We start from the raw sequence: 136,244 nt of genomic DNA, 5'->3' as shown, positions 1-136,244 counted from the left end.
CCTGGAATCTCTAAGTACCCGGGGCAAGTGTGTGGAGTGGTACCCGGGGTCCCAGGATTCCTAAGTACCTGGAGCAGTTGTGTGGAGTGGTACCCGGTGTCCCTGGAATCTCTAAGTACCTAGAGCAGGTGTGTGGAGTGGTACCCGGGGTCCCTGGAATCTCTAAGTACCTGGGGCAGGTGTGTGGAGTGGTACCCGGGGTCCCTGGAATCTCTAAGTACCTGGGGCAGGTGTGTGGAGTGGTACCCGGTGTCCCTGGAATCACTAAGTACCTGGAGCAGGTGTGTGGAGTGGTACCCGGAGTCCCTGGAATCTCTAAATACCCGGAGCAGGTGTGTGGAATGGTACCCGGTGTCCCTGGAATCTCTAAGTACCCGGAGCAGGTGTGTGGAGTGGTACCCGGAGTCCCTGGAATCTCTAAGTACCCGGAGCAGGTGTGTGGAGTGGTACCCGGTGTCCCTGGAATCTCTTAGTACCCGGAGCAGGTGTGTGGAGTGGTACCCGGGGTCCCTGGAATCTCTAAGTACCCGGAGCAGGTGTGTGGAGTGGTACCCGGGGTCCCTGGAATCTCTAAGTACCTGGAGCAGGTGTGTGGAGTGGTACCCGGGGTCCCTGGAATCTCTAAGTACCTGGAGCAGGTGTGTGGAGTGGTACCCGGAGTCCCTGGAATCTCTAAGTACCTGGAGCAGGTGTGTGGAGTGGTACCTGGAGTCCCTGGAATCCCTACGTACCTGGAGCAGGTGTGTGGAGTGGTACCCGGGGTCTCTGGAATCTCTAAGTACCCGGAGCAGGTGTGTGGAGTGGTACCCAGGGTCTCTGGAATCTCTAAGTACCCGGAGCAGGTGTGTGGAGTGGTACCCGAGGTCCCTGGAATCTCTAAGAACCCGGAGCAGGTGTGTGGAGTGGTACCCGAGGTCCCTGGAATCTCTAAGAACCTGGAGCAGGTGTGTGGAGTGGTACCCGGGGTCCCTGGAATCTCTAAGTTCCTGGAGCAGGTGTGTGGAGTGGTACCCGGGGTCCCTGGAATCTCTAAGTACCTGAAGCAGGTGTGTAGAGTGGTACCTGGTGTCCCTGGAATCTCTAAGTTCCTGGAGCAGGTGTGTGGAGTGGTACCCGGGGTCCCAGGATTTCTAATTACCTAGGGCAGGTGTTATGTGAGGGATTTTGATATCCAGAAGTGTACAGATTAATAGAATAATTTGCAGTATTCAAATAAGTGCCACTAATGTATACGGTGGCAGGTGGCAGGAGCAGGAGGTTATAAGTACAGGAGGCGCTGGAGAAGACACACTTGTGGACACTGGAGGTGTTCTCCTTGGCATCTCGGTCAGCAGTCTCCCCTGTCACCTCCGGCACTTTGCACGCGGCCTTCCTCGGCTGCTGCCTGTTGTTGTGGGCTCCAGGCCCTCCCTTTGAGCAGCTGTTCCGCAGTGGAGGCCCTGGTGCTGCCTCCACTCCATCACACACTGTGTGTGGCCACAGCTGGCCAGGGTCTAGGCTGGATATGGTAGCAACCAAATGCTATCCGCTGTCCATCCTGCAAGACCAGAGCCGGCCCATGGGTAGAAGGCGGCCATGCAGGGCTGGCACTGGCACTGTGCTTTCACGTTAGCTTAAGATACTCTTGACATTTTTTTTTTTTTTTTTGAGACAGAGTTTCATTCTTGTTGCCCAGGCTGGAGTGCAGTGATGCAATCTTGGCTCACTGCAAACTCTGCCTCCCGGATTCGAGTGATTCTCCTGCCTCAGCCTCCCTAGTAGCTGGGATTACAGGCATGCACCACCATGCCCCACTAATTTTGTATCTTTAGTAGAGACGGGGTTTCTCCATGTTGGTGAGGTTGGTCTCGAACTCCTGATCTCAGGTGATCCACCTGCCTAGGCCTCCCAAATCCTCCTGTGCTGAGATTACAGGCATGAGCCACTGCACCTGGCCTCTCTTGACATTTTTAAAAGAATTTTCTCTACTTCATTCTCACCCATATATGCCTTATGAGAGAAGCTAGGAAGCCAGTTCTGAGGATGTCAGTCTGGCTGGTAAAACCTAGAGGATTCTGTCTTCAAGGGTACCTTGACTGTTGTGTTTCAAAGTAAGCTTTGAACAGCAAATGTAAAACCCCTGCCAGGCCAAGTCCAATGAGTAGCTCATTAAAATGTATTTAGGTTGAGGCCTATTTTTCTAAGCTACTTTATCAGAAAAAACAAATTGGATTTAGATACTGAGGAAGGCTTCTTGCAGAGAGGGACGTCCGTTGTCTTAGTTCTATGATCTCGCTGCTTCAACAAGCCACTCACCCCAGCAGGGCAGAGCTGCTCTCACATCTGAGGGGGGCCACTGAGGACGCTCTATCGACTGTCTCCCTCCTGTCATTACCTCGGGCTTTCCTCACCAGCACTTCCGTTCCTGAGGCTCACCTGGGAGGGACAGTGTGGAGAGAAACAGAAACAGAGAAGAGAACAGGATTTCTTTTTTATTTTTTGAACAGTCTCGCTCAGTTGCCCAGGCTGGAGTGCAGTGGCGTGCTCTCGGCTCACTGCAACCTCCGCCTCCCAAGTTGAAGCCATTCTCTGCCTCAGCCTGCTGAGTAGCTGGGACCACAGGTGCCCCCCACCGGCCCAGCTAATTTTTGTATCTTCCGTAGAGATGGGGTTTCACCGTCTGGGCCAGGCTGGTCTTGAACTCTGAGAGCAGGACTTCTTTTTTTTTTTTTTAATATATTCACAATCTTTTCTTTTTTCTTTTTCTTTTTTTTTCTAAATTGTATTTGGGCTCTGGGGTACATGTGCACATCCTGCATCCTGCAGGATTTTTGCATAGGTACATATACGCCATGGTGGTTTGCTGTGTCCATCCCTCCACCCACATCGCCTACATTAGGCATTTCTCCCAGTGTTAGCCCTCCCCATCCTCCCCGCCCACCCCCGCTGTTCCCCGCTTTCCCCTCCCCATCCACCCAGCCCTGTGAGTGTTGTTCCCTTCCCTGTGCCCAAATGTTCTCATTGTTCATCATCCGCCTATGAGTGAAAACATGTGGTGTTTGGTTTTCTGTTCTTGTGTCAGTTTGCTGAGAATGATGGTTTCTAGGTTCATCCATGTCTCTACAAAGGACACGAACTCATCATTTTTTATGGCTACATAGCATTCCATGGTGTATATGTGCCACATTTTCCTTGTCCAGTCTATCATTGATGGGCATTTGGGTTAGCTCAGGTCTTTGCTATTGTAAACAGTACCACTATGAACATACGTGTGCATGTGTCTTTATGATAGAACAATTTCTAATCCTTTGGGTATATACCAAGTAATAGTATTGCTGGGTCAAATGGAATTTCTATTTCTAGATCCTTGAGGAATTGCCACACTGTCTTCCAAAATGGTTGAGGTAATTTACACTCCACCAACAGTGTAAAAGTGTTCGTGTTTCTCCACATCCTCTCCAGCATCTGTTGTCTCCAGATTTTTTAATGATCGCCATTCTGACGTGAGATGATATCTCAATGTGGTTTTGATGTGCATTTCTCTAATGACTGATGATGAGCATTTTTTCATGTTTGTTGGCTGCATATTTGTCCTCTTTTGAAAAGTGTCTGTTCATATCCTTCACTCACTTTTGAACGGGTTTGTTTGTTTGTTTCTTGTAAATCTGCTTTAGGTCTTTGTAGATTCTGGATATCAGCCCTTTGTCAGATGGGCAGATTGCAAAAATTTTTTCCCATTCTGCTAGTTGCAAGTTTACTCTAAAGATTGTTTCTTTTGCTGTGCAGAAGCTCTGGAGTTTAATTAGGTCCCATTTGTCTATTTTGACTTTCATTGCCAATGCTTTTGGTGTTTTGGTCATGAAGTCCTTGCCTATGTCCTAAATGGTTTTGCCTAGGTTTTCTTCTAGGGTTTTTATGGTGTTAGCTCTTACGTTTAAATCTTTAATCCATCTGGAGTTAATTTTTATATAAGGAAGGGGTCCAGTTTCAGCTTCCTGCATATGGCTAGCCAGTTTTCCCAACACCATTTATTAAACAGGGAATCCTTTCCCGATTGCTTGTTTTTATCCAGTTTGTCAAAGATCAGATAGTCGTAGATGTGTGGTGTTGCTTCTCAAGCCTCTGTTCTGTTCCACTGATCTATATCTCTGTTTCGGTACCAATACCATGATGTTTTGATTACTGTAGCCTTGTAGTATAGTTTGAAGTCAGTTAGCATTATGCCTCCAGCTTTGCTCTTTTTGCTTAGGATTGTCTCGGCTATGTGGGCTCTCTTTTGGTTCCATATGAAGTTTAAAGTGGTTTTATCCAGCTCTGTAAAGAAGGTCAATGGTAGCTTGATGGGGATAGCATTGAATCTATAAATTACTTTGGGCAGTATGGCCATTTTCACAATATTGATTCTTCCTAACCATGAGCATGGAATGTTTTTCCATCTGTTTGTGTCCTCTCTTATTTCCTTGATCAGTGGTTTGTAGTTCTCCTTGAAGAGATCTTTTACCTCCTTTGTTAGTTGTATTTCTAGGTATTTTATTCTCTTCATAGCAGTTGTAAATGGGAATTTGCTCATGATTTGGCTCTATCTGTTATTGGTGTATAGGAATGCTTGTACTTTCTGCACATTGATTTTGTATCCTGAGACTTTGCTGAAGTTGCTTATCAGCTTAAGGAGATTTTGGGCTGAGATGATGGGGTTCTAAATATACAATCATGTCGTCTGCAAATAGGGACAATTTGACTTCTTCTTTTCCTAATTGAATTCGCTTTATTTCTTTTTCTTGCCTAATTGCTCTGGCTAGAACTTCCAATACTCTATTGAATAGGAGTGGTGAGAGAGGGCATCCTTGTCTAGTGCCAGTTTTTAAAAGGAATGCTTCTAATTTTTGCCCATTCAGTATGATATTGGCTGTAGGTTTGTTGTAAATAGCTTTTATTGTTTTGAGATAAGTTCCATTGATACCGAGTTTATTGAGAGTTTTTAGCATAAAGGGCTGTTGAATTTTGTCAAAGGTCTTCTCTGTATCTATTGAGATAATCATGTGGTTTTTGTTTTTGGTTCTGTTTACGTGGTGAACTATGTTTATAGATTTGCATACGTTGAACCAGCCTTGCATCCCTGGGATGAAGCCTACTTGATTGTGGTGGATAAGCTTTGTGATGTGCTGTCGGATTTGGTTTGCCAGTTTTTTTTGTTTTTTTGTTTTTTGTGTTTTTTTTGAGACAGAGTTTTACTCTTGTTACCCAGGCTGGAGTGCAATGGCGTGATCTCGGCTCACCGCAACCTCCGCTTCCTGGGTTCAAGCAATTCTCTTGCCTCAGCCTCCCAAGTAGCTGGGACTAGAGGTACACGCCACCATGCCCACCTAAGTTTTGTATTTTTGGTAGAGATGGGGTTGCACCTTGTTGACCAGGATGGTCTTGATCTCTTGACCTCATGATCTACCCACCTTGGCCTAACAAAGTGGCCGGTATTTTATTGAAGATTTTTGCATCAATGTTTATCATGGATATCGGCCTGTAGTTTTCTTTTTCAGTTGTGTCTGACAGATTTTGGTATCAGGATGATGTTGGTCTCATAGAAACAGTTAGGCAGGATTTCCTCTTTTTGTATTGTTTGGAATAGTTTCAAGAGGAATGGTACCAGCTCCTCTTTGTATGTCTGGTAGAATTCAGCTGGGAACCCATCCGGACCTGGACGTTTTTTGGTCGGTAGGCTATTAACTGCTAGCTCGACTTCAGACCTTGTTATTGGTGTATTCAGGGTTTTTCAACTTCTTCTTGGCTTAGTCTTGGGAGTGTGCAAATGTCCTGGAATTTATCAATTTCTTCCCGATTTACTGGTTTATGTGCATAGAGCTGTTTGTGGTAATCTCTGATAGTAGTTTGTATTACTTAGGAATCAGTGGTGATCTCCTCTTTTATCGTTTTTTATTGCATCTATTCGAATCTTCTCTCTTTTCTTTTTTATTAGTCTAGCTAGTGGTCTATTTTGTTGATCTTTTCAAAAAACCGCTCCTGGATTTACTGATTTTTTAAAGGGTTTTTTGTGTATCTTTCTCCTTCAGTTCTGCTCTGATCTTAGTTATTTCTTGTCTTCTGCTTGCTTTTGAGTTTTTTTGGTCTTGCTCCTCTAGCTCTCTCAATTTTGATGATAGGGTGTCGATTTTAGATCTTTCCTTGTTTCTCATGTGGGCATTTATTGCTATAAATTTCCCTCTAGACAGTGCTTTAAATGTGTCCCACAGGATCTGGTATGTTGTGCCTTCGTTCTCTTTGGTTTCAAAGAACATTTTTATTTCTGCCTTCATTTCATTGTTTATCCATTCATCATTCAGGAGCAAGTTGTTCAGTTTCCATGTGATTGTGCAGTTTTGAGTGCTTTTCTTAATCCTGAGTACTAATTTGATTGTGCTGTGGTCTGAGAGACTATTTGTTATGATTTCTGTTCTTCTGTTTTTGCTGAGGAGTGATTTACTTTTAATTCTGTGGTCAATCTTGGAGTAAGTACAGTGTGGTGCTGAAAAGAATGTGTATTCTGTGGATTTGGGGGTGGAGTGTCCTGTAAATATCTATTAAGTCCACTTGGTCAAATCTGTATTCAAGTCCTGGATATCCTTGTTGACTTTCTGTCTCATTGATCTGTCTAATATTGTCATTAGAGTGTTAAAGTCTCCCGCTATTATTGTGTGGGAGTCTAAGTCTCTTTGTAAGTCATTAAGAACTTGCTTTATGTATCTAGATGCTCCGTATTGGATGCATATATATTTGGGATAGTTAGTTCTTCTTGTTGCATTGATCCTTTGACCATTATGTAATGCCCTTCTTTGTCTCTTTTTTTCTTTGTTGGTTTAAAGTCTGTTTTATCAGAGACTAGGATTACTACCCCTGCTTTTTTTTTGTTTGCTCTCCATTTGCTTGGTAAATCTTCTTCTATCCCTTCGAGTCCATGTGAGTCTTTGCATGTCAGATGGGTTTCCTGAATACAGCACACCGATGGATCTTGACTTTTTATCCAGTTTGCCAGTCTGTGTCTTTTGATTGGGGCATTTAGGCCACTTACATTTGACGTTAATATTGTTATGTTTGAATTCGATCCTGCCATTTTGTTACTGGCTGGTTGTTTTGCCCGTTAATTGATGTGGCTCCTTCATTGCATTGTTATTCTTTACCATTTGGTATGTTTTTGTGGTGGCTGGTATTAGTTGTTCCTTTCCCTGCTGAGTACTTCCTTCAGTAGCTCCTGTCAGGCAGGTCTGGTGGTGACGAAATCTCTCAGCAATTGCTTGTCTATAAAGGATTTTATTTCTTCTTTACTTATGAAGCTTAGTTTGGCCGGATATGATATTCTAGGTTGACAGTTCTTTTCTTTAAGGAGATACCACCCAAGTTTATATAGCATTCTTGGTTTACCTGGACCTCATGGAAAGCAAAAGCTGGCATGAAGTAAACTGTGTGGGATTACCAGAACACCAGCTCACCTGCCTTCTTGGTACTGAGATAGAAGGGGAGGGGTTCAACCACCATCATATCACCATCACCATCATTACCATCACCATCATCACCACCATCACATCACCACCATCATCATATCACCATCACCACCATCACCATCATCACCATCACCACCATCATCATATCACCATCACCACCATCACCATCATCACCATCACCATCATCACCACCATCACCATCATCACCATCACCATCATCACCACCATCATCATATCACCATCACCACCATCACCATCACCACCATCACCATTATCACCACCATCATCATATCACCATCACCACCATCACCATCATCACCATCACCATCATCACCACCATCACCATCATCACCATCACCATCATCACCACCATCATCATATCACCATCACCACCATCACCATCACCACCATCACCATCATCACCACCATCATCATATCACCATCACCACCATCACCATCATCACCATCACCATCATCACCACCATCACCATCACCACCATCATATCACCATCACCACCATCACCATCATCACCACCATCACCATCATCACCATCACCATCATCACCACCATCACCATCACCACCATCATCATATCACCATCACCACCATCACCATCATCACCACCATCACCATCATCACCATCACCATCATCACCACCATCACCATCACCACCATCATCATATCACCATCACCACCATCACCATCATCACCATCACCATCATCACCACCATCACCATCACCACCATCATCATATCACCATCACCACCATCACCATCACCATCACCACCACCATCACCATCACCACCATCATCATATCACCATCACCATCGTCACCATCACCAGCATCACCACCATCACCATCACCACCATCACCATGATCATCATCACGATTGCTAACAGTTACTGAGCATTTACTGTTTCCCAGGCACCGTGCTAAGCACCTTTCATGGATTAATTCAGTTAATGTTTATGGTGGTAGCCCTCTGGGGTAAATGTGGTTATTATCATCCCAAGTTTACTCACGAGGAAATGGAAGTTATATACATCCCCAGGTCCCACAGCTAATAAGTGATGCAGCTGAGACTTGAACCCAGTTTGTCTGGCTTCAGGATCTGCGGGCACTTGGCCGGACATCACAGTGAGAGGGACCTAGAGGATTAGGAAAAATACTGCTCGACCCAGTTTTCAGAATGAGCTTTTTGTTGCCCTGTGCTTGGTCCTATACGTCACAGCTGATGAGAAGTCTGTGCAGGGAAGCAGAGCCTACGCCATTTCCTGTCTGCTTGTTGCTGAACCAGAGGGAAGGACTTCGGTAAACGGAAGGGAGTGGACTTTTCAGTTGAGTCCTGTTCTATGGCAGCTCAACGTGCAGGGCTTCTGTCTTCCTGCCAAAAGGCCGTTTGCTTAAGCCTCAGAAACAGTGTGGAGAAGCAGAACCCGCAGCTGGGCCACAGAAGGTCAGCCATGGTGATCCTCCAGACTCAGACTGTGAAATCCAGTTTTCTCAATTTTTATACAGCCAGAACACGGAATGACATATTGCACCCCTCATGATTAAAAGATACCATATATACACACACATACACACACACACATGCACACACACATGCCTTTATGAAAAAGACCACAATACCATATTAAAGAGCTTTTTCTTGAAACCTTCTTAAAATTTTTTATTTTTATTTTATTTTTTGAGATGAAGTTTCGTTCTTGTTGCCCAGGCTGAAGTGCAATGGCACAATCTCAGCTCACCACAACCTCTGCCTCCTGGGGTTATAGGTGTGAGCCACCGTGCCTGGCCAAATTTTTAATTCTTTTAAGAGACATTCTCGCCCTGTTGCCCAGGTGGAAGTGTAGTGGCGTGATCACAGCTCACTATAGCCTCCGACTCCTAGGCTCAAATGATCCTCCTGCTTCAGCCTCCCTAAAGAGCTTTTAAAAATAAAGACAGGTCAGGCATGGTGGCTCATCCCTGTCCTCTCAGCACTTTGAGAGGCCTAAGCAGTAGGATCATTTGAAACCAGTTCAAAACCAGTCTGGGCAACATAGCAAGACCCTGTCTCTACAAAAGAAAAGAAATGTTTTAATTAGCCAGGCATAGTGGTACATGCCTGTAGTCCCAGCTACTTGGGAGGCTGAGGCAGAGGATCACTTAAGCCCAGGAGTTGGAGGCTGCAGTGAGCCATGATCATGCCACTGCACTCCAGCCTGGGCGACAGAGCCAGGCCCTGTAGAAAGAAAGAAGGAAAGAAGGAAGGAATGAAGGGAGGGAGGAAGGAAGGAAGGAAAGAAGAAGGAAAGAAAGAAAGTGAGAGGGAGGGAGGGAGGGAGGGAAAGAGAAAGAGAAAGAAAGAAGGAAGGAAGGAAAGAGAGGAAGCAGGGGTGATGGCCCTGGCAGGGTTTCCCTGAGGAGCCTCAAACTCACCAGACACAGTCCAGTCTCATGGAGGATTTTGTTCATAGGCAAACAATCCAGATGAAATTTTGGTCATTTATTAAATTTATCAATTTCTATTGAACAGAAATTAAACTTTGACCAGTGAATTAAGTTCATTAGGAAAATCATGAACAAGTTAATCACTAAAAATAGAATGAAAATTTCCTTAACCTCTAGTTTTTATCAAAAACGAATAGCAAATATAAAATTTAATAGTAAAACACTCACCATATTCACACTGAGTGCAGAACAAGACACGAGCTATGAAGCTATCACTCACTTTTCTTCAGGGAGTCCCACCAATCAGACAGAACAAGGAAAAGAAGTAAGTGCTATTAAGATTGAAAAGCAAGAGACAGACCCATCAATTGCTGCGGATGTGATTGACTATCTAGAAAATTCAGAAGAATCAATTAAAAATGCATTGGAAAATCAGAGTTCAGAAAAACTTTTTTAGAAATACTGAAAACAACAATTTTAAAAGGGTATAGAGCCAGGTGTGGCAGCACGTGCCTGTAATCCTAGCTACTCGGGAGGCTAGGGTGGGAGGATAACTGGAGTCTGGGAGTTTGAGGCTGCTGTGAGCTATGATTGCACCACTGCTCTCCAGCCTGGTCCACGAAGTGAGACTCCCAACTCCTAAAAAAAAAAAAAAAAAGTGTGCAGAAAAAAAAAGATAAAGTGATGAAGTATCCGTTATAAACACCCGGACACTCTCTGGTTCTTACCGGCTAATGGGTCTGTCCTGAGTGCTGAGCTGCTTGCCTTCCTCCACCTGGCAGGGCCCGCAAGAGCATGGGAAGCATCAGCTGAAGGATGAGCGAGTGAGTGACACCTGGCTTTGGCACCTGTGCTTTCTGGCATCTGGATGTCTGTTGTGTTGTCACTCAGCAGCTTCCTGGCCTTTCTCCCTTCCTCCTTTACTAGCTGCCTCTGAATAGGGAACGTTGCCAGAGCCTCCTCACCCCTTGGAAAGTGGACTGAGAAGAGATACTGAGACCAGCTGGACCCACTCAGGACCACAATAGCCGCAGAGGAGTGCTGGCTCTATCCTTCCCACCAAGACAAGTCTGAATGCTCCCAGGCAAAGACTGCATTGTCAAAGGAAAGTGCAGGCATATCAGCAACTGCCCCAGGGAAACCCTCAGCCCCCGATGGCATCTTGCACTGTGGAGGCAGGGGGGGGCAATGCAGAAGAACGTACCCCAGAGCCTGTACTCAGAAGCCGACCTCCGTATGACTTCTTTTTTTTAATAAGTCTCATGAGATCTGAATATATATATATATATATATATATATATATATATATATATATTTTTTTTTTTTTTTTTTTTTTTTTTTTTGAGACAGAGTCTCACTCTGTTGCCCAGGCTGGAGTGCAATGGCATGATCTCAGCTCACTGCAACCTCTGCCTCCTAGGTTCAAGTGATTCTCCTGCCCCACTCTCCTGAGTAGCTGGGATTACAGGTGTGCACCACCATGCCTGGCTAAGTTTTGTATTTTTTATCAGAGACGGGATTTCACCATGTTTGCCAGGCTGGTCTCAAACCCTGACCTCAGGTGATCCACCTGCCTCAGCCTCCCAAAGTGTTGGGATGACAGGCATGAGCCACTCTGCCTGGCCTCCTCCATATGACTTCTAAAGAAGCAGGAAGGAACAAGGCAGGTCTTCCGTTACCTGCTCCTGCTGCCCTGAAGATTCCCTTTCGGGAAACCCTGTACAGAATTAGGGAAGAACCACGTTGGGGGGGGAATGATTTCTAAGACAGCAGCTCCAGCCATTATTGCTGGCAACAAACCACCACAAAACTGAGCTGTGTAAAGCGATCCTTTGATGATGCTCATGGGCTCTGTGGGTCTGGCAGGGAGACAGGCACAGGGGATTGGTCTGTCTGCACCACCATGGCTGGGGCCCCTCCTGGGGAGCCTCTGCAGCCATGGACCTCAACTCCCGGGTGTGGCTGCTGGGACCTCAGCTGGGCGGGGTTGGAACCCACAACTGGGGTATCTCCACATGGTTTCCTTCGAGGGTCAGTCTGGGCCTCCTCACAGCATGGCTGCCGGGTTCCAAGACAGAGGGTCCCAAGACAGCCCAGTGGAAGGAGCTGCATCACTTTTTTTTTGACACAGTCTAGCTCTGTCGCCAGGCTGGAGTGCAGTTGCGCGATCTCGGCTCCCTGCAACCTCCACCTCCTGGGTTCAAGCGACTCTCCTGCCTCAGCCTCCGGAGTAGCTGGGATTACAGGCATGCACCACCACACCCAGCTAATTTTTGTATTTTTAGTAGAGACAGCATTTCACCATGCTGGCCAGGATAGTCTCAATCAATCTCTTGACCTCGTGATCTGCCCGCTTTGGCCTCCCAATGTGCTGGGATTACAAGTGTGAGCCACCGTGCCCAGCACTTTATTTTATTGTGATTAAAAAAACACATAGCATAAATTTCTCCCATTCCATGGATTGCTGTTGAACATATATGCATTGCTCAGTGGCTGCAGCTGAACTGGCCTGAGTGAGATGGATCTCATGCTGTTGATGCCATGCATAGCATCTCTACCTATCAGAAGGTCATTCTAATCATGGGCCACTGTCATCCCTGGGGAGGTGGAGGTGAGAGCCTGGTTGACATCCACAGGACAAGCCGTCCTATCTGCCTGCTACTCCATGCCTCCCTGCAGAGGACATTCTGAAGGGCATGATGTCAGACACGAAGATCCACACTCCATGTGCCCACTCCATAGGTCCAGCTCCATGCCTCTTTCCCAGAGTTCCTGTGTTTGGCCTTCCAGGATTACTCCCTCAGGTAGGTTCATAAAGCAGTTCGTGTGGTGAAACACTGGACAGCCTGTCGCTCCCTTAAGTAGGTTTGCCAAATAAAACATGGGACGCTAGTAAAATCTGAATTTCAGATAAGCAATACTTGTTTTTAAGTAGAAGTGTGTCTCATACACTGTTTGGGCCATATTTATACTAAAAAAATCATTTGTGGCTGGGCACAGTGACTCATGCTTGTAATCCCAACACTTTGGGAAGCTGAGGTGGGCAGATCAAGAGATCAGGAGTTCGAAACCAGCCTGACTAACATGGCGAAATGCCATCTCTCCCAAAAATACAAAAATTAGCTAAGCATGGTGGCACATGCCTGTAATCCCAGCTATTCAGGAGGCTGAAGTAGGAGAATCACTTGAACCTGCAAGGTGGAGGTTGCAGTGGGCCGAAATAGCGCCACTGCACTCCAGCCTGGGAGACATAGTGAGGTTCCAACTAAAAAAAAAAAAAAAAGAAAAAAAAATCATTTGTTTATTGAAAAATTTACCTGGGTGTCCTATAATTTTATTTGCTAATTCTGGGAACCCCACCCTCAAGGCCCCCATCAGCCTAGGCAAACCAGGTGCCACTGCTCCAGAATCCAGGCCTATCCACATCTCAGGACACGCCCTCCACAGTGAGATGACAGCCAGACTTAGTGCTCCCAACTGTACCCACCCGAAGGACTTCCCTTGACCACCGTCCCTCCTGGTCACTGCTGAATGGGGCTGTAGTGAGTAACAGCCCATTTCCAGCCAGGCCAACAGGGTGCACAGCTGTGAACTAGCCTGAGAAGGTTTTCTTTTGTCAGTTGATCTACGGAGCTCCCCCTTCCCACCTCGAGGCCAGAGGTGTGTGTTAGGGTCGGTTTCTGGTGCAACAGAGTTGGATGGCATCAGATTCCGGGTCACCTATTCATGCATTTACCGAAGCTCTCTGAGTTGCTCAGAGATTGGTCTGTCTTGGCCAGCGCAGTGACTCATGCCTGTAATCCCAGCACTTTGGGAGGCCAAGACAGAAGAATCAGTTGAACCCAGGAGGGGTTCTGAGCTCCACTTGAAACTAGTGGTTTTTCAGTTAACCCCTAAATGAATTAGAGTGGTATTCCCAAGCAGACGGAAATAGGTGTTGCCTCCAAAAGTTATGGTCCTGCTGAGCCTCTGTCTTAATGGTCAGGGCTACCAGGTGAAACAAATTCTCCCTTGCCCATAATAAATCTCTCTCTCTGTCTCTCTCTCTCTTCCTCCCACCCTGGGTTTGCCAGCTAGACCTTATTTTCACATCTCAAAACTTAGAGTTGTATCTGGTAACCCAGGTAACCAACCTCTTGGAGAACTATTTGGGAATTCCAATGACTTGTTTCTTTTAATTTCAGAAAATAAAACCCAATCCTATCCTTGGATGTAGTTTATTTTTTTGAGATGGAGATTTGCTCTCGTTACCCAGGCTGGAGTGCAATGGCGCGATCTCGGCTCACCGCAACTTCCACCTCCTGGGTTCAGGCAATTCTCCTGCCTCAGCCTCCTGAGTAGCTGGGACTACAGGCACGCACCACCATGCCCAGCTAATTTTTGTATTTTTAGTAGAGACGGGGTTTCACCATGTTGACCAGGATGGTCTCGATCTCTTGACCTTGTGATCCACCGGCCTCGGCCTCCCAAAGTGCTGGGATTATAGGCATGAGCCACCGCGCCCGGCCCTTGGATGTAATTTCTAATCTTCCCTTTCTTACATGTGGTCATGTATTTGGACTGTAAACTCACCTGGTGGGAGCTGTGTTTACATTTCTGTTTTAGATGATGATGAGGATATGACGAGACAACCTTTAAGGTCCTTCTCAAGTCTTTAGGGACCTGCTGAGCCAATGATAGTGATAAGGGAGACCCCCTCACCTCCTTCTGTTTCCCGGTCTTCACCTTCTCCCTCCCCTCCCCTCCAGATGGAAAGGAGGGTGAAAAAGAAAAAAAAAAAAAAAAAAAAACCAAAGACCTGGGAACAGGATTCTTCCCAGCATCTCTGCTATGTGTAAGCCTTGAAAGAGTTGCAAATGAATGTTATCCCTACTGGCTGGAGTCCGGCTCCGGGTCACCCCCCCACATCTGCACCACCCAGGCTCCCTCCTGAAAACACTCCTGCCAACTAATAGTTTACTGCCTTTTTCTTGTCTCTGTAAGCCCCTCCCCTGCCACTCCCCTCGTGCTGCATATGAATTAGCAAATCAATGAAGCCAAACAATTGTAAGGTCGCACGTCCAGCAAATGGACAATGACATAGTTTCACCTCAGTTTCCCCTTTTAGCATTGTAAGCCTATAAAAGGGGAGAGGAGCTGCTTCTTGGGGAGCTCAGTGAATGAGCTGAGCCAAATACAAAGCCGCTTCCTTCCTCAGTTTGGTGTTGGAGAGGTTCGTTTCTTGCAGCTCCTGCTTCAATAGGTGGCTTCAGTTTTGCTGCTTTCCAACGGGGCTTCATAATGGTGCCCATCCAGGAAAGTAAACACACATGTAATGAGGAGACAGCAACAGGGGGGCTAGATCCCCTCCCTGTGCCTCCTTAAGGTAAATACTGCATTGTCTACCAGCTGTTTAGACTTTGATGAAGCAATGGTAGAGAAGAGTATGAAAGCAAGGACTGGTCTATTTAACCCTCAACCACAACAGCAGTTCTCAGACTGCGTGACCAGAAGGCAAGACTGTTGGCCGGGCGCAGTGGCTCACACCTGTACTGGGCAGATCACGAGATCAGGAGTTCTAGACCAGCCTGGCCAACATGGTGAAACCCTGTCTCTATTAAAGATACAAAAACTTAGCCAGGCATGGTGGCATGTGCCTGTAATTCCAGCTACTCGGGAAGCTTAGGTGGAAGTATCACTTGAAACCTGGGAGGTGGAGATTGCAGTGAGCTGGGATTGTGCCACTGCACTCCAGCCTGGGTGACAGGGCAAGACTTTGTCTCAAAACAAAACCAAAAGATTGTCAAGGGCTGGTGCCTTCCTTCTACGCAGGCTCCTTCCCCACCCACCGGCAGCATGGAGCCTGTTTCTTGGCTTGCCACCCTTGATGTTCTCACCCAGCACAGCGCTGATGTGTATGCATGGCTGTATACATAGGTACATTTAACTTTTAAGATCTAATACCTTAAAATTAAATTAAATTAAAATTAGAAAAGGTAAAAAACAAAACAAAAAGATAAAAAAAAGAAAAGATCCTTTGGCAGGAAGGAGGAAATAATAGGATATTAATAAATATTAATGAAGTAATATTAATAATAACAATAAATAATTCTCCCTTTAAAAAATTCCAGGGATGTGTTGAGATTCCAGGACAGCTCAACAACTATGACTCCCAGAGGAAGTAAAAATTGCTTCATTTCAATAAAAATGGTCCCCCAAAGCTACCTGCCATCTGTATGATTCTTGAAATTACACAAAATTCTAACCCATTATTGCCTTCTTATAGGAATTTGCTGGGGGTTCCCCCCCCTTTGGCTTAGTTTTTAATGCATTGTTTTGTTGATAATCATGTTGTAAATAAATATTAGCTTACATGGGAAGTCATGTACAGCAAATTGTTAGGAGAAAAAAAGCAGATTACAAAACAACATGAGCTCGAATTTATCTTCAAAAGACACATATACATTTAAAATGTAGGAGAAGATAGGCTGGGTGCAGTGACTCATGCCTGTAATCTCAGTACTTTACAGGGCCAACATGGGTGGATTGCTTGAGGCCAGGAGTTCCATCAGCCTGGCCAACATGGTGAAACCCCGTCTCTACTAAAAATACAAAAAAATTAGCCAGGTGTCGTGGCATGCATCTGCAATCCCAGTTACCTGGGGGACTGAGGCAAGAGAATTTCTTGAACCTGGGAGGTGGAGGTTACAGTAAGCCAAGATCGAGCCACTCTACTCCAACCTGGGCAATGGAGTAAGACTCTGTTTAAATAAATAAATAAATTAATTAATTAATTAATTAATTAAATATGAATGGCCAAAATTGAGTCCCAGGGCCATCTCTAGGCCAGTCACGGGCCAAGGAGAATGTGATGATCATGCCTAGTTCCACCCAGTGACATTTCATCTCTCAGAGCTGGAATGGAAGCTGGGTAGGGCATGAGTAAGCAATGGATGATATTTGACCAAAAAAAATGTTTTTTTGCCAGAAATGCACTACATCTTTAGTCCCCATTGCACTGCAGATCGTTTAAATTTCTTCCAGCTGCCCCCTCCCACTCCAAGATCTCCAGGAGCACAGCTAGGTCCTATCAGCCCCACGAATGGCTGATTCTTTGGGAATGATGGCTAAACACCGGCCATTACGATGAAGGATGGATGGGTGCGATGTTGGTAGACTGAAGGGCCAGATGCAGCTTCAGACACATGGAGGGTTTTGGAAACGGAGAGACCTTTCCTTGTATGCCGAGTGTCCAGAAGACATTCAGGAGGGAGGAAATAGGACCTTGAAGTTTGCGCCCCCCTCTCTGGTTTTACTAGTTCTTCTCATAGATTTCTTAATCATTGTGAAATAATTTCCTTCACTTATATGCATTCTCTCTGTGTTTGATTAACTTTTCAGAGGTTTGGTCACGGGGGGATTGAACCAGTTTGGATCTAAACTCGAGCTTTCGGAGGATTTTGCTTTGTCATCCGTGTGGTTTTAGCTCCTTAAATTGAGCCGAGCCGATCCTGGGATCTGCTTCGCCTGCATCCTGCCATCTGGTGTAATCCCCCTTTTCCTCAGACGATAATCCTGCAATTGCCTCCTTCCAATCCCCCAACTAAAGCTGTTTTAAGAGCTGCTTTTTTGTTTTGTTTTGTTTTTGAGAAGGAGTTTTGCTCTTTTGCCCAGGCTGGAGTGAAGTGGTGCGATCTCAGCTCACTGCAACCTCCAACCCCCAGGTTCAAGTAATTCTCCTGCCTCAGCCCCTCAGGTAGCTGGGGTTACAGGTGCATGCCACCACACCCAGCTAATTTTTGTATTTTTACTAGAGATGGGGTTTCTCCATGTTGGCCAGGCTGGTCCTGAACTCTTGACCTCAAGTGATACGCCTGCTGTGGCCTCCCAAAGTGCTGGGATTACAGGTGTGAGCCACCTCACCCAGCCAAGAGCTACTTTTCTTACACATTTGCTCTTTCTTACGCCTCTTCTGCAGGAGGCTGAGCTGACTGAGCTCCTTGACAGGGCCCACATCATTCAAACCAGACTCAGTGACATCTGCCTTTGGCTGAACGGATGGAGGGTGAACAGGTGTCTCAGCTGGGAAATGAATCCTGGGCTAACGCCAGTGAGCCTTGTCACTCATGCAATGTTTCATTTTTCCCGCAAGATTAAAAGTTTCCTGAGCCAAACACCATTCCTTATACCCTTCGTATCCTCACAGCACCTAATAACATGGCCTCACATGGAGCAGGGGTACCATAAATATTTATTAATATCCTAATCTTTCATCACGAAGGTAGTGTTAACACTGATGATGAGCTTGTGAGTCAGGCTGCATATGACACCAACATGAGAGTTGAAGAGCAAAAAGTGCAGAAAAAAAGATGCAACTACATGCCTTCTGTTTATTCTAGCTGATCTCCGATTTTGTTTTCTGCACTGCTGGCTAATTGGGAACCATGCACATGAACAACTCTCAAGATGTGTGAACAACAGACATAAGAAGAAAGAACAGAAAACAGCCTGAGGACGTGAGTGGGAATCGCCCCCTTAACTCCGTTTCCTGGGCGTCTCAGGAGCACCACACCTGGCCTGATACTGCACACAGGCACCCTCCCATCCCCAGGACAGCACTGAGATGGGAATGGCATGACCCCCATTTTATTGCTGAGATACTCAAGTACGAGGTGGTTGAATTATTCACCCAAGGTCATGGAGCTGGCTGTTGGCAGATGTGAGCCTGTTCTCTGATCTGTCCCTTAGGGGACACAATTCAGGCCAGTGCTCTCCACAGCCCAAGATGGAATGACAGAAGCTGCCCTGTGGCTGCTTATCATGCCTCACTTGTGGACTCCTCTCACTGTTTCCCAGGGTAACTCTGCATATTTAGTCCGTCTCCACTGATTCACACAACAAGAAAAGCCAACTTCCACCAAGGAAACTAGCGTCTTCATCCATTCTGGCTGCTATAACAAAATACCATAAACTGGGTGGTTTATAAACAGCAGAAACATAGTGCTCACAGTTCTAGATGCTGGGAAGTCCAAGCTCAAGGTGCCAACACGTTTGGTGGTGTCTGGTGGGGGCCTGCTTCCTGATTCACATGTGATGTCCCCTCACTCTATCCTCACAAGGCAGAAGGGGGAACCAGCTCCCTTGGGCCTCTTTGATAAAGGCACTAATCCCATTCATGGGGGCTCCACCCTTGTGGCCTAATCACCTCCTAAAGGTCCCACCTCCTAATACCATCATACTGGGAGTTAGGATTTCAACACATGAATTTTTGGGGAACCCAAACTTTCAAACTGTAACACTTAGCTTGACTCTATCATGCAGGCCTGGGGCCAACGTGAAGCAGACAGACCACTCTCTCTCCTGGGAGCACTTGCCCCACGGCTGGCTTTTCTCTCACCTGGCTTCTGGAGTGACATCTAGTTAGAGGCTTGGTAATCACTACAGGGTCATAACCTTGGCTGCCAAGGAGTTTTAATAGATGCCCTGAATCTTCCTGGCAGGAAGCTCCTCTGTGTCCTAGCCTGAGTGTGGCTCTTCCCACATTTTTTCTCTCCCTGCAGTTGCAGCAATCTCCGGCAAGGCCATTACATAAGCAATGTCCCTTGCCAGCTGTCACCAAGGCCACCGGAAAAATTAAGACCTATGTAAGCCAGCAATGGCTCACCAGAGGCTGAACAGCCCCGCAGGCTCGGTACCCCCTACTTGGAGGTGGGTTGGGGCCCTCTTATGACTGCCAGCCTGGATTTTTCCAAAGCACAAAAACCACAATGATGTGCATTTGCTGCAGATTTTTTTTTGTTTTTTCTTTCTTTCTTTTTTGAGATGTAGTCTCGCTGTGCCTCCCAGGCTGGAGTGAAGTGGCGCAATCTCGGCTCACTGCCACCTCTGCCTCCCAGGTTCAAGAGATTCTCCTGCCTCAGCCTCCCGAGTAGCTGGAATTACAGGTGCACGCCACCACACCCAGCTAATCTTTGTGTTTTTAGTAGAGACAGGGTTTTGTCACGTTGACCAGGCTGGTCTCAAACTCCTGACCTTGTGATCCACCCGCCTCAGCTTCCCAAAGTACTGGGATTACAGGCATGAGCCACCATGACTGACCAACTGCAGATTTAAAACCAGTTAAGACACTGGGAAGGTAGCACACACAGGCTAGAAGCATCACCCTGAAAGCCATCTGTCCCCTTTGGTTCTTGATTTCTTCTGAGGTCAAGGTCATGCACTTGTTCTTGTTTCTAATCACTTATCCCACCTTGTATAAGTCCATTATGTGTTGCTATAAAGGAACACCTGAGGCTGGGTAATTTATAAGAAAAAAGGTGTAATTGCCTTATGGTTCTGTAAGCTGTAAAGAAAGCATAGCATCAGCATCTGCTTCTGGTGAGGCCTCAAGAAGCTTCCACTCTGGCCAGGCACAGTGGCTCACACCTGTAATCCCAGCTACTTGGGAGGCTGAGGCAGGAGAATTGCTTGAACTGGGTGGGGAAGTGGAGGTTGCAGTGAGCTGAGACTGCGCCATTGCACTCCAGCCTGGGTAACAAGAGCAAAATTTCATCTCCAAAAAAAAGGGTGGGTGGGGGGTGGGGGGAGAGTGAAGAGTGAGAAAAACAAAAAGATAACCATGAGAAGAAGGGTAATTTTTTTAAAAGGATTAACAGAAGGGGTTAAAATTGAGGCTTTTGGGGAGCAGCTGGTAGACAGAAAAAGAACTTGGCTAATAAATAATTTGGATGAAAATTAGTAAAGAGATTGGAAAGAATATGGTGTCAGAACAATAATGAACCATTTTTTATATAAGCTAGTTCCTGGAATGGATTGCCTCTCATTTGTATTATATCAAAAGCTGTTTGGTAATTGAAGGGCAGCTGGTGAAGGTTGGTGAAAGATCAAACAGAGGGACTAAAGCAAAGGACTCAAGGAGAAAATTCTCTGAGTCTGAAAAAATATACAGTTGGATTTTTATGCTGAAATGCCCCCAAAACAAACGATTCTGAGAAATGAAACCACTAAAAGAAATGAGTTGAGAAAATGGACATAATGGAGTATTTTATTCTGAAAAGAATAAAAAGAAGAAAAATCAAGTGGAGCTCAGAGAGAGAAGAAAGACAATCCGCAGGGTGGACCTGAGCAAAGGGCTTTTGTCTGAGGTTTATGCAGTGCTCGTGGCTTCAGTGAGCTGATTCCTGGTATACTTTGCACTACATTTGGCCAGAACAATGATTGCTGCCTGTTTTTTTTTAACTCACAAAAATCAAAGTATTGTGTAGCTTTTTCCACCTGCCTGAGATTCCAGGTTATGAAAATAAAAGGATGAATCAGAAGTAAGAATATAGCTTTGATGAAAAAGCCTCCATCACACGATGACATGATCGGTTTCACAAGACCCATGGTGTTTGTCTGACGGAGACATGACTATTTTGGGGCTTTACGTAGCAGAATTCTTGTCACAAGAATATTCATAGGTATTTGCGATATGGGTCCACATTGAGCATCTGAAGTTCAGTTCTGGGTGCAGTCTGGTTTTTGTATGTGTCCTTGTAGTAGCAGTTTGTTTCCTAAGGAAGAATTACTTGGGGATTTTTTGAAAAAAAGATTAAGTAGCAGTAGTAGCTAACACTTAGATGCTTACTATGTGCCAGGCACTGTTTGAAGCTCTTACATGCTGTTTCAGCAGCCCCAGTAGGCAGGTACTATATGATTCCATTTTGCAGATGAGGAAACTGAGGCTGAGGGAGGTTAAATAACTTGCCCAACATCACAGAGCCAGAGAGGAGCAGAACATGGATTCTATGTGCCAAACCCCTTGCACCCACCCCATACTTGGCAATTGTTCATATTTATCCAACTTGCTTCAAGTTCTTTTATATACAAGAGATAAAACATCTCATAGAAAGTGGCTGTGCCTGTTATATTCCCGGCCCCTGTTTCATCCCCTGTCCCATCTCCAGTTTCTTTTTCAAATATTTACATTCCTGTCATATTTATGGACAATAGTGCTATTTTTTCATGTTTCAACATTTGCACAAGTGGTAACATACTCTATCCATTGTGCAACTTCCTTTTTCCTCCATTTCCATCATTATAAGGTGAGCGCCGTCTATGTTGATATGAATCCATATCTCAGCACCATGCAGCTCTGTACTTGCCTGCCACACTTGGCTATTGAGCAGTTGAAATGTGACTAGTTGGAATTGAGATGTATCTTAAGTGTAAAACACCCGATTTCAAAGACAGTAGGAAAAACAGTAAAATTGCCTGTTAATAATTTTAATATTGATTGTTGAAATTATAATATTTTGGATGTATTGGGTTAAATAAAATATATTATCAAAATTAGCTTCACCTACATTTTCTTTTTTTTTTTGATGGAGTCTCACTCTGTCACCCAGGCTGGAATGCAGTGGCTTGATCTCGGCTCACTGCTCACTGCAGGGAACCTCCACCTTCCCGGTTCAAGCAATTCTCCTGTCTCAGCCTCCCAAGTAGCTGGAACTACAGGTGTGCACCACCACACCTGACTAATTTTTGTATTTTTAGCGGAGACGGGGTTTCACTATGTTGGCCAGGCTAACCTCAAGTGATTAGCCTGCCTTGGCATCCCAAAGTGCTGAGATTATAGACGTAAGGCACCTCACCTGATCCGTTTTCTTATTTTTTAATGTGGCTGCTAGAAAACTGAACACAGCATGTGCGGCTTGCATGTTTGGCTTACGTTTTTATCAAAGGGAATTGATGTCGATCATTCCTCTTAGCTGCCGTCTGTCTGGGTTTTGCTAATTGGCAAAGGAAGAAGCCCTAAATCTGAATAGTAAGAAGAATTACTATTTGCTGTGCACAGATACTTACTCTAAGCGCTTTACAAGAAAGACCCATTCAGTCCTGCGAGGTTGCGCGGCTGCAAGAAGTGAAGTTAAACAATTGTCCAGTCGTGAAACTCCAAGGAGGCTGAGTTGAAGCTGAAGTCAGACTACTGGGTAACCACTAACCGGACAAGCCCCTGTGAGAAACGGCATAAATCCACCTGAGAAAGCAATGACCTCAGCGTTTACCTTGTGGCGAGGGGAATGTCTCCTTCACCACAATACATTCTCCTTGCATATCAGTGGAGCATCTGTCTTTCCTGACTTTTCATAGATCAGGTTATAAACAGACACACATTTGTTGTGGCAGGTACAGCTTTAATGAAACCAGCACAGGCAGTATTTTTCTGACATCCACTTGCAACATTATGAAGTCAGCTTTACTCTTTGCCACTAATTATATTAACTATTTTTAGGGCAAACTGTCAATGCACCATACTGGTTCATGCCTCCTAGGTTTTCAATTTGTTTTCTTTAGCCATATCTATTTATACCTCGAGTGCTTTTCCTTCAAGAGGTGTCCTCATTTTTCTGACAATGATACAGTTGTGGCTCATAATTAACTTATAAAAGATGTGGGAGGGCAAAGATGACGTGCAATTGCCATGGGGGTATTATTTATGAATATTGGATTGCTTTTTGAATTCTGAATTCAAACCCACTTTAACATTTTGAATCATAAAGTTACAGGACTGGTAGGGACCCAAGGTCTCTTTAGTGTCGGTTTAGACTGTAGGCTTGGAGTCAGCAAGCTGCATGGACTCTTAGGCTGGTATCTTAACCATTTAAGTCTTGGTTTCCTCATCTGTAAAGTGAGAATCCTGACATCCATCTTCTAGACCTCTTTTTGTGGATTAAGTGAGACAGTGGCTGTAACTCTGTTCCTTGTATCTACTTTTATTCCATGGTAGTTGTGATAATTACTATTATTATTACTTGCTATATCATCTTTCTCCAGATGACTGCAAAGGCATAGTCTCTTCAAGCACATCTGGCCCTATTCTAACAGGCCTTTTTCTCCTCCATGCTCTACCAGAACTCCTGAACTTTCCCTTAGTTGGAGAGGTCCATGGTTAGAAGGAAGAAAACCCTGCAACCCACTCCTTTCCTTTGCTTTCTCTCTGGGGCACCGTGGGCAGCTCTTGCTGCAGAGAGCTGTGCTGAGGCTCTTTACTACAGAACCTATACAGTGCTTGCCCCCAACAGTGCTTCCTTCTATGTCCCACTCCCCACAGATTTGCCTTCATACAGGCTTCCCAATATGCCTGGATATGTCAGCACTGATCCTTTCCCTGGCCACCTTGCCCTTATGCTGCATGGATGTGGACCTCTTTGCCTCTCTGTACTGCCCACGATGGTGGACTACAGCAGAATGGGCTCACCAGTTGACAGCTTTCTCCACTCATGTCTTCTATTCACTAAGCTTGGTGGGTGTCCCCATTGCCCAGAAAATTATTACATAGCCCTCATATCAAATTTGTTTTGAGAAGCATTACCACAAACCTGTCTCTGGCCTATGATCCCAGGGAGTCCTCCCTCATGCCAACAAGACCTCTTGGGATCAGCCACATATGTGAAGTTAGAATGCGGTTTAGGCTCTGCCATAACTCTGAACTAAACATGATTTTAGGGGTGAGGAAACTGGGACCTAGGGGCTTGGGGAAGTGGCCCGAGGGTATGGAGAGTAACTGACCTGTCTTTCTTCCAGGATATAATATTCATTCCTGGCACCAATCCCCTCTACCTTGTATTGAAAGCAAGGACAGCCTCCCTGCAACCACACGTACAAGTGGCCACTCAGCAGGTGCATACTAAACGTGTGTTGAGTTGTATTATTAGAATCTCAGTGGCTATGCAGCATTGGAGGGACAGCAATCCCTTTGCCTCTGTGTCCCTAAAGCTAAGCAGGAGGTCTCCACGTCTTGCACTGTGAGCCAGGCGGGGTTTGGAGCCACTGGCCCTGAAGGTCCCTACTCTCTGGATTCCCAGTGCCTGCGGAGCCCAGGCCTCAACCAGCAGGTAAGTGCAGTCCATACCTCCCGCGGGTCCAGCTGGTTCTTCTCCAGACTTGGGTGTACTAGGCCAGGCTGTGCCTTACTAATCTCAAGGCTTCCTGTGTTTGTGTGAATAGGAATAAGAAGATTGTTATTTCTGGCCGGGAGCGGTGGCTCACGACTGTAATCCTAGCACTTTGGGAGGCCAAAGTGGGAGGATCACCTGAGGATGGGAGTTCGAGACCAGCCTGACCAACATGGAGAAACCCCGTCTCTACTAAAAATACAAAATTAGCCAAGCATGGTGGTGCATGCCTGTAATCCCAGCTACTCAGGAGGCTGAGGCAGGAGAATCTCTTTCACCAGGGAAGCGGTGGTTACGGTGAGCTGAGATCGTACCATTGCACTCCAGCCTGGGCAACAAGAGCGAAACTCCGTCTCAAAAAAAAAAAAAAAGAAGATTGTTATTTCTTAAATAAATCCCCTATTTCTCACTATTTATTCATTTAGCAATCTTGACTCACAACCCAAATCCAGGCACCCCCCCTGGACCCACCGCGGCCCATTGCCTAGCAACAGCCTTCCCGCCCCGCCTCCGCGCCTTTGCCCACCGGGTGCTTAGTGCGCACGCTCTAACCCCGCCCTGTAGGACGCACTGTGGTGACGTGTACAGTCCGCGACGCTTTCGGTGATCCGACCTCTGGGTTGGGCTAACCTAACCCCGGCGTTATGGCCTCCGCCGGGGTGGCAGCCGGGCGACAGGCGGAGGATGCATTGCCGCCAACGTCCGACCAGCCGCTGCCCGACAGCAAGCCGCTGCCGCCTCCTCAGCCGCCGCCGCCGGTCGCTGCCCCTCAACCGCAGCAGTCGCCGGCGCCGCGGCCTCAGTCACCGGCCCGCGCGAGGGAGGAAGAGAACTACTCCTTTTTACCTTTGGTTCACAACATCATCAAATGGTAAGAACCTAGGAGAGGACCAGACCTCATACTCCCTCCAGCTTCTCGTCTCACCCTTTTCAGAGCTGCAGGAGGCCTTGGCGCTCTGGGGCACGCCCCCGTTTCAGAGTTAGGAAAACTCAGGCTCAGAGCGGGAAGAGGCCTTTCCCAATACCACAGAGCCATTCCATGAGTTAAGCAAACGATTTGGGCCCTGAGAGGTGCGATATCTTTAAGAATAAGGCCAGCTTAGAGACCAAATGCAGACGTTTGTCCAGAGGCTCAAGTGTACATCCAGCTATCTTGAGCAAATTAAATCTCTCTAAGGCTCAGTTTTCTCACCTTTAATGTTAGTAATACTTTAGTTCCTTATTTCAACAGACTCAGCAGATAAGCATCATCTTCCCTGTGTTAGATACTGCCAGGTGCTATGGGATGGACACAGTAAAAGGGGCCAACATTTCATCCCCAAAGGTTTCACCAGATAGAAGGAAAAAAAGACATGATTGGGAATAACCCATAATTCAAAAAGATTGAGAGGGGAGCAGTGGTGATGGGAGACATTAGACTAAACAAAGACACAGAAGTTGCCTCAGATGATTAGACCTACCTGTACTGACTTTGTTCTAACTGTTCTAACAGTGCGAAAGGAAATTACTGTCATCCTTTTGGCCAGCATCCAGGGTAGCCTGAGTTTTCCAAGTGACTCTGTAAAGAAAAAGCCAAAAACAAGAAAGCCAGAGTCTCACTGATCCCCATGTTTGCCTAAATTTTTATTATTTTTGAGACAGGGTCTTGCTCTGTCAGCCAGACTGGAGTACAGTGGCGTGATCTGGGCTCACTGCAGCCTCAACCTCCTGGCCTCAAGCCATCCTCTCACCTTAGGCTCCCAAGTAGCCAGAACCATAGGCATGAGCCACCGCACCCAGCGAATTTTTGTAGAGATGGGGTTTCACCACGTTGCCTGGGCTGTAAATTATTTTCATTATGTTACTGCACTGTGTGTATCCACGTGATACTAGTTGTAAACCCCTAGGCTTGTAACTCTTATTCAACCATTAAAGACCAAAACAAAGTAAATTAAAGGAAAATTACAATTCCAGTAACATTCAGGTGAACATTAATGTGCTCTTCACTGTTTTACTGAAATGGAATTGTTTCTTACGTGAAGGTCTCGACTGTTAGTGGCCCAGCCTCTTTTGAGTTTAAGCAAACTAGATTCAGTTGCTGTGGGATGACCTGATGCTGTTCTGCCCCTTTTCAAATAACTACAAAGGCTTTATTCTCCCATTAGACCCTGGCTTCACTTGGTGTGAAAATACTCTTTATAGGGTAAGGCAGCCTGTTCAGTTTTTGTGAGCCTGTGATAATGATCACAGACAGAAATACATATGCAGCCCCTGTAATCCCAGGTCAGTGCTGGATTATAAAGGGTTTATTCAGATTAACCCCAATTGACTGGTTTTACAAAAAATGTGGAAAAAGGAAAACATAAAATGTACACATTCACAAAGGCAGCTCTTGAATCCCTGAGAGATTCTTGAGCCCTGGTAGAGCAACTGGGTTGGGTGGCCTTAAAGATGTAGTAGTAAGTTTCACTAGAGAGAACAGGCTTTGAAGTTAGACGGTTCTGGGTTCAAACCTGTGTACTGACACTTTCTTGCCTTCTAATCTTGATATAAATGCCTAACCTTTCTAGGCCATAATCTTCTTATCTCTAATATGTCTATAGTGGACCTCATAAGATAGGTCAAATTATGTAATAGCTCTATAATGTGCTGACTGGGTGACCTTGGCAAGTAGCTTAGCTTCTCTGAGCTATGAAATGGGAATACTTATGTCATAGGATTGTTGGGAGGATGTACTGAAGAGCATACCTGTGAAACATAGTGGGTTGATCACATGTGCTTGCCTCTGTTCCATCTAAAAGGACAGAGAAGGGACTTCAAACAAACAAAAAGCATAGAACCTCTGGATGCAGTGGCTCATGCCTGTAATCCCAACACTTTAGGAGGCTGAGGTCAGCCTATTGCTTGAGCCTGGGAGCTCAAGACCAGCCTGGGAAACATAGCAAAACTTTCACTCAACAAAAAATACAAAAAAAAAATAGCCAGGCATGGTGGTGTGTGCCTGCAGCCCTGGCTACGTGGGACGCTGAAGTGGGAGGATCACTTGAGCCCAGATTACACCACTGCACTCTAGCATGGGCGACAGAGTGAGACCTTGTCTCAAAAATACAAAAGCATGAAACCAGAAGGAACAGGACAGGAGATTGCCACAAAGTGGATGGCTAGAGCAGATTCATCTGCCAACTCCTAAGCAGCTGGCTTGTTAAACATGACCTACCCCCATATATCAGGAACTCTAGTGCAAGGACCCTCTGGAACAGGGAGGGTGAAGGTGGGTCTAAGAACAGGAAGGTTACTTAGAAGTCTGTTTAAGAAGCAGGTCCCCACAGTCCTACTCCCAAGCAGCTGGGTGACTACCTTTCTTCCAACTTGGCAGATCGTTAAAAGGTTACTTTCCCAATTAGGAAGGAATATCTGGACTGGGGGACACCAGGCACACTGCAGGGGCAGGTGGGGGAGCCATACTGAAAAGAAGGATTAAGAGGAAGTTTGCAGACTAAGGAGTGAGACCCCACTCGAGCCTTCCCCCCCTGGTTTCTAGATTGGCAGCCAAAGAGTAGAAGTGCCCTCTCTATGATGTGTGACCAATTAAGAGAAAATACATTGAAAAAAAACCTAATCAATTAATTTTGAGAAAATGAACAAGCATCACTCATTTGCAGAGCTTCCACTAAGCCTTTTAGTGTTTTATTCTTTTTTTTTTTTTCTTGAGATGGAGTTTCGCTCTTGTTACCCAGGCTGGAGTGCAATGGTGGCGATCTTGGCTCACCACAACCTCTGCCTCCTGGGTTCAAGCAATTCTCCTGCCTCAGCCTCCTGAGTAGCTGGAACTACAGGCATGCGCCACCATGCCCAGCTAATTTTTTTGTATTTTTAGTAGAGACGGGGTTTCACCATGTTGACCAGGATGGTCTCAATCTCTTGACCTCATGATCCACCCGCCTCAGCCTCCCAAAGTGCTGGGATAGTGTTTTATTCTTAAATATATGAGTGGATGGCCAAGGCCATTAAGCATGGGAAGAGAACCCCTGGTAAGAAAGACACAGGTCAGGCACGGTGGCTTATGTCTGTCTGTAAGCCCAACACTTTGGGAGGCTGAGGTGGGAGCTCAGGGAGCTGAGGTTACAATGAGCCATGACCACACTGCTCCACTCCAGCCTGGATGACATAGACCCTGTCTCTTAAAGAGAAAGAAAGAAAGACGACAAGACAGAAGAGCAGAAAAAGCCACTTGATGGAAAGCAGCAGGCACAAAGGAGTGGATGGTGCTGCAGCTGTAAACATGAGAAGAGGCTGGATCCAACCCAGAAACCTTCAGTGTAGCTGTGTCCTTGAGCTTATAGGCTAATGAGGGAGGAATATGGGCAGAGGAGACCTCATGAAGCCTGGAGGAGTCAGAAGGCTTGGTAAGAGTGACGCCAACAGGCCCAGCACAGTGGCTTGCGCCTGTAATCCCAGCACTTTGGGAGGCTGAGGTGGGTAGATCACTTGAGGCCAGGAGTTGGAGACCAGCCTGACCAACATAGGGAAACCCCATATTAAAAATACAAAAATTAGCTGGGTGTGGTGGTATGTGCCTGTAATCCCAGCTGCTCGAGAGGCTTGAAACCAGGATGGTGCCACTGCGCTCCAGCCTGGGTGACAGAGCAAGACTCTGAAAAAAAAAAAAGAGTGTTGCCAACAATGAGTCTTCAATTAGGAAAGGGAGGCAGGAGGAAGGGTGGTATAGGAAAAACGTATAAGGACACGAAGCCAAGAAATAGCATCTACTCATGGGAGTCAGCTTCTAGTTTGGTGGTGCTGTGCATATATCCAGGGCAGGAAGAGGGAGCTGGGGAGGAGAGAAGAGCTGGGAAACAGAGGGCAGCAGTCTTCTAAGGCATGGGGAGCTAGTGAAACTGACAGGCTGGAAACCAGTCAAAACAGTCCTGGCAGGCAGAGATGAGGGCTGGGACCATGTCCAGTCACCCAGGGTGCTGCTCTCTGAGCCTGGGTCCCTTCCTTTCCTATAACCTCCTCTATGATCCTTTATTATTTGTTTACTTCTTGCACAGGGGATGAGTAAGGAGCTAAAACCTGAAGTAGTAAATTTAGCCTTTCTTGTTCTCATAAAGAATTCAGTTTTTGAAAAATTATTTAATAAAAGTAACAACTACAAGTTTAGAAGTACAGAAAACTGTAAGATGGAAGAAGGGTTCCTTCCCCCAGTCCCCTCACCTACAGTAACTGGGTATCTTTTCAAAATGTATACAGATTGAGATGATGTTTTACTTGACTTTCTTTACTGATTAGTCTGTTTTGGCCACCTTTCCATGCTGCACATAAAGATCTACCTCATTAAGGCGGCTGCAGAAAATGGCATCTTGTGGCTGCCCCATAATTTATGCAAATGGTTTTCCATTTATGGATTTCTAGGTGTTTTTCTAATTTTTGCTATTCCCAGCAGTGCTAGGGTTGACATCTTTGTATATGAATAAGTTTATGGTCCGATAAATCCCAGCAGTGGGACTGCTGGAGCATAGGGTGAGAACATTTCTCATTGTGATAGTTATGCTAAATTTAGAGCTCTACATCCTTTTAGCGAACTCTTTCCAAAATTCAGTCCTTGTAGACTGGACTGCTTCAGTTAACCTAAAATGGCCTATAAATCTGCCACCCAGAAAGCATTAAACAAAAATTAAAGTTTTAGATGGATTCTGCGAGTACCCATGGATATGAAATGGAAAGAGGGCCTCTCCCTTCCCTCCTCCCAGCTCCCTTGCAAAACTGCATAATATTCCGCTTAATGAATGTGCTGTCGTTGATGTAAACAGTTCCTTGCTCAAGGATACTGTCATTGTTTCTGCATTTTGCTGTTGTAATCAGCACTGCAGCAAGCATCTTTGCTCTTGCTGTCTTGGTAAACTCTTGGTAGTCTCTGTGGGGGTAAATTTCTAGTAATGGGATATGTTAATTTACCATTTTGGTCACTACAAGCAGATTCGGAAAGAACGCCCTGATTTATGCGTCCCCAGTGTGTCTTTTCCCGTCACCTGCCATCACCATTAAACTTTTAACTTTGGCAAATCTCATAGGTCAGAAATGACACATTGCTCTTTCATTATATTAGTTAAAGCATCTCTTCATAGGTTATTTTATATGTTATTTGTATTCTCCCCTGTAAACTGCCCATTTCTCTATCAGACATTTTTATGTACAGCAAGGATATAATGTCAGATGTACTGTAAATACTTCCCCCAGGTGTTGCTTTTCTTTATCTTTGTTCATAGTCGTGGTTTTTGTATTTGTTTTTTATTCAGATGAATATAATTTCATGTAGTCAGGTTTGTTAAGCCTTTCCCTATGAATTCTGAGTTTTGGTCCTATTTAGAAAGGCTTTCCCACTCTAAAATTATAGGTATTGATCCCTTTTTTCTAGAACTTTCATGGTTCCATTTTTTTACTTTTAATTCTTTGAGGCTCCTGGAATTTGTTTTGGTGGTGAGAGTGAGGGGCCCCAGTTAGCCACATCCTCCTGTAGCTGCACATTGAATATTCGTTACTTTCCCTGCTTGCGGTGCCACCTTGACCATGCACTGAATTCCCTTATGTTTTCTGATCTGCTTCTGGACATTGCATCCTTCTCCAGCACCAAGCTATTTTAGTTCTTCAGTCTTCATGTACATCGAATGACCTTTTAAGGTTCATTTGCTTTCCTTCCTCTTTCTTGTCAGTGTTTTCCTGGCCTTGCCTCTCCCGTGGCATTTTCTAGCAGCCTGCTCGAGATCGTGATGCTTTCGGTTAGTGGGACATTTTGTCTTTAATCTGCTTCTTTACTTCCAAGCCTGTTGATACCACTCATTGGCCAGGTCACTCAGCTTTGCTTTTGGATATTATAATCACTGTTTAATTCATCTCTTTGCCCTTATGTTCACTTTATCCTCTAAATGTTATTTGGTTAATTTTTCTCTGTTTGCCATTCTTCCTAAATGGAGACGAACCTTAGCTCTTCACTCAGAGATCTCCGCAGACCGTCTTCAGATTGCCTGCCCAAATAACCGACACAAAGCCGAGAGTGGGTCCTCCTGCTGCAGCTGCTGTTGGGTGGGTAGAGTCCTCCGGGCTGGCAGCTGCTTCTCTAGAAGTGCTTAGGGCAGTGCCGCACAGAGCCCCGTGAACCAGAGCCTCTCCTGTATCCCAGGTACCTGCCTGGTTCTTGGAGGGCTCTGGCTAGGACAACCTTGCCTGGAGTGGAACCCATGGCACTTTCATCTCTTCTAGTGGCTCTCCTGTAGTTTCATGAAAAATTAAACTACACATTTATATTATTTTTAAAGAATGAGGAAAGGGAAAAGAAATCTCATTTTTGTGCCTATAAGAAATATTATCAATCCCAACTGTTGAGACTTTCTTAATATATATAGATGTTAACTTTTAAAAATACATCATAAAGGAGTAATGAAATAGGGTCTGTTAGAGTGGGAAAAATTATTACTTCTTCCTTCAAACTGAACACATTGAATCTGAGTTTGGAACACAGTAGCCCAGCCTAGGCCTTGTGAAGAGCTGTTGTTGCTGCCTTGCCTGATGGTTCTGGCCCACTTCATAAAAGTAATCTGTTGACATGGGTACCTTTAACTCTTTACAGGGTCTATTGCTGCTAGGTAGATAGAGGGGAGCTGTCCTTGCCACCACAGACAGGGCTCAAGTGATCTGTCCCAGCCCCTCCAGCTTGGCCTGGATGCTTCAGCAGGTCAACAAGCCCTCAGCGCCCCAGCCAGATCTCTTTTGTGGGAATAGGGTGTTATTGACTGTCTCTGCCCACTCAAGTGTCTATTTTAATCTGCCTGGCCCTGCATGCCAGCTGAGACCTGTTCCTGGGCTGCGCAGGAAGCGGCCCTGCTGAGTGTCCACACTGGCTTCCTGGGGATGGTCTGCATGCAATTACTGCAGCCCACTGCCCTTCACTTTCTTCTCCCTCAGCCACACCCCAGGGAGTAGGACCAGCAGCCACAGATAGGGGGTGTTCATAGACTGCTCAGAGGGGGTGTTTCTAGTCTGCCCAAAAGCCTCTTCACTCCTCTGCCGTGTCATTTCCATCCACTCAGTATGATTTATAACCAGAAAGTGGCCCCACCAGAAGGCAAGCCCCATGAAGGCAGGCCTTCATGAGTCAGCAATTCCTTAGCGGCCATGAAAAATGCCAGGGGAACATTTACGTGGGTCCTGGGAAGAGCGGGAAGCTTTGCCTGGGAAGGCTGGAGGCGCTTGTGGTAGCACCGGGTGGGTTCCTTCACAGTCTGAATGTGCCTGAGAGGTGTTGTCTGTGCATAGGGGCCATCTGGAATTTATTTTATTTTACTTTTTATGTTTGAAATGGAACCTCACTCTATCACCCAGGCTGGAGGGCAGTGGCATGTCTTGACTCACTGCAACCTCTGCCTCCCAGGTTCAAGTGATTCTCGTGCCTCTCAAGTAGCTGGGGCTACAGGCACACACCACCACACCTGGCTAATTTTTGTATTTTTAGTAGAGATAGGGTTTTGCCGTGTTGGCCAGGCTGGTCTTGTCCTCTTGGCCTCAAATGATTCACTGACCTCAGCCTCCAGTGATCCACCCACCTCAGCCTCCCAAAGTGCTGGGATTTCAGGCATGAGCCACCGCACGCAGCCACCATCTGGGATTTTTAAGCAGCATAGTGACTTGCTTGGACTTGGGTTTCTAAGGGCAGGTAACGCAGAAGTGTTTCAGGAGAGGGAAGGACCTGGGTCCATAGGAAGGCAATGGCAGTGGGAGGTGGCTGGTCTGGAGGAGGTGGAGCTGGCAGGACGGTGGCTGGGAGAAGGGGGCACACAGGTGTGAGTCTGGGGGTCTGGTGGGGCAGTCTCCTAGCACGGCCAGTTGAGTGTGTGACTGGCGCTGCACCCTTCCTACCCATCCCCTGCTGACAGCGAGTCTATGCTGGACAATTGCCGTCTCCACATTCCAGGCAGAGGTGACTTCGTGACTGTGGAGGGAGGAAACTGAGGTGCAGGAAGAGGGGCTGGCTGGGGAGGCACCTGCCGTGTCCTGGGGTCGGGAATGGATGAACCCATCCAGGCATTTTGTAGAGCAGTGATTTTCAGACTCCATTTAGCAGCAGAACCTTTTGTCACTCTTCTCTAAAAAGAATATATTTTACATGTAATGTTGTGAGCAGATGAAAGCAAGGGTGTGAGTTCTAAGCATCTGTCTCCGGAAGGCCTCATAGCTCTGGCAGAACTGGAGCAGAGAAATACAGTTGATAGGTAAGTAGTACCAGTATCATCCAGGCCAAGAGGGATAAGCGTGCCCTCCATGCCACAGAGAATCTACGGCAATACAGTTTTTTTGGAGGACATTTTGGTAATATCTGTCAAAAATTTAGATAAACATAACTTTTGACCCAGATTCCCTACTTTTAGGAAATTATCTTACCAGAATACTTGCACAAGTGCATAAGGATATACGTACAAGATGTTCACTGTCATCCTAATATATCACAAACATTACAATTGCCCATGAATAGCCAGGGTGATTTAGCTATGTAAGTACTTGTATCTGTGTTAACATGGAAGGACATCGAGGTGCATAGTTAAGTAGAAAAAGCAAGAATGAGGATCATGTATGGTCGCATTCCTGTCAAAACAAGAAAAGTCAGTGTGTATTTGTATGCTATTATATGTTTCAAAGCCATCTGAAACTGGACACCACATGTTAACACAGGCTATCTCTTCAAGAGATTTCCCTTTCTAAGCCTCTGGTGTCTCATTTTTGAATTTTTTTCCCTCAAGTACCTACTACTGTCATTTTGTAAAAAGTGATCTTAGAAAAATGAAAGGAACTGCAGTTAGCATGGTGGGAGGAGAGTCTGCGGGCAGAGGAGTGGACTGGTAAGGGCTGGTCTGAGGGCGAGGCAGCTAGGACATAGTGGGGCGGGAGGCATGGTGCAGGGAAGCTGTGAGGAAGAAGAAATGGGAAACTGAGTCAGATGTCACCAAGAAGTCAAAAGAAGTTGCTGTCAGGTTTGGGAGGAAGTCTGTGGCGGTGGTTCCAGCACAGTTACTGGCCAGTTTGCATCTGTACTAAAGCATCCATACTAAAAACAAGAACAACGAAGAAAATCGGGGTGTAATTCTCAGATACACTCGCCTAAACCCTGCAATGTTTGCCCCTGAGTCCGGTGACACAGATATAAATGTCTGTCATCCATGGGAAGGATGCTTGGAAGATCACCCCTAGTGAGAGTATTTTTGTCCACTCTAAAAAAGCCATAGTAGGTGGGACCAGAGTGCCCTGTTTGTGTGATGTTCATCCTCCTCGACCTAGTGGCTTTTTTCATTCCTTCTATAGTTGGCCGATGACTAACCTTGAACACAAAGGCAGGCCCACTTAGAGCTTTCTGCTTTTATTCACTCAGTATTTGGGCCTGTCCCTTTTCTTTTGGCTTGAATATTTCAGTCATCCTGGCTTAGCTGATGCCCACTTCTGAATAGCGTGTTTTCCTCACACCAGGAGTTCTGTGCTGCTTACCTCCACCAGCTAGGGCAGCTGGGCTTGCAGAGGGCCCTCCCTGTGGCCCGCACAGCCCCTTTTGGCTCCGCTCCCTCCAGGTGGCTTGTCTTGTCTTATGGCCTCTTTTTTATTATCTGAAGACTGTCTCCTTTCCGACACTTCACCAAAGAACAGGCAGCCCCTGCAACTTGGGGGTTTTCAGAGATGAGCATCTTAAATATGACTCACTTTCAACTTTCAGAACTAAATTTTCTTTTGGGCCAGGTTATGTTTGCTTCAAGAATGGAATTATCTGTCATCCAAATTTCTATTTTGTGTACTTTTTTGTTTGTTTTACCATGTCCTTTCAGGCTCGTGTGATGTGAATCGGTTTTTTTAAAACCATATTTTAATTTTGAAACTCCCTTGGGATTTAAACTCATAACAGTATGTTAACACACATGCCATCCAAGTAGAATGATTTCAGAAATCCAGATGGTTTCTGTCCACGTTTGTGGATCAGAGCAGAGACTCCAAAGAATTGAAATAAAAGAAGTTCCCTGTTTGCTTCCTTCCAAACAATTTTTACTTGTCGTGTGACTACCAGTTCGTCCTCCCTAGAATCTGAGATAACGTATACTGTAATGGCGTCTCTCAGTTGAGGGCATCAAATGACAAATGTTTGGCTGGCCTCTCATTTCCTGGAAGAAGTGATTGATTCTCCAAACCCCCCACCCTGAGTTTGGAGCTGTTGGTAAATACTGAGCCGGCCATGGTGGCCATCTTATTGCAAGGTGTGAGACGTAACTGATGGATCGCCAAGAAAGATGGATATTCTGGAGAAATGATGAATAGTTAACATGAATTAGCACCATCTGGATTGAAATTTTCCACTACAGATGAACATTTATTTAAAAAAATTAATGATCATTGACAGTTTTTTCCTATTACGCCTCAATGACTTACTTTTAGAACAGCTTACTGAGTTGCCTTTTAGTTTTGGTCTCAACCACGTAACTTTTTTTTTGAGACAAAGTCTTACTCTGTCACTAGGCTGGAGTACAGCGGTGGTGTGGTCTCGGCTCACTGCAACCTCTGACGCCCTGGTTCAAGCAATTCTACCTCAGCCTCCCGAGTAGCTGGGGCATGCGCCACCGTGCCCAGCTAATTTTTATATTTTTAGTAGAGACAGGGTTTCACCATGTTGGCCCAGATAGTCTTGATCTTCTGACCTCAGGTGATCTGCCTGCCTTGGTCTCCCAAAGTGCTGGGATTACAGGTATGAGCCACTGCGCCCGGTCCACTTAACTAACTTTTTTAAAATGTATAGGATGGCTCACGCCTGTAATCCCAACACTTTGGGAGGCCAAGGTGGGTGGATCACAAGGTCAAGAGATCGAGACCATCCTGGTCAACATGGTGGAACCCCGTCTCTACTAAAAATACAAAAAATTAGCTGGGCATGGTGGCACACGCCTGTAATTCCATCTACTCAGGAGGCTGAGGCAGGAGAATTGCCTGAACCCAGGAGGCGGAGGTTGCAGTGAGCCAAGATCGTGCCATTGCACTCCAGCCTGGGTAACAAGAGCGAAACTCCGTCTCAAAAAAACAAACAAAAAAAAAGTATAGGAGCAACTTTCAGGCTGTTTCTTTCATCTCAGGTGAGGTTATTCTTGCCTCGTTTTTCACTGAGTGGGAGCTCTGTGCAGCTAATAGTAGCTGTGAGATGGAGCGAATGATCTGCTTTGAAAGTGAACTTGACTCAAAGGGTAAGGAGTGTACATGACCATAGTAGAAGAGAGCCTATGTCTGCTGAAACATTTAAATTAACTAAACTTTAAAATTTATGAACAGCTCTGTGGATATTAGTCTTTATGTTAACCAGTTCAAGCCAGTATCAAAACCTCCACTAAAGTTAGCTCTTGCTAGCTGGTAGAGCCTCCTGACTGGTCTGGAAATGTCTCCAATTAGACGAAATGTCGTATTTCAGTAAGTTGTGTTTGGCATTTGTCACCTGCTGTTGGTATTGGTTTGTTCATTGAATACATGTTCTGTGAGCTTATTTGCCAAGCATTCATTCTTTCCATGGATATTTCTTGAGTGCCTGCAGTGCCCTGTACACTGGGCCAGGGGTAGGGAGACATCTGTGACCAGGCAGACATGGTCCTTGACCTCACAGAGTAACAGTTGACAAAGTGTTCTAAAAGCTGTTGCAGGAATGACAGCCAGCTCTGGGGGGTGCAGGGCAGGAAAGCCACGATGAGTATCAAGCTGCGAATGCTCATGGCTCTTACTCTGCCCCCGCAGCATGGACAAGGACAGCCCCGAGGTCCACCAGGACCTGAACACCCTCAAAACCAAGTTCCAGGAGATGCGCAAGCTCATCAGCACCATGCCCGGCATCCACCTGAGCCCTGAACAGCAGCAGCAGCAGCTGCACAGCCTCCGGGATCAAGTCAGGACCAAGAACGAGCTTCTGCAAAAGTACAAGAGCCTCTGCATGTTCGAAATCCCCAAGGAGTAGAGCGAGGCCGACTTCCAGGAGCACCTGAGAAAGAGGGAAGCAAATGGCCTGTCACCCCACAGCCACTACCCCCCCGGCCGAACGCTTGTTGGGGCACAGTTCCTGTGGAACCCAGCTCAGAACTTCAAGCTGCAGGGGCGGGGTTCCTGTGCGGGAGCCAGCGCCGAGAGCTTGGCTGTGCTGGGGCTTCCTTGTGTAGATCCATATGTCTAGATGCATAATAACTGGAGTGCCTGCTGGTGGAAGTCAGAATGCTCCTGGAGGCTGCGGAGGGGGTGGAGGACTCTCCCTTGCCTCTGGGGAGGGGGCCATCTGCTTCGCATCCAGCCCCACTGACAGATCTGAAGAACACAGTAAGAAGGGAGGCGGTTCCTCTCTGCTTCCTTCCCTCCCCCTCCTCCCACCCCCATAGGATCAGTGTGTACCAGGTACATATTGTTCCTGTTAGCAGCAGCTTCTTGAAACACTTGCATAGAATCCACTGGACAAATTAAGCCTGCGCTCATATGGCATAGAGCTGTGAGAGAATGTTTTGAAAGGCCACAGGGTGGCTTTTTTCCCAGTTTGGTTCCTTTTCTGTTTGAGCGGTGAAGGAACTATAGCTGTGGGGGTGTCGGCCCACACCCCTGCCAGGCAGCCCCTGGCTGCAGCTTCCCTGCTTCCTAGCACTCTCCTCTCCTTCAGCGCTTGCTCTCTTCCTTGCTCGGCACCTTCAGTCAGTGCCCAGGGCTGGCAAGGGGCCGTCCTTTCCACTCAGGCTGGAAGAGGTCTTCAGGCGGACAGACCTGTCTTCTGTCATTTCAGATTCCCATTGCCGTGGTGAAAAGGTCTTTCCCTTCTGTTCTCACTTGTGGCAGCGATGTGTACTATGCTGCAGAGGGGTTCATGATGCACCTTGTGTTCAGAGAGGGGCAGTTCGGGTGGTCCTCAGCCATGAGCTAGGCCTGACAGTGACACAGCCAAGTTTGAGCTCTTAAAGGTTTATAGCAGCCCTCATTTCCCCAGCATCCCTGATTTCTTCCGGATGGGACATTTTCTTTGTTTGCTCTCCCTTGACTGTCAAATTGAGGTAGGAGTAGTTCTCACCCTTGCTTCTCCAAGAGGGGGTGCCAAGTCCTGGAGTGTTGTTTGGGTCTAGGAATGAGCACACAACCTGCGCTGACCACTTCGGGGACTTAGCAGATGCCCGCCAACTGACCTCATTGGTAGGAGGACTGGGTGAAGATGTTTTTAGCAGAGCTGCCATTAGTGTCCAACTGCAGCTACCTATCAGAATGTGGGTGGTATATTGGGGACCTGGGGATGTGTGAAGGAGGAGACCAGATTTCAGTGGCTTTGCACAAAAAAGTAGGCTCGGAATTCAAGTGGGTGGTCACCTGTTAGACCAGTTCTACCTTGGAACTGTTATTTAACTGAATCAGTTATTTCCTTGAAATTTCACAGTTGCGGGTCGGCCACTTTTAAGGCTCTGACAGATACCATGAAACATGAAGCACATGGAAATCTAAGACCCTTGGGGTCTGAATGCAAGGCTGAAATGAACAAGGGCTCCTCACGCGGGTGGAGGGAGCTGGAGCCTACCTTGTGTTCCTGTTTTGACTTGTGACATTCAAACGCATAATTAAAAGGACTTGTACTCTGCTGTTTCTGGACATCATGCTTTCTGTACTGAGAAATTCATAGTGGGATGCTCTCAGATCATTTAGAGGAAAATGTTTCTCTTACTCTGTTCAGACACAGAACCAACCCTCTGTTCCTCAACTCCCTCCACTCACCTGCTGAACCAGTGTGGAACAGGAACTCCTCTCCCGGCTGGCCTCAAGGGGAGTTTGCCTGGCAGGTCATCCCTGCCCCTGCCTGGCACGGGCCCCTGGGCATCCGTGGTTGCCTTTGATGGAGTGGCAGGGTGGGAGTGGGGGTCCAGTGCCTTTTGGTGACTGGAGGTTTAGTCCTGCCAGAACTGCCCTCCCTGAGCAGGGTTGAAATCCTTCTAGGACAATTGTTGAGTGTTCCTCACAGGGCTGAGCACCCTCTCAAAGCCACTAATTATTTGGATTACTGGGTGGCATGCATTTGTGCTAAGTACTTTTCAGATACCACACTTAATCCTCACAGCAAGCCCATGCAGAGGGTGCTCTGCCCCAGGTTTGCAGTACTAGTGACAGAGGTGTTCCTGGGTGCCTTAGGCATGAGAGGGAGATAGCAAGGCTGAGGGGTGCATGGGGCTCCACTCCTGGGCTTGAGCACTGCCTGGAGCTAGAAGGGAGCAGACGCCCAAGGGTTAGCTGTTTCCTGCCAGGGTGGCACCCTGGAGGGAGGGGGTGGGAGTGGGCACCTGGATGGACCTGCTTCCAGATGGGTCTCAGGGTCTTTCCTCAGGGCCTGAGTGATACCTCCCAGTCTGAGAGTTCGCCTGGGCCCACACTGAGTCTGGTGACAAAATGGCTAGGCACAGTTCCAGTGGCCCTTGGGCTAAGGAGAATTCAGAACGTTTTCTTAGAAAATGAGGCCTTTTGTCATCAAACACAAAGAAAATTAAGCGGGTAGGTGGCTAGAAAGAGTTCATCTCCAGGAGGGACCCTGAAATCCTTTACCTTCGTCCTGGTTTTGTAGGGAACCATCCCCTGCATAGATGCCCCAGGCACCTAGGGCCTTTCTGGCCGCCAAAGCTGCTTTCAGAAGGGCAGGGTATTTTCCAGTTCCGAGGAAGGTTAAGTTCTAGTTCCACACAAGTCAAAGCCCAGCCCCTTCCCTCTCCCTACCCTTCCCGCCTCCAGCCATCTCTAAAAGCAAAGAAAAACCGGTTTTCCATTTTAAATTATTTTATTGTATATTTAAAAACCAACAGTAATAAAGACCTCACTCGCACACACGCAGTACAAATACCAGGGTGAGGTTTTGTTGGTGTCCGTGTTGACACCGGAACTACTGTTAAAGTGCAAGTTTGGTTTTGTGTTCCTTTGTGCAGTTTCACTCACATGTAAACAAGTCACTTGGCTATGATTTGACCCAGCCCCCCTTAGTTTTGGGAGGGCACAGGTTCTGCCGGCTGTCATGGCAACCCGGAATCACAGACAAGATAATGCCCCGTGGGTCCTGACCCTCAAGCCGGGCAGGACGGTTTCTTGAAGCCTAACAGGCTGGATAACTTCACATCACCCCCACCCCGCACTCACTCTTAGGTCTTTGAGAAGACAATGCCACTCTCGGCAGGGCCCTTGCCCCCCACCCCGCCAAGTTGTGGGGATGGGATGGGGTGAGGGTGGGAGTAGTCTCAGTCTTGGCCAGTTCTCTTTCCTTCCAGAGCAGATGACTGTCCCTTCTTGGTTCAGTGGCGCCTCCCCAGCGCTGGGGGCGGATCGCGGGGAGGGAAGACGCTAGTCCAGTCCGCGCGCTCGCGGCCCCGGGGCGCACGGGGCGTGCCGGGCCGTTGGATTTGACTTAAACAAAAAGGTCCTCCTTATGTCGTGTGGCTGCCGGCGCGGTGGGGCTCCTAGCTGATGACGCAGCGCTCCTTGTCCTTCGCCTGGCTGCCGGCGCTGGCCTTTTCTCGGATGTACATGAGGTCGCTGTGCACGCTTGGCCGGCGCGCGAAGGGTGCCACGATGCCGAAGGCGTCGCCCGGGTCGCCGCCGCCGGCCCGCAGCAGCCTCTTGTTCCGCAGCGCCTTCTTGTGCAGCACGTCGCAGTACTGCACGGAGACCTTGCGGTGCAGGTCCGGACTCATCTCGCTTGGCAGCTTGGCCATGGCGAAGAGTGCACGGAACATCTGGTCCAGGCTGCTGTTCTTCTTGGCTGAGATCTCGAAGTAGGCGCAGCGCTGGGGGTCGTCGCCCACCAGCTGCTCGATCTCGCGCTGCTCCACCTCGCGGTAGAAGTCCCGGTCACCCTTGTTGCCACAGATGACCAGGGGCACGTCCACGTTCTCCTTGGTTTTGTTCTTGAGGCAAGCCTTGGTGTCGAGGATCTGCTGTCTGAGCCGCTGAACCTCCTCGAAGGAGTCGCGGTTGTCCAGGCTGAACACCAGGATGAAAACGTCTCCTAGAGGGGGCACAGAGAGCAGAAAAGGAGAAGGTGAGGGTGGCTGTCCAGGGGACAAGTTGGGCTGACTTCGGGGTCGCGCGGGGCGCGCTTGCCTCTCCAAGCGCGAGGCGCGCGACTGGCGCTCGCGGGCTGTCCTGGCAGAGGGTTCCCCGCCCTTCCCTCCGGCGCCTGCCCGGCCCCCGGCTCACCTGTGAGGATGGAGAGGCGTCGCATGGCGGGGAACGGGTGGTTGCCGGACGTGTCGAGGATATCGAGCTGGTAAACCTCGCCGCGGATGGAGTAGAACTTGCGGTGGAAGTCCTCGATGGTGGGCGTGTAGGCGTCCTCGAAGCGGCCGGTGAGGAAGCGCGAGACGATGGCCGTCTTGCCCACCTTGGACGAGCCGAGGATAACCATGCGATAGCAGTTCTTGGCCGGGATACTCAGCTCCGAGTCGCTGGGGCACATCTTCTTGATCATCGCGGCCAGTTTCATTGGGCAGAGGGGCCGCGAGGGCGGGAGCGGGGCCGAGCGAAGGGCGGAGAGTGGCCGGAGGCGCTGGGGAGGCGCGCGGGTTAGCGGCCGGAGGGCTCTGCTCGGGCTGGGCGCGGCTCGGGCTTGGGGATCCGGCTTCGCTCGAGCTGGGCTTGGGTTTGCGCTCGGCTCAGAGTCTCCCGGGCTCTGGGCACAGGCAGCTCGCTCTGGCTTTGGCGCCCGGCCGCCGCCCTTATATGCAGCCTGCGTGGCCGCCCCGCCCCGGCCCTCCCAGCTTGGTGCGTCACGCCCCGCGAGACCCGCCTCCCCCGCACCCGCTCCAGGCCCCTGCGACCTCGCCGACCGCTGCCCCGCTCCTGCTCTCTGGGCGCGGGGGCTGGGGGAAACTGAGTCCAGGGTCGGGCTGAGGCTGGAGGCGCTTGGACTCCGCTCTTCCACCGCCGCGGGCTCGGCTGCCGCAGGGGTGTTGGGGTTCTGGTCTCGGCGGTGCCCCGACCCTCTGCGACCTCTAGCAAGGAGCCCCCTTCCAGCTCCTCCCGCGCGCGTACACTCACTTTCTTTGGTTCTCAGTTTCCCCAGAGAGATCTAGTAAGTAACCCAGTAAGCGCAGCAGCGTTTGCTGGGGGCTTGCGCGGACCGTATATTGAAGTCCCCAGAGCATAGCCCAGACACCTCCCGCTCCGGTCCCCAGCCCGGCGCTTGTTCCCGGGAGGCGGAAGCCGGGCTGACAACGGGTTTCCGGGCCTCTGGCGCGCAGCTCGGCACCGCGCGCTCAGGCCGCCAGAGGGCAGCAGAGGGCCCGGCCGATGGCGCGGGGAAGCTGCGGGCGCCGCGTTCAATGCTGGAACAGGCGAGGAGCGGGGCGGGTGGTGAGCGGGAGGGACGGGGCAGGGGCCTCGGAGCGCCAGGCTGGGACCCAGCAAGAGCGGTCCCCAACCCCGCGCTCTGCTGCAGGCCTCAGCTTCCTTTCTTCCAGCCAGAGATGCTCTGTGGCATGGAGGGCTCTGCAGCCAGCGTCCCACCCGAAGGGCCAGGGCCCACCCCGCTCCCCCATAGCATTTTGGATCTTTACTCTGCGGCACGTGGGCCGACCTCATTGTCTAGCTGAGAGAACCTGAGCTCAAAGCCACAGTGAGCCCTGGGAGCACAGCACAGCCTCTTGCCTTCTCCTGGGCCTCAGCTTTCCCTTCTGGAAGATGGTGATTCTGGTTCTGTGATTATGGATGAAAATATGCAAATAGTTTAGGAGGGCAGGTGGGGTAATCGTGACAATAACAGTAGTGTTGATCCATGGGGCCTGGTGGGGGTACACTCAGGCCCACTCAAGGTTGATCAGTAACAGGAGTCCTGGGGTGATGTTGCTGAACGTTGGCAATAAGGTATCTGGAGCCTGCTCCTCAGCCCGGAGTGCTTGAGGAAGCCACTGCTCCCAGTCACTACAGGCAAGGCTGTGCACTCAGTGTTTTGCTTTGGCCATGTCTGATTTAGGAGAAACCTAGGGGACCATTACCCAGCTCCATCAGCCCACCAGTCAGTTGATGGTGCTCCGTGGGCAGTGCGGTGGCTGCCACCCTCCCACCCCATGCCTACCCTCGCCCCTCCTGCACTGGCGCTTGCTACAGGACACTCCTACTTGCCTCTCAGCCCAGCTGGGCCCCCATCCTCGGAGTCCCTGCGTCTCTCCCAGGCCTGACTCTTACTGTCAGATATTTCAAATGCACACATCACACAGTGCACATCCAAGGGCTCATCAGCTGGATCTAAGAAATGTCAGTGGCCCCCGGCTCTGATTCCTGGTGTCACGCAGGAGTTATCTGACAGGCCCCTGGGGCTGGGGCCTCGCCATTCTTGCTTTCTGCCCCCACTGAGGCTCCCTTCCCTCCCCATCTGAGGTATGTCTGCCAGATACTGGGAGAAGAATGAAGCCCCAGCCCTGGATAGCAGGCTGCAGCGTGCAGTGGTCCCGGGTATTCACTGCAGAAAGGAGCCAGTTGAGGGTGCATAGGGGGGCTCAGTGAAGGTACAGGTCTGAATCACCTCCAGACTGAGCACCGCCTTCCTGTGCCACCCACACGGCACTGCATGGGCAGCCGGGCTGTAACTTGGGGTGACTGATGGCCAAGGTGGACCCCAAACAGCCTTTGCCTCCTGGGACTCTAGTTCCAAGAGAGTCCATTTGATATGAGTAGAGAGCCTGAGGGTAAGGGTTACAGCCCAGCTCTTCCCAGGTCAGTGTCCAGGCTGGCCCCTTAAATCAGGAACATGAGTGACACTGGCAGGCACTGGCCCAGCCTGAGTCTTCAGCCACAGTGATTCCTGGTACCATCTGTGCACAGCCGTCTGCCCTACAGATGCCAGGTTCCCATTCTGAATGCCCCAGAGTGCCTCCTGTCACGGAGGTGGCCTCTGGTACCTCACTGTCACAAGCAGCAAGGCCCCTTGTTTCTACCCTCCTCTCTTCTTTTAAAAGTGTATCTCTTTCTTTTTATTACAAAAGTAATAAATGTTCATGGTTTTTTAAAAAATCCAAACCATTTCAAAAGGGCCAGAATAAAACACATACTGGGATCAGGCCCTCTCTCGGCCACACCCAGGACTGGCTACACCAGTCCTGTGGGGTGGCATCTCCTGATGTCCCCACATGGCCAGACTCCCAACTGCACGAAGGAAGCCTTATCCCCAAGCAGCCTCTGCCACCCGCCTCTTCATTAATGCAGGTGGTGTCCTTTTTTCCTTCTGGGGACTTTATGCCAGGCCCTGCCCTAGGCTGGCTAATCAGAGAGGCCGGGGAGGGCCGGGAGCTGGAAGATAAGCAGGGACAACTCCCTCTGGACCCTGGAGCCCCACACAGAGGAAGTATGTGCAGCTGGGCTTCCCAGCCTGCCGCCCGGGCCCTGCCAGCCATCCCGGCATTGGATGTCCAGGCCCATCACACTCCCACACTGTCTCCAGCAAATAATTCTGTTTTCTGTTTGGGGCAAGAGACAACAAACATCGTTTAGGAGGCTGTGAGCCTGTCTGTAAATAGTATTTACTTGCAGCACAGAAATTTTCCTGCTCAGAGGGGAGGGAACTGTTTAAAATTTTGACCAAATGCCAGGCATGGTCTGGGGGTGAGCCGCTCGACCCCACCCCCTCCAGGCAGGAAATGCCAGCCACACAGCCTCATCTGAAGGCAAAGATCAATTAGGAAGTTCTTGAGAGCTGGCCAGAGGAGAACGCTGGGAGCCCATCAGAGCTTTGCCTGTGGTGGTGTCCCAAGACAGAGTCTACTCAAGGGCTAGAAGTGGGCACTTCGGGTGACAGGAGCCGTGCCAACCTGTGTGGCCAGAGCCCATCACCAGTGCCTTGCACCGAGGACGCCCTGGGGCGCACTTTGTCCTGTGTGACCCCTGTGCACTCCACCTCCGGAAGAGGAGGAAAGGGGCAAATAGAGCTGGCTTTGGGTTCCCTCTGACAGGCTCCCCTCATCAAGCTGAGATCATAACTCTGATGAGCTCTGTTTTGGGCAGAGCAGACTCTTCCAGCAGAAGCCAGCTCAGCCCAAGGCTCCCGGCCCTGCCCCAGGAGCCAAGGTTGAGGATGCACGGAGCTTTGCTGCCCGGATCAGGCCGTCCTCCAAGGCTGTGTGTGCAGAGGCGCTGGCAGAGCGGGTGAGCACCTGTGCGAGCAGAGGCAGGGCTGGTCAGACCAGACGCCTCTCATGCCCCTCAAGCCCTGAGACAGATTCTGGATTCTAGAAACCAAAGAGAAAACCTCGAGGAGCTCCATGGGCGATGACGGAGGCACTGCCTGAGCACGTACCCTATACACAAAGCAGGCGTGACTGTGACAGCCATTTTACACAGGAGGGGCTGCAGGGTCAGCATCTGCAGTGTCCATCTGGCCCGGCCCCGCCCCGTGCCCTTCCTCCCCAACTGTGGGCTCAAGTATTGCGAATGGAATTTGAAGAACTGAATCCCACACTGCCCCTCAACCCCAGTACGGCACATTCCCACAGCCTGGCCCTTACCAGCCTTCAGGGGTCCCTCAGAGGCCAAAAGAAGGTGAAACGTCAGGCCAGGCATGGTGGCTCACGCCTGTAATCCCAGCATTTTGGGAGGCCAAGGCTGGCAGAGCCCTCGAGGTCAGGAGTTCAAGACCAGCCTGGCCAACATCGTGAAACCCCATCTCTACTAAAAATACAAAAGATTAGCCAGCTGTGGTGACAGGTGCCTATAATCCCAGCTACTCAAGAGCCTGAGGCAGGAGAATCACTTGAACCCAAGAGGTGGAGGTTCCAGTGAGCCGAGATTATACCACTGCTCTCCAGCCTGGGCAATGAGAGTAAAACTCTGTCTCAAAAATAAATACAAAATTATCAAGGTGGGCATGTAAGAGGAAGCAGCCGCTGTGGAAAACACGCTAGAAGTTCCGTAGTGTAGGTCTGACACGTGAGCTACATGTGACCTAGCAGTTACACACCTAGCTATTTGCCCAAAAGCAATGAAAATGTGTCTACACAAAAACTGTCCACAGGTGTTTACACAGCATCCTTCAAAACAGCCTGAAGGTGGGAACAACCCAAGCGTCCACTGCCTGATGGATAAACACAGTGTGTCCATCCACACAGTGGAATATTGTGCAACCGTAAACATGAAGAGTGCTGAGGCGTGGCACTCCGAGGTTGGACCTCAAACATGCAGTGCCGAGTGAGAGAAGCCGGACAGATGCTTTGATTGCATTTATAGGAAGCATCCGGGAGAGGCGAGTCCATAGAGACAGAGTGGCTTGGTGGTGATGACTGCTGGAGAGGAGGTGTGGGGTGATAGCTAGGGGTACAGGGGTCTCTCTGGGGAGTGGTGACAATGTTCTAATAATTATGGTGATGCCTGCACAGCTCTGGATAAACAAAACCCCACAGAATTGTACACTTTGAATGGGTGAATTGTATGTATGGCTGTGGATTATATCTCAATAAAGATGTTAAAATTATAATTGAGTTGAAGCCATGAAACTGGCTGGGTGGCAGGACTGTGCGCTCCAGGTTGAGAAGCGTGGACCCCGCCCCCTGGTGAACAGGCACTAGCTCCAGCCCGGCCCTCTCCAGGCACCCGGCAGCCACCTGCCTGTTGCAGAGGAACTCAGGACCTCTCCCAGCTCCCCTGGACCTGCCCACCATGGGGGCCACACCCCTTTGTTCCCTCATTCACCCCCAAATCCTGGACATTCTCCCCCTTACACATCTCTCACGTCCCCTTTCCCCACCTCACGCCTCTGTCCAGGGCCCAGCACCAGCACCTCTGCCTAGACCAACCCTCTAGAGGCCTCCCGACCCAGGGTAGGAGGCCCTGTTCCTACCCTGCAGCTAGGGGATCGCTTTCCCCATGCTCCCATCTGTTTCTGGAGCCTGAGCCCCTCACCAGGCCTGCTCGTTGCAAGGGATGCTTGGGTCCCTTGACCTTCTCCTGGGCTGGCCCACCACAGCTAGGTCACATGCTGTTCCCTTGGGCGGAAAGGCTCCTCACCCATCCCACCACCTCACCTCCTGACACCTGCCCATCCCAGATCTGACTTCAAAGCTCACTTCACCAGCAAGAAGGAGTCCGAGGATGCTGATCGATCATGGCAGCGATGACATGAAAACATCCCACCCTGTCCCCATTCTGCAGTGGCCTGTCCTGAGAGGTGGCATGCCCCCAAGGGCAGGGCATGAAACCCGTGCTCATCGCTGCGTGAGTCCTCTGCCTGTGTCATAGAAGGACTAACTCAATATTGTTGGATGGTTGGATGGATGGATGGATGGATGGATGGGAGGGGTGTCCAGGTGGAGGGAGTGGCGAGGGTAGACGCACTCAGGGGATAAGTGGAGGTGATCTGAGACCTGAGCACATCGCAGGAGCCCAGATGGAGAGAAGGAAGCCTCGGTGGGACAGGCTCTGGGGAGAGAATAAATCCTGGGTCCCCGGGGTAATGGGCCAAGACTTCCTTCCGAGGACAACAGGGGGTTGAGGGGGTGTCCTGACCCCATTTGCATGTGGCAGGGGGGGTGGTGTGAGGGTGAAGCCTGAGGGTGACGGGGGAGTGGGCAGGAGGTGGGAGCCCCAAGGGGAGGGGCCCACTGGACTGAGCCAGGCTGGTTGCCAGGGAACCAGGCTTCCTCCCGCTACACACACAGCTGGGTGCTGAGTAAGTGGAACCTAAAAATAAAGCCCCCAGTGGGGGCTGGGACCAACAGGGAATGGTGGTGGGGAGCAGGGAACTGCCAGGAACATGGCAGCACTCAGGCTGGGCCTTTCGGGCACCTCTAGCCCATGGCCCAAATCCCAGGCAGAGCATCCTGGCTGGGGACATGGGAGGCTCAGAGAGAGGAGGAGCCCGCACAGCTGAGGGATGGAGGGGCTCTGCGGCCCAGACCCTTAGGGCCACCTGCCTGGGCTGCGGGGCCCAGTTGGCTGGGCACCTGGGATACTGAGGACACAGGGAGGGTCAGCCTGGCCCAGCCCTGGCACCATTGTCCACCCCACCTCCGCATGCAGAACGGGAAGCTGGGGAACCTGCCCAGGGCCAGAGGCAGGGTGGGGGTGGGGCTGGGGCTGGGGCAAGAGAAGTTCAGGGCTGGCAGCCCACCTCCACCATGTGCCCTGGGGACCAAGGAAGTGGGGCAAGAGGCCGTGTGACCAAAGGGTCAGGTCTACTCCTCGGAAGCCCCGTGGCTTCTGACAGCTCTGGCCTGGGGGCTCCTGTGCCTTTGGAAGCCCCTGACTGTGCTGGGGGATGAGTCTCCTCGAAGCCCCCTCCAGCCCTCGGAGGAGAGGGCCAGGCTTGCCCAGAGAGCTGAGGAATGCGGCCGGGGAGCCCACCTTGGCAGAGTGAGCAGGGGGATCCTGGAGCCAGGGCGCTTTGTAAATGTCCATTCAGGCCATGGCAATAACGGGATGTCAAGGGAAAGCCGGCCCTCGGCCACTGTCCCTGAGCTTGACTGAGGACCCCCGGAGCTAGAGGAGGGCAGTGGCCAGCCTGAGGTCACAGGTGGAAGAGACGAGAGGCTGGAACAGGTGGAGGTCTCTCCCCGTAGAACCCTGATCCCCACATGGCCTTTGGAAGCCCCTGACTGGCCTTCGAGTCTCACAGAGAGACCTGAGGGGTAATGCTGACCAAAGCTGAAGGGCTGAGGGCCCCACCCTCAGGAAAATCACCCCAAAGCTCTCCAAGCTTGGAAGTCCCCCACCTGCCTTAGTCAGGGGGCCTAGAGTCCTGGGGACTGAGGGGTGACCCTGCCACCAGGAGCAGAACTGGGATAAAAGCAGAAAGTGGCCACATAGGTGCCAGGAGGAGAGGGGAGGGTCTCTCCACCTCAGGAGCCCTGGTGGCAATGCCCAAGCCCACACTCCTGGTCACTGTGCCCCGCTTCCCCCAGGTGAGCCGCTGCACCCACCCCCCATATGGAGACACAGGGTGCCCAGCATGTGTCCAGCTGCCGGTCAGCACAAGGCCATTCATTTAAGAATGACGGTGTCATCTGCCAGCCAGATGGGGGTGGCCAAGGACAGCGTGGCCACACCTCCCCACCCTCACTCGGGCTGACACGGGGCTGGATCCCCAAGGGAAGAGGCAACAGAGGGGCTGTCTTGGATGTGCTGAGGCGGGTGTGGGAGCAGGTGACACAGGACACCAAGTCTCCTGGGGGTGAAGCCATGACCAGGTGAGCCCCAATGCCTCCTAAGTACCTTCTTTGGAGGCCTGCAGAGAGGTGCCCATCCCTCAGCTCTGAGGTTTCGGAGAGAGGAAGGCGGGTGCCCATGTGGCCTGGGAGCTATTGGGCCTGACGCTCGCGGGCCCCAGTCCTGCTCCTTCCCCACGTGGACAGACAGAGGCTGGAGCAGATGCTGGGGTCACAGTGCCTTTATTGGTGAGTCGGAATGTGTCAAGGTTGGGACTCAATGGCCACGTGGTGGCATGTCCACGGTCCCCAAGGCAGCAGGTTCCAAGGCACTGGAGCAGCCCATGCCCGGGGGGAACCCTGACAGCTCAGGCGCCATTCTCTCCCTGGCAGGGCCTGGCACTTGGGGCAGGCCAGAGGGCCAGCCAGGCCTCCAGCAAAGCTGCTACAGCCCAATCAGCTCCTCTTGAGGGCCCCGGAGGCTTTCTGCCGGTAGATCTCTGCGGTGAAGGGCCTGCAGCAGCGGGGAGAGGCTGCAGTCAACAGGTCCTGGGGGTGACCCACCACCTACACCAGAGCTCTGCTTCCACCAGCTTGAGGGTGTCCAGCGGGGACCAGAACCCCCTTCATTCCCCAGAGCTGACGGGCAAACTGGCTTGGAGCATTCAGAGAGCAGGAGGGAGGGGAGACCGTCAGCTGCCTGTTGGGTCCCATAGGCCCCACTGTGGCTGCTCTGACCTGGGACCCCTGGAGTGGCCTGGCTGACAACAGCCTGTCCTGAGCCTGCTCTAGCCACAGGGAAGGGTTCTAGAGAGAGAGACAGGGCCAGTCAGGTAGCCACGCCCCCACCCACCGCAGCCCCTACTCACTCTTCGTACAGGAGGGCCACCATGTAGGTCAGGGCCACCAGCACTGTCAGCAGCAGGCCCGTGGGGCTGGCGTGCCTGCAGGGACAGAGGCAGATCAGGCCTGGCTAGAGCCAGGGTCTCCCAGGGCCACTGCCCACCTGCCCAGGCTGGCCCTTCCTGCTGTGACCCAGGCCCTCCAGCCTACACTGGGGCCACTTGGGCCAACTGAGCCCAGGCAGCGCTGCCCCTTCCTAAGTCTGGCTTTTTTTTTTTTTTTTTTTTTTTTGAGATCGAGTCTTGCTCAGTTGCCAGACAGTGGAGCCATCTTGGCTCACAGAAACCTCCACCTCCGGGTTCAAGCAATTCTCCTGCCTCAGCCTCTCGGGTAGCTGGGATTACAGGCACCCACCATGCCTGGCTAAGTTTTTGAATTTTAAGTAGAGACGGAGGAGTTTCACCATGTTAGCCAGGATGGTCTCAATTTCCTGACTTCATGATCCACCCACCTTGGCCTCCCAAAGTGCTGGGATTACAGGCGTGAGCCACGGCAACTGGCCCCAAGTCTGGCTTTTGTGCCAGGACCAGGGTCTCCATGTTCTCTGTCCTGATCCATCTGCCATCGCTGCCTGCCTGTCCGGCCTGGCTGGGTCCCCCCAGGGTGTGATCTGCTCATTCTTTCTGGGTCTCCAGCCCCAGGGAGAAGAGTCCCAGTGGCTAGGACTTCATTCTAGCTGGGAAGGAGGTTCTGGGACAGCAAGTGCTCCCCTGCCCCCAGAACCCATGCTCTGAGGAATGAAGGCTGTTTTCTAGAAATGGGTCCAGGGTCTCCCAAAGCCAGTTTGGGTCCACCCTGAGCCCCAGCCCCCAGCCACAGGTGCAGCCTATGGCCACGCCCTGGGAGGATCTGGCTTCAGGGGAGGGGCTTAGGCTGCTGCCCCACCCAGCCCTCAACACCCAGCCCGGCTTGGGCTCTCCTGGGTGGTGAGACAGCAGCCCCACACTCAGGGGCCCCTAGTCGCCCTGGCCCAGAGGACTGGAGGCCCCATGCCGAATGTGCAGTAGGCCCAAGGCTGGACAGAGCACTGCCGGAGGCTCTCTGCTGGTGACCAGCTCCTGACCCCACCACACCAGTGAGCAGCCTCAGCTCGTCAGTGACGGCAGCGCGGAGCCGGGGCACAGCTGCCTTGGGTTTCCAGAAATAGCTGCCTTCAAGCTGTCCCCCAATCTATTTCTATAGTTACCTCTGATCCCACAGCTCCTGCAGGCACTGAGCTGTTGCTGGGGAGGAGGGAGGGCGGGAAGGAGGGAGGTGCCTTGCTGGCACAGAGGGAACATGGGCAGGCCTGGGCCAGGGGCTGTGTCCTTCTTGGCTACGTCTGTGCCAAGCTGCCCCCTCCCCAGCCAAACCATCAGAAGAGCCCCAGATAGGGCTGGACCAAGATGAGGGCTGGAGGACACCTGTGGCCCCTGCAGGGACCCTCTGTCCTGCCCACTGCCTTTCACCCCCGGACCTCACACTGGTCTGCGTGACTGGGAGCTGCAGGAGGCAGGGCAGACATAAGGACAGCGGAGATCCAAGCCCAGGCTCCAGCTCCAGGCCTGGCATCCAGCAGCGACCCCACTGTGGGTGTCAAGGGGGACAGGAGCCCCCTCTTGCACAATACAAAGCAGGAGGCCCCCCTGCCCCTCACAGCCCAGCTACCGCCTCTGCCATCTGTCCCCTGGCACTGGCTCACTGCCACACTGGCCAGCCGGTGTCCTACATGCTGAGGAGCTTAGACAACTGCAGGCCCATCTCTGGGGCCCTGGCAGGTGAGAGACAGACGGGGCATGGGAGGCCTGCGGGGGTCCCTGCTGGGTCAGCGTCTGGCCAGGTAATGGTTCATCTCTAATGAGCTCCTGGGCCATTGCTGCCATCCCCCAGCACACCATGTGGCTGATGGCCTCAGGAGGCAGCTTGTGCATGCCCCAGAGCCCTGGCCTGGCAGCCCGGAGCCCAAGGGTGACTCTCACTCCGGGGCACAAGGCACTGCTGGGGAAACTGAGTCACTGGGAAGGTATGGAGGGGGTGCAGTCAGGGAGGGATTCCTGGAGGAGGGGACACCTCACATGGGGTTTGGAAGGAGCATAAGTGGGAGGGTTCCGGGTGAGGGAACAGCGTGTTAAGAGCAAACGCGCACACAGAGGAGGGGGACCAGGTGTGCTGGGAACCCTAAAGCCTGCAGGGACGACCTGGGTGGGGGGATTTGTTTGAGTGGACTCATCCTGTGGCCCCAGTGAGGGTGCTCCATGGCAGGGGAGCCTGGGTGCACACGGTCTGGGGCCTCAGGAACACGCTGCCTGAGTTCGGGCAGAGGGGCCAGGCCAGAAGGCAGGCAGGAGGTAACCCTGGGAACTGCCTGGCCTGGATGTGGGGTGGGGGCAGGGTGGGTCCAGCCAGACCTACAACCCGCCTTCTAGCTTCTGCTGTCTCCAACTTCAGCTGCTACAGTCCCAGCACTGAGGGCGGGGAGCCAGAAGGAAAATCTTGCTCCTGACATTCACTGTTTACTCCTTTGGGGTCCTACATGCCGGGGAGCTCAGACACCTGCAGGCCCATCTCTGAGGCCCTGGCAGGTGAGAGACAGATGGTCTATGGGAGGTCTGCAGGGGTCCTGGCCGTGTCAGCGTCTGGCCAAGTAAGGGCTCATCTCTAATGAGCTCCCGGGCCATTGCTGCCATCCCCCAGCACACCATATGGCTGACGGCCTCGGGAGGTGGCTTGGGCATCCGCCAGAGCCCTGGCCTGGCACTCCTTTGGGGTACTGAAGCCCTTCTGGTCCTGGGGAGCACCTGCAGCATTCTAGGCCAGTGGTTTTCAACTGTTAAATAAAAGCAGTGGAACACATTCTGCCAAAAAAACCTTCTATATAAGAAAATGGCTAAACTAGAACTGCCAGGGTTGGGGTGAGGGCCTGGGTCGGGGCTGGGAGTGAAGCCCAGGGCAGCTCCTGCTGCGCCATCCTTGACCGCAGGCTCTCTGACCGACCCTGGGAGCACATCCCTCATCCTGTCAGTGCCTGTGGCTGGCTGAGGCCAACAGCAGTTCTAGGCCTCCCTTGGCATGGGGCCCCCTCTGTGGGAAGGGGTATCTGCCACATGGGCAGAGGCTATGGGGGCACAGGGAGTTCTGTCAGCTGCGGGTGAGACGGGCTCTGGTGGCTCCGGCCGCCCCCTCCTGTGGGGAGTAGCAGATGGCTCGGGCAGTCCCAGCCCTGTTGCCAGCACAGGGGTCCGCAAACTACGGCCTACAGGCCAAGAACACCTGTTACATTTTTAAATAGTTAAAAGCAAAAGGATCAAAAGAATGTTTTGTGACACGTGAAAATGAATTGAAATCAAGGCCCCAGTGTCTGTAAGTGGAGCTGGGCTGCTGCCGAACAAACAAATCCGTTTTCCTGCATCTGCGGCTGTTCTGCGCGGCAGGAGCAGAGCCGAGCGGCTGTCACCTGCCTGCGGCCCTGGAGCCTCCACACTCCAACCCTTTTGGAGAAGCCGGCCACCCTGTTCTGGGGTGTTCTTTCTGTTACCATAGATAAGACGCTTCTGAGAAAGGGAGACCCAGGGCGCCTTAGGCCCCTGCAAATGATGTTCGTCCCACGCTCTTCCTTTCACTCTCTGCAGGGGCCCCAGCAGGGCAAAGGGGCGGTGAGCCAGGTACTCACAGGATGGCCCAGCCCAGGTAGTTGGCTGTGCTTCCCCAGTACATAGGGTTGTCCAGGACGCTGAAGGGGAACACAATCACTCTTGCCTCCTTGAGGATCCCGAAGTAATCACCTGTGGATGAGGAAGGCAGGGTCCTTGGGCTATCGACAGCCCTGGCCACACCATCACTGAGGGAGGCCCCAGAGTGGGCTGTGGTGGACCGGCAGGTAAGACAGGGCCCTGTCTTCCAGGAGACTCCAGGGGTTCAACAGAGGGCAGTCAGAGGGACCCAACAGGCACGTGGACAGCAGAGGACATGGGGCCCAGGGACTGAGGGGCTGAGCGCCACCCCTGCCCCACTCCTTTTCTCACATGCTCTGACCCAGCCACATTGGCCTTCCGCTTCTTGGCTCTGCACATGCTGTTCCCTCCCTTGCAATGCCTTTCCCTGCTCTCCTTTCCTACCCGGGTCCTTCTCCTTCTGCTCATGTTGCCTCTTTTCCCTCCTCCTCCTGTCCTACCTCCTGCTACTCCTCACTCTGGTGAGTTCCTCGCCCTCTGGGGGTCTCAGCTGGTTGCTAAGGGCTGCTTTGCTCCCAGGCTATGTCGCTCAGGCACCAGGGCCTGGCCATGGCACACCTCCCGTCACTCTGGCAGGTCAGCCCTGGTAATACTGTTTTCCCACCCAGCTGCCCAGAGGAGCTAGACCCAGTAGAGAGAGGGTGGCTATCGAATAGCCAGTTGCAGACAGTCCAGCCATGCACCTGTCAGCCGCACAGCCACAAAGTGTCCCCTGGCAGGGCTGCTCTGAGCCATAAGGTGGCACTGGGATCACAGTCACAGTGTCTGTCCCAGGCCCACACAGGACAGTCCCACTGGACACAGAGTAACCGCTCCATAAAGGGTACGGCTTCATCCCTCCCAGCCTTCTGTCCCCAGAAACCCCTCATTTGTCTCTCTTCCAGGAGGACAATGGAGCTCCATCCCAGGCAGGAAGTAGGGCATCTGCCCGACAATGGGCAGCACAGGCAGAAGGGTCCAGGAGCTGCGTCACCATCTGGGTGAAGCAGGGCCCAGGACCACTGGAAGTTCTTTCTTCCTGGGAAGCAGGAAGTGGGGCAGCGGGGTGTGGGCGGATGGCACAGAAACCCAATTCTGGCTGAGTCACAGTGGGAAGTGACCACCTTTGCCTACATCCCGCACAGCTGGCCCCGGGGTTTCTAGGCCACGTCTGCTGGCAGGGCCGCCGGGAGGCTGTGGCCACTGGTGTTTGTGGGCTCCTTCCCTCCCTCGGACTGTCCAGGGCCCCCCAGCTGGTTCTTCCACTGCCAAGGGGCTTTGCCCACCACGTTGGCTCTCCCTACGCTGCCTGTAGCCTTCCCTGCCCAGACCCACCGGAGCCCTGGCCGCTCCCTGCCACTGCTCTCCCACAGGACCTGACTGCACAGCTCGGAGCCACCTCCCCATGTGGCTCTCTCCGCCCTCCACAGCTCCTCCTGAGCCCAGCTCCATCAGTGCAACCTCTTCCTTGCTGGGACCCCCTCTATGGCTCTCACCTCTCGGCGGATGGAGCCTCAGCCCCTTGCATGGTCTTTGGGGCCTCGGCTCACCCTCCAGCCTTGTCCCAACCCACAGCGCCTGTGTGGCCAGTCCAGCTGCCCCCTCTCTCCAGCCACCCACCACTCTGCCCTCAACCACCTTCTCCACGCACCAAGGCCTTTTCCTCTTCCCCACCTGCCCACACCTCCCCCTGCCTAGCAGATACAGATGCCCCGGGCTGCCGCCCCCTGCCTGGACCAAACTCCCTATAGCTCCTGCCTGAGCAGAAAGCACTGAACCACCTGGAGGTGACCCCCACAGTCCCACTGAGGCCTGGCCACAGGCAATCCAGAATGCTGCACCCACAGATGCCACTTCCTCCCTCGGGAGACCCTGCTGCCGGGCGCAGGCTCCTGGAGAGCTTCAAGCGCCTGTGACAGCCCACAGTGCCCTCAGGGCTGGGCCCAAGAAGCTGCAACCAGCATCTGGCGATGAGGACAGGAGGCAGGCCCGGGAGCTCTTCAGGCCACTGCTGGTCCCACGAGGCCACTGAAGTCGAGTAACCTGCCGAGCTCCAGCACAGGCCAGGGCTGATGGAGAGGAAGATGTGGGCCCCCGTACCCCGGCAGACCGGGGGCACCATGGCTAGCTGGGCCAACTCCCTGCTCGCTGGGAGGGGCTCCCTTTGGACAGGGCTGCCTCCTTCTCTCTTCCTGGTTCTGAAGGCCCCCTCTTGTCCCCCCCCCATGCCCCCCCCCCCCGCAGCTTTCCCATGGCTGCTTTTTTTTCCCAGCTTCCGAGGAGCTAGAAGTTGCTGTCATGAGGGTTGGTGGGCGTCTGGCCAGGCCTGCACTGGGCTCATAGCCTGAAAGCACCTCAGCCATAGGCAGAGGGGAATGGGGAAAGGATAAGGTCCCTCCACCCCTCACCTGTCCCCAGACCTACGCCAGCCCTGCATGCTGCCAAACACCGCACAAACCGCAATCCTGCCTGGCCTGAGAGCCACAAGTGCCGGGAACTGCCCAAGGCAGAGCCAGAGATGCCGTGGAGGTGGCTGACTCACCACCACCACCTTAGCTTTCTGTGCCACGGGGCCTTTGGCAAGGAGGAGCTGGGGCTGGAGCCAGACTCAAGGAGTCTGGGACTGGCCCAGGCAGCAGAACGGGCGTTTAGTGCATCCTCATTAGCTGGAGAGAAGAGTAGGAGCTGTCTTGACTCCCAGGAGGCAGCTACTCAGCAGCCTGGGCTGAGAGGAGCTGCTGGAGGCCAGCCTCCAGTGCTAACCATGGAGGAGGGAGGATGCCCCGATAGAGCGGGGTCCCCAGCACTCCCACCGATGTCATGGACAGCAGGGTGGCAGCCACCTGACCCTGCTCCTCCCTGGGACTCCAGCGGGCCTGCTCAGGGTCACCCCAGCCTCTTACCTAGGAAGGTTCCAGTGAACCCCAGTGCAAAGAAGCTGGAGAGCACGAGCACGACACCTACTCCCAGAAGCATGAGGCCCAGGCAGTGGGCCACAGGCGTGTCTAGGCTCTCCATCCTGGGCTGGTTCAGCATGGCCTGCGTGAAGCTGTGGGCAGGGGACAGACAGGGAGGATGTCAGACCAGGGATGATGTCATGGCCTGGGAGGAGGCCGACCTCACCTTCTTGCCCCTGCCCCAGGGACCCTCAGAGAGTAGCCAGCCCAGGGCTGCTAGGCCAGTCAGGCACCAGGTGAATGGAGCAGACAGCAGGTAGGGCCTGGTCCACCTGGGAGGGAGGTGACAAGAATAGGGAGGGGCCCAGGCCTGCCAGATTTCTTAATTTTTTCAAGAGAAGTCAGAAATCCTGACTCATATATGAAATAACCTAATTTTTTTAAATAGATAATTCATGAACTCCACTTTAGACCTGCACGTGAGCAGGCTGGGTGTAGCCCAAAGGCCACCAGCTGCCAATGCTCATCCTGCCCCATGAGCAGCTCACGCCATGGAGGAAAGTGAGGCTGAGAAAGACACAGGTGCCCTAGGTGCCCCATTTCCCAACAGACTCAGTGCCCCGAGGCCTGGAGCGTGCTCTGTGCTGTGGATTCAGCTTCCACAGCCCCTGCAGGCCTGGCCACATCCTGGGTGGGTTGATTTGCATTTAGAGGCACGTTGGGGGCCACTGATATCCTCCTCCACACCAGAACTCCCCCATTAGGCTTCCTTTGGGGCCAAAACACTGAAGGCCTTGTTAAAAGGTAGTGGGGGCCAGGTGCAGTGGCTCATGCCCATAATCCCAAAACTGGGAGGCCAAGGTGGGCAGATCACTTGAAGTCAGGAGTTTGAGACCAGCCTGGCTAACATGGTGTAACTCCATCTCTACTAAAAATATAAAATTAGCTGGGCATGATGGCAGGTGCCTGGAATCCCAGCTACTCAGGAGGCTGGGGCAGGAGAATCGCTTGAACCCGGGAGGCAGAGGTTGCAGTGAGCTGAGATCACACCACTGCATTCCAACCTGGGCAATAGAGTGAGACTCAGTCTCAAAGAAATAAAAGCAGTGGGGTGACCCACAGGGAGTGACTATGATAACAGTGGGTCTAGAGGCTCATGTCCTCCAGTTGGCTCCAATGGACTGCAGGCCTGGTGCAGGCAGGGCACAGTGCACATGGGATGGGCACATGGTGATGCACCAGGCCTTTAGTTTACTGGCACCAGCTGGAGGACCTGAGCCTTTAGACCGGCTGCTATCATAGCCATTCCCTTTTGGTCATCACCAGGGAGCGGGCGCTGGTGCAAGGGAGCCCTGGGTGCCAGATGAGAGCCACTTTCACAGGAAAGGGTGTGTGTGGGAGCACAGATACGTGTGACCCGACGTGCACTTCCCATGCTCGCCATAATCACAACACAGAAGAGACATGGAGCTCTGCTGCCTCACGCAGGGCAATGCTTGACACCCAGTCTGCAGATGGCATCTCACAGCAGGGGCAGCTCACCATCCACCCACCCGCCCATCCTTCCATCCATCAGTCTATCCTCTGTGCACCACACTTCCATCCATCTGTCCATCTATCCAGCCATCAGTGAATGGAACCATCCGTCCATTGGCCGTGAAGTATCTTTGTTTGCCAGGCTTTCAAGGAGATCGAAGCCCCAACTTTATCCACTCATTCCATCCATTTCAGATTGTTGTGAAACTCCTTATGCTGAGCTAAGGACATCCAGACAAGTCTTTATGCCTACCTAGAACTCCTTCCTCCAGCTAACTGGGAGTTCTTGGGAAACAGAAGCTGCCCCTCCTTCCCTGAGTACCCCCACCCCCAACCCCAGCACTTGGCCTGGGCTTCAGAACAAATTTAGTGCATATTCACCGACTGGAGAGAAGCAGCAGCTGCTCCTCCCTCCTCCCACCCCCCAGAGAAGAGAAGGGGGGGGGGGGACCGCCTGTGGACAAAGCCACCAGCACCCAGTGGCAGAGGCAGGCACACTGACCTGTCAAACAGCGGCATTTGGGTGTCAGGGCACGCTGCCCACACCCCCAGCTCTCCACCCACCAGCGCCCTGCCCCGATCCTGCTGTTGCCGGGGCTCAGGGTCACCCTGCAGCTCCAGGCCAAGCTCTGGGATTGGCTCAGGGTCACAGGCTGCCATGGAGTCAGATGGCCACACGCACACCCATTGTGGTGCCACAAGCCAGGCACACCTCCCCTGCCTGGCACCCTCCACTCTCTTGCCTGCAGACAGTGGAGTGGGAGGGAAAGGAAGGGTCCCGGCTCTGCTCAGGAGCATGGCTCCTCTGCAGGCATCTGACTCCTAGGCTGCCACTGCAGTGGGGACCAGAAAACAGACAGGGGATAGCATTCCAGAAAGAGGAAACAGCAGGTTGGCATGCCTTAGAGTTTGGGGCAGGGGATGGAGCAGGGAAGGCTTGAAGAAGCCTGCCGGGTGCAGGCCTCAGCCCGGGAGGGCTGGGAATGCACTCTGCCTGCTGTGGAAAATCCAGAACCAGGGAGACCCGTCAGTGCACTGCAATACTGGGTGGGCGCTGAGGCCAGGCCCGAGGACGCTGGAGGGTCACTCTGGAGGAAGACCCTGTCGCTCTTACCCTCTCCTGCAGAGACCTAAGCCAAGATATGGGTCCATGCCCCATGCTCAGGGTTCCTCTGCCAGAATTTGTCTGTTTCACACAAGGAGGCAGCAGATAAAAGGGAACCTCTTCCCTCTGGTGGGGCCCAGCCTGAAGCCCAATGCTTTCAGGGCCCAGGTTCCCTGGGGGCATGGCTCAGTAGGAAAATCATCTGTTTGGAAGCAGATTCCTGGTGAAGGGCAGATCTGGGGCCAGGGAGCAGGTGGGAGAGGCCCCAGATCAGCCCAAGACCTGACGCCCAGCCCCCAAGCTGCTCCCCGGCCTGGGGCCCCATTCCTGGGGCCTTTCCTTTCCCTTCTCTGAAATGACAGCCTGGGCTGGCTCCTGGCACAGTGCTCTGTGGGTCATTCACTCAGTCAGCAGAGGAACTGGGCTGGGCTGGCTGCCTGCCTGCCGTCCTCATCAGGTGGCTCCTTTTACCCAAAAACACTCATTCCAGATTCCAGATTCCAGGCTTACTGGAGTTGCACGACCCCAATTAGGCGATCGACACTGTTCTAGTTCCTTCATTAAGCCAGGAAAGCACAGTCCGTCCATTCCACAGGGAAAATTAGTGGATGGATGAGTAGCTCTGTGACCACAAGCTCCCTAACAGAATGAGGTAATAGGACACAATTTCCCTTGGAAGTATTCCGCACTGGTGGGAGGAGGGAGACTCATTCATTTGTCTTAGGTTCTATTTTTAAGACCTGGATTGAATCTTCAGTCATTAATGTGATTTGAGGCTGTCTGCACTCTGCTCCCATAAAATCCCGGAAACCCTGGGGTGGGGAGGAGGCATCGCTGCCCTCAGTGTCCCCACTCTGCCCCCAGCTGGCAGTCCTGGGCCACACACTAGGCCATAGGCCACAGGCACAGGGCCCCGCCCAGCACAGGCCTATCCGGTTTCTATCTGCTGCTGACCAGAAGCACTTCCCTGATTCTGGGCATTCTGGGGCACCTCTCCAACACTGTCCATATCTGAGTGTGGCCTGAGTGCCAGGTACTCCACGTCTTTCACCCCAGGCTTGGAGTGACTTGCTGTTTCCACTCGGTCTCAGCTAAACCATGCTAGCCATGAAATGAGATGTCTGATGGGCTCGTTTCTTTTCCAAGGCACATTAAAATAAGCAGGTAACTGCTAAAACAAAAAATGTCCATCTATGCAACTCCCGAAATCATCAGGGGACTTGAATTTAGGGCTTTGACGCTGCACTAATTCTGAGCATTTGAATCACACGTCACCTTTCCGAAGTGTTTCCAAACCCATCAATAGCTGAGGGAGATAGTCTGTCTTGGTTTACAAACAGGGAAACAGATGGTAGGCTCTCCTGCCTCATCACGACCTGTAAACAGTGGGGCAGGCTCAAGCCTCAAGGGCAGGCCAAGGCCAGCACTGTCTCCCAGGGCCCCTCACACCTGGGAATCCTGGCTGACACCCACTCTCCTCCCAGACTTCCTGGTGGTGTGTGCTTTGGGGACAGGTAGAGTGCCTCTCCCTGCCTTCCCAGCTGCAGACCCTCAGCCACCGGCCTGACCTGCTCTACCAGTGCCTGGAACCCACTCTTTTAGCCCCTCTCCCTCCTCCCTTCACAGTAGCTGGGCCCTCTTATGCCCAGGAAAGCCTACACTGGGTTCCCTGTCCCAGCTGGGCCCTGCCACCCCACCCCTACACCCTGTGTTACTGTCCCACTGCCCGAATGGACCCCACCCCCACCGCTGCCCCAGGCACCTGCTCTGAGGGAATCACTCTGGTGAGGGGATTTCACAACCGGAATTCAGTTCCTAATCAGTTGGCCTTGAATTAATCAAAAGGGAGGTGACCCGGGGTAGGCCTTTCCCAAAGGGTCTAGAAGACAGAAAGAACCGAAGCCGAAGCCACAGAGCTGTCTGCTGAGCTTCAGGAAGGGCTGCCAGGAGGTGCGCCTCAAGGACCTGCATCCTGCCCGAAACCCGAAAGCATGGAGGACCCGGGCTTGGGTGAGCTCACACCCGGTGGGCATCTGGATTCCAGCCTGGGGAGTCCCTGAGCAAAGACCCCGCCCCCCATCCAGCCTCCTGGCCATGGAAAGTGTCATGTAATAAGTTTGTGTAGTTTGAGCCGCTAAGTTTGTGGGAATTTGTTACACAGCAGAAGGAAACTAATACGCTTTGCTTCCCAGTCCTCGGACTCCAAAATTTTGCTCTTTAAAAATCCTGGCCTGTTCTGCCAAGACAGGAGGAGTCACATTTTCCTGCCATGGGACGCTGCACACGTCCAGCCCTCCATCTCTCCATCGGAAGCAAAATGTCCCATCAGCTCCATGCCCTCCCTCCTTCATGCAGTCACTTGACCTGGAACAGGTCCAGCCAGGCACTGGGATGCAGCAGTGACCAGGATATGTGGCCACCGGGACAGAGGGCCATGTGTGCCAGCCTCCTCCAGGGCCACAGTGCCCGAGGGCCTGGCCTCAGAACCATCAGGGAGATTTTGAAAACAGACTTCCCTTGGGGAGATGGGCTCTGGGGTAAGTCCGGCATCCCACGGGGTCGCATCTGCCCCATGGCCTCTAGTGCACAGAGCACTGAGGTGTGTCCCCACCTGCCCTGCCACTGCTGCCCAGCCTGTGAGTGGGGGCTGTCCTCTCTGGGGACTCACATGCCCCACCCAGCCATCTGAAGAGCCGGCTCACTCCTCCAGGCCTCGGTCACAACGCTTCTTCAGCCAGGACCCTACCTACACCCCACCCACCCAGACCACCTTCCAGGGACCACCCTGCCCCTCCAGGTGCCTCCTAGCCCAGCCTGGGAGCACTGCCAAGTGGAGGAAGATTCCTGATTGACGGCTGCACTCTGAGGCCAGGATGCAGCTTCTCAGCCTGGCTGTGCCCGCCACACAGGAACAGAGGGAAAGCTGGGAGCCACCATCTGTAAGAAACTGACTTCCTCCAGCTATCCCAGGAGGACACCCAGGGCCTGGGTTCCCAGAATAAACCAGACAGTGCTTTGCTGCTGTCTACATGCCTGGAGCTGGGCTGTGGGTGGGCCTGTCCCCCAGTCTCCTAGGTACACACAGCGCCGGGCTGGGGCCTGGAGAAGGAAGGATGGCCCCTGCCACAGCCCTCTACTCTCTGCCTTGAAAAGGGGTAGATGACAGGGGCGGACCTCCAAGGTCAGGTAGATCACAGGCTGGGCTGCTAGACCAGGAAGGTGATGGGAAGCGCTCAAGGAAGCCTTGGGGTTTCTAGCGCAAGATGGGATTTGGCAGGAAGTGAGAACTCAGCAAAGGCTCAGAGCAACTCCCAGGAGCATGGCTGGCGGAGGGGCTTGGTCGAGGCAGCTGTCTTGTGGCACTGGCCAGTATTTCTGGGTAGTCACCTTACCTGGCCTAGCTGTCCCTGGAGCCGTGAGGGCTGTGGGCTCCATCCCACTCCTCCTGCTTTGCACGGCCCTGATGGCGGCCCCAGCATGCTCTGGGGAGTGGGGGTGGGGGTGGGGGTGGAACAGCTCAGCATGCCAGCCCTGGGCTGAGTCTCAACCCTCTCCAGCCCTCTGTCTGTCCTCAGCCTCGCTGTTCCTGTGGGGGGCTCCAAGCTCCAAGCAGTTCAGTTCGCCAGCGCCAGCCCCCTCCCTCCCAGCTGGCGGGGAGCAGATGCCTGGGGTCTGGAAGGCACAGGCCCCCATGGTCCTGCCAATGCAGCCAGAGCCCCATCCCAGGTAAGGAGGGGCACTCTGCTAGTGGTCCAAGAGACAGCAGGGGTGGGAGAGAGGCCCATCTCCGGTCCCCTGACATCCCAGCCTGGGTGGTGCCAGTGCCTGACAGGTTCCTCTGGCCTAAATGAATGGAGTCTTTTCTCCCCAAACCATCACAGAGCTGGAGGCTGCCTGTTCTCCCACCCTTGCTTGTCGGGGCTCCCTGAGCTGTAAAGCCTCAGGCCAACCATTGCTTCTTGCCAAGCCTCGCTTCCTCCATCTGCACATTAAGACTTTTCTCTATCCAGAGTCTACAAATATGAACATACTCCCCAGGGCCGGAGAGCCAAGGAGCTTGTTAGCATGCAGGCTATGCAGACCCACAGCCCTGAGGCGGGGACACGGCCAAGCCCCTTGCCCTCCGAGGGGTGAAAAGGCCTCTGTGGGGAAGCCTCTTCACATCATTCAACCCAGGGCAGGTGCTAGGGGACCCACCCCTCTGAGGACCACAACCCTGGGATACCCATCCAGGCCTACAGACAAAGGGCCAAGAAGCAACGGCCGGGAGCCAGGGGTCCAGTGCAGACGGCTGAGCTCAGTAGGACCCTGACCACGCTGCTCATCCACAGGAAGGCCAAGCCCACGATGACGATGGGAAGGCAGCAAGGGTGCCTGGCCACGGAGGGGGAAGGCCTGGGCCACCCTCAGTGAGTGTGTGAGGGGCCTGGCCACCAGCTAGGCCTGCCCCAGCTCCGCACGTGCCGGCATGGAGCATCTGCTGGCCCCTTCCTGTGTGCACCCAGTGCCTGCAGGCCAGGCTGGTCCGGGGGAGATGGGGCCAAGGGCAGCAGGGAGAGCAAGGCTGCACGTGCCCCGTCCAAAGGAGCAGAGCTGCACCTCGGCCCCAGTGAGTGCTCCATGTGGGGTGTGGCCAGTCACACACAGGGTTTCTGGTCTGTCCCAACAAGTCAAAACTGGCACAGTTAATTTCTCATTTTTTCAAGAACCACGTGGTCCATATTTAGTCCACGAGCTGCCATGTGCAATGATTCTCAGGGCACTGTGGGAGGTGAGACCAGGGGCCCAGAGATGAGGCCAGCTGCCTGCCACAGCCCGCATCCCCAGGTCGCCTACGGCCATCACATTCCACACAGGAGGGCTGTGTCCAGCCTGGTGTCTGGGCAGACAAATTTCCTCCCAAGTGCAGTGGGCTGTGCCTCATCATCTACTTCCAGTTCCTCTGTTCTGACTGCTTCATTTGTTGGCAGGAAGGTGCCTGCCCCTTCCAGAAATGGGCAAAGAAGCTTTTTTTTTTTTTTAATTTGAGATGGAGTCTCACCCTGTCACCCAGCCTGGAGTGCAGTGGTAGAATCTCAGCTCACTGCAACCTTCACTTCCCAGGTTCAAGTAATTCTCCTGCCTCAGCCTCCCAGGTAGGTGGGACTACAGGTGCACACCACCATGCCCTGCTAATTTTTGAATTTTTAGTGCAGACAGGGTTTCACCATGTTGGCCAGGGTGGTCTCAAACTTCTGACCTCAGGTGATCCGCCCACCTCGGCCTCCCAAAGTGCTAGGATTACAAGTGTAAGCCACCGAGCCCAGCCTCAAAGAAGCTTTCAAGCCTAACCTGGAGAGACGGTCAGGCCTGATCCCTGAGGGCTCCCAAGCCGGCATCTGCCTTCTGACCGGGCACTTCCTGTAGGGGACTCCTAAAACAGCTTCAGCTGCACAGCAGAGGTCAGGATGTGACCTTGGGACCATCCAGGCATTGTCCCTTGTCCCCCATCACATCCCCCTGTTCCTGAGATCACTGGAGCTCCTCAGCTGTCTGGAGTCTAAATGGCTGGGAGGGGTAGGGTGGCTCGCTGTGCCAGGTGGCTTTGAGAGCTGACCACTGCATGCTCAGATTCAAGGCTCCTGCATGGTGAGGGACAAGGGACCACCAGCAGCAGCCCTCCCACTAGCCCAGGGGTTGGGCTCCCCTGGAAGAGGGCTGTGCTTACCAGTGTGAGCGCAGGAAGTTCAGGAGCAGGATGGTGATGCTCAGGGAGTAGCAGGCCAGGTAGGGGGACCCGAAGGCCCTGCTCAGCTTGCGGGTCTTGTGTTCCCATCGTGCAACCTAAACCGTGGGCAGAGAACAAGAGAGAGATGTTTGCTAGGGAGACTCCAGGGTGGGGGTGGGGAGCGCATGCCTCTCTCTGCTTCCCAGGCTCCAAAGTCCCTATTCCGGAGAAAGGAGAATTACACGGAAGCAACCACCACATGCACCTCAGCCAAGAATGATCTGCCCTAGAGCAAGTTACAGAGGGATTTTCATACTTGCTCAGTTCATCTGGACAGACAACAAGATCCTTCTGGAAACAACCATTCAACCAGACACAGCCATGAACCTACCAAGAGGCAGAAAGAGATGTCTGGCTGAGAAGACCTATCTCTGGGCAGTCACGTGGGCTCTGACCTCAGGCCCTGGCTGGAGCTGCCCAGTGCATCCTACAGTGGCCCCAGCAGAACTGCAGAGGCACCCAAGACTGCAGGCCTTCAGGAGCACAGGCCCAGATTCCTGCTGGGGCCTCACAAAGTGTCCATCATGGGGGCAAAGTGAAGAAAAGAAAACCCCTCACCCTTCTCCCTCTGCCCAAGTGCTCCTCCCAAGGCACAGACTTTCCAACGGTGACTTTTAACCTCAGAATCCTTTTACTTTGTTTTTTCAAACTAATCACATCTGGAATCTCAACATCTGGCCACCAACAGTGGAGAGAAGGGAGCTCTTCCTACCTCTCTGCTGTCTCCATAGTCCTGAGCTGGTCACTGCCAGGGTCTGGCCCAGGACACTGGGGACTGAGCGGAAAGAAGGGAGGGTAGGGCAAAGAGGATGCAAAAGACAAGTGTGCAGCCTGGAGTCAGGGGCTGGGCTCTAGTCACGTGAGCAAGCTGCCTGCGGGCCCAGAACAGGCGCCTGTGTGCACAGGAAGGGTCTCAGAGGCTTGCTCCTAGCAGAGATGCCATGCTGCCACCTATCTCCACCCCAGCCCCAGCTATGACTGCTGCCTGCTTCACTTCCCAAAGGGATCTGCCTTTCCCGGCAGTTGCAGCAGGAGAGTGATTAGCGATCATTTGCCCCAAGGCCACTGACTCCCAGGAGGTGGCTCCCCAGTGAGTTCTCTGGCCAGTCCTGGGCCCTGTCCTCAGAGCTCCTTGGCAGGGGCAGGATGGGGCAGAGGGAGGCGGATGGGGGGACACCAAAGTTTACAGGAAGGAGAGGTGAGGGAGGTAGCTCCTGGGCCGTCCCCTCAGTCAGCTGTTGGCATGCTACCAATTCTCCCAGAAGGTAAGCAGGCCCTAGTCCAGCCCTCAGCAGGTGGCCGCTGCTGACTTCCGGAAGCTCAAAGGGAAGAAGAAATGAGCGCTGCAGGGGAGGGTGGGGTTGGGCTGCAGTGACCTTGCTGGGAATGCCTGGGGTGGGGGTGGGGGCAGAAAAGCAGCAGCCTGCAGAGAGCACCACGGGCCCAGAACCACCGCCTGCTTTGTTTTGTTTCGTTCCAGTGTCAAGATAAAACTCAAAGTAGTTTCTAGTTGGGCAACCATCACCAGAACATTTCACCACCGCAGAAGCCCCGCCCCCATCGGCAGCCCCTCCCCATTCCCCTCGGCCGGCCCCTGGCAACCACTCACCGCTTTCTGTCTCTATGGATTCGCCTGCTCTGGACATTTCACATAAACGGAATCACACGCTACATGGTCTTTTGTGTCTGGCTGCTTTGCCTTTGTGTAACGTTCTCAAGGTTCGTCCGTGCCACAGCGCGTAATTCCCTCTTACGGCTGAATGCGACTCCAGTGTATACAGATTTTGTCTCCCTGATCAGCAGCTGCTGGACACCTGCGTTGCTTTAGCAGCACTGTCCGCAGTGGCCACAGGCAAAGCCAAGAGGCACTCGGGCACTTGCTAGGAGCACTGGTACCCAAGTGTTTTGTGGACTTGAGTTTCCATTGCTCTTAGGTATACACCTAGGAGTGGAATTGCTGGGTCATAGGTAAACTATTTTCATTTATTGAAGAGCTGCAAAACTGTTTTCCACAGTGACTGCCCCATTTTCCAGCCCCACGAGCAACGCATGAAGATTCCAGTTTCCCCACATTCTCCCCAACACCAGTTATTTTCCGACAGTTATAGCCTTCACGGGGTGGGGAACACTGGGCGCGGCAGCTCACACCCATAATCCCAGCACTTTGGGAGCATGAGCTCAGGAGCTCAAGACCAGCCTGGAAGACATAGTTGAGACCCTGTCTCTCTCTAAAAAAAAAAATTAAATTAGCCAGAGGATTGCCTGAGCTCAGAAGGTCGAGGCTGCAGTGAGCCAAGATCACGCACCACTGAACCCCAGCCTGGAAGACAGAGAAAGACCCTATCTCAAAAAAAAAAAAAAAAAAATTGTAGTCAGGTGGCTTTGGTTTGCATTTCCCTAATGATAAATACCTGCCTAGGCAAAGTGGCTCTTGCCTGTAATCCCAACACTTTGGGAGGCCAAGGCGGGTGGATCACCTGAAGTCAGAAGATAGAGACCAGCCTGGCCAACATGGTGAAACACCGTCTCTACTAAAAATGCAAAAATTAGCCAGGCATGGTGTGGGAGCCTGTAGTCCCAGCTACTCAGGAGGCTGAGGCAGAAGAATTGCTTGAACCTGGGAGGCGGAGGTTGCAGGGCCAAGATCTGCCACTGCACTCCAACCTGACAGAGCGAGACTCCGTCTCAAAAAAAAATCACTTTTCCTTCAAGGGCTCTCTCAGGAACACTCTGCCATCCTCAGCCTCCCACAACACTCCCCACCCCCACCCCGCTCTCCTCGACAACAGAGCCAGGCCACACCTGTCCCTTAGCCTCGGAAAGGGCCAGTGCTACATGAGCTTTCAGAGTAATCTAACAATAACAGAAAAGCATTGGGCAAGACCAGCCCATGCGGGAAAGAAAAAGAGGGAACCACACCGAGGCTGGTATTGGATGGGGCTGTTGTTCCGAGGCGGTAGATAAACCAGCAGCCAGCAGGACTCCCAGAACTTCCCTCCTGATGGGCAGCACCCACTGTGCCCTCTCTGGGAGCCCTGCTGCTGGTTTTATCCAACAATGAGTGAGTGCCAGGGCACAGGGGCCTCCAAGGGCCGTGTGTGAGCCCGTGGTGGACAGTGGAGTGGCCCAGCGCTCTGCTGTCACTGCTCCTGGTTTTTGCCTGTCTTCTAGATTTCCAGATTCCTAAAGCAGGGATTCATTTGCCCAACCCTCTGTACCCCTTGCCCAAATTCTCTCTCCCCAGGGTTGCCAGGATCCTCCAGGTAAATGTAAACTGCAGATAAACAATAAACTGGCTGGGCACAATGGCTCACGCCTGTAATCCCGCACTCTGGGAGGCCAAGGTGGGCGGATCATGAGATCAGTAGTTCGAGACCAGCCTGGGCAACATGGTAAAACCCCATCTCTACTAAAAATACAAAAATCAGGCCGGGCCTGGTGGCTCACACCTGTAATCTAAGCACTTTGGAGGCCAAGGCGGGCAGATAACCTGAGGTCAGGAGTTCAAGACCAGCCTGACCAATATAGTGAATGTTTGGAAAACTCTGCCCCTACCGCAAAATCTCTCTCTCTTTCCCTCCCCCACAAAGAGGCTCCCTTATCTCTCACTTTACATACCGGCCCTAGCCCTCCCGCTGCCCAGCTTCCCGCCCAGCAGTTCAAACTGACCAACAGTTGCCCACCACCTCGGCTTTTGGCTTCCCCACCCCCCAGCCCTTCAGCCCCCTATAAAACAACCCTGCCCCTCTGAGCGGCGCGGCCATTCTCCTCTTCCTCCCGGCTGGTCCGCCCGGAGGCTCTTTCCTCTCAATAAAGCCTGAACTTAAGGAATTTCCTCTAGCCTGCGGTCCAGTTTTTTCCGAACGAGCTCAGTCTTCCCGCAGAGGGTAGGTCGGACAGTGAAACCCCATCTTTAAATATATATATATATATACACACACACACACACACACACACACACACACACACACACACAAATCAGCCTGGCATGGTGGCACGTGCCTGTAGTCCCAGCTACTAGGGAGGCTGTGGCAGGAGAATCCCTTGAATCTGGAGGCAGAGGTTGCAGTGAGCCAAGATCTCGACACTGCACTCCAGCCTCGGTGACAGCAAGACTCCATATCAAAAAACCAATGAACAAACAAAACAACCATGTTTCGGTGTAAGTTGTCCCATGGGACTGCTTTTCATCCTAAAACAGTCATGTGCTGTTGACCTGGAACCCTAATATGCACCCAGGCCCTGGGTGTGTGTTTGCTCTATCCAGCAGCCCGGCCTCTCCCACACCCTGGCAACTAGTCCCCAGCTCTGCTCTGGAACACACAGGTCTCCTTCCCAAATGCTAACTCCTTTTTGTTTCTTTTTTTGCAAATCTCAACCACAGCCTCTACCTTAGGGCAAAAGAGACAGGCCCAAGGTAAGTGGAGCGGGAGGAAAACAGGGGTGGGGTCAAGGCCCAGGGACACCATCCTGGCCTTGACGCTCCTCGCCAACAGCTGATGGTACTTCACAGGCAAATCACTCAGCTGCCCGATACGTCAACTGAGTCAGCTGCAAAGTAAGAAAAACAGGATGTACAGTACCCCCCACCTGATCCCCCTGCCAGTGTGGTGGGATGGGCAAAGCAGGCGAGGGATGAAAGGCTCCAGGCCCTGGCATGTGGCCCAGGGCACTTGAGAGCTCCCATCTCTCCCTCTGTCTGCAGCTCAGAGCAGAGACTACATCTGATTTCCTTCTGGGTCCCACTCAGTGGGAACCGCCTCTGCCCATGCCCATGGTGCCCATCCAGCCTGAGGTGGCAGCTCCAGCCTCCATCTCCATGCCAGGACCCAGGTTTCCTCCCTGCCCTTTCCTGGGCTCTATTCTTGGCATCCTTGGACTCAGAGGTTGTAGCTGGCAGCCCAAGATGTGTTCTGGTCAAACTCACAGCGTGTTTAAACTATTTGGATCAACAATGAAACATGAAAGCCAAGGTTTCCACTTGTGGTGAAAAGTCTTGAAAATGAGCACAGCCTCCAGCCTGCAAGGCCCGCACCAGCCCAGCTATGCAGTGAGCATCAAGAAGCGGGACTCCCTTCTGGGACGAGACCCTTTTCTGGAGACTTCCTATTTTCCTCTCAAATTTCCTACATGTCCTTGAAGTGAGGCTGCAGAGGGCAGAGTTTTTTAATCCCCTTTTGAAGTGAGACGAGGCTACTTCCAACTCACTGAAGGACTGACGGGCGAGTGTCCCCCTGCGCCCAGCAGGGCAGCTCACTGCTCCCAGAGCCGGGGTCTGAGCTCAAGCACCAGCTCTCCTCAACCTGCACCTGGGGCAGGTGACTTCCCCTCTCTCCGACTGTTTCCTGATCTGTAAAATGGAGCTAATAATACTCTACTGCCTCACAGAGTTGCTGTGAGGATTACGTGAATTCCTGCCCATGAAATACCTGGAGCAATATCTATGCAACGGCATGGATGGCGGTGCTGCTGTTTGCTTTGTTTTGAAGTGGGCAAAGGGTAGGAGAGGCATCAGGTCACGCTATTGGCCCGACGGGCCCTGGCAAAGCTGATGAGGAAAGTCTGTTGTGAAGCAATGTCGCCAGGGAGAAGACAGGCAGACAGACCCCTGCCACACTGGGCTTGCCAGCCGCCAGGCCTCTCCCTATGCAGCTGGCCCTCGACTGACTCTCAGAAGCTCCTCCTCTCCCACCTCGTCCTTCTCTGGCTAAATCTGCCTACCACCTGGCTGCAGTGGCAGGTCACATCTGGATTCCACAGCCAGGACTCCACCGAGTCCAGGGCTCCCAGCCTGGGCACCTGGGGGTCTAGAATGCCCCAAGCAAAGGGCTAGTGCTTCGCATTGGTGACAAATGCTGGGGAGGAGCCGGCGTTTCCACGAGCTTTGCAAAGGCCCACAGAACCACTGTAGGAGTGTGTCCCTTTCATTCAGAGGACATGGGCTGTGCACCAGCACAGAGGGGCTCCTGTGATCCAAGCTTCCCTCTGCCTTCCTGCTTTTGCCTCCTGAACCCCCTGCACCCCGCTCCTACAGCTGGACTCACCCCTCCACCAGCCTGACTGGCCCCCATTCCAGTCCCAGGTGCCTTCTCACTCCTGAACTCCTGCCTCAAAGACCCGGTGAGATGTGGCCGCGGCCTAACAGTTCACACTGCATCTGCCTCTGCCTGTACCATGCTGAATCCCGGAGGGGCTGCCACCGAGGAGGCGCTCAACAAGCTTGGGTCTGAGTGGAATGATCAGCGTGCCAAGGCCTTCTCTCCTCTCCTCTTTCCCTCACCCTGCAGGGAGCCAGGAAGGGAGGGGGCCACTAGCTGGGCTCCATGAAGAGAGGAGGGGCAGGGTATCTGTAGGTGACATACAGGGACCTGAGTGAGAGGTCCCTGGGACAGCAGGCAGCCTGCCCATGACTCCTAGCTCTCCCTCATCCCACCCTGGCCCGCCAGAACCACAGGCTCCAATGAGAGGTCAGGGACCTCAGAGGCAGCAGAGCCCAGCCCTCCACCTGCCTTCCAAACAAACTCAGGGCTCCCTGGCATCAGGAGGCAGGATTGGGAATCTCTCAGACCCATTGGAGTTGACAAGGATGGCTGAGGCTGCCAAGGCCACCAGGTATCCCCTAAAACAGCCCCAATGGCCCAGGCCCAGCAGCACAAGGACAGCCCATCAAGGCATATCCTCCACAGCCCCAGATCAAGGTCACTGTGATACTGTCACGTAAGTCCCCTGCACATGCCAAGTGCTGTCCACACCACACATCTCAGCAGGGCCTGGACCCCTCTCCCTTCTCGCCAGGGCTCATGATGAACAGGGTGCATGTGTGAAAGTTCAGCAGAGCCCAGCACAGGACCCAGCCACTGCCAGCTAGGCAGGCCCTGGACCAGCGAGCCAATGTGTATATGAGCAGGCGGCTCTCCCCGGCCGCACCATGTCAGCTCCCTCTCTCCTGCACATGCCAGGCCCAGCCAGCCCAGTGACCTGGATCACACCTGCCCTTCCCAACACCCAACTCCACCCTGCCCTGCCGGGTGTGCACAGCCCTGGCTCTTTTCAGATCTGCCCCAATCTGGCCAGTGCCACTGAGCCTGGGCTAGGCCCTCTCCAGGACACAGGACCAGCAGCAACTCAGGCCAGCATCCAAAACGCCCCACAGCACACAGCTCAAGTGCCTTTCCACGTGACACAGCCTGCCCGAGGTCTCCAACAGTCATAACCTGCCACCAGCTAGTCGAGTGAATCAATCACTGTCCAAGGTACACCTGAGCTCTTGCCCTGCGGTGGATGCCCTTTTCACTGCAGTGCGGGAGAGCAGGTCTCAGCACCAGCTGCCCGCTCCCAGACAACCTGCACTCGAGGCCCCAGCAAAGCGGCGTGACCCGGCTTCACACCTGAGGAGCCATGGCACAACGGAGAACGCTCGCCTCCTCCAGCCTCAGTGCTCATGCTCAACCTCTTCACTCCACTTTGCTTCCCAGCCCCTCCATTACAACAGCCCACATAGCACAGGAGAAAGAGCAATAGGAACACAGGCTCTGAGTTCAAATTCTAGCTCCGGCACTACCTATAGCATCCTATAAAGATGGAACTCACCCATGTCCACTGGTGGGGCGGGGGCAGTGGGGAGGTTCGGAACAAACTGTGCTACGGCCCCACCTGGGGAAGGGCTCCTTGGAGAAGGGAAGGAGGAAGATTTTGATCTATTGCTACGATGTGAGCTCCAGGATACATTTGTTAACTAAAAAAGCAGGTGCAGAAGAAGGTGCACCCAACCTGTTGTGTGAGAAAATGAATTGGGGTTGGGGGGAGAGACACACACAGTACTTGCTTACATTTTCAAAAAGTAAAAGGGGAAGGACAAACCCAAAACTGATCAAAAGTATGACCTACAGGTGAGAGGGAAGACATGCCAGACATTTACAAATGTCCTTTGTTGACTATGGAACCAAGTAAATGTCTTGTGTAATTAAGAACAAAGGAACTACTAAAAATCCAAAAACTCAATCAATGAAACTAGTAAAAACACAGATAAATTTTCTTGGCCTGGAACAGTGGCTCACACTTGTAATCCCAGCACTTTGGGAGGCTGAGGTAGAAGATCACCTGAGGTCAGGAGTTCAAGACCTGCCTGGCCAACATGGAGAAACCCTGTCTCTACTAAAAATACAAAAAAAGTAGCCAGGTGTGGTGGGAGTTGCCTGTAATCCCAGCTACTTGGAAGGCTGAGGCAAGAGAATTGCTTGAATCTGGGAGTCAGAGGTTGCAGTGAGCCAAGATCTTGCCACTGAACTCCAGCCTAGGCGAAAAGTTTCAAGTGATTTCGAAAGACAGTATTTTGACTAATCCTCCCTCCTACAGCACCACCTGGGGACGAAAGAGCCAAAAAGATTCTAGACCGCATGGAGTAAATCTATTGTTGGTGAGAAAATATGTAATAATACAGATATTATTATTTTGATCATATGCACATTAATTATGTTACTATATTTAGGATCCAAGCTTCCTATAAGAGAAAGGTGATACCAACATGAAATTAAAAGGTTGAACAACAAAGTTTGAAATAGAAATATTGGTATGAACTCACAATTTATTTCTATTTCTAAAAAATTCATTTTTCCTACAGAGGCCTGGAACAGTGAGTGTCCTAGCATTCAAATTGTGGTCTCCAAATATCATTCTCCACTGGAAGTAATCAGAGCTCCTTGGTTAAAAGGCTAACTCCAGTCTACTCTGGGAACAGAAGATGTTGAACCTGAGAATGAAAGCTATGAAAGACATGGTGGAAATGCCGGAAGAACACTAAGAAACACTCGACGGGCCCCCAGCTGGCTAAAGACAGACACGCTGAGGTTGCTAGGACACTAACGCATTATTCTGAATTTTTATTTTTATTTTTATTTTTCATGAGACAGGGTCTCAGTCTCTTACTGACTTTATTATAGACAACAATCACCATCCACAAATATATGGATATGAAAATACAAAAAACTTAGAATAGTCAAGACAACTTTGAAATAAAAAAACAGGCTGGGTACAGTGGCTCATGCCTGTAATCCCAGCACTTTGGGAGGCCGAGGTGGATGGATCACCTGAGGTCAGGAGTTCGAGACCAGCCTGACTAACATGGAGAAACCCCATTTCTACTAAAAATACAAAATTAGCTGGGCGTAGTGGTGCATGCCTATAATCCAAGCAACTAGGGAGGCTGAGGCAGGAGAATCGCTTGAACCCGGGAGGTGGAGGTTGCAGTGAGCCGATATCACGCCACTGCACTCCAGCCTAGGTAACAAGAGCAAAACTCCATCTCAAAAAAAAAGGAACAAAGTGGAACTAACACACCAGATTTTGAAATGTCTGACAAGGTACTAAGGCAATTCAGTGGAGAAAGGACAGCCTTTCCACAGATGGCATTGGCTCATCTGGCTATCATATGCAAAAAAAAAAAAGAACTTCAGTCCATAACTCAGATCAAATATAAAAATTGAATTCAAGATGGACTACAAATAGAAATATAAAACCTAAATCTATATATAAATATATCAATCTAAATATATAACACCTTCTAAAACTTTTAGAAGAAAATAGACTAGAGAGAATCTTATGGTCTTGGATTACAGGATGATTTCTTAGGTACAATATGAAAAGCATGATTCACAAAAGAAAACGTGGTAACTTGAAATTCACCAAACTTTTTAAACTTATCTTCAAAAGACATCTTGATAGAAAGAAAAAATCAGCCACAGACTGGCAGAAAATATCAGCAAAGCCATACTTCTTGGGGGACTTACAACCAAAATATATACAGAACTCTCAAAACTTGACAATAAGAAAACAAAAATACTCAATTTTCTTCAATGAGCAGAAAAACACAGAGCTAACGTCATACTTAATGGTGAAAGACTGGATGCTTTCCCCGTAAAATCAGCAACCAGAAAATGAAAGGACATTTACTTTTATTTATTTATTTATTTATTTATTTTGAGGCGGAGTTTCGCTCTTGTTACCCAGGCGCAATGGCGTGAAAGCAGCTGTCAATGCAGACTTCAACATCGATGTTTACAGTAGCTTTACTTGTAACAGTTGAAAACTGGAGACAACCCAAATGTCCATCAACTAGTGAATGAATAAACAAATTATAGTGAATGGATATAATGGAATAGTACTCAGCACTGAAAAGGAACTACCCAGTTCAAGCAACAGCATCCATCACCCACAAAATAACTATTCTGAGTGAAAGGAGCCAGACAAAAATAGGGTATACTGTATGTTTCCTTTTTTTTCTTTGTTTTTGAGACGGAGTCTTGCTCTGTTGCCCAGGCTGGAGGACAGTGGCACTATCTCGGCTCACTGCAACCTCCATTTCCTGGGTTCAAGCAATTATCCTGTCTCAGCCTCCCGAGTAGCTGGGACTACAGGCATGTGCCACCATGCCCAGCTAATTTTTTGTGTGTTTTTAGTAGAGACAGAATTTCACCATATTGGTCAGGCTGGTCTCGAACTCCTGACCTCAGGTGATCCTCTACCTCAGCCTCCCAAAGTGCTGGGATTACAGTGCTGGGCGCCTGGCCATGATTCCATATTTATAAAATTCCTGAAAATGCAAACTAACGTCCAGAGACAGAAAGCAGATCAGCAGCAGCCTGGGTTAGGAAGGACAAGAGGGGCTGGGGGGATCTCAAAGACAGAAATGGATATGTTAACAATCTTTTTTTTTTTTTGAGATGGAGTTTCGTTCTTGTTACCCAGGCTGGAGTGCAATAGGGCAATCTCAGCTCACTGCAACCTCCGCCTCCTGGGTTCAGGTGATTCTCCTCCCTCAGCCTCCCGAGTAGCTGGGATTACAGGCATGCACCACCACGCCCAGCTAATTTTTTGTATTTTTTAGTAGAGACGGGGTTCCACCATGTTGACCAGGATGGTCTCGATCTCTTGACCTCGTGATCCACCTGCCTCGGCCTCCCAAAGTGCTGGGATTATGCCTCCTGGCTGTAAACACTCTTCAAAACTCAAATTGTAGGTGAGGCACAGCGGCTCTCACCTGTAGTCCCAGCACTTTGGGAGGCCAAGGCGGGAGGATTGCTTGAACCCAGGAGTTTAGGACAAGCTTAGACTAAACAGTGAGACCCCATCTCTAAAAAATAAAAACATCAGCTAGTGCAGTGGCACATGCCTGTAGTCCCAGCTGCTCGGGAGGCTGAGGTGGGAGGATCACTTGAGCCCAGGAGTTCGATGCTGCAGCACCAAGGCACTCCAGCCTGGGTGACAGACCAAGACCCATCTCTAAAAAAACACAACTCATATAGGTGCACTTTGTTGTAAGTCAGTTATTCCTCTATGAGGCTATTTTACTTTATTTTTGAGATGGAGTCTTGCCCTGCCACCTAGGCTGGAGTGCGTGGCACAGTCTAGGCTCACTGCAACTTCTGCCTCCTGGGTTCAAGCAATTCTCCTGCCTCAGCCTTCCGAATAGCTGGGATTACAGGTACTCACCACCATGCCCAGCTAATTTTTATATTTTTAGTAGAGATGGGGTTTCACCATGTTGGCCAGGCTGGTCTCAAACTTTTGACCTTAGGTGATCTGCGAACCTTGACCTCCCAAAGTGCTGGGATTATAGACTGAGCCACAGTACCCGGCCTATAAGGCTATTTTAAAATGAAATTATTAATTTTGCTGAATGTTTATTATATTATATTATTAAAAGTCCTTACTCGTTAGAGATACATTCTGCATTTCATATGTATATGAGATATTTACCAATGAAATTTGGTGTCTGGATTTGCTTTAAAACACTCTAGAGAGGGCCAGGTGCAGTGGCTCATGCCTGTAATCCCAGCACTTTGGGAGACAGAGGCGGGCAGATCATCTGAGGTCAGGAGTTTGAGACCAGCCTGGCCAACATAGTGAAACCCCATCTCTACTAAAAATACAAAAATTAGCCTGGAGTGGTGGTGGGCACCTGTAATCCCAGCTACTTGGGAGGTTGAGGCAGGAGAACAACTTGAACCTGGGAGGTGAAGGTTGCAGTGAGCTGAGATAGCACCACTGCACTCCAGCCCAGGTGACAGTGACTCCATCTCAAAAAAAAAAACAAAAAAAACAAAAAAAAACACACTCTAGTGAAAGGAAGCATACAGGAAAAGGCAGAGATGGCACAGAAGACAGACGGAACAAGAATGACATAATGTGAGAGAATCCTTGAAGGTGTCATTAAATGGGTCTAGTTTTGTGAATGTTGCATATTTTTCAAAATAAAAACTTAGAAGGCAAATCCGGACTCTGCTGTTTCCCAGCTGTGTGAGCTCAGTCAGGTCCCCATCTTCCTGAAGGGTGAGGGTCCCTATCGGTGAGCAGGGGACTGTCCTGCCCTCCCTTGGGTTCTGTGGGGGTCTCGGTCCAGTGTCTGGCTATGGCTCCCTAATTCTGCCACTGTCTCCCCATGGGACTGCAGTCACCTTAACTGTGGCATGCACACTGATGGGACAACCATGGCACAGTGACATCAGCAGACACCAGCACAGGGCTTGCTGCGCTCCAGGCACTGTGGTGAGTCCAACCATGTATCCTATTCAACCCGCAGGCCAGCCCCACGGGGGATGTCTGAGAGTCCGATAGTGTGCCTACCGTACAGGACTTGCCAAGGACACACAGTGAGCAAACGGATTCTAACTCAGGTCTGGCAGCATATGACCCCTGCCACATGCCGTTCCTGAACATTCCAAACTCTCATGGGATCCATGCCAATCTGACTTTACGGGACCGTCACCTCTCACTGGGACCCCAGCCTCTGTCCTTGACCACCCAACAAGCTCAGGCCAAGTTCAAAGGCCTCCTCTGCCTGCCCCTGGGTCCAAAGCACACCAGGCAGCCTCCAACCTTCCTCCTGGACAAGGAAGCCCTAGGGACACTTGTCACCTCTGTCAGGAACTCAGCAGTCCTGCAAGGAACAGACTCATGGGAGTGTCCACCCCATAGCTTGCTCTGGTGGGTTTAAGCAGAAGGAAATGACAGGGAGCTGTCCCTTCCTGACCCGGTGGGAGAGTCAACGGTGGCTCCTCTCATAAGGGGCTGCCACACCTGTCCGTCCACCAGGTGTGCCTCATGCTCCATGCTTCCTGCATCCACTGAAATGGCACATCAGCCCGGTGGGACCTGGTGTGGCCGGGAGCGGGATGAGGCTGACCTGGCAGCGTCAGCCCCTACTCAGGGCGGCTCTTGTTCACGGTGTTGTCAGGCCTGGCCCAGTCTGAGTGAAAAGCACAAGGCCCATAGCCCGAAACCCTTCACCAGTGCCAGCACCCAGCCCAAAAGTCAGGGAGCACGCAGTCTCCTCAGCAGGTAAGACAGTCTCAGCTGGGTAGGGCACAGTGGCTGAGGCCTGTAATCCCAGCACTTTGGGAGGCTAAGGCAGGCAGATCAAGAGGTCAGGAGTACAAGACCAGCCTGGCCAACAGAATGAAACCACATCTCTACTAAAAATACAAAACTTAGCTGGGCATGGTGGCAGGCACCTGTAATCCCAGCTATTCCAGAGGCTGAGGCAGGAGAATCACTTAAACCCGAGAGGCGGAGGTTGCAGTGAGCCAAGGTCATACCACTGCACATTAGCCTGGGCAACAGAGCAAGGCTCCATCTCAAAAAAAAAAAAAAGAAAGAAAAAAAGATGGCCTCGGGGAACGATCCAAGATGGCCCATCGCTAACATCTCGGGATTGCAGCTCTCAGTGGAAGCGCAGAGAACTAGAGTACGCCACACTTTCAGACAAATTCTGGTCACTCACGGAGCAGAAGATCCCCAGTGGAGGAGTCACACGGGTCGCCAGCACAACTCTTGTGGCCGGCGCAGCAGGATCGCTGGCACCTCGGCGCGGCAGCTCTCAGAGCAGAGTAAACAGGGCCAGCTCCCCTTCTGACCGAGGTTTGGAGGATCCACACGGGTCCCCAGCACGACTCCTGAGGCCAGCGCAGCGGCTGTGACGGCACCTCGGCACAGCAGCTCTCGGCGCAGAGTAAACGAGACTGGTTCCCCTTCTGACTGAGGTTTGGAGCCCCGGGAAGGCAGAGTCGCCTGTTACGGACACAAGAAGGAAGCCAGACAGGAGAATCCTGGGCAGAAAAGCACCATCAGTCTTAACGCCGCTGTTCTGGCCCTGGGAACTAACAACTTGGACGTCCACTCAAGAGATCTAATCTGAAAGTTGGTAAAAAGATGACAGGAGGATAAATTTACAATCATGGGAAGAAACCAGCGTAAAAAGGCTGAGAATACTCAACATCAGAACGCCTCTCCCTCTAAAGATGATCACAGTTCCACATCAACAATGGAACAAGGCTTCTGTGAGTTAAAAGAACATGTTGTAGCCCAACGTAAAGAAACTAAGAACTTTGAAAAAAGGCTTGATGAAATTCTATTGAGAATAGACAACTTAGAGAGGAATATAAGTGAATTAATGGAACTGAAGAATACAATACAGGAACTCCGAGAAGTATGCACAGGTTTAAATACTCGAATTGTTCAAGCAGAAGAAAGGATATCAGAGGTCGAAGTCCAACTTAATGAAATAAAACGAGAAGACAAGATTAGAGAAAAAAGGATAAAAAGGAATGAGCAAAGTCTCCAAGAAATGTGGGACTATGTGAAAAGACCAAATTTACGTTTGATGGGTGTACCTGAATGTGACAGAGAGAATGAATCCAAGCTGGAAAATATTCTTCAGGATATTATTCAGGAAAATTTTCCTAAACTAGCAAAGCAGGACAATATTCAACCCCAGGTAATACAGAGAACACCACAAAGATATTCCTCAAGAAGAGCAACCCCAAGGCACATAATCGTCAGATTCACCAGGGTTGAAACGAAGGAGAAAATACTAAGGGCAGCCAGAGAGAAAGGTCAGGTTACCCACAAAGGCAAGCCTATCAGACTTACAGCAGATCTCTCAGCAGAAACTCTACAAGCCAGAAGAGAGTGGGGGCCAATATTCAACATCCTCAAAGAACAGAACCTTCAGCCCAGAATTTCATATCCAGCCAAACTAAGCTTCACAACTGAAGGAAAAATAAAATCTTTTATGAACAAGCAAGAACTCAGAGATTTTATTACCACCAGGCCTGCTTTACAAGAGCTTCTGAAAGAAGCATTACACACAGAAAGAAACAACGAGTATTAGCCTTTCTAAAAATATACCAAAAAATAAAGAGCACCAACATAAAGAAGAATTTACACCAACGAATGGATAAAACAGCCAGTTAACATCAAATGGCAGTAACCCTAAATTTAAATCGACTCAATCCCCCAATCAAAAGACACAGCCAAAACCCAACAGCATGTTACATCCAGACCTGTTTCACATGCAAGGATACACAAAGACTCAAAACAAAGGGATGGAGAAAGATTTACCAACCAAATGGAGAGCAAAAATAAATAAAAAGCAGGAGTTGCAATTCTCGTATTGGATAAAATAGATTTTAAAGCAACAAAGATACAGTGGTAAAAGGATCAATGCAACAACAAGAGCTAATGACCCTAAGACCCAGATACATACAGACTTAGATTCAATGAGACAGAAAATTAATAAGAATATCAAGGACTCCAACTCCTATCCGGAACAAATAAACTTAATAAATACTTATAGAGCTCTCCACTTCAAATACACAAAATATACATTCTTGTCAATTCCACATCACACCTACTCATAGGTTTAAATAAAACATTGATTGGCCATTATTAATACCCTTTCTTTTTCAGAATAAAGCAATATTTCCGTTCACCCTTCCTCTTTCTCTTCCTCTTTCTTCCTCTCCTTTGCTCATTTTTTTTTCTTTCCTTCTCTCAAAAAAAAGAAAAAAAGGCTGGGCGCGGTGGCTCAAGCCTGTAATCCCAGCACTTTGGGAGGCCGAGGCGGGTGGATCACGAGGTCAACAGATCGAGACCATCCTGGTCAACATGGTGAAACCCTGTCTCTACTAAAAATGCAAAAAATTAGCTGGGCATGGTGGCACGTGCCTGTAATCCCAGCTACTCGGGAGGCTGAGGCAGGAGAATTGCCTGAACCCAGGAGGCGGAGGTTGCGGTGAGCCGAGATCACGCCATTGCACTCCAGCCTGGGTAACAAGAGCGAAGCTCCGTCTCAAAAAAAAAAGAAAAAAAAAAAGAAATCAACTTGTAAACCTCTAGATCCAGGTCGGCAATGTCTCTCTCATTGCTTGATTTCCTTCCTTCCCTTCCCTCCCTCCCTCCCTCCCTCCCCCCTTCCTCCCTCCCTCCCCGCTTCCTCCCTTCCTTCCTCCCTCCCTTCCTCCTTCCCTCCCTTCCTGCCTTCCTGCCTTCCTCCCTTCCTCCCCCCGCAAAAAAAAGATGGTGTCTGCCATGTACTCCACTGATAGGTCCCAGTGGAGATTTCAGGCTGGACAATGACAATACATTTTCTCCTTTTCCATATCTGTCCGAGGGTCTCTGAGCTCTGCTTACACTGACGGCTCTGTCCTGAACTGCCTGATGCTGCCTGGAAAGAAGGGAGGAGCCAGGATGCCCAGCTCGGAGGTGAGAGCCCAGAGCTGCTTGGCTCCTGCCCTGCTCCTGTAAGGAAGCCCCATCTGGTCCTAGGCCTGGCTCCCTTTACCTTCCTCTTACCCTTCTACTAAGGACCCTCCTCACCCTGCACCCTGCCGGCCAGAAGGCAGATGCTGTCCCTGCAGGTCCCCAGGCCACGGCCTCCACAGGTGACAGTGGTCCAGCGACAGCAGAAGCCAATTCCAGCCCAACACACCTGTGCTCTCCCAAGCCTGGCCCAGCCCAGGACCCCGAGCCAGCCCCATGCCCAGCAGCCTGCAGGGAACTTCCCCAAGCTGGGCCAGGCCCCAGGCTGGATCCCCTGTGTGTGTGCCACTGCCAATTAGTCACGCTCTACCACACAGCCACCTCCCATCCTGGATATTTGTCTTCAGGGAGAAAGCAGGAGAGATAAGATAGAGGGAGAAGAAAAGGAAATCCTCTCCGGCCCAGAGGCTCAGAGAGGCAGACAGGCCTTCCAGCAGTGCGACCTTGCATGAGTCACCAGCTCTCCCTGCGCCTGAAGTTCCTGGGGAGGGGACTTTGAGACACACAGACAGTGCCTGCTGCACGGCCCAGCATGGCGTAGAAGGCAGCTGTCCTTCCTTCCCGCCACCCAGCCTTCCAGGAGGCTCCGGGAATGTTTATTGACTTGGAAGACAGACAGCTGTGACTTGGGTGGGACCTTGTCCAATCTGCCACCTCCAGGTAAGATCAGGGTAGTGGAGGGAGCAGTCCGTCAGGGAGTGGTCAGATGATGAACGCCCTCAGGAAGAGACTGCTGCTCCCCGGACCCATGGCACGCCCGTCCTCACTGTCTGAGGTAGCCTCCCTGACACTGCAATAGGGAGCCAGTCCGGGGCTTGGGTCCCAGCCCTCAGAGACCCGCAGGTCCCATAATGGCAGAGAGAGGGTGCTAAAGAGTTGGGTACCTGATCCTAGCCGGACAGGGGGGCAGGGAGGGCACTCCATCAATATATGCTGAGCAGCTTCTCCAAAGACGATGGCCATCAGCGGCCCAGAGAGCCCCAGGCCAGGACAGAGGCAGCATTGTGTCATTGCTGTCACAGCCCTCACATAAATCAAATACATTATTTAAAAATTTGGCCAGGTGCAGTGGCTCACACCTGTAATGCCAGCACTTTGGGAGGCCAAGGTGGGTGGATCACAAGGTCAGGAGTTCAAGACTAGCCTGGTCAAGACGGTAAAACCCCATCTCTACTAAAACTACAAAAATCAGCCAGGTGCGATGGAAGGTGCCTGAGTCCCAGCTACTCGGGAAGCTGAGGCAGGAGAATTGCTTGAACCTGGGTGGCAGACATTGCAGTGAGCGAAGATCAAACCACTGCATTGCAATCTGGGTGACAGAGTGAGATTCTGTCTCAAAAATAAAAAGGAGAGAAAATAAATAAATTATCTCAGGCTCTCAGGCTGGGCAACAAAGCAAGACCCTAGCTCTATAAAAAATTGAAAAATTTGTTGGCTGTGGTGGCAAATGCCTATAGTCCCAGCTACTTGAGAGGCTGAGGCAGGAGGATTGCTTGAGCCCAGGAGTTTGAGGCTACAGTGAGCTTCAATTGCACCATTGCACTCCAGTCTGGGTGACAGAGCAAGACCCTATCTCCAGAAAGAGAAAAAAAATTAATAAATACACAAAAGGGGAAGAGGCAGTTGTTTCTTTTTTTTCTTTTTCTTTTTTTTGAGACAGAGGTTTGCTCTTGTTACCCAGGCTGGAGTGCAATGGCTCAATCTCGGCTCACCAAAACCTCTGCCTCCTGGGTTCAAGCAATTCTCCTGCCTCAGCCTCCCGAGTAGCTGGGACTACAGGCACACGCCACCATGCCTAGCTAATTTTTGTATTTTTAGCAGAGACGGGGTTTCACCTTGTTGACCAGGATGGTCTTGATCTCTTGACCTTGTGATCCACCCGCCTCGGCCTCCCAAAGTGCTGGGATTACAGGCTTGAGCCACTGCGCCCAGCTGAGGCAGTTTCTTCATTAGAAGATTTGCTGCGAGTCATTTAAATGGGGAGGCTTTCTACAGCATTTGTGATGTCTGATTTATGCACACATTTTTAAAGTGTCTTTTCTTTTTAAATAAAACTAGGAGTGACTCCAACTATTAAACAAATATAGCACAAAGTGTGGTCTGCCTTCTTGGGTCAATATTTACCTGGACTTCAGCCTGCCTCGGAAAGGAAATTTGAAAATATTTGGTGAGTGGCAGAATGGTTGTCTGGCGACACAGGCCGAGAAGCAGCTGCGGCCCAGGTTTCCAAGCTGGCCCTTCGTGGGCAGTCACATTACCACCACCATCAATGCCCACGTGCCAGCAGCAGCACCCACTGTCAGCCAGCTTTTTGTTTGTTTTTTTTTAAAGACTAGCACATTTTAGAAGGAGGGACTTTAAAGCTCGTTTTTAGGTCAGATGTATTAAGGTAACACATACAGTAAAATGGACCCTTTTTAATGTGCAGCTCTATGAGTTTTGTTGTTGTTGTTTGATTTTAGTAAAGATGGGGTCTCGCTATGCTGCCCAGGCTGGTCTCCAACTTTTGGACTTAAGCAGTCCTTCACCTCGGTGTCCCAAAATGCTAGGATTATAGCTGTGAGCCACTGTGCCCCCACCAGGTCTATGAGTCATAACAAATGCATACCACCACCATGTCAGGACACGGAGCCTTCCAGACGGCTCCAGGCTCCATCCCAGAGCCGGGCCCTTCCCTGCCCCACCCCGGACACTCCTGGCCTGTGTTCCCTCCTGTTTCCCTCCTCCAGTGTCACAGAAATGGAATCGAGTGGCCGTGGCATCCTGCACTCAGTGTGATGCCTCTGCGATGCACCTAGGGGATCATGTGTACCCTCAACTTGTTCCTTTTTCTGTCTGCACAGGATTCTTTGGTGTGGAAGTGCCACAGTCCATGAGTCACCCCCAGCTGAGGGACTGCTCATGGGATTTTGCTACTGTAAGCAGGTTTTGTGTAACAGTGTGTTTTCATTTCTCTGAGGGTCACTGCGCTGTCAGCTAAGCACGACTATGGGGCCTGAGTTAGCTCGCAAGGCCACTGTGCAGGGAAACCACTGCCCTTGTTCAGGGCACAGAGACCTGGGCACAACCCCGAAGCTGAGAAGTGTAGGGGCATCGGGCCTGTGGGACCCCACCCCTGTACCACCACCCTCTGTCTGCCTCAGCCCCTGTGTCCACCCATGCACCAGCGCCTGAACCTCTCAGGACCGTGGGCAGGAAGAGTCCTGGGCAGCTGGTGTGGGGAGGACTGACCAGGCAGGTGGCAGGGAGGTCACAGAGGGCCCACTACAGGAGCGCAAGAGCCAGGGAGGACAAGGAACAAAGGTTGGAGGCCTGGAAGGACAGAGGCACCTTCTGGAAAAGACAGAATCTGGGTTGAGCCTAGAAGCAATGATACAAGGGAAGGGGCCAAAGTGGGCAGCAGCCAGCTCTAGCTGTGGGTGGGGTGGGGCAGGGGTGCAGGATGGTGGGCGGGGCCTGGAGGGCTCATGGAAAAAACGAGAGCTGCAGAAGGGCCTTCCAATCCCAGCTCCAACCTTCCCTCCCCCAACAGAGGATCCACAAGGGCTCTATCCCGGTGCCTCCTCTGCCCCCCAGCCCCGCCCTGAGCATGCAGGCAAAGGTACCAACTTTGGGCTGAGCATAGCACACGCAGGGGAGGGTGGCCAGCCAGTATGGGTTCTGGCATTGTGTCGGGGGCAGGGGCAGGGGGGCAGGGGAGCTGAGCCCCAGGAAGACTCCCTAGGCAGGTGGCGGCCACTGTGTGAGGAGAGGAGCCAGTGAGTCAGGAGCACTGGCTGGCCTCCCCCAGCCAGAACCCAGAACCCGCATCTACTGAGGATGCGGTCAGAAGGAGCCCAACTTCCAGGCAACTGCAGGATAAGAGGCCCCAGGCGGGCTCTGCCCCTCCCCACACTGCCCCTCTCCAGCAGGGTCCCCGAAGCGCAGCCTCCCTCCTTCCCACCCTCTCCCGCAGTGCCCCCTCCCTATCCACCTTGGACGGCACCTGACACATTGCCCACTCATCCCTGGTGAGTGAATGGGTCTCCCGAGGGCTCTCCTCTGAGCACCTCAAGGCATACAACAGGTACTCAATAAATGCTTGCTGATTATAAATCTGCAGTGGGCAGGAAGTGTCTCCATTGCCTGGTATTTGTCTACTGTCTTCCCACTGTCTGCGGGCACTGACAGCACTTCCAGTTTTGGTGCCAGCCCCGTGCTGAGTCCAGGCACCCTGAGCGCTCGCCTGAGACCGGATGGAGCTGCCGCTGAAATTCTGGGTCACAGGTGCAGCTGCATTTTTATTCCGGCCGACAGGATTGTGGCTGATGTTGGCGGAGTTGTGCTCGGCCTGCTGCTGGATAGAACACCTGGGTAAGGCAGGCGCCAGGCCCAAAGCTGGGCGTTTCAGAAGCACCCCATCCTCCCAGAGCCCTGCAAGGAAGATATCCCCTCACACACGGACAGGTGTGGCAGCACCTCAAAGTTCCCTGAGTCAACCAAACCACCTGTTCTGAGCCCCAGCTCTTCAGCTCCTCCAGCTTCCTAAAACCCAGGCTGCCCCCTGAGCAGGGAGTGGGGAGCATCGTGAAGCATGGCCTGCAGCACCTGTCCCCACTTAGCTCCCAAGGAGAGAGGACCACCAGCCACAGCAGCACAGGGGTGTGGGCAGGCTCGGACACAGCGGGCTTCATCCCAAGGTGCCGGTCACCTGGGCCCCGCTCCAGTGAGCCAGAGCCCACTCACTGAACTTGAAACATCTGCCCAGACCTGGGGTTGCTGCAGGGCCTAAAGCAGAGGTAAGCACAGGTTTGTCGAGGTTTCTGGGGGTAAATATTTTGATACCTGTGCTCCAGGAAAGGATTCTGAGCTTCAGAGACGAAGCAACCTGCCCAAGAAGGGTCCTCATTGACCGGGGCCTGCCCAGGGCATTTGCAGCCAGCACAGCTGTGGCCTGGGCTGCCAAGGCAGAAAGCTTTCCTCATGAGCCCACTGCCCAGAACGAAACAGCCGCTACCTGGCTCCAAGGCTGAAATGACAGGCCACAGACACGTGAGCCCAACACCCAGGGCCCACCTGCCTGGCACTGCCCCCTGAATATCAGTGCTTGAGCCAGGAGGGCACAGCATACCTTGATTTTTGTTATGAGAGGGAGTCTTGCTCTGTTGCTCAGGCTGGAGTGGAGTGGCATGATCTCTGCTCACTGCAACTTCCGCCTACCAGGTTCAAGCAATTCTCCTGCTTCACATTACAGGTGCTCACCACCACACCCAGCTAATTTTTGTATTCTTACTAGAGACATGGTTTCACCATGTTGGCCAGGCTGGTCTCGAACTCCTGACCTTGTGATCCACCCACCACAACCTCTCAAAGTGCTGGGATTACAGGCGTGAGCCACCATGCCCGACCCACCTTGTTCTTCTTTAAGGCAAGCACCGTGCCAAGCAACCTGGTTTGCCTGATTGAGCTCCCGCTCAGTTAATCTAGAAACAGGGGCCTGGGTGCCTCTGGGGACTGGCTTGGGATAGAGGGTGCCTGCTCCGGTCACCCCAGATGAGACTTCTCCATGCCTCAGCTCACAACAGTCTCCCAGGATTACCTCCCACCACCTCCAACAACCCTCCTGGCTAACGCTTTCCTCCCAGGCCATGGGGAGAGCAGGCTGAACCGTGCCAAGGACACAAACAGATGGAGGGGAGGGCCTCCGTGTTTTGGTGAGATTGTCTTTCATGAAGGAATAACAAGGCAATGGGTAGAACCCTCCAGTAATGACAGCGGCCAGGATCCTGGTGGTTCTAGAATCTGTCAGTTTCAGGCTCCTCCACATGCACAAGTCCATCCAACCATCACCTGGGCTCTGCGAGGCAGCCAGGATTATACATGCGATCCCATTTCACAGACGGGCAAACCCAGGCTGACAGCAGCCTGCAGGGCCCAGGCCGTCCCCTCCATTGCACCTTGTTGCCACCATTGGGGGAACAGGGCCCAAGGCTGCAGGGACCACCCCAGGGGACAGGCAGTAAAGCTGCTGTTCCCGTACACTGCTGGGTCCAGAGTAGCCTGGGGCTGGAAGGGGCGTGGAGACATCATTCTCCTCTCTAGCTGCCTTCCCTCAGAGCCTGGCCTCCTTGCGTCCCCTAAGCCAGTTACTTAAAGCTAGTGTGGTTCCCAGACCAGCAGCACCACCGGGGAAGCGTGTCGGAATGCAGACTCTCAGGCCCTGGCCGGGGCCGCTCAGCCACATTCTGTGTCTGCTCCCAATCCCCAGGACTGCGGAGAAGCCATGTCATGTCCTACAGAGTCCTGAGGGCCTCGCGAGCGCATTGCCGCTGACCATCCACTGCCAGGGCGCTCTTCTCGTGTGTGACCATGGGGCTCTGCTGAATGCTCCACACTATCCTTTCCCTTGTCCGCCTTCTTCCGGCACGTGGCAGTGAATCCCGCAGAAGTCTCAACAGGCTCAGACAAGGACCCAGCCCTTCACTACATTCAGTGGCCCTTCCAAGCAGGCAGCACCAGGCCGGGAGCCCCCTTGGCACTGGGAAGGTGGCTGACCTTTGAAGAGGCTATAGAAGGCAGCCCACGCCACCTGGCACCCTAGCCCTCTGCCCAAAGCACAGCCGCAGTGACGTTCATGAAGGCATGACATGCTCTCACGACAAAAGGCAAAATGCAGCTTGTGCCCGTTTTTTTTTGTTTGTTTGTTTTTGTTTTTTTGAGACGGAGTTTTGCTCTTGTTGCTCAGGCTAGAGTGCAGAGGCGCTATCTTGGCTCACTGCAACTTCTACCTCCCAGGTTCAAGTGAGTCTCCTGCCTCAGCCTCCCAAGTAGCTAGGACTACAGGCACACACTACCACACCCAGCTAATTTTTGTATTTTCAGTAGGGACGAGGTTTCTCCTTGTTGGCCAGGCTGGTCTCGAACTCCTGACCTCAGGTGATCCTCCTGCTTCAGCCTCCCAAAGTTCTGGGATTACAGGTGTGAGACACCGCATCTGGCCTCCAGCTTGTGTTTCTAACCATGAAGTCCCCGCACTGCCCTGATTCACTGCACAGACCACAGCTTTGGTGTCCTCACACGTGATGGGCAGGGGCTGGCCCCGGTGCTCCTGAACATCTGAATCAGCTCTGGCTTCCTTCAGTCCTCCCAACAGAAGACATTTCAAAATGGAGGCTGCCTCCTCCACTTCCCAGCCGGCAGACACAGGTCCAAGAGCATCTCCCCTGCTGACCCAGGACCATCATCCATGTGTGAAATAGGAGGCAAAAATTCGGGCATTTTAGCCACCAATCTCCAGTCCCGAGAGTGACCCCAGCTGCAGCATTCTCACCAAGGGACCTGGACATGTGACTTCGGAAGGAAGGAGAGAGTAGGCAAGCAGGCGAGCTGTTCCCTCCAGAGGGAGTCCGAGGTGGGCCCAGGCCCTCATTAACTTGGACAAGGCACTTCCCGTTCCAAAGGGTCACTCAGCATCCCGTGTGGGCAGCCAAGGAGCTGTCTGGCCCCACATCCCTCTGTGTCCCTGCCAGGTCACATGCTATTTAAAACCTGACCTCTCAGGCTGGGCGCAGTGACTCATGCCTGTAATCCAAGCACTTTGGGAGGCTGAGGCGGTCAGATCACAAGGTCAAGAGATAGAGACCATCCTAGCCAACACGATGAAACTCCATCTCTACTAAAAATACCAAAAAAGTATCTGGGCATGGTGTTGCGTGCCTGTAGTCCCAGCTACTTGGGAGGCTGAGGCAGGAGAATCGCTTGAACCCGGGAGGCAGAGGTTGCACTGAGCCAAGATCGCATCACTGCACTCCAGCTTGACCTTTCAGGGCAGTCTAGGAATCATGGTGTGTTGAGTGGGGCAGCCGGGACCTCAGCTGTACTGTTATAGAGCATTCTGAGGGACCTCACCCACCTATGCAGGTCACCTGTGTAAGGACAAAGGACGAACACACCATGAAGCTGCTCACTGTCGCGGCATCCCAGCCCACCTCACCCAGGTCTGTCCAGGGTGCGCCCGGAGGACACATGCCCCAGGGTCTCCAGAGGTTCCGTGCTCCTCACACTGCTCCTGCCACCTGGGAGCCCGCTGCCTGCGTATGTTACAGGGGCTGTTGGGCCACACTGAAGATCCTACTCTTGTGGCCGCCATCCCCACGGGTCCCCACGGTTCCCCACCCCAGGGCCATTCCCACGGGCCCACTGGAGAAGCCACAGCCTATGCCACCAGGCTGGACTCCTTATCCTGCGTGCTGAGTCTTGGCTTCAACTCCTCCACCAGAGACAGCCTTCTCTGCTCTTTCCTTGGGGCCAGGAACAGCTAGTGACTCATTCTTTCATTCTATTCCAGAACAAACCCTACTCTTGCCTGCTTCCAAACTTTTGCTCAAAGTGTTCTCTTCTGTGATAATGAAGTTGTGCTGAGGTAGGAAACATCCTCTGTTTTAGAGATGCTACAACAGAGTGCAGGGGACAGGTCATGGCGTTGTGACAACAGCCACCAAAGCAGGATGTTCTGGAACCCAGGTGCTGGTGCCTGGAGGTTCATTCTCTCCACTTTTCTGTAGGCTTAAAATTGGCCAATTTTTAAAAAGTCCCCCTCTGCCTGAAAAACCAATTCCTTTCCTCGCCTGTCTCTTCCTGCTAAAATCTCTTTCCTTCTGGAAGGAGGCCATGACCGACCTCTTCCATCTCCTGTCCCTCGGATACCTCGTCTGGGCTTGCTCACAGCATAGCATCTGCTGAGCCCTGAAGCCTCATCTGTACCCATCTTATCTCCTCAAGCAACCTGGAAACTTGCCTGGTGGGGTCGAGCCTCTCTGAGCCTCCCAGGGGCTAACGCACAGACACTCTGGCTGGATCCTGTGGCACTTCTGCCTGCCTGAGCTAGGGGGTGATGTCACCTGAGGCCAATGAAGCCATCACTAACAGGAAGAAAGGAGATGATGGCACCTGTGGAGAAGGGCATGTGTGGGCCACAGCGTGGCCCGATGCCCGCTGGGTGCCACTGCCCCCAAGTTTGGCCAGGCTTTGCTCTCCCATGTCTTGGCAGCTGGGCAGGCAGTGCTGAACCCACTAGACAGAGTCAAATGGCCCGGGCGCCTCCCAGGAGCAGCAGGGCTTTCTCCACCACATTTTCAGAAGCAGGCGTCAAACTGGTGCCAGCCTGGTGGGGGGTGCAGTGGGCATGATCAGGTTTAAGTGACCCTCATTGTTTCTGACATTTGCTATTAAGTCTGATAAGGCCATGGGAAGAAATTTACAAGACAATGGGATGGCATCAGCTGGGCTTGGAAGAGTGACCTGGCCACCCGCCACCCATTCAGCCCCAGGCCCCTGCTTACAGGCACCTGACTTCCCCAACCCTCGGGGAGCCTCCCTGTCCACCCTGGGGCTGGCCTAGCCTATGGCCAAGGAGAGGCTGGGACAAGGTGGGACATCAGTAGCCCAATAGGGCTTGTGATCTGGAAGAAGGCCATGAAATCCCAATTAGCTCCCAACAATTGTTGAGTTTAGATGCCAACCAAACCTGCCTCATTATCTTCACAGCTGCAGTCAAAGCGGAGTTGGTTCATTTGCTACGTGCTGACCCTCTCCATTTAAAAGACAGAAAAGAAAGAGGTGACCATGGCTGGACCGCTGCATGCACTGGTAACTGCAGGATGAAGCTGCCCATCTGCTGAAAAGGCCCAGGAAGCCTGTGTCCCCAAGGTGCCAAACTGCCCACAGCTCTCCAGCTCCCAGTGTGCTCTCTAGCCACATGCTCCTCTGGGGGGCACGCAATGTTCCCTATTAGCAGCTCTGCTGTTACTGCAAGATAATTAATTCAATTGGAAATAATTGAACAGGCAAGGAGTTCCGAGGTGTTATTTCACACCTGCTGAGGCAGAGAGAAATTATTTGCAAATCAGCCCGACCTCAACTGCAAGCAAATGCCAGCCATAGGTCTCCAAAAATGCAGAGCTCCTGACCCCTCTCCACACACAGATCTGTTCTTCAGGTAGCTATGGAGGGCTGCCAAGCACCAGGCCCTGGGGCTCTAGGGCAAGCAGGCTAGGCGTTCAGGGCCTCTGCCCAGGGGTGCCTCCTGTCTGTGCCGCAGATGCCAGAGAACAGGGTGCTGGGAGAAAGAATCACCTGGAGCAAAGGCAGGCAGCGAGGGTGATCTTCACACTTCAGCCTGCAGGATGAAAAGACACTGCACAGAGCACAGGAAGAATGGCCATCCAGGCAGAGGCATTGCGTGCAAAGGTACTGAGTGCAGCCTGGCTTGTCCCCTGCGTTGCTCCCCCAGCCCTGCCTGTGTGTCTGGAAAGCCTCCCTCTTCCTCCTCCTTCTGTTTGGGGCACAGCCACAGGGCCCTTCCCTGAGCATCTCCATCCTCATGTTCAAGGACAGAACCCCCAGGACCTCCAGGTGCCTGGGAACTGAAAGCAGGTATATCTCAGAATTTGTATTTAAGGGTAAGATGTCTTTGCATGACAGATGCCAGAACATGCTAGCAAGGGGCATGGAAAATCTAAATCACAACTGAATTCTGTGGGAACAGTTTCAAACAACAGGACAGAGGAAAATGGGATGAGAAGATGGAGAGGCCAGAAGGAAGGAGCTAAGAGCAAGGGAAATTGGAAAGGCCAGGCATGGTGGTGCACACCTGTAATCCCAGCACTTTGGGAGGCCGAGACAGGCGAATTACAAGGTCAGGATATTGAGAGCATCCTGACCAACATGGTGAAACCCTGTCTCCACTAAAAATACAAAAATTAGCCAGGCGTGGTGTGTACTTATAATTCCAGCTACTCGAGAGGCTGAGGAAGGAGAATCACTTGAACCCAGGTGATGGAGGTTGCAGTGAGCCGAGATCGCACCTCTGCACTCCAGCCTAGAAGAAAAGTGGAAAACAGAGAGAGCCATCGAATCAGGGCCAGTGTGCAGGCCACATCAAAGAAACCTGACAACAGCCGCTCTGCCATGCACATAGCAGAGGAAGGCTCCATCTGAACGCCCCCTGGGATACCCACTAGGCTCCATCTCCCTCGAGGGGAAGGAGCGTCCTCCCTTGGTTCTCAAGAACCCTTGAGGTAGCTGTCGTTATGGCGGCGGTCCACAGACTGGAGCTCCAAAGCACCATGCTGCACACGGCCCTGCCAGAATCCAGCCTGGCTCTAGGTGACGCCAAAGCTTGAGTGCCCTGGGCTGGGTAGGCTGGGCCAAGCCACGCTGCCCCAAGGGCTGGTCATCCAGCAGGGAGGGGTGGTGTGTATATAACATGTTACTCTAGAGTGGTCCCTGGGCTCCCAGGGGTCTCCAGGAGGCCAGGGGGCCGGTAGAAGGAGGGGGATTACAAAGTGCTAGGCTGCACTGGAGATCATGTCACCTGGGCTCTTGAGGGACCCAGAAGCTTCCTGGAGGGGTCAGAACATCCAGTCTGCGGCTAAATTCATACCGGAGTCTGTGAGGGCTTTACAGTGAATATGGGACAGGAGGTAGAACCTGTTTGGGCAGTGTGTGGAGGGTGGTGTGTCCACGCCACATGGCCTGTGTCCAGAAGTCATGGTGACCAGGTCCTACAGCAAGACCCCAACCGGGCTGTGAGACAAACCCTCTGCACTGACAAGCAGTCATGGAATTTTTTTCTTTTTTCTTTTTGAGACAGGGTCACCCAGATTGGAGTGCAGTGACACAATCACGGCTCACTGAAGCCTTGACCTCCCTGGGCTCAGGTGATGCTCCCACCTCGGCCTCCCAAAGTACTGGGATTACAGGCATGTCTTTTATATTTTTGGTAGAGATGGGGTCTTGCTATGTTGCCCAGGCTGGTCTCAAACTCCCGGGCTCAAGCGATCCACTTGCCTCACTCAGCCTCACAAAGGGCTGGGATTACAGGCACAAGCCACTGTACCCAGCCAAATATGGCATTTTAAAAGGTAACCTTTTATTTTGGAACACTTTTAGATTTTCAAGAAAGTTGCAAAGAAGGCACAGGGCAGGCCTGTGTGCCCCCACTAGCTCCCTGAGGCTAATACCTCGCAAAGCCACAGGCCACTTCTGATAACCACAGCTGTGACAATCTGTCCATCCCTTGGGCAAAATCAGTGCCTTTCAGGTGGGTCTGAGGCTTCCGCAGCTTTCCAGCCCAGCAGACGGGAGGCACGTCCTCATCTGGGCCACACAGCCACGCTGTACCTACACACGCTCAGTTCCCAAAGGTTCCAGAGGCCATGCCAACGTGGGGGTGGGGCAGTGTGGGTGCAGCGAGGAGAGCACACGCTGCCCAATGGCAGGGAGGAACACGAGAAGGCAGGGTGCTGGCAGAAATGGATCCTCCTTCGCAGGGTGGTGTGACTGTCCCTGAAAACAGTCCCTCCCAACAGCGGAGGCAGCGGGGAGGGGATCAGCAGGGCCAGGAACAGGGACCCTCTCTTCTCGCCAATACAGCCTGGGTTCAAAATGCCACGTTCTGTGCTAACTGTACTTCCCACCACCCCCCTCTGGAACATTTCTCATGATCCTCTGAGGACAGGGAAGGGAGGGACAGGACAGAACAGCACAGTCTCTGCCTGTTCCAGGGGCTGCTGGCACATGGTCTCTCTGGGGATGATCTTCACAGCTTATCTGTGCCACTGATCAGGCCGAATTTCAAACAGGAGTCCATCTGAGCTTTGCCGATGCACAGCTGGGACAGAATTTGGGGTCCTCTGTGGCACTTGGGGGTCAAGGGGCATGTGCACAAGCCACATCTGAACGGTCTGCTTCAGAACCCTCCTCCCCACCACCCCCTGCAGCTATCAAGGGCACACCCACAGTACCCCCTACCATCACACAGTTCAAAACCAAACAAGAACAAAAGGGGCTGGCTCAGAGTGTGTTCGGATCCCATCGCTACTGTGGTGCATTTATGTCATCGTTGCAGACCACGAATTTTAAGTTGACTGTTACTTGTATTCATTCATTCATTTTCCAACTCGCTTACTCCATTTCAACGTCACAGGTGTCTGGAACCTGTCCCAAGGGCACAAAGCCTGGACAGGATGCTGTCCCATCGCAGGACACCCTCGCACCCACACCTGCTGAGACTGGGACCATTTAGCTGTGCCATTTGACATCTAAGAATATGCACATCTCTGAGATGTGAAAGAAAGCAGAGTACACAGAGAAAACCCATGCAGACACGAGAGCACACAAACTCCACGCAGACAGTGGCCCTGGCAGGGAATCAACTTTTTTATCATCAACCTATAAGAAAAGGACGTTATTCCAGACCCTGCCACAAATCTTGCATGCATCTGCCCACATGTGCAGATCGGTGGTATGTGGTGGTTTAATTCAGCACTGTGCACAGTAGGAAAAGCTGGAAATAAACTAAATGAAGGCCAGGTGCAGTGGCTCATGCCTGTAATCCCAGCACTTTGGGAGGCTGAGGTGGGCAGATCACAAGGTCAAGAGATCAAGACCATCCTGGCCAACATGGGGTTAGCCCATCTCTACTAAAAAATACAAAAATTAGCAGGGTGTGGTGGCGTGCACCTATAGTCCCAGCTACTCAGGAGGCTGAGGCAGGATTGCTTGAACCCAGGAGGCAGAGATTGCAGTGAGCCGAGATTGCGCTACTGCACTCCAGCCTGGTGCCTGGCAACAGAGCAAGACTCTGTCTCAAAAAGAAAAACAAAACCAAATGGTTTATTCAGTGGGAGAACGGGTGCATAGGTCACAGGCCGTCCACACAGTGGAATGCCACGCAGCCACAAGAGGGAGCAAAATAGATCCACGGATGCCAAAGTAAGCCAGCTCCAAAATCCACTGAGAGCTCCCAGGATGGTTAACTGGAACGTATCTTCCCAGGTCCTAACACCTGGGAAATACTAATACACGTTCATTACTGTTGCTACTATAGGATCGTAATCCATGACTGTTGAAGGAAAAGATGTTGAATGCCACGCAGAGGATCGAAGAGAACATCTTGGGAAGGGACCCAGGACACCAGGAAGGGGTACGGGGAGAGGGATGCAGGGGACATTGTCACTCTCCGCCTTTTTGTGCTGTTGGAATTTTCATCATGCATCAGTGTCAACTGCTTAAAAATTTAAAATTTTGAACATAATAACTGCAGACTAAGCCTGTCCTGGGGGCGAGGGACAGTGGGCACACATAGTGGTGAGCTGGAGCTGACAGCGCCTCTGAGGCCCTGCAGAGCAGAGAAGCTGGTGCAGGCTTGCAGGCATCCACAGCGGCCCAGCCCAGACCCCAGTGAGAACACAAGCCAGTGTGGGAGTGGTCGGCCTGTCTGGGGCTGAGATGCTCTCACTCTCCATAGAATTCCAACTGGCCTGTCACAGGGCACCCCAAAGAGCAGATAAGCAGCAAAACAGGAGGGACGTGAGACAGGCACAGGCACCACCAGCAGCAATGTGACACAGGAAGGAGGGGCCAGAAACACCGAACAAGCAGAGTGAAAAAGTGTAGCACCCACAGCCACCAGCACAGGGCATGAGGTCTTGTGTCCCCAGCTCTGGTGAGCTGCTGGCTGGCGACCCCTCATCACCATGACACAGGTGGATGGAGGAGGGCAGGGAACCTACCTGAGATTGAGCCAGACGGCTAAATTTTTAAAGACGAAACAAAAAAACTTCGGGCATTTAATGTTCCACTGAAGGCCAGACTCGGTGGCTCACATCTGTAATCCTAGCACTTTGGAAAGCTGAGGCAGGCAGATCACCTAGGTCAGGGGTTTGAGACCAGCCTGGCCAACATGGCGAAACCCTCTCTCTTCTAAAAATACAAAAAAAAATTAGCTGGGCATGTTAGCGCATACCTGTAATCCCAGCCACCGGGGAGGCTAAGGCAGGAGAATCACTTGAACGCAGGAGGTGGATGTTGCAGTGAGCCCAGATTACACCACTGCACTCCAGCCTGGGTGACAAAGGGAGACTCTGTCTGAAAAAAAAAAAAAAAGTGGCTGAGCACGGTGGTTCATGCCTGTAACCCCAGCACTTTGGAAGGCCGAGGCAGGTGGATCACGAGATCAGGAGTTCAAGACCAGCCTGGCCAAGATGGTGAAACCCTGTCTCTACTAAAAATACAAAAATCAGCAGGGCATAGTGGCAGGTGCCTGTAATCATGGCTACTTGATCCTGCTTGAACCTGGGAGCTGGAGGTTGCAGTGAGCCAAGACTGTGCCACTGTACTCCAGCCTGGGCCACAGAGCAAGACTCTGTCTCAAAAAAAAAGTTTCACTGAAAAGTGGAAAACTCTCTGATGCAAAATGGATTCCTCCTGGAGGGGCCTGGATAAATGGATATCTCATCTGGCGTTTTGGATTCTCATGTCTAATAAGGGCCTTGCCCGAAACAGCCGCCTCCGTCCCTCCCATCCCCTGTCCTTGCACTGGGCTCCATGGGGGAGACACCCATGTGGGTGAGACGCTGCTCCTCACCTGTGGCGCACCAAAGTCCCCTCAGGGCAGTCGGGAGTCCCTGCCCCCACCCCCAGGCTGGCGGTTGAGGGGTCTGGGTGCCACGGAGACCTGCAGGCTGCAGAAATGTGGCCACAGTGGCTCTGCGTGGAGATGGCCCTCTCTCATGGAAATGTGCTGGAGCCATGATTAACAAGAGGTCAAGGCCATGCTGTCATTTTTATTTTCTTTTTTAATTACCCTGCTGCCGTTTTCACATGGAGACCCAAGATCTAAAATTAGACCACTGGATCTTGCACCTGACTTTCCAAGCTCCCCAGGGCACAGGTGTGTCAGCACTGACAGTGAAGCAGTGTCAAACCTGCTCTAAGGGAAAGTTTTCTGAACACACTGCTCCCTGCACCCCTCATCCCTTTCCCCCCTTCTCCCAACCAGGAGCCTTGGCTGGAGGGCGGCCCCGTCCCCCTGAGTCCACTCTATTCTGTGGAGTCCCAGCCCCTCACTGGCCTCCCAGAAACCGCAATCACAAACTTTTCTTCATGGAAACCAACACGCAGGTTTCCATTTAGGTGTGCAGGTGCCTGGGCAGCTGGGGGATTAGGAAGGCTTTGCTGTCCCCACACACGGTGTCCTTAGGGACCTGTACCCATGGCCAGGAAAGAGTTAATGTCACTGCCTCCCTCTATCCAGGCCACAAAGTCTGGGGCAGGGACAAAGAATAAGGTGTCAGGCCCCACCAACCCTCAGATGTGCTCCCCACCCTCCAGGAAGGGTGACCTGGCAGCTGGGTGGGCAGGGCACCCCACACTGCCATCCTGGCTTAGGGCAGCATGTCTCCCCAGGGCTTGGCTGTGGGAATGAATGCAGGGCGCCTGCGCACCTCAGACTTTCCAAGTCCTCCCTGTAACTATCCCTGTCTCCCAGGGAGGCTGTGAGGAGTCAAAAAGAGCTGGGGAGAATATAGGTGACCACATACATGGGCCCTTACCAGCGGCCACCCTGGTTTGCTGGTAGAGCCACTGTCCCAGAATGACCCCTCACATGAAATTGTGCTCCAGTCCCTCACTCTGGAGCCCCTGAATGCTGTACCTTTTAAGCCCACGGTGGCTCCCAGGCCCGTGATGGGCCTGTGTCCACCCAACCACCACCAGCACTAAGCTGACCCAGCATCCCCTGCTCAGCTCAGCTCAGCTCAGCTCCCCCACGCGGCCTCCTCCAAGGAGAGCCACATCCAGGACCTTCAGCAGGTTCTCCCTGGCAGCACCTGGCAGTCAGATGTGGCCACATGGTCCCTTCCAGCGCTGTATCCTACGTGGAAAGCTGAGCCAAATCTGGAAACTTCTCTGGACAACTGTCCTCAGTTCCCCACTATGTTCCAGCCACACTTGGGGGAACCACTCTCTCCCTCCCTCCCTTCCTTCCTCCCTCCTGCCCAGCAGTCACAGCCCTCTCACCCAGTGCACACCCAGACAGGGGTGGGGTGGAGACCCCAGCCCGTGAGTAGGAGCTGGCTGGCTGGGGAGGCCAGCAGAGGCCAGGCTGGGGGTCTGGTAGCCAGGATCCTGCAGCCAGCAGCAACCCTTTCAGCAACTGCTCCATTCTGTCCTCTGGTCTGTTTCTCTCGCAAACATACCTTGTGCAGAGGCGTTTGGGTTATCAGTACAAAGAAGACAGTGTTAGAGACCCGGCCGCCTCCCCTCAGCCACAAGCCAGTGGGAGGCTGGCCGCTATTCCCCAGTAAAAAAGGGTGAACTTCCTGACAATCCATGAAGAGAAGATGCTGCCCAGACGTCAGCAGCCCCTCCCATGTCCTGCTCTAGAGAGAGCTGTCATGGTCCCGGAGGCATGAACACAGCCCTTTGTGCAGGGCCGGCAGTGCAGGAACGTGTCCAGAAGGCAGGGTGCGCGCCAGCAGGGTGGGCAGCTTGCCTCCCCACTCTGGCTACTTCTAAGCCAGCAAACATGAGCTGTGAGCTGCGCAGGCTGAGCCAATGGAACCCCTGCCCTGCAAGGTTTCATCAGTGACGACCAGAGTGAATTCAGCAGATTTTTTTCTTTCTTTTTTTTTTTTTTTGAAACAGAGTCTCGCTCTGTCACCCTGGCTGGAGTGCAGTGGCGTGCTCTCAGCTAACTGCAACCTTCGCCTCAATGAAGTGATTCTCCTGCCTCAGCCTCCCAAGTAAATGGGATTATAGGCATGTGCCACAGCATCCGGTTGTTTTTTTGTATTTTTAGTAGAGATGGGGTTTCACCATGTTGACCAAGCTAGTCTCGAACTCCTGACCTCAGGTGATCCACCCACCTCGGCCTCCCTAAGTGCTGGGATTACAAGTGTGAGCCACCTTGCCTGGCCCTTCCTGGAAATTTCTGTTGCCTCTGAAAACACATGGCGCTGTGTCTGAAGTCTCTTCCCTCCTTCAGAGAGGCCAAACGAGCCACTAGAAGTGAGAGGAAGGTTAAAATGCCCTTTGTCTGCTGGAAGATGCTTGGAGTGGGAGCTTTGCTATTAATGCAGGAATCAAATGCGTCTGCAGACGCGGTGGCTCCCGCGCTGCTGCCTCTCAGTGGGAAAGCAAGGCTCTCATCTTCAGCCAAGGACAAGATGCCGAAAAGAGACAGAGAAGGCCTCAGTCTTGGCAGACTCCCAGGGGCCCTAAGAGAGACGGAATTTGCCTCTGATGCCTCAAATCTCCCTCACCTTGCCAAGCTAGAGGTTCTAGGTTCCCACCAGAGGATTCAGTCCCATGTCAGGTGCCTGCCTGGTGTCCCCTCCTGAACCCCTGGCTTCCCCAGGAGCCCCTGCACTCAGCAACGCCCCCAACTACCACCACCCATGTACCAGCTCCCGGCCTCTGGGCAGCCTGTTAGTCTTTCCTGCCTGGCTGATTCTTGACGTCACCTCCCCAGCCTGACTCCCACGGAGGGACACACCAGAGTGGCAGACCTACCTAGAGCTGACACCTCTGACCACCCTGGACCAGGCTCCACTGGCCTTTGTTTCTTTGTCCCTTGCTTCCTTATGAAAGGGACGTGACGTGCTTGCAAAATCACACACAGGAAATGCAAAATGGAAGATGCTGGTGCCCACAGAAAGTCCTGGAGGAGGAGAGCCAGGGACTAGGCTGAGAAGCCCCTGTGGCCTCAGAGGCTCCTGGCTTGCTCTGGGATCCCGGTGGTAACAAGAATGCCTGAGCAGGTCCCAGAAGCCTCCAGAGTCAGCTTCCCACTCATTTCCAGAAGCTCACAGCTCCCAGGATGGTGCTTTCTGTGGGGCAAATGCCAGGAGATATTTGCTGAATGAATAAAGAACTGAGGCAAAGCTCAGCAGGACCGAAATGGGATGGGCCCCAGCCAGCACCGAGGAGTGCAGGGGGACATTGCAGAGGCTGTTGACCATGACAGGCCACTCTCCCAATTCCAGTAGAGCCAGGCATCCAGGACTGGCAGGTGCTCCCGAGGCAAAGTACAGGCTCCTGGGGACCACAGCTGCCAAGCTGAGCTTCAGGCCGGCCTCGCCCTCCCCAGGGTTTACTAGGAGGAAACGGCATCTGAGTGGATGGCCAGGGAGGGCCAGGGACTGGCCAAGGGACAGAACCATGCTTGGCTGGCTGGGCTGGCCACCAGAATCCCAAGAGCTTGGCACCTGCAGTGGCTTCCTGCTACAGGATACTCAGAGGAGCTGCTGGAGGCACAGTGAGGCAGAGCGCGAGTGCACGCACCTGTGGAGAGGCAGAGCTCATCTCTGTCAGGGGCAGTCCAGCACTGGGCTCCTTGAAACGGGCCTGTGAGTCCTCAGAGGTGCCAAAGGCTGGTGGAGCCAGGATGAAGGGCAGTTCTGGCTGGTAAGGGGTGTCCAAGTGGGGATGGAGGAACCGTGGTCTCTGGATTGGGCGGGCATTCGTGGTTATCAGTGTCTTGGCCAGGGTTCCCAGGAAACAGAGAGGGGAGCCTGAGAACAGGGTGGCAACAGACGTGTGGGGCACAAAAGGCCCACTGTGCAGCCCCACCCCCTCCCAGTTTCTGAATGGGGAAACTGAGGCTCAGAGTGGTGAAATGGCCACACCAGGCCAATTAGTGGTGTGACTGGGGCTGGAGCCCCACTGCACAGCTGCCTGCACAGTGCTTTCCCTGGCCTGGTGGGCCCCACCTGAGTGCTGGGAAGTCAGAGGTGGCCAAAGCCTCTGAGGCCCACCAGCTACTCGACCCCACCTGAGGTCTCCACCAGGCCCGCCAAGACCCAGCCTCTTAGTCACAGCGAAGCCATGCCTGATCTGGCCAGAAAGTTCCCCGGTGACCTGGCTGGGGGCATGTCCTTTGCGCAGCACCCCACGTGCTGTGCTGCGTACTCCTCGGCTGTCACACAGTCAGGGCAGGCATCAGGTGAGGGCAGACAGGGAGGCCTCCAGTGTGCCAGCTGTGATGGAAAGGCTCTGAGTCCCGCCCCTGGGGACACCAGAGGCAGGAATGAAGGAGACAAAGGTACAGGGTGGGCAGGTAACCTACCCTTGCCACATAGCTAAGGAGCAACAGGGGCTGCCTGAGGCCCCGAGGCTGTGCTCTCTTTCACCTCTCTGGCCCCAGGGAGGGGTGAGAGAACTGGGAGCAGAGGCACGGGCCCCTGGGGATGGCGGAACTTGGAGCCACATCTGTACAGACATCACCACCTTTTAACAAAACTGGCCCTTGAGGAAAAGCTCTGCCTAGCCAAAGAACAGCACAGTGACCGGGTGACGGGTCCCAACCAAGCCACCCTTCCTGTCCACAGCAGCTGCATGTCTACATAGGCTCCCTGCTGCCCTAGCCACAGAGGCAGAGTGTCCAGGCCCCCCTCAACACTCCTCGCCACTTCAGCCCCGCCCCACCCTCACCTACACACCGCCTGAGCCACCCGTTGCCCTTCTCGCTCCTAAGACTGCCTTTAACCAAACATATCCTGGCCCCTGGGAGCCGTCTAGGAGTCAGCAATGTGCGCAGTGTGACTGAAGACAGCAAGGACCCAGCCACGCCTTCCTCTCCCGTCTCTCCTCCCTTCTTCCAGACCCTGCACACAAATCCTATCTGCCCCAGGTTCCAGGGAGTCTCGCATGATGGGCAGGACCCATGCACACCAGTCATCAAGCATGTAAAGGGCACCATGGGGCAGGGCCCGGGGGATGACAGCCACTCCCAGCTCACATTTATCAGGCTTCGACTCTGCCTGGCTCCCTGCGCTGCAGGAGTGTGTCACTCATCCTCCCAAGACCTGAGGTGGAACCTATGGGTAAATCGCTTTCACAGTTAAGAACACCAAGGCCCGAAGCTTAGCATAGTGAATGACCGGCCACAACCGGAACCTCACTCCGAGGCTGTAAGCTGGATGCTAAGTCCCCCGAGTGCCTGCCTGAGCCCGCCCTGAAGAAGCCTGGAAAGGACAAACCCCGCAGAGCAGTTCCACAACAGATGCCTTGGCTGCCTGTGGGGGAATCGATGGTAAGGCTGGAGGTGGGAAGAGGGAACAGACAGTCACTGATGCTGAGCTGGCTCCAGGCGCAGCTCCAGCCCTGATCCGCCCGGCCCTTGTAACAGTCAGCCGGGCAGCTGTGCCTGCATCACCGACCAGAACACCAAGGCTCCAGGAAGCCAGGAATCTTGCCCAGGTCCCTCGTGCTCTCAGAGCCAGGACAGATCTGTGTGCTAAGAGGCCCAGAGAGATGATGGAGGCACAACCGCACGGGGCTCCCGAGAACGGCAAGGGGGACGGACTCCATGGGGCTCCAGGACATGGGGATACCACTTCCACGTGGCTGCCTCACGTGGACGCTCCATGTGTGGCCCAACCCGCAGGAAGTCCAGTCATAATATTGACACAGGCAGGGCACACAGCAGCCAGGAAGCTGGGCTGTCTTGAAGTTGGTGCAGGGCACGTGAGGGCACCCCAGGCTCCAGCGGGAAGGGCCTCAGGGCCAGATCCATGAGAGGTGCTCAAAGGGCCTCTTCCTGCCAGCGGGGCCGACGTTCTGTCCCATCGGACCCCACTGTGCTGTAGCTTGGGCTGTTTTTCCACCTTCCTGCCATTGTACCAGGTAGGGAGGGGCATGGGGGGCATGAAGCACAGGGCAGGCCCAGCTCTGCACGCATGGCCCAGGCCAGGACAAGTCAAGTGACTTCTCGGGCCCTGAGCTGCTTCTGTAACACCAGGGGCTGCCCCTCAGGGCGGATGGGATCCTCTCAGCCCATGTGTTATGTCTCAGGCACCATGCTGGCTGCAGTGGCAGCCATTACAGCAGCAGGAGTGGTGATGATGACAATGAGCTGACCACTGTGACAGTCACAGCGGGGTTCTGTCTGCCCCGCCCCATGCACTGCCCCCACCTCACCCAGGAGTGGGGCACAGTCTGCCCACCTCCCCGCTGGCTCCTGGAAGAGGAAATTCTCCAGCACTTGGCCTGCACAGGGCTTGTGAGGCCTGCACAGGGCAGGGCTTGGCCTCGGCAGCATTAATCCTCCAGAGCCCCTGCCATGCCGCTTGAGGCCTGGCTGTCCCATACGTTCTTCCTCCTGAGTCTTGGGAAGGAGCCCTCTTGGCTAAGGCAGTTTTGAGAACAATCCCACCGGCCCCCGGCGCCAGGATGGAGGTGTCGGGGGGTCATGGGGAAGGAGCAGAGCCACAGACACCACTGGGAAGATGTGGCATCAAATACCAGGTCCTTGGGCAGTGGCACTGGCCCTACAGCTGCAGCCCACCCATGGCTCTTCCTCCCTCCGGGACTCACACCTGCCAACATTCTGCTCCTGGCAGGGAGTGAGGGATGGAGATGGAGTATGGGGTTTGGGTGTGGGGTTCATGCTGCCTCCCCTCTGCCGATAGCAGGATCTTCATCCCTGAAGCCAGCTGTCTCCAAGCCTCTTCCCCATCTTCCTTGCATTGACAGGGGACCCAGAATGGAAAGGACCTTGGGAGATAATTGAGCTCCTTTGATTTTAGCCCAGGAAACTACAAGCAGCAGAGGCGACCAGAACTTACCAAGTCCACAGAGCAGAGTGGTGCAGAACAGCACGACACGGGACAGGGGCACAGAGGCCAGAGGGCAGAGGCCGTCAGCACATCTGGCCAGCTCATAGCAACCCCCAAACCTTAGTCTCCTTGGAAACCCCAGCAAGTCCCATGGGTAGCCCGCTCTACCTGGGGAGGCGGGTACCCCCAATCTCTCTTCCCTCTGCTCCCGCAGCTGCCCAAGGGGGACAGTGCATAGCAGCTGTCAACACTGCCCTCACTAGAGGGACTCACACCCACAGCCCATGCTGATTCATGTGAGAGGCTGTGACATCAGCTGGACAGGGGAGACTCAGCGTGGGAGGGTGCCCTGGGCAGGGAGGCCTTAGAAGCAAGGCCTCTGAGCGAGCACACATGCCCCTGCGCTGCACACACAGGCTGGGGTCCCTGCCTTGGGTCATTTTCAGCATGGGGTGATGAGACAAATATCTTCCCGGGGGGTGAGCCCAGCGGTGGCCTGGAACGTCCTGCACACCTCCGGAGCCCTGCACCTGCCTCCAGGACTCAGCCAGTGCCTTGCAAAATAGCACCTGGTTTTGAAAACCAGCTGGGGGATCTTTGCAGCCTCCACCTCCCACCCTCTGCACCATCCTCAGGACCCTCCTAACTGCCACTTCCCATCAGGCAATCAGATTCTCTATCCCCCTTACCCTAGACCTTTGGGTCGGGCTGCTCTGCTCCCATTTCAGCCTCTCTTGAAATCCCTGACCACTACCCAGGGCACACCTTGGCCTGTAAGCAAAGGGTCCCCACAGCCAGCCCAGGCTTGCCAGCCACCAACACCTGCAGGAGACCACACCTCTGTGTCAGGCCAGTGTCCCCTCTTTTGAATAAAATGATGGAATTATCTCAAGGTCCAGCAGTAACACAAACAAGGGAAACTCCCCTGGAAACTGTGCTCTCAACCCAGCATCTTCAGAACCCGGAATACCCGGCGGGCAGCCTAGCACTTACCATCTCCCACTGTGCCACCCCTGGCAGGGAATGGGGAGGGCGGGGAGTCTGGGTGGCAGGAACAGGGCTGCCTCTAGGGCAATGATGAACCCTGGTGGCAGCAGGAGAGCCCAACACCATTGCCGCTGTGTGGGCCCGCAGCACTGGCCAAGAACAAGCACATCCATCAGCGCCTGAGTCCCACGCTGTCCTCCCAGGCTGACTCCACACTCCTGGAGAGAAAGGGCCGCCAGATGTATCCCTAGGCCATGAGAATTTTCTGGGCAGGAGTTTCTGGGGCCAAGTGAAAGTGCTTGGCCTAAAGCTGGGAGCAGTGGCTGGAAGAGGCAGGTTGGGTGCTTCCACTCGGGCTCTTCTGGAGATGGAGCAGCCAGGCAGCTCCCACGGCGGCTTTTCCCTGGAGCCCAAACCCTTCACACCCATTCCCTCCCTGAAGGCATTATTGCTACCTCTGAGCAAAGTGGGGCAGAGGTGGCTCCTCCAGACCCAAGTGAAGGGTCTTGTTCTGGGTCATCAAGGGGGTTAGCAGCGAAATGGCACAGAAACTCATGCCTTGGAAATTGTCCATGGAATTTCACTCAGCCTCCAGAGAAGACCCAGGGATGGGGTCAAGCAGATAACACAGCCACACTGGGCTGCATCTCAGTTCCTGACAGTGCAGGCATGAGGTCTGGCAGGGAGTAACTACCCTTTCTACAGGGGGAGAAAGAAGGCATGAGAAGAGGGGTAACAGCCCAGTGGGCTCTGCGTGATCTTGGCAGAGTTGGGGTGACTGTGCCTGGCTGCATGGCTTCCTCCTCCAGGAAAGGGGGCACCCTTCACCACCCATCCCTCACCACACCAGACCAGGCCCAGGACATCCACAGGTGCCTCTGTAATTTCTAAGAGCTCTCAGTCTAGGCGGGAGTCAAAACACACACTTTCAACCTCAGTTCCCAGGGCTGGTGATCAGCACTGCCGCAGGGCTTGGTGGGGCTCGGGGAGGAGGACCCGGCCATGTCTGCACAGGGCCAGGGCTCAAGGAAGCCAGGCTGGAGAAGCCAAGGCAGCCAGGTGGAGGCGGGGCAGCCCGCGCGGAGGAGGAGGCAGGAAGTACAAAGGCACTGAGGTACAGAGAAGAACGTGTCTGTAGAACAGCACGTGGGTCACGTGGCCCAAGCTCTGGGAGATAAGTTTCAGGAGAGGCAGATGAGATAAGTCTCAGTCTGGCTCATGCCCCATCCTAACTTCCGACAAACACCCAACTGGGTGCAAGGGGCAGGTTGCGAACGAACCTCTCCTGCCATGCTTAGCCTGAAGGCCACCGGCCAGGTCCACAGAAAGGTGGAAGTAGGAGGCCCAACCTACTAGGAATGCCTAACAAAAGGTAAAGCAACTAAGGCTGCCTGGGTCCCCTGCCTCCTCTCTCCTGTGCCATGCCTACAGCAAACCACAGCGCCCAGGGCTGCCCTCTGCCTTAAGGTTAGTGTGATTCAGCTCATGCTAATGGCATCCGATAGCCTTCATCATGCTGTAAACGCCAGAACCAAAAATAAATCATTCAGGGAAGACACGCTTGGCTCCCACCCAGCCATCTCTGGAGTATTAGGAGCCTGCAGGGAAGGTGGGGAAGAGCTCAGCTCAGTGGGGACTCTGCCCGCCGGGCTCCAGGTAGGAGGGTGTGCTCCCTCTCCCCTCCCTTTTGTTCCTGTCCATATCACTCCCAGCCATCCGGCACAGACTGTGAGCTGACCTAGTTCGAGACACCTTGTCATACACTTTGTTACCACGTTGCTTGGACACCACAATTCTAAAGTTAGCCCTAGCCCAATGGCAGAGGCCCCCTGCCAGGCCAGTACCAGTGGCCCACAGAGCAATGCTGCTGCCCAGCTCAGCTGCCATTCAGAGGCAGGTGGCGCCCCAGGGGCAGCAGGGCTGTTTCCAGCTAAAAGCCCATGCCCACTGTCTGGCTCTGAAAGATCCCACGCTCGTGGCCCCTGGAATGGCTTGCACTTGAGAGCCAACATCAAGGGGCCTAGGGAGTTAGCATGGGTGCTGGGGACAAGGAACTGACTGTCTCCAGCCTTGGACCTGCCATTCATTCTGTGGGAATCCAGCTGTGAGCACAGTCCAGACAGGAGCCGGGGACAGCTGGGAGGGCCATGGTATCTTAGGTGACACTGGTCTGAAGGGACAAGAGCCCTGGGCTCCTAGAGCCAAGGTCTCTGTCAGGCCTGATGAGCCAGCTGGCTCTGCTCAAAGAAAAAATGCTTCTTTTGCCACAGACTCTGCCAGTAAGCCCAGCTCAGCTCAGCCTTCCCGCAAGCACAGAGGCCCTGGCAGAGGACTATGTTTTCTGGTCCAGAACTACTGGCGTGGAGCCCAGTGGGTATGTGACCATGCCCTGGGAGCTAGATTTCTGAGCCAGATGGAAGCAAGGGTCTCAGACAGTTTGGCTCATGCCCCTATCTTAACTTGCGACAAACACACTCACTCACACACACACACACTGATACACATGCACATGTGACCCCACCATCCTTGAGCAGACAGTCAGGATTGCAGATAAGCACGTGGGGCTCTCCCTCAAAAGCCCCAGGCCCACCTGCAGTCCACCTTCTCTCTATAGTCAGAGCCCTTTCCTTGACCTCCTTGGCTCCTGCCCACCTCCCCCAACTCTTCCTCCAAAAAGCCCCCATGGCCCCACTTCTGCCCTGCCCATGGCCCATTTCTGCCCTGCCCGTGGCCCAGTGCCACCTCCTCCAGGCCCCATGACTCTGTCTCCCACCTCTTGCCTGGTTATGTTCTCTCCTGCAACTCCTTGAGTTGTGAGCTTTCTTATTAACCGAATGCTGACTTTTCTCCATCAAATCTAATGTCCGGTCGGACCTTGCTAACCCAGGGCCAGTCCCGGAGGGTAGGGTCTTGTCCCAGCACAGAGTTGCCCCAGAGCCTGGACTTGGTCAGGTGAGGGGATTGCAGCATCTCAGAGCTGGACAGGGCCTCAACTGAGCGTCCTCATTTTACAGATGGAGAAACTGAGGCCCAGGGAGGGAATGTGAATGACAAGGGCATGGGACCTGGACTGACTCCATAGCACCCACAAGGTCGGCTTTTCCAGCACCTGGAGGGATCCCTTAGAGCACCCAGAAATGAGCCATAGACCACTGGCTGGGGATCTGAAAGTGGAAACTGAGGCAGCAGCAGCAAACGCACATGAAGGGCAGTAGGCAGGTGAGGGAGCGGCAGCTGAGGTGACTGAGGTGAGGCAGGAACACCCACACCTCTTCCTCCTGGCTGTCACTGCCTCCTCCCAGGAGTCAGGAGAAGCATGCCTCACCTTGCCCACAGCGCCACCTACCGTCTGGCCACCCCGGGGGCGCCCTCCAAAGCAGCTGCCACCAGTAGCAGCAAGCAGGCCCAATATCCAGCCCCTGGAAACTCCAGGCCCAGCCAGCGGCCCAGCACGGTAAGCACATTCTTATCTCCCGGAAAGGAAACACTGCCTTTTCCCAAACTAACTCTCCAGACTAGGGTGGCAAACTACCAGGACTGACCTGGGTTCCAGGGAAAGGGACTTTCAGGCTAAAACTAGGAAAGTCCCCAGCCAGAGGGATAGGTCAGCATCCTGATACAGACATAGGGCCTGCTGCCCTCCATACGTGTCCTCCACAGGGCCGAGGGCAGGGGCTTTGGTCTGGCTGGCAGAGAGTGCTGAAACGTCTCTGCAGCTGACCCATCAAATGCCTTCTTTTCCTGGAGCACACATGCGGGACCTGCCCCGGAGCCACAGGTCTCGGGCAGGGTGCCCTGTGGGAGAGAGGGGCCTCAGAGGGGCGGAGCTGCACACTGACCTTGAGGACAGACACATGTCTCCCCAAGCAAAGACCTGCGCAGGAGAGCAGGGCACCCGGGGAGAGCAGGAAGCAGGGTGGCCTCGCAGGGCTCAGAAGGGGACAAACAAAGGTACCAGGAAGCACCCTCCCAAGGCTGGAGGAAACCGGCATGACCCCGTGTGCACCCACTGTCTTGGCAGGATTCCCTATAGCTCCCCTTCAGGCTCACGGGGTCCCAGTAAGGAAGAAAAGTCAGACACAAGGCAACTCTGCCTAGAAGTTCTTCTAGGTTGGTTGTAGCATCCAAACTTGCTATGTCTCCAGCAGCTTTGATATTGGTTACAAGCAACTGGTCTTCAATAAAGTTAAAATACCAAAGCATGTATACAATTCGTTCTTGTAAATAACAGTGCTCAAGGCGGCTGCTATAACTCACATGCTGTCTCCCTTGGGATGACACAGGGCACGGCAGGGAAGGGGGGCTCCAGGAGCTGGAGTGGCACAGGCCGCCTATCTTATCTTCATTGGGATACCAGGAATCAGTGAGCTTTCTACAAACGACTGCCACACTTTACCTCCCTGCAGTGCTTTATTTCACAGAGCCAGAGCGTGCACAGAACCTGGCACAATGCGCCTCGCCTTGTCCACCAGGTGCCGCAGCAGAAAACCTGCCCATGACCAATCCACGCTCACGAAGCCAGTAAACACTGGACATTCATCTCTGCCAGTCACGGTGCTGGGTACAGGCACTGAGCTGCAACAGGTGCCTTGCCCTCCCTGACGCAGAAGGTTGGCCACAGCTGCTACCAGGAGAACTGCACGTGCCAGAGCTAGGAAGGCAGGAGCAGAGCAGGCTCCGTTTTGACTCTCTTAGAACGCTCCTGAGATGCTCTAAGAGGACAGTGAGGGACAAGCAGTGACAACAGGTACGCCAGGCTGTGCTGAGGGGTGGGTACTCAGACCGCCTGGGCAGCCATGCCCCTCGGGGACATTGGGCAATGTCTGGAAACTGTTCAGATGGCCTGGACTTGGGGTACTACTGACACCTAGTGGGCAGAGGCCGGGGACATTGCTGGACACCTATAGTGCCTGGGATGGCCCCAAGTGTCAGCAACCATGAGCCAGAGAGGGAAGGGTGGGGAGGGATCTGGGAGGGGACACCTGACAAAGTCCACTCCAGGCTGTGGTAGCAAAGGTCTGTGGGCAGCCTTGGACAAAAGAGGCCAGATTACCCAGGAAGGCCCAAGACCTGGGAGGATTAAGGATGCAGGTGGGAGGACGCCTGCCAGAAGGGCCTCCCGGGCCGGGGCTAAAGTTCCACCTCCTGGAAGACCTGGGGACATGTGAGCATGGACCTCCAGGATGGCTAGAGAGGAGCAGTGCAGGGACAGGCTGCAAACAGCTGCTGCTGGTGATCTGGGGGGAGAGGGCGTGAAGCCAGGTGGAGTCTGAGAGGGTCCGGCCCCGGGGGCAGGTGGGAAGAGGGAGTCCATGCTAGTCCTTGGACCTCAGCCCTGGCATCTGGAGCAATAGAGAAAGAACAGAACATGGGGAGGTCTTGGTAGGTGCTCCCTTTGGAGACTGGAGACTCCCAGGCAGGGCCACGGTGCCTGGGCCCAAGCTCCTGGAGCCCTGAGGAATCCAGGCCACAGACTGAGACCCAGACAACAGAGGGAAAAGCCCGTCCGTCCCTCTGCGGCACAGCCATCTTTGTTTCCTGAGCCCTTATCACAGCGTTCAGTACAAACGTGCCTGTGCTCTGGCAGGACAGAGGTCATTCACTCTGAGGACGCACACAGTGCCTGGTGCCTGGCGGGTTCTTGGTGACTATTCGCTGAACAAACGAACACCAGGCGGAGGAAGAGGAATTCACTACAACAGGGAGAGCCAGTCAGCAGCGTGGCACGCAGGGAGAGTGGGGGTCCACAGTGTGAAATCCCCGAAAGAACCAGAAAGAGAAGCCGGGGAAAGCCTCCCTTGGCCTGAACGAGGAGGAGCAGGAGGAAGCCTTGGGAAGAAATGCTCTAGCAGAGTGGAGGAGATGCCAGCTGGCCACGTGGAGGGAGGGCAGGAGCAGGTGGCTCACCCAGGAAGCCTAGAGTGGCAGAGGGGACGGGGCGGGTGCTGATGAGCAGGAGCGGGCAACACCCCAGCCCAGTGCTGGGAAGACACTCCGAGACCCACAGCCCAGAGAGGCACGTGGTGCGCCTGGGGCCAAGGCCCTTCTCCAGTGCCCCCAGCTCCCCAGGAGTCCAGACTCACACACAGTCTGCTTTTGTTTGGGTTTTTGTTTTTTGAGACAGGGTCTTACTCTGCCACCCAGACTGGAGTTTAGTGGCTTGAGGATGACTCATGACAGCCTGGACTCAAGTGACCCTCCAACCTCAGCCTTCTGAGTAGTCAGGGCCACCAGCACTCACCACCACACCTGGCTAATTTTTGTGTTTTTATAGAGATGACATTTCACCATGTTGCCTGGGCTGGTTTCGAACTCCTGGGCTCCAGTGATCCACCTTCCTTGGCCTCCCAAAGTGCTGGGATTATAGGCGTGAGCCACCAAGCCTGGCCTTCACACACAGTCCGGAGCCCAAGGACATCCGTATCCGACATAGGCAAAACCGAGCTTTCTTCCTCCACAAGCCTCTCCTCCCACGGTTGCCCCAGGACAGCCAGCGGCCTTGCCTCCCACGGGTCACTCAGGCCCGGCCATGGGCTGGCCATGCCGCCTCTCGCCCCTCTCCCCAACCGCTCCTCCACCTCCACCAGTCCCACTGTGGTCAAGCTGCCATCTGGAGCCTGCTGACCTCCCAGCTCCACCTCTGCCTCTTCTCTGTCCTTGGCACAGTGACCTTGAAACTCTGACTCAGATCATTCCATTCCTGCAACGCCTCCCAACTCAGAGTCCATGGAATGTCCACCCATGGCCGGCAAGGCCTGCACCACCATCCCCAGCCACCTCCCTGTCCTGATCCTCCATTCTCTCTCTGCCTGGCTCCAGTTCCAGCTGTCCCTTAAAACCTCCAAGGATAAGAAGGATGGTGGCCATGGACGTTGGAATCCGCTATGAGAGAGTGTAAAAACTCGCCTGCCGAAAAAATTAACAAAAACAAAAAAAAACTCTGAGGGCACTCAGAATGCCCCAGGACTTTTGCACTTGTTTTCCTGACTAGAATGCTCTCCCCAGACATCTGAGGGTCCTCCTGCATGGAGTCAGGTTTCTGGTGAAAGGGCACTCTGCCCTGACCACCACCCGCTCTGTCCCTCCCCTTGCCTGCTGTGTCACTGGCAGTGCTATATATTCATTTGCCACTGAAGCACAGTAGATGCTCAATAAACATTTGAAGAATGTATGAATGAACCTCTTCAAGCTTCAGTCTCCAAAGAGGAAATTAACAGCATTTGCTGTGAAGGTTCATTGAAACACCACACGAAATGCACTGGGCACAACACCTGAGCATAAGTCCCGCCACTGCCAGCCAGCCTTCCACAGTAACTGTAGATAAAAATATTCAGGAGCGGCTGGGTGCAGTGGCTCACACGTGTAATCCCAGCACTTTGGGAGGCCAAGGTGGGCAGATCAACTGAGGTTGGAAGTTCAAGACCAGCCTGACCAACATGGATAAACCCTGTTGCTACTAAAAACACAAAATTAGCTGGACGTGGTGGGGCATGCCAGTAATTCCAGCTACTCAGGAGGCTGAGGCAGGAGAATCACTTGAACCTGAGAAGCAGAGGTTGCAGTGAGCCAAGACTGCACCACTGCACTCCAGCCTGGGCAACAAAAGCGAAACTCCATCTCAATATATATATTCAGGAGCCGGGCGCAGTGGTTCACACCTGTAATCCCAGCACTTTGGGAAGCCAAGGCAGGCAGATCACTTGAGGTCAGGAGTTCAAGACCAGCCTGGCCAACATGGTGAAACCCCATCCCACTAAAAATACAAAAATTAGTCAAGCATGGTGGAGTGTGCCTGTAATCCCAGCTACTTGGGAGGCTGAGGCAGGAGAATCACTTGAACCCGGGAGGCGGAGGCTGCAGTGGGTTGAGATCACACCACTGCACTCCAGTCTGGGCGTCAGAGCAAGACTCTCTCTCAAAAAATCACAGAAAAAAAAAGTAACAATCCAGCAATAAAAAATAATATATAAGGGCCAGGCACAGTGGCTCACACCTGTAATCCCAACACTTTGGGAGGCTAAGGCAGGAGGATCATGAGGGCAGGAGTACAAGATCAGCCTAACTAACGTAGTGAAACCCCATCTCTACTAAAAATACAAAAATTAGCCAGGCACAGTGTCGCATGCTTGTAGTCCCAGCTACTCAGGAGGCTGAGGCAGGAGAATCGCTTGAACCTGGGAGGCAGAGGATGTGGTGAGGCAAATCAAGCCACTGCTCTCCACCCTGGGCAAAGAGAGAAATTCCATCTCAAAGAAAAGAAAAAATACAGGCTGGGCACAGCGGCTCACGCCTGTAATCCCAGCACTTTGGGAGACCAAGGTGGTAGATCATGAGGTCAGGAGTTCAAGACCAGCCTGGCCAAGATGGTGAAATCTGTCTCTACTACAAATACAAAAATTAGCTGGCCATGGTGGTGGGCACCTATAATCCCAGCTACTGGGGAGGCTGAGGCAGAGAATTGCTTGAACCCGGAAGGCAGAGGTTGTAGTGAGCTGAGATCACACCACTGCACTTCACACCACTTCACTCCACCCCGGGCTACAAAGCAAGACTCTGTCTCAAAAAAAAAGAAACAATATAGCTACGTGGCACATACACTGTATTAGGTATGATAAGTAATCTAGGGATGATGTAGCATATATATGTGAGGGTAGGCATAGGTTTGACTCAAATACGTCATTTTCTATCAGGGACCCAAGCAGCCGCCGATTTAGTATCCATGGGGTCCTGGAACCAATCCCCGTAGATACCCAGGGACTGATAACTATTAAGTTATTTAACTGCTTCCCTAGTTGTGGCCTGTTGGCTTGTTTTTGGTTTTGATTTTTGAGACAGGGTCTCACTCTGTCGCCCAGGCTGGAGTGCAGAGGCACGATCTCCGTTCACCACAACATCTGCCTCCCAGGTTCAAGCAATTCTCCTACCTCAGCCAACAGACCCAGTAGCTGGGACAACAGGTGCACACCACCACACACAGCTAATTTTTGAATTTTTTGTAGAGGTGGGGTTTTGCTCAGAATGGTCTTGAACTCCTGGGCTCAACTGATCCGCCTCTCAGGCTTCCGGCATCGTGGAGCTGGGCCTTGCCATCCCGCTCCGGATGCCCCCGGATATGCTCCCCTGCAGCAGCCCACTGAACAACATGTTCCCGGATCTTTTCTCCTTTTGAAACCACTTTGAAGAGCTCTCTCTCTCTCCCACTAATGACCACAAACTGTTCCAGTGAAAAACTTTCTCAAAATGAGACTAATCAAAAGTTTATGACAAAAAAAAAAACCTATATGCCAAACACAGACACACGCTGTCTGTCTTCCAAATCTTACTGCATCTTTTTTTTTTTCTTTTTTTTGAAATGGAGTTTTGCTCTTGTCACCCAGGCTGGAGTGCAGTGGCACAATCTCAGCTCACTGCAACCTCCGCCCCCCGGGTTCAAGTGATTCTCCTGCCTCAGCCTCCCAAGTAGCTGGGATTACAGGCATGTGACACCACATCTGACTACATTTTTGTACTTTTAGAAGAGACAGAATTTCACCATGTTGGCCAGGCTGGTCTCGAACTCTGAACCTCAGGTGATCTGCCTGCCTCAGCCTCCCAAAGTGCTGGTGTGAGCCACCGTGCCCGGCCAAATCTTACTGCATCTTAACCACTCTGGCATTCATGAACCACCGAAAACCTTCACACTGAACTGCACAAAAACACAGTGCTGGCTGGGCCAGCAGGAAGTGACCCGAGGGGGCTTGTGCATAGACATTCAGCCAGCCAACCCCCCAGGGCTGGGAGACCCACTGGCCTGCAAGTCAGAGGGCGGGGACCCCCTTCAGCTGTGAGAGCCCAGTGTCTTCCCTGGAGAAGGCCTATGGACAGGAAAGAGCGTGGCACACCCAACACCCCAAGAGTGAGGCCCACAATGTCTTCCAACAGGGATCTTCAGTTTTTTTTTCTTTTTTGAGATGGAATCTTGCTCTGTTGCCCAGGCTAGAGTGCAGTGGCGCGATCTCAGCTCACTGCAACCTCCACCTCCTGGGTTCAAGTGATTTTCCTGCCTCAGCCTCCCGAGTAGCTGGGATTACAAGTGTGCGCCATCACGCCCAGCTAATTTTTGTATTTTTAGTAGAAACAGCATTCACCATGTTGGTCAGGCTGGTCTTGAACTCCTGACCTCGTGATCCCCAGCCCCCCACCCCCACCTCGGCCTCCCAAAGTACTGGGATTACCACACCTGGCCTTTCTGCTTTTTAAATGCTCTGGCCTCACTTCCTGTAGCTGCCATAATAAATGACCACCAACTTAGGAGCTGAAAACAACAGAAATCCCCAATCAGTTACCACTGGGCCAAATCAAGGTGTCGGCCGCGTTGTGCTTCCACCAGAGCCTTTGGGGGAAACTCCGTTTTTTGCTTCTTCCAGCTTCTGGTGGGCCTGGCCTTCCTGGGTTTGTGTCTTAGTCACTCCAGCCTCTGCCTCCACGGTCACAACAGACACTCCTGTGTGTCAACATCCCTGTGCCGCCCCATGATAATGTCTTGTTAACAGGACGCGCACAGTGGCATTTAGGGCCCATCCAGATAACTGGGACCATCTCCTCAGCTCAAGCTCCTTGACTTCATCACATATGCAAAGAGCCTTGTGTATGCGCCATATAAGACTTTAGGCCAGCCGTGGTGGCTCACACCTGTGATCCCAGCACTTTGGGAAGCCAAGGCGGGCCGATCACCTGAGGTCAGGAAATCAAGATCAGCCTGGCCAACAGAGCGAAACCCCATCTCTACTAAAAATAGCAAAATTAGCTGGGCATGGTGGTGTGTGCCTGTAATCCCAGCTACTAGGGAGGCTGAGGCAGGAGGATTACTTGAACCTGAGAGGTGGAGGTTGCAGTGGGCCAAGATTCTGCCACTGCACTCCAGCCTGGGCAACAGAGCAAGATTCAGTCTCAAAAAAAAAAAAAGAAAAAGAAAAAGAGAACCTCACAGTATGTGAACGTCTTTACAGGGCCATTTTTCAGCCTCCAAGCACCCTCTTCACCCTTCGCCACCTCATATTTATGGCATGCTAAATACGCCTGGGTGTCCGCAGGCCAGGCAGTGGCAGGGAACGACCAGGAGGCCAAGCATGGCAGCTGCAGCCCTGGCTACAGGGGCCCATGTCAGGAGGTGGGGCCAGCGAGGGACGGTGTGGGTGAGTGCAGGTGCTCCCCAGCCCAGCCAAGGCTTCTCAGTAGGAAGGGGTGTCCGGGAGGCCCGTGTTTGGCTACACCAAGCTGTCCAGTCTCAGCCCCTCCTCTGTGGGCCGGCAGCCCATCCATCCCCCAAGCGTGTCCAGCGTGTATTCTTTGGAATGCACTGTCTTTGACATGAGCAGGCCGGCCCCTACCCACTTCTCTCACCAGATGGAGAAAAATCTCGTCATAAACTAAATGAAAAACACGTCCTGTTCTGCCCTGGGATCAAGGGGTCACCTTAAATGAAAGCTGCCTGGAGCAATGTGCTGCCAGCACTGATCTTGCCTTACTCTGCAGGTTAGCCTCAGGGGTGCACAGAGCACTCAGGTCTCTGAATCAGCAAGCCCAGCCCACCCCGCTGAGCCCAGGACCACCAGCGCCCCCAGCAGGATCCATGGGAAGCAGCCCCGGAAGCACCCCAGAGACAGCCTTGGGAGAACAGACCAGGAACCCCAAGAGCTTTACCCCACAGCCTGGGGGTGCGGGGAGCATCTCAGAAAGGCTGCAGAAAGAGCTGACCGCCCTCCTCTCCCACACTTTCCTCAAAAGGCCCAGAGCCCACTTCCCACGCAGTCCACCCACCCCTTGGTGCTGGTGCTCGGGCACCCAAACATCCCCTGCCACGCTAGCTGCTTGTTTTCAACTCATGTCGGCTTGTTCCTGCTACCCAGCTCACCTGGGTCTGAGGTGTGCAGGCCATTTTGCAGGAAGTCTCACGTGGGAAAAATAATCATGTTTATGGAACACACGAGGAGTGAGGGATTCACAAGCAAATGGCTTTACTGTGTGACATGGCAGAGAGGGAAGGGAGCCCCTACTTCCTGGGCAGCCTACTTCATGAATGAGAAGGCCACCAGATTGCTGGGCACGTGTGACCAATGTCAGCCCCACACACTGGGAGGGCCACCCCTGCAGTCCTGGACCATCCTGACACCCGCCTGGGCAGCCCGATGGTTGCTGGACCCCCAAGGCGAGAGGGCAGGAAGCACCTAGTCCTCCACACCAGCCAGTGACAGACACAGGAGGGAAGGGCAGAGCTATCTGTCTGTCTGTCTGGCCAGCCAGCAGCAGCAGCCACAATCCCCTGCGTGGGGCTCACCCAGCAGCGATACTCCCATCTAGACAGTGTCAGGCACAATAGCACTTACCACATTCCAGTAGAGTGGATTGAAGGCGATGGTGAGTAGGGCAGCCACAAAGCCAGGATCCAGGGGGTCCACGTAGCCCAGGAACCAGGTCATAACGCAGAAGTCTGCCTGCAGGGACAGAGCCAGCGTCAGCACCGCCCAGACACAACAGGGCCTGTGAGCCCCCAGGAGTTGAGACAAAGTTACCCTCTGGGAACACGCCAGGAGGCCTGGGAACATCCAAGTCCAACAAAGGTTACTGCAGTGCAGTCTCAGAAAAAGTAAAGAGCTGAGACCTAATCAGCTGCCATGCCCTGTCGGGAGGGCGGCCGCCAAAGTGGGCCTGGATGCAGAATGAGGAAATCAGCACCTCTGAAGATGGGTGCCCGGCACCCCGAAGGGAAGTGACATCAACCCTGGTGTGACCAAGACCCTCTGGGATGAGGGTTCTCAGGAGCCCCAGAGAAAACCCAAGCAGCTGAAATAAAGGTAAAGAAATGCTCGACCTCACTAGGAATCAGGTAAAAGCAAATTAAAACAATAATGGTGTGCCTCTGCTCACCCACACCCAACAGGGGACCACCTTTTTTTTTTTTTTTTTGGTGGGGGGACAGAGTCTCTCTCTGTCCCAAGGTGGAGTGCAGAGGTGCGATTTTGGGTCACGGCCACAGTAAATTCCTTCAAAGAGCGCTTTGATCTCCCACATTCTGGGGAAGGGGTGGGGAGGAGATGGTCTTCTGCCCGGGTCATCCTGGGCAGGGGGTGAGCCCAGCCTCTACTCCAATCCTTGCTTCCCCAAAAGCCAGCCTCCTGACATAACTCTGCCTGCTACCAGGCCGCCTGCAAGGTGTGACCACGGGATGTCACTGAGCGCCTCAGATGTCTGTCAGTATAAAGCCATCTTCCACTACAGCCTGGCATCATTCCCATGTGTGGCCTCCCCACCTGATCCACCTGCATGCCTGAAGTGGAAACTTCATCTCACTACAGGGCCAAGGGCAGAGCTAAGCAGATATTTAACGCTCTAGGCCGGGTGCAGTGGCTCACACCTGTAAACCTACTTTAGGAGGCCAAGGTGGGTGGATCACCTGAGGTCAGGAGTTAGAGACCAGCCTGGCCAACACAGCGAAACCCTGTCTCTACTAAAAACACAAAAATTAGCCAGGTGTGGTGGTGGGCACCTGTGATCCCAGCTACTCAGGAGTCTGAGGCAGGAGAATCATTTGACCCGGAGAGGCAGAGGTTTCGGCAAGCTGAGATCACACCGCTGCATGCCACTGGGCGACAGAGCAACACTTTGTCTCAAAACAAAAAAACAAACAAACAAAATGCTGCAATGCAGGGGCCTCCTGAGGGATGAATGAGCAGACTGTAGGACCAAAGGAGCACTGCTCCTGGAATCAGTAGGCGAAATGCTGAGTGGGAGAGTGGCCGCGGCAGCAGGGGTGGGCATCAGTAAGCAAATAACTAAGAAAAGCCACTCTGCAGGCTGGGGGCAGCGCTTCATGCCTGTAATTCCAGCACTTTGGGAGGCCGAGACGGTGCGGGGTGGAGTGGGGGGGATGATCACCTGAGGTCAGGAGTTCGAGACCAGCCTGACCAACATGGTGAGAAACCCTGTCTCTACTAAAACTACAAAATTAGCCAAGCATGGTGGTGCATGCCTGTAATCCCAGCTACTCGGGAGGCCGAGGTAGGAGAATTGCTTGAACCCAGGAGGCGGAGGTTTTTGGTGCAGGGAAGGGGGGGGGAGGGGAGGCCTGTGGTGCAGCCCCGAAGCTTCTAGAACCTGGGACTAAACCTGAGGTCTGCCCTTCTCTTCAGTTTGATGATAATACCTATTAAGCACCTGATTCCAAGGCCCTGTCCCTTGACAGGGTGTGGGGAAGGTGGAAAGCTGGCTCAGGGAAGGATCCTGGCTTTGGTCATGCCTGGCACTTCGAAGTGCACTGACGGTGAGTTACCTACATGGGCACAGCAGACCATATGAGTGGGCCAGCTGCCAGGCTGCACCCATCCCTCCCCTCTCCCCATTCCCCATTCAGCCCCAGCCAAAACCTGGCCTCACCCCACCCCTCTTTGTCTCATTCCCATTACCAATCCTCCCATGTCCCATCTGTCATTCTGCCTCTTACACAGTCACCTAATCCACTCCCTTCCCCAACCCTGGCTTTGCAGGTGGCTCCCCAGGACACAACGAAAGACCTCAGTTGCCTCCTGCCTTTGGACTTCCCCCAGAGCCCTCCCCACGGACCCTTACCTACAGCCCAGCATGCTGTTAGTCAAGCCAAAGAGGAGAAAGGGCAGAGTTTGAGTCACAGAGCAGAGTCCCACTTGGCTGGGGAGGGGAAAGCAGGAAAGGCCTGGGGGACACTGAGCCTGGCGGGAAGGGACACAAGGGCATTTTCCAGAGCCAGGAAAAACTTCCCATATTGCTGGCACCTAAAAGAGGTGCATTTTCCTGAGAGTAAATGATCACAACTTCCCCACTGGGCCCTGGGGCTGCTGCCTCCCATAAGGAATTCAATTCAATGTTAGTCAATTCAATGTTAGTTGTCACCAAATGCTGAGCTCCACTAAGGAGGACCTCACTCCAGCAGGGGCTAAGAAAACACAGGACGTGAGGCCAGGCGCGGTGGTTCACGCCTGTAATCCCAGCACTTTGGGAGGCCAAGGCGGGTGGATCACCCGAGGTCAGGAGTTCAAGGCCAACCTGAACAACATGGAGAAACTCCATCTTTACTAAAAATTAAAAAAAATTAAAAATTAGCCAGGCATGGTGGCAGGCTCCCGTAGTCCCAGCTACTCAGGAGGCTGAGGCAGGAGAATCACTTGAACCCAGGAGGCAGAGGTTGCAGTGAGCCGAGATTGCACCATTGCACTGCAGCCTGGGCAACAAGAGTGAAACTCTGTCTCAAAACACAGGATCCGGCAGTGAGCAGAGACCTTATCTCTGGCCATCCTCTCGACCACCCTAAAAGTAAAGCCCAGTTGTCAGCCTACTTTCCAGATAAGAGAGCAAAGCCTCCGGAGCCCAGACAGTGACGAGCAGAGCCAGCCTGAGCAAGACCCGCCCTACTAGACAGAAAGCCCCATGAAAAAGGGACAAGGATAAAAGTGAGTGCTTCCGGGTCTTGAAACCCAAGGAGACTAGAAAGAGAGCAAAAAATATGCTTTTTTCACCTTTTGTGGGAGCCAAGATGCAGGAGGGAAACTAAGGCACTGAAAGATTAAGCAACTAACACTGGCTGAACCCAGCGGCAGTTGACATCCACCTAAGTGTCCTGATAAGGGCTGAGCCGGTCAAAGCTGGAACATGCCCTGAACTCCCCCACCACCCCCTGCACCCCATCCTCTTCCCCAGCCTCTGTCCCTCCTGCACCCAGGTCCCAGTGTCCTCAGGTCAGCCCTTCTCAGGAGAGTGGTGGTGTCCATCCAGTCACCTCAGTCACCTTGAGGCAGATTTGTGCTGCCCAGAGAAACACCTGCTTCACTGGAAAGAATGACTAATGGTTCCGAGTGGAATTCTAGGAAGCAGAGGGAAGCCCCTCCCAGTTCCCAGCTCCCGCTCCCCACTCAGAAACATGAAGGTCCCTTTCTGATAGCTGTCATTTCCAAAATTCCCTCCCTCCTGAAACAGGATCAGCAAAAAATCCAGGTCAGATGTGAGCAGAGCAGGAGACTCCCAGGTCCCACATCCGGGTTCTGTCTCCTGGTATCAGAGGCTCCTCTGATGCTGTCTGCTGCACACCTGTGACCAAGGGGAGGTCTCCCATCCACTCCCAGCCCCAGCCTTATTCATATAGCAAAGGCCCTGACTTTCCAATACCCAGTAATTCTAATGGAATCCCCCTTCAAGGCTCCAGACTGCAGAGGCCTCGGAATCTGACTAACGGAGAGGAGCTACCCACCACGGCCAGGAGGTCCGCTGAGCTGCAGAATAACTCGTGTCCCACGAGTCACTGATGAATGGCCTCAGCTGTTAACACCCCAAAGCGTGGGTAAGGAAGTGGCCTATGGAAGGAATTCACTCCACCGAGGGGTGCAGGGTTCTCAGGAGCATGCTCTGTGGTGAGGGAATGACCTGCAGCAGGTCAACACGTCACATTGTGACACATGGACAAACAGCAGGCCGGGACAGGCAAAGTCACATCGATCCCAGGCCACACACCACACATGACAAAGGGCGGGAGAATGGGTGGGAGCTGCCAGGAGAGGGAATGGGGTCCTCCTGGGACCAATCACCCCTGCAGAATCTGCCTGCATGGCCGCAGCCCCTACCACCCCAGAGTGCCCTCATGCCTAGTCACCATAAGCTGACTCAGGCAATGTTTATTTAGGGCAACTTTGGGTTAGAGCCCTGTGCCTGGCACAAAGACATAAGGATGAGTGTGTCAGAGTCTGTTTCCTCTAAGAAGTTTATCTCTGGGCCGGGTGTGGTGGCTCTCGCCTGTAATCCCAGCACTTTGGGAGGCCGAGGTAGGCAGATCACGAGGTCAGGAGTTCGAGACCAGCCTGGCCAACATTGTGAAACCCTATCTCTACTAAAATACAAAAATTAGCTGGGTATGCTGTCGCACGCCTGTAGTCCCAGCTACTTGGGAGGCTGAGGCAAGAGAATCGCTTAAAACTGGAAAGCAGAGGTTTCAGTGAGACAAGATTGTATCATGGCACTGCAGCCTGGCGACAGAGCAAGACTCTGTCTCAAAAAAAGAAAAATTTTCAAAAATTAGCTGGGCATGGTGGTGCATGCCTGTAATCCCAGCTACTTGGGAGGTTGAGGCAGAAGAATCACCTGAACCAGGAGGCGGAGGTTGCAGTGAGCCGAGATCGTGCCACTGCACTCCAGCCAGAGCAACAGAGCGAGACTCCACCTCAAAAAAAAAAGTTTATTCTCTGATCCGGTGAGGTGGTATGCACTTTGGGAGGCCGAGGCAGGTGGATCACCTGAGGTCAGGAGTTCAAGACCAGCCTGGCCAATGTGGTGAAACCCGTCTCCACTAAACATACAAAAATTAACTGGGTGTGGTGGTGCACGCCTGTAATCCCAGCTACTCAGGAGGTTGAGGCAAGAGAATGGCTTGAACCTGGGAGGCGGAGGTTGCAATGAGCCGAGGTCACGCCTCTGCACTCCAGCCTGGATGACAGAGTGAGACTCCATCTCAGAAACAAACAAAACAGCAACAACAAGAAGTGAGGTGAGGAATGAAGCAAAAGCTGACACAATTAAAGGGTGGAAAAGACACATCCACAGTTCTTAGGGCCCTCCACAGTCCTCAGTGACTGATAGAAAACGCAGGTGGAAAATCGGTGAGGATGCAGCTGACCTGAACAGCGCCATCCAGCGGCCGGACCTGACCACAGCACATGCCAACCTTGGGAACAGCCTGAAATCTCTTGCTTGGTATCAGCAAGACAGACCACACTCGGCGCCGTCAAGAAAACCTTAAATTTAAACCAATAGAAAGCATGCACAGTATACTCCCAAACCACCGCAGAATTAAACTCGAAATCAGTCACAGACAGCGATCGTGGAAGACATGCACGAGAGGGCCACACGGGAAGTCTGGGGAAATCTAGAAACATTCTGAACTGAATGAAAATGAGAATGGAACACATGAGATCTGTGGGGCCCGGCTAAAGAAGGGCTTCTATTAGTAAGAAGAAAAGTCCCAGGTCGGGAATATAAGCTTTGCCCTTAAGAAATTAGAGAAAGAGGAAGAAATTAAACCCAAAGCAGGCAGGACAAAAAAAAATTAAAGATAAGCAAAAATCAATCAAATGAAAACAGGAAAACAATAGAGAGAAAAAAAATCACACCCAACGCTGGTTCTCTGGGGAAAAACTTTTTCCCAATACTGTTGAGAAACCTCTAGCCAGCCTGACCAAGAAAAAAAGAGAGAAGACACAAAATGTAAGTATCAGAATAAGAGAGGGGACTTCCCTACTGACTTTGCAAACACTAAAGTGATAATAAGGGAATACTATTAATAACACAAATTAGATGAAATGAACTAATCCTTGCAAGACACAAACTGCCAAAATTCATTCAAGAAATAATCCTTTATCTTTTACAGGAATTGAATTCATAGCTAAAAACCTAACAAAAGAAAGCCTTGAGCCCAGATGGTTTCCCTAGATGAATTCTACCAAACATTTAAGGAAAAAATAGTTCCCGCTGGGTACAGAGGCTCAGGCCTGTCATCTCAGCACTTTGGGAGGCCGAGGGGGCAGATCACAAGGTCAGGAGATCAAGACCATCCTGGCTAACACAGTAAAACCCCATTTTTACTAAAAACACAAAAAAATTAGCCAGGCGTGGTGGCACAAGCCTGTAGTCCCAGCTACTAGGGAGGCTGAGGCAGGAGAATCACTTGAATCCAGGAGGCAGAGGTTGCACTGAGCCGAGATTACGCCTCTACACTCCAGACAGGGTGACAGAGCGAGACTCTGCCTCAAAAAAAAAAAAAAAAGAAAAAAAAATCCCAGTTTCACACAATCTCTTCCAGAATATGGAAGAGGGAGGCAGCACCTCCCAACTCATTGTATTACCCTAACACTAAAACCAGGCCAAATCCCAGCAGTTTGGGAGGCCAAGGCAGGGGGATCACTTAAGGTCAGGAGTTTGAGACCAGCTTGACCAACATGGTAAAACCCTGTTGCTACTAAAAATATAAAAACAAACAAACAAACAACAACAAAAAAAAAAAAAAAAAACAGGCATGGTGGCAGGCACACCTGCCCAGCTACTTGGGAGGCTGAGGCGAAACTGCTTGAACTTGGGAGGCAGAGGTTTTGGTGAGGTGATATCATGCCACTGCACTCCTGACAGCACGCCTGAGCGACAGAGTAAGACTCTGTCTCAAAATAAATTAATTAAATCAAATAAAACCAGACAAAGAAAAAAATCCTAAAAAAATTAAAGCTAATCAAATCCAACAATATACACAAAGGATAATATGTCAGGACCAGGCAGGGATCACCCCAGGAATCCAGAGCTGGTTCAACATTCAAAACATCAACGTAATTCATGCTTACAGCGTAATAAGGAAAAACAGTGTCATCTCAGCAGAGGCCGGGGAAACAGGCTCCGAGAGTTTCCGTCATTTGCCCGAGGTTTTCATGAGCAGCCACGGAACCTCTCAACCGTGCTCTGTCTTGACCAATGCCAAAATGTATGGCCTTGAAAACACCACAGAGTAAGTCATCTAGTGTAGCAGCCTAATGTTTATTCCAAGTAAAGTAATACAATTAAAAGATTTTCAGGGCCAGGCATGGTGGCTCACGCCTATAATCCTGGCACTTTGGGAGGCCGAGGCGGGCAGATCACGAGGTGAAGAGATCAAGACCATCCTGGCCAACATGGTGAAACCGTATTTCTACTAAAAATACAAAAAGTACCTGGGTGTGGCGGTGCACACCTGTAGTCCCAGCTACTCGAGAGGCTGAGGCAGAAGAATCCCTTGAACCCGGGAAGCAGAGATTGCAGTGAGCTGAGATCACACCATTGCACTCCAGCCTGGGCAACAGAGCCAGAGTCCATTTCAAAAAAAAAAATTTTTTTTTGGAAACGATTTTGTATAGAGGCAAATGTCTTTTCCTGAAAGGCAGTCAAGATAGCCCGCATCTGCCATCAGGGTTTGCTTCCAGCGCCCCTATTACACACAGGGACCTGTGTCCCCTGTCCCAGGACTCTCAGCCTCCTAATACAGGCCGTCTTGAAGACCGGTCTTCAAGACCACTCGACACTTAATAAAGCTTCTCTACATCCCTCATCTTATTCTGGTCTTTACCATAACCCCCTTACTGTCCCCATTCTTCTTGACACCAACACCAGGCTGGAGACATCATCACTCTTCTGCGCTGGTGAGCAGGTGAGTCTCTATGGAAAAGGGACCTGATACCTGGGCATGTGCCCTTGTTCTGAGGACCTCAGTATGCTCTGCCAGCCTGGGTGCCTGTACCCTTAGGCCCTACTAGAACCATCTTCTGAATCCTGAAGGTGCTACTCCCTGTCACAGCAAGTAGCAGACCCTGCTCCCGTCCACCTGCTGGCCCATTGCCTTCAGGCAGCTGCTCAGCTGAAGAGCAAGGCTCCAGAATCCCATGGCAGGAGGGCAAAAAGGAGCAAAAGGGCCTCAGTCAATGAGGCTGCAGCAGGCACACTCCTCACCCCAACTTTTTTTTTGTTTGGTTTTTTTTTTTTTTTTGAGGTGGAGTCTCACTCTTTAGCCCAGGCTGGAGTGCAGTGGCTTGATCTCAGCTCACTGCAACCTCCACCTCCTGTGTCCCAGTTCAAGCAATTCTCCTATCTCAGCCTCCCAAGCAGCTGAGATTACAGGCACAAGCCACCATGCCCAGATAATTTTTCTGTTTTTTTAGTAGAGACTGGAATTCACCTTGTTGGCCAGTCTGGTCTTGAACTCCTGACTTCATGATCCACCCGCCTTGGCCTCCCAAAGTGCTGGGATTACAGGCGTGAGCCACCGCGCCCGGACTTTTTTTTCTTTTTTTTTTAATTAAAAAAACCAAGATTCTGTACCTGCTGAAGCAGGCCCAGAAAAGAGCTGGTGGAGGGCCTGGTACCCAGAGCGGCACTGTTCGGTGTGATGTGGCAGCCACTGGTCACAGGCAGTGCCACAAGCTTGGAGTGTCACAGGATTAAATATTTCCGATATATATTTTTGATAAAAATAAAATATATTGTTAAAATTATTTTTGCCGGGCGCGGTGGCTCACGCCTGTAATCCCAGCACTTTGGGAGGCCGAGGCGGGTGGATCACGAGGTCAAGAGATCAAGACCATCCTGGTCAACGTGCTGAAACCCCCTCTCTATTAAAAATACAAAATATTAGCTGGGCATGGTGGCGCGTGCCTGTAATCCCAGATACTCAGGAGGCTGAGGCAGGAGAATTGCTTGAACCCAGGAGGCGGAGGTTGTGGTGAGCCGAGATCGCACCATTGCACTCCAGCCTGGGTAACGAGTGAAACTTCGTCTCAAAAAAAAAAAAAAAAATTATTTTTTCTATTTCTTTGCTATATTCCATTTCTTCTTACTAGGTTAATTTGGCTATGCATGTGGCACATGATGTTGCTACCAGACAGCACAGGGCTAGCACCTGAGATCCTGCAGCTCAGATGCCCACGGAGTGAAGAAAAACCTGGCAATTCTCTCAGGCCAAGGACTGATATATTTTAAAACCGAGATTTCTACTGAGGAGGGAGGACAACTAACATATAAGTAAATACATAATGTTGTATGTTTCTTTCTTTCTTTTTTTTTTTAAGAAAAATCCCTTGGCAACAGGAAGCTTAACTGCACCAACAAGGACAGCAGAAGAAAACAGATTGTTAGCCAATGAGGGTCACCCTGACCCAAACCTAGCCCCAGCCCTCTCCAGCTGCACAGCTCAGGGAGAAAGAAGAACGAGCAGAAAAGCCCACCCCTCACACCCAGTTAATCTCCCCTGCCCACTGGCAGGCCCCTAGCTGGGTCTGCAATGGGACACTGCCCCCTCACATCCTGTGCCCCTTCTACATGGCTCCCCACCCTTCTCCTGAGGGCAGTCCCTAGGGGTAATCATGACCTTCCATCTAGATCTGAGGGTTATCAGAGATAGATTCACTTCATGAGAACGCCGGAGCTGTAGGGGTACCTATGCCCATCACTCCTCTGACTGCATCTTGTAATTCAATGAACAGTTTACTAAAGTAATAGTCTTCTTCCTGTCCTCTGCTGAGGACCCATCTGGTCAACCCTTCGCTCCCTCAGGGCCAGGCTGCTTACCCTGGAGGGCTTCGAACCTGCCTCCCTCCACTGGGAATCTTGCCCCCTGACTGACCCTTCAGCTCTCAGATCCCACCCAGGTCCTTCCTGGGAAGGAAAACAGGGAAACAGGCTCTTGCGAATTTCAATCCAACCTCCCCATCAGCTACTCTTCAAACCACTAACAAGTGTTAGGACCTTCAGAGAACTCTCTGCCTTTCCAGGCCTACCATCCCCCTCCCTAGAATGAAAGCTCAGTGGCAGAAGAGCCCTTCACCTTCTGAATGACTTTAGGCCCTCAGCAGTCCCTGAATAAATACTGGCTGAATCAGTGAGTGAATAAATGCACATGTGAGTAAGGAATGAAGGGAGGGAAGGACTGGATTAGAGGCTGCTTGGGGCAGAGATGTGCCTTACAGGTTCCACGAAGAGTGGGTGATGAAAAAGGTGAAAGGGGCAAAGAGGAAGCTTTGACAGAAGGGAGAATGCGAGAGAGGTTGGAAATCGGAATCCATTAGAACTGGGAGCCTCGGGAGATGCCAGGACAGGCACTCTCTGACACACTTAGAACTCAGTAGAGGGCAGCCTCAGCAGGCGAATCAGTCCCACCCATCCTGGCCCCGAAAGGGGTGGGTGGTGGTGTGCAGTCTGCTTAGCCCCGGCTGGGAGAGAGCCAGGGTCCCCACCACTCTCATGGTGGGCAAAGCTGGCCTCCTGACCCTGGGGGATAGACGGGAGCAGGGGCCACACGACACACTCCCAAACATATAATCGGCCCCCTTCACCCTCGCCCACGCTCGTCACACACAGCCTCGGTCATACACACTCACACTCCCGCACACTCAGACCACCACGTAATTTCAGTGAGACATACACAATCCCAAAGACTCACGCACAATCTCTGAGACCCACACAATCTCAGGGCCACACACAGGCACACACCCAGACGAACTCAGGAACGCCCCTCTCTGATACACGCAACCTGAGGTTTACACGCGCGCGTATACACACACACACACACAGCTGGCGCTCCCGCTAGCGGCGCCCCGCCCCTACCACGCCACGCCCACCTCCCCGCCCCCGTTGCCTGGGAACTGGCAGCCCCGCCCCCCCCGCCCCACCCCGGCGTTGAAGGCGCCGCAAGCCTTCACGCCCAGCGGGCCTTCCAGATCCCTCTCCCACTTTCCGCCGCAGTCCGGTGCAGTTAGTACCTGTCTGAAATCAATATTGCCGAGGCCTCCGCAGCAGTCAGTCCCCGCCACCGAGCTGCTCGTAGGCTCGGATCCCTGGTCCCCAGATCCCTTCATCCGGGGGCCGCCTCAGGAGGGACCTAGCGCCCCCCCTCCTCCCCCCCCCTCCCGCGCAGCCACGCGCTCCCGGAACCGGCCCTAACACGCCGGGAAAGTGCCACCCGCCCGGCCGCTTCCCCGGTGACCCCAACTTATCTCGGCCTTCTGGGAAATGTAGTTCCACTTCACCTCGAAGAGCCTCTTTATCTGGGAGCTTGCGACAGCGTCTAGAGGAACCGAGAACTACAAGTCCCAGTGTCGTTCGCGGCAGAGCCGGCCGGTTCTGCGGCAGCCACGCGGCAGTATCCCCTTGGATCCTGCCTCCCGCCCTGTGCCTTTGATCGCTGGCTGCTGCACCCGACCCTCCAACTGACCTAGCGTCCCTGTCCTAGGCTGGCGGCGGTGGGGCTAGAGGCCGGCGGCAGCTGGTCGTAGCTATAAGTAGCTTCCCGCGCAGCCTCCTGTGGACTTGGACTTTGGCCGGGGCCCCCCGCCCCCTTCTGAAATTCGCTTTACTCTGGAGGTGGTGCGGGACGAACACTGCCTGGAGCCTCCCGCCCCCGCGGCGCTCAGGATCTTTAGCTCCACCAAAGACCCCTCCTCCACTCAATTTTTCCTTCATTCATTCTCTCATTCACTCTCGAGTATTTGCTTAACAAGTCTGTGCGCTGAAGGTAACTGTAGGGAACAACACAGAGTCCCCCGCCCTTGCTGCCTCCTGACTGAGATAAAAGACAAACCATAAATAAAGGGTTATAATTTGGATGAGTACTGTGATGGAAAAATGGGATTGGCTATAATGGTAGGGAGGGATGCTGCCTTAGAATGAGCAGGGGAGGTGCCAGACGTGCCAAGTGTGAGGGCAGGGCAGACAAGGAAGACGGATGATTTGTGCAAAGGCCTGGAGACAGGACAGGGGTCCCTCAGGAACGGAGAAAAGACCGGTGAGCCGTGGAGTACTGATGGAGAGGGCCAAATAGGAGGGAAACGTTTAGATAACTGGGTCCCAGAAGAACCCCTTTTGTAGGCCGGGTGCAGTGGCTCACGCCTGTAATCCCAGCACTTTGAGAGGCAGAGGCAGGCGGATCACCTGAGGTTGGGAGTTGGAGATCAGCCTGACCAACATAGAGAAACCCTGTCTCAACTAAAAATACAAAATCAGCGGGGGGTGGTGGGGCATGCCTGTAATCTCAGCTACTCCTGAAGCTGAGGCAGAAGAATTGCTTGAACCCTGGAGGCATAAGTTGCCCCGAGCCCCGAGATCCTGCCACTGAACTGCAGCCTCTCAACAAGAAACTCTGTCTCAAAAAAGAAAAAAAAAAAAACATTCTTTGTAGCCAGGTGTTATATTATATGGGGAAATAGACTGAGATGTTCCAAAATTTGCTCGGTCACCCAGCCTGCTGGGGCCCAGGCAGGACTTCTGCAAAGGCAGTTCCTTCCTGCTCCAAGTAGCCCATTTCTCTCCACCTTGGCCCACAGCTCCTACCAGTATTGAGCATTTACTGAGCACAGGCTGAGTTATAGGTAGTCCCAATCTTCACAACATCGCTAGGATAGGGCAGGCCAGCCAAGGCAACAGGAAAGACACTGGCTTTCCTGACACTGGCTTTACTAGCTCTGTGACTGAGCCCTCCTTCATTTTCCTCAAAAGGGAAATACATGTTGATAAAACTCATTACCCAGGAACTGGCCTGTGGGAAGTGCTCAGGAAGCACTGGCCATTGGCGGGGCTTGGGACACAGGCTCAGGGCTGGTTCTGACTTAGCACTGTTGTTTTGTTTTGTTTTGTTTTGTTTTGTTTTGAGACGGAGTTTCGCTGTTGTTACCCAGACTGGAGTGCAATGGCATGATCTCGGCTCACCGCAACCTCCGCCTTCTGGGTTCAAGCAATTCTCCTGCCTCGGCCTCCTGAGTAGTTGGGACTACAGGCACGCACCACCACGCCCAGCTAATTTTTGTATTTTTAGTAGAGACGGGGTTTGACCTTTTTGACCAGGATGGTCTCAATCTCTTGACCTCGTGATCCACCCGCCTCGGCCTCCCAAAGTGCTGGGATTATAGACGTGAGCCACCGCACCCGGCCAGCACTGTTGCTAATGAGTGTCAGGAGCCTTTCCCTGCTCAGTGTCCAGGCAGAGCTGCTAGAGGCAGAGCCATTTCTTAGGAGCCCCCAGCAGTGGGAGGGCTCCTAGCAAGCCTCTCCTCCTCCCCGCTACCACATAACCACTTCACCAGTGCTCCAGTCTTCTCGCCTACCTAGTCACTCTTGTTAAGCCCAGAAAATGAATTTTTGTGTGTTTGCTTTATCTGAGAACAAAGAAAGGAAACCATAAGAGGGCATACCCAAACTGATGCAATCCGATCCTCCACCACAGCCTACCCCACCCCCCACTACCCTTCCTCTGTGAAAAGCAAACACCCACCCAGAAGCCAGATTTGCGACCCGGCATGGTGGCTCACGCCTGTAATCCCTACACTTTGGGAGGCCAAGGCAGGTGGATCACCTGAGGTCAGGAGTTGGGAGACCTACCTGACCAACATGGCGAAATCCCATCTCTGCTAAAAATACAAAAATTAGCCCGGCATGGTGGCACATGCCTGTAATCCCAGCTACTAGTGGGGCTGAGGCAGAAGAATCACTTGAACCTGGGAGGCAGAGGTTGCAGTGAGCCGAGATCAAGCCACTGCACTCCAGCCTGGGCCACAGAGTGAGACTCCACCTCAAAAAAAAAGACAAACGACAAAAAAAAAACAAAACAAAAAAAACCCTCCTGCCAAAGGTACTTTTGGGCACAAGTACTTGCCTGGGTCCTGCAGAAGCTCCCAAGTCTGTGAGACTGTGGAGAAACTATCCAGGCCAACCTCCCTCACTGGAACATTCCTTCTGTGAGAGGTTCCCCTCCTCCTGAGGTAGCCTGCTCCACTGCTCGGCAGGGGTGGTCATTGCTGATACCCATCAACCCAAAGTCACCCTTCCTGAAGCTTTAACAAACAAAGTTCCTTTCTACCCTCAGGGTTATCTCTCTTTGCCCCTTGATTGAGCTCTTTAAATACAAGAAACCATTTATCACGGAACAGCTCCCAGTCCGCTCAGGGGCAAACTGCCTGATGACCTCTCTGGTCTCTACCCCCTCCTCCCTGACTCCTAAGTTCTGAATCAGGCTGCAGAAGCACCCAGTAATCATGAAAATGGAGGGTTTAGTACTAAAATTAACATTTGCTTATTGGGTGACTGGGTAAAATCTAAACCTTTCCCTACTCTGAATCTATTTTCTGTTCATAAAATATGATAATATATCTATTGTAGACTATCTCTCGAGTATAGTATCTTGAGTATAATAATATCTCTTGAGTGAGGCTGTGTGAGGATTAGAGGTAATAACGCTTACAAAAGTGCCTGGCATACAGTGGGTTCTAAGAACCAGGCTGGGCGCAGAGGTTCTCATGCCTGTAATCCCAGCACTTTAGGAGGCCAAGGCAGGCGGATTGCTTGAGCCCAGGAGTTCGAGACCAGCCCAGGCAACATGGCAAAACCCCATCTCTAGAAAAAAAAGAAATTAGCAGGGTGTGGTGGTACATGCCTGTAGTCCCAGCTACTCAGGAGACTAACCCAGGAGATAGAGATTTCAGGGAGCTATGATCCCGCCTCTGCACTCCAGCTTAAAAGATATGACACCCTGTCTCAAAAAAAGAAAGAAAGAAAGAAATATTTCCCTCCTTTCTTTTCTTTTTTTGAGACAGCATCTCACACTGTTGCCCAGGCTGGAGTGCAGTGGCATGATCTTGGCTCACTGCAAACTCTGCCTCTCAGGTTCAGGCAATTCTCCTGCCTCAGCCTCCCGGGAAGCTGGGATTACAGGTGCGCGCCACCATACCCAGCTAATTTTTGTATTTTTAGTAGAGATGGGGGTTTCACCATGTTGGCCAGGCTGGTCTTGCACTCCTGACCTTGTGATCCACCCACTTCAGCCTCCTAACGTGCTGGGATTACAGATGTGAACCACCTCACCTGGCTCCCCCCTTTCTATATAATTGAGATTTGGTTAAGGTCACACTCATGGACATGCTGCTGGGATTTAGGACACCACTGGGGGCCAGCAGAGCTGGCTGACAGCTCACGGACCTGCTGAATTCTTGGGAGGAGATGGGTGGGAAGGGGCCAGGATGGGCAGCCGGAGCTGCTCCCCAGACAGCGTGTACTGCTGGTGATCAGAAACCCTATTGTCATTGGGAGTGCGTTAAAACCAGGAGGGTGGTGGAGGGCTATGGCCACAATGCCCAGCACTCTCTTCACAGACTCAGGCCTGATTGCCCTAACCCTGCCCCTGGTGGTGCCAGGAACCAGCGAGCAGTAGGTTCAGCGGGAGCCAGGGTGGGACCTGGGGCAGGGCAGAGGTCGTCTAGAGATGTATGCCCTGATTACGAGTTCCCTCCCCATTCCCATCCGCCCTGAGCTTTGGAACCCCCTTCCCCAAGGACCTACTTCTTGCTGGGAAGAGGGCACAGGAGTGAAGTCACCTGAACCCAGTTGTCCACAGCATGGGCCAGCCTGGGGAACACCGGCAAGGATGTTGGCGCTGGCAGGGCCTCCCTGCCCTTCAGAGTCCATGGTGTCCACAGAGCACAAACGCCCACCTTCCTGCTGCCTCCGGAGGTCTACACCCCAGGACACAGCACCATAGTGCATCTGCCTGCGCTGTGCCTCCCGCCTGGGTTGCTCTTCCCCATGTTTCCTCCAGCAGCCTCCTCACCTCCTCTGAGAGGTGTTCTGCTCAAGTTCCACCTCTCCACCCTGCTGAACATGCCTATGCTCGTCATGGCCCTCTCCCAATTTTGTTTCTCTCCATGGGCCATATCATTTAACAAACATATTTAGCGTATTTATTTCTTTTGTATAGTGTCAATCCCTGTCCATCCCTTATCTCTTGGAAAGGGGAACTTCACCAAGCAGGGATTTTTTTTTTTTTTTTTTTTCGGAGACAGTCTCGCTCTGTCGCCCCGACTAGTGCAGTGACACGATCTTAGCTCACTGCAACCTCTGCCTCCCAGGTTCCAGCAATTCTCCTGTCTCAGCCTCACAAGTAGCTGGGACTACAGGTGTGCACCACCACGCCAGGCTAATTTTTGTATTTTTTTTTCTTTGAGACGGAGTTTCGCTCTTGTCATCCAGGCTAAAGTACAGTGGCGTGATCTCCACTCACTGCAAACTCCACCTCCTGGGTTCAAGTGATTCTCCTGCCTCAGCCTCCCAAGTAGCTGGGATTATAGGTGCCCGCCACCACACCTGGCTAATTTTTTTTATATTTTTAGTAGAGATGGGGTTTCATCCTATTGGCCAGGCTGGTCTTGAATTCCTGATTTAAAGTGATCCTCACGCCTTGGTCTCTCAAAGTGCTGGGATTACAAGCATGAGCCACCACACCTGGCTGCTTATTTATTTATTTATTTATTTATTCTTTTTTTTTTTTTTTTTTTTTTTTGAGACGGAGTTTCGCTCTTGTTACCCAGGCTGGAGTGCAATGGTGCGATCTCAACTCATTGCAACCTCTGCCTCCTGGGTTCAGACAATTCTCCTGCCTCAGCCTCCTGAGTAGCTGGGATTATAGGCACGCGCCAGATAATTTTTTGTATTTTTAGTAGAGACGGGGTTTCACCATGTTGACCAGGATGGTCTCGATCTCTCGACCTCATGATCCACCCGCCTCAGGCTCCCAAAGTGCTGGGATTACAGGCTTGAGCCACCGCGCCCGGCCTGGCTGCTAATTTAGTAGAGACAAGGTTTCAGCATATTGGCCAGGCTGGTCTCAAAGTCCTGAGCTCAGGTGATCTGCCCACCTCTGCCCCCCAAAGTGCTGGGATTACAGGCATGAGCCACAATGCCTAGCCCTTTTTTTTTTCCTTTGAGACAGAGTCTTGCTCTGTCACTCAAGCTGGAGTGCAGTGGCTCGATTTCAGCTCACTGCAACCTCCACATCCCAGGTTCAATTGATTCTTCTGCCCTCAGCCTCCCTAGTAGCTGGGATTACAGGCAGGTGCCACCATGCCTGGCTAATTTTTTTTCCTTTTTCTTTAGTAGAGACAAGGTTTCACCATGTTGGCCAGGCTGGTCTTGAACTCCTTACCTCACCTCAGGTGATCTGCCCACCTCAGCCTCCCAAAGTGCTGGGATTACAGGGGTGACCCACTATGCCTGGCTTTTTTTTTTTTTTTTTAAGAGACAGGGTGGTTCATGCCTGTAATCCAAGCACTTTGGAGGCCAAGGTGGGTGGATCACCTGAGGTCGGGAGTTCAAGACCAGGCTGACCAACATGGTGAAATCCAGTCTTAAAAAAAAAAAGAAAAAGAGACAGGGCCAGCCAGGCTCAGTGGCTCACACCTGTAATCCCAGCACTTTGGGAGGCTGAGGCGGGCAGATCACTTGAGGTCAGGAGTTCAAGATAAGTCTGGCCAACATGGTGAAACCCTATTTACTAAAAATACAAAACATTAGCAGGGCGTGGTGGCAGGTGCCTGTAATCCCAGCTACTTGGGAGGCTGAGGCAGGAGAATCTCTTGAACTCGGGAGGCTGAGGTTGCAGTGAGACTATATCTCAAAAATAAAAAGACAGAGACAGGGTCTTGCTATGTTACCCAGGCTGGGTTTAAACTCCTGAGTCCAAGAGATCCTCCTGACTCAGCCTTCAGAATAGTTGAAACTGCAAGTGCATGCCACCATGCCTGGCTAAGGGCAGGGATGTCTGTCTCTTTTTTTCTTTCTTTTCTTTTTTTTTTTTTTTTGAGACAGAGTTTCGCTCCTGTTACCCAGGCTGGAGTGCAATGGTGCAATCTCAGCTCACCACAACATCCGCCTCCTGGGTTCAAGCAGTTCTCCTGCCTCAGCCTCCCAAGTGCTACACTACAGGTGTGCGCCACCATGCCCAGCTAATTTTTGTATTTTTAGTATAGACGGGGTTTCACCGTGTTGACAAGGATGGTCTCGATCTTTTGACTTTGTGATCTACCCGC

General features: G+C 52.5%; 3 protein-coding genes across 13 annotated transcripts; 1 reads left to right on the top strand and 2 right to left on the bottom strand.

Moving 5' to 3' along the window:
- Positions 1-25,417: 25,417 nt before the first annotated feature.
- Positions 25,418-39,457, top strand: MED9 (mediator complex subunit 9). Its single transcript, XM_002747875.4, has 2 exons — positions 25,418-25,692; positions 37,599-39,457. Exons 1-2 carry the CDS (start codon positions 25,466-25,468, stop codon positions 37,813-37,815), a joined length of 444 nt encoding a protein of 147 aa, XP_002747921.1. The 5' UTR covers positions 25,418-25,465; the 3' UTR covers positions 37,816-39,457.
- Positions 39,458-40,619: 1,162 nt separating this feature from the next.
- Positions 40,620-42,541, bottom strand: RASD1 (ras related dexamethasone induced 1). Of its 2 annotated transcripts, none has more exons than XM_002747874.7 (2): positions 42,048-42,541; positions 40,620-41,856 (listed from the first exon to the last, which is right to left on the bottom strand). In XM_002747874.7, exons 1-2 carry the CDS (start codon positions 42,331-42,333, stop codon positions 41,309-41,311), a joined length of 834 nt encoding a protein of 277 aa, XP_002747920.1. In that variant the 5' UTR covers positions 42,334-42,541; the 3' UTR covers positions 40,620-41,308. The 2 variants fall into 2 exon arrangements, with proteins under 2 accessions (XP_002747920.1, XP_008994711.1); XM_008996463.5 differs by having other exon boundaries at positions 41,579-41,782.
- A 7,661-nt stretch (positions 42,542-50,202) lies between these two features.
- PEMT (phosphatidylethanolamine N-methyltransferase) lies at positions 50,203-132,127 on the bottom strand. 10 transcript variants are annotated; one of them, XM_078372562.1, is made up of 8 exons: positions 129,611-129,679; positions 129,426-129,463; positions 118,203-118,310; positions 65,813-65,928; positions 57,471-57,616; positions 54,528-54,639; positions 50,845-50,919; positions 50,203-50,489 (listed from the first exon to the last, which is right to left on the bottom strand). In XM_078372562.1, exons 3-8 carry the CDS (start codon positions 118,293-118,295, stop codon positions 50,432-50,434), a joined length of 600 nt encoding a protein of 199 aa, XP_078228688.1. In that variant the 5' UTR covers positions 118,296-118,310; positions 129,426-129,463; positions 129,611-129,679; the 3' UTR covers positions 50,203-50,431. The 10 variants fall into 10 exon arrangements, with proteins under 10 accessions (XP_078228688.1, XP_078228690.1, XP_008994708.1 ...); XM_078372564.1 differs by lacking the exons at positions 129,426-129,463; positions 129,611-129,679 and adding an exon at positions 132,040-132,127 and having other exon boundaries at positions 118,203-118,306; XM_008996460.5 differs by having other exon boundaries at positions 129,426-129,679.
- Positions 132,128-136,244: the final 4,117 nt, after the last annotated feature.

The sequence above is a fragment of the Callithrix jacchus genome, chromosome 5 (assembly GCF_049354715.1).
Source record: "Callithrix jacchus isolate 240 chromosome 5, calJac240_pri, whole genome shotgun sequence".
NCBI classification, from domain to species: Eukaryota; Metazoa; Chordata; class Mammalia; order Primates; family Cebidae; genus Callithrix; species Callithrix jacchus.
This window is presented reverse-complemented; position numbering and strand designations above follow the sequence as displayed.

Bases quoted from the DNA above. Each gene is read 5' to 3' on its own strand.
- PEMT (XM_002747882.5), bottom strand. From the start codon at position 129,254: ATGAAGGGATCTGGGGACCAGGGATCCGAGCCTACGAGCAGCTCGGTG. The intron at 118,311-129,158 runs GTACTAACTGCA...CTGTCCCTGCAG, and splicing joins GCAATATTGATTTCAGACAG to GCAGACTTCTGCGTTATGAC. The intron at 65,929-118,202 runs GTAAGTGCTATT...CCCACGGTTTAG, and splicing joins ATCCACTCTACTGGAATGTG to GTTGCACGATGGGAACACAA.
- MED9 (XM_002747875.4), top strand. From the start codon at position 25,466: ATGGCCTCCGCCGGGGTGGCAGCCGGGCGACAGGCGGAGGATGCATTG. The intron at 25,693-37,598 runs GTAAGAACCTAG...CTGCCCCCGCAG, and splicing joins GTTCACAACATCATCAAATG to CATGGACAAGGACAGCCCCG.
- RASD1 (XM_002747874.7), bottom strand. From the start codon at position 42,333: ATGAAACTGGCCGCGATGATCAAGAAGATGTGCCCCAGCGACTCGGAG. The intron at 41,857-42,047 runs GTGAGCCGGGGG...TGCCCCCTCTAG, and splicing joins ACGCCTCTCCATCCTCACAG to GAGACGTTTTCATCCTGGTG.